This window comes from Streptopelia decaocto (genome assembly GCF_964273445.1).
Source record: "Streptopelia decaocto genome assembly, chromosome: 6".
In the NCBI taxonomy this organism is placed as follows: domain Eukaryota; kingdom Metazoa; phylum Chordata; class Aves; order Columbiformes; family Columbidae; genus Streptopelia; species Streptopelia decaocto.
Genome location: NC_138660.1, coordinates 52,755,756 through 52,897,890, shown reverse-complemented (window position 1 = coordinate 52,897,890; position 142,135 = coordinate 52,755,756). Strand labels below are relative to the sequence as shown.

General features: G+C 48.4%; 2 protein-coding genes across 2 annotated transcripts; one reads left to right on the top strand and one right to left on the bottom strand.

Moving 5' to 3' along the window:
• Positions 1–25,780: 25,780 nt before the first annotated feature.
• Positions 25,781–87,711, top strand: IGFBP2 (insulin like growth factor binding protein 2; the record flags this gene model as incomplete). The annotated part of the gene is made up of 4 exons (XM_082057300.1): positions 25,781–26,183; positions 81,569–81,792; positions 83,141–83,281; positions 85,444–87,711. 4 exons carry the CDS (start codon positions 25,781–25,783, stop codon positions 85,609–85,611), a joined length of 936 nt encoding a protein of 311 aa, XP_081913426.1. The 3' UTR covers positions 85,612–87,711.
• Positions 87,712–90,107: 2,396 nt separating this feature from the next.
• IGFBP5 (insulin like growth factor binding protein 5) lies at positions 90,108–117,886 on the bottom strand. Its single transcript, XM_082057301.1, has 4 exons — positions 116,621–117,886; positions 95,239–95,465; positions 94,943–95,062; positions 90,108–94,532 (listed from the first exon to the last, which is right to left on the bottom strand). The coding sequence occupies exons 1-4, from the start codon at positions 116,949–116,951 to the stop codon at positions 94,401–94,403; spliced, it is 810 nt and encodes a 269-aa protein (XP_081913427.1). The 5' UTR covers positions 116,952–117,886; the 3' UTR covers positions 90,108–94,400.
• Positions 117,887–142,135: the final 24,249 nt, after the last annotated feature.

Here is a 142,135-nt window from a genome sequence, read left to right as displayed (position 1 = left end):
AAACCGAGTTGTGGGACCACAGAGCCTGTATTCATCATGCTGCAGCCTGGGATGAGCAGGGGCTGGAAAGCCAAGGGCAGACCTTGGCACAGAAGAGGCAATACTTGAGACAACTAGTAGTCCAGGCCATGTGGTGACTCCTCACTTTTCCACTAAAGTGCTTCTTGTTCTTGAAACATTCTGACTTTGGCCCACTCCTGTGAAATGGGCCTGTTAAGCCTGGAGAGCAGAGAACTGCCCCTCCTGGACCTTGTAGCTGTCCTGTTAATGACGATTCTCTTTTGTATTTCGTTCACCAAAATGGAATCTTTTCAGTCTTGATTCAGTGGGCTTTTCCAAAGGGATCTCTGTCTGCACCAGGGAACATTTATTTATAAGTCACGAGTTTGCTTTCAGGAATTTGCTCTGTGACCCCTTTCCATGTCTTTGATTAAATTTCATATTGTAAGAGGAAGACTTAATTCTGCAGCCCTTGCCCACTCTGAGACAAATGTCCTGCAAGTCCCTGCTTTGCTCTCCCCTTCAGGCAGTTCTGGAATGGCTCCAGTTCTTTGAAAGTGTGGAGAGAGGACCCAATTCCTTCAAATAAATATTATTTCATGGGAGATGTTAAGTGGTGGATCAAGAGAGCAATTGCCATTTTCACCGAAGAAAGTTCTTCTAAGTCACCACCTACTACTGGGCCTCACCTTTAAAGGGAAAAGTTTTGATGCAAAGCAAGATTGTCTCCAATATCCCAGCTGTGAGGCCAAATTGATTGCTTGGAGATAGGATCTTGATCTCTATCAGTCATGCCTGTTTCCATTCAAGCTGTTGGATGTGAAACTTTTTACTGTAATGGATTGGATTTGAGATTAAAAGGCTAATCTGTAAAGGGAACCTTAAAAAAAGCCCTGAAAGTCAGAGCAGACCTAAGTCATGCAAGGAAAGAACGGGAGCAAATAAATAACCCAGGCATTAAACAAATTATTTTTAACTTTAGTCAAAGGATGTATTCTGTATGCATGAAGAATAATAAATAAATAAATAAATGCAAGCTCCTGTAGCAAGCAGACCTGTTTATTTGAAGGTAGGTCCACCTCTGACAAAAATGGTGTGTATGCCATGATAGTCCATACGAACCTCAGATGAAGACTATGCTAGTACCTGTCAAAACAAAGAAGAAAATAGGCAAAGGAGAAGATAGAAGATGATAACCAGACAGGTATGGAAACCTAAAGAAGCTGGTTTGTGATCCAAGCCCATCAGCAACCTGGCTGTTGTCAAGAGCTTTGGTTTGGTTTATTCTTACCGAATCAGTGCTTAGCAGCTTAAGACAGTGTGGACCTTAAGTGATGATAAGTCATTTCACATTGCTCACTTGGAGAATCCAAGGCATTAGACATGGTGGTAGAGCTGCCAGTTACGTTACTTCTTTTATTTCCAAAGGGTGGAGATCAGTGATCAGAGTGGTTGTATGTGGAGATCAGGCTACTTCATTTGGCCAATGTACTGTCCTCCCCTTTCCCACTATTTCCTTTCTTGGTGGGTTCTGACCCTACATGCAGCTTCCTGGAGGATGTTGTGGTCCTTGAGGCATGGAATATCATCTTGATTTGCCCATCTGTGGAGAGCTGAGCACAGAAGACCCTGCCTGCTGCCTTTTACCTCTGTTGTTCATCTGTAGGATGGAGATCACTCAGGCCTTCGAGAACAGATTTCAGGGGCATTCCCTGCCATTGCTGCAGGAAGATGGTACCTTTGTCAAAGGGAGAACTTGCCATCACATGCAGAAAAAGGGTTTATATGGAAATGAGAGAGACTATGGCTTGTGGTCTTGCCCTCTAAATCAGCTGTGTTTTTAATGTTCATAAGCCAACAAAGATGAAAGACTCCTGGTCAACCCTTCTGCTCCCGTGGAAAAAAAAATACAAAGACTTGATAAATATTTTTCATTAATAAATTCCATTTGTCTTATAAAACAAAGTTTGCCAACTACCAAAGCAGGGAAAATATTTTACATAACTCTGTGTGCGACGTCTAAAAGGTTGCTATGAGCCTGGTTTGAACAACTCTTTCCACAGTCCAGAATGTGAAGGAATGCTAAGCTTCACTCAGGCTAGGACCAAGCTTGCTGCATGCGTTTGTGTGCTTTTCTGCTGGCTAGTTGGTTTTATTGCAGTGGAAGTGGCAGGCTGGCTGCCTTCTGGGGAATGGAGTCCTGCAGGTGAGAGGTATGCCACAGAAAAACAGATGAAGGCATGAACGTGTCCCAAAAGCTGTTTATGAACCCAAAACAATGTCCCTTGCTGTGCTGTGGGAACATTGCTATAAAAGGCAGGAAAAGTACAGCTGTCTACTATTATTGTTTTGTTATTAATTTGTAAGGGCGATGGTGATTAACCAGTGGAGCAGATTCCCCAGGGATGTTTCTTGGTCTGGATTATGGAGACTTTCTGGTTCACAGGGCTGGGACCAAGCACTGGCTGTTCTTGCTAACCCTGACAAGGTCTGTTTGGTGGTTTGCTTCATCTTGCTCTGGTTTTGTGTCAGACTGCGGAGTGGCAGCAATCAGCCTTGGTGTCTAGAGAGGCTGTAGAAGATTTTTCTTCCCATGTTCAAGCCTGTGCCCTTGATCTTGGTTAGCACTTCCCAGCACACAGAAATATGAATTGTTATGAGTGGTAGGCAGAGGGACACACAAACCTGAGACAAGTAGGGTGCAGCTGAGGTCTGCCTTCAAATTACAGTTCCAACACCACTCAGGATTTGGCACTCAGAGAACTCCAAGTCAAGCATGCTTTTTTGGCTTTGTAGGATGCATGTCTTCACAGCTGACCAGCCTCCCTTCACCCTTCTTGTCAGGCCTCTGCCAGTGTTCTAGGTTATCAGCTTGGCATGCAGGAGCTGGAGTTGTTTTTCTGCTTAGCTTAATTCTGTCTCCTGGTCACCTCTGCCTATCGCCTTGAAGATAAGATGGTCTCAGCTTTTTACATGCTTACACTTGTCCTTGAGCCTCCTTTTGCCCTCAGCCACCAGTCAACCTTTCTTGGAGGAGAGGAGGCAATCAAAGGTTCCCAAGTCTCTGTCAGTGCCAAGGCCAGGCAATGCTGTGAGTTCAAACACATAGAAAATTGGGGATGCAGCAACTCCAGGTGCACAAGCACGGTCCGGAGCCTGGCTCCTACAAGCATGGAAGCCCCCCAGCCCCGCTGCCTGGGATGTGAGCGCCAGGAAGACATGCCATGGCTAGAGCCACATGGGAGGCGTCTGTTGCCTCTTGGGAAAGTATTTGAAGCAGCCAACCAAGGGCTTATCCTGAACTGGGGTGAAAATTTATTTGTGAATCCCAAACAATGTTTCTCGCAGAGCTGTGGGAACATTGCTACAAGAGACACCAAAGGCCCAGCTGTCTACGATTATTGTTTTGTCATTAATTTTTAACAATGAGGGTAATTACCCATTGGAAGAGATGCCCCCCGGGATGTTTGTTGGTCTTGAGTATTTAAACTACGAGGTCCTCTGAGCAGAGACATGTCTCGGGCAAAGTGTATGTACAGCACCGAAAACTGCAGCGCCTTCAGCCACGACTTGTGCAAACGTACTTTGGGTTGCGCGGCAGCAGCCGGGAGGACGCGTGTGGCCAGACACACCGTCTCAGCAGAGGGGTGTCAGCTCCCGCTGGGGTGGCAGTAAGTCTTGGGAAAACCTGGAGAGCTGGGTAGCCCTCAGCGCCTGAAGTCTTTCTCAGTTTCATCACATCGGCATTTTGCAGCAGAGAATGTCCTCAGTCAGACTATTTCTAGCCAGCCCCTAGCTAAGAACAATTAGTATTTGTTTTAACAGTGATTGAGGCTCTTAGGAAAGAGTTTCAACAGCTAAACGATCAGCCCTTGGTCACCAAGGGTGGGGATGTTTTTGGTTTTTTCTTTCCTTTCTTCCCCCTAATATGCTGTACACGTACCTTCTCTTTTAGGAATCAATTCTGGAAAAAATGGGGACTTGCCACTAAATTATATCTTGGGGGAGAAAAACAATGCCAAGCCAGTCTATTGATTTTGTAATGTAGGCCACAGCCCCCCTTGCCCTGCGTGCAGTCATGCACAGACTCCTTGGCATCTAATTAATAATTTGCAATTAGGCAGCGGCTACTTTCTTGCATCATTTCAATGTGGTTGCCAAGTGGAGAACTGAAAAGCAAGAGAAAGCCAAAGAAACGATGACAACAACAACAACAACAAAGGTTTAAAGTTCTAGGAAATTTCACTATGTGAGGTCAAAATTCCTTGTGTATTCAGGGGCTGGACTGTTGGCTGGCAGGCGCCTCTAGTTAACATGGCAAGGCCCTTTCCCTTCAAAGCCCTGCTCTCCTAAAGCACCTCCTGTTTGACTGGAGTTTCTTAGCCATAAAACGTGCACGTGTTTGGGGAGGGGGAGGACATAGGGAGAATGTGGGACTAGGGCAGGTTGAGGAGAAGTCGAATGAGGGTTTTTCTTGTGGTTGGGGTGGTGACAAATGTGCTGGGGGATGGGGACAGGCAAGGAAGAATGGTGAAGCAGAGCTCCTAGCACAAGGCTGGGAAGAGGAGTGGGCAACGCAGCTAGAGGACTTTCAGAGCAAAGGATATCCAAGAGTGGGCTTGCAGCTAAGGGAGAGTTGGTCTTAACTTTTCTGGATCTTGAGGAACACATCTCACCATGACTCTCTCCTCCCAGTCTGCTGGTCAGCAGTTGGGCTGTGTTTGGCCTGTTCATGGGACAAAAGGGCTTTCCTCTGGGTGGAGCTTTTTTTAGCATGGTCCTGTTAGAAAACAATAACAGTAACATCTTGTGAGTTAGGTTTTCCACTCTTTCATGCTGCCAGCACTGGGGAAGAGCTGGGGCATGCAACGTCCTTGGCACAGCAAGAAGTACCACAGCTATCAACAGCTGAACTGAGCACTTGGGGTTTATACGCTTCTTCATGATCAAGGTTGTTGGAGACATGAGGAGAAGGGGCCCAAGGGAAGGCTGGTGTTCAGAGCATCTGATAAACTGTTTCTGCTTTGCCTGCCTTTCTTCTCTGTCTTCTCCTCTCCATGGAGGAAGCCTGTGGAGGCATATGCTTCTAGCTCTTCCCATTTACAGTCACATTTACAACCTTCATGAGGCTGGCAGCTCCAGGATCTGTGTGGCTGGAGACTAACAATTGTCTGTGGGAGGCAGGCATAAAAGATCAGCCATCTCAAAAACACAATCTATGAGAAGAGGCTGAAGGATCTGAAGAAGGAAAGGCTTTTTGAAAACATTTTTTTAAATACAAAAAAGATTTTGCTGTAAGGTGAAAGCGCCTCATTGGTTCTCTGTGTCCATGGCAGACCTGACAAGCAGTGATGGTTGAAACTGCAGCAAGAAAGATACAGTTTAGATGCTGGGGGCCAATATCTGGCCAAGTAGATCTGAGATCCCTTCCAGCTTCAAAATTCAACAATTCTGTGATAGGAACAACTTCCCTTCAATAAGGAAGGCCATGTAGTGATGAGAAGAGGTGATAGTAATGTCATTTCTGGAAGTTTCAAGTTTTTCAAGTTGGAGATCAGGGAAATGCTTGTCAGAAGTGACTTGGGAACAGCTGCCGCTTTTCGAAGGAGTGAAAGCAGACTGTCCCCCTGAGGTCCCTTCTGGCCTTGGCTTTAAAAAACAGTAGCTCCCACCTTTCAGGTACTGACATCTGAGGGCATCAGGCTGTATATGCATCCTCTGTTTCTGCTTGGAGGAACCTGAGGCTTACAGATACCTGGCATGAGAAAAGATGGGGAGCCTGAGAGGCTGAATGATTTCATCAAGAAAAGTGCTGTTCTCTCATGCTTACCCTCCTGGATTGGGGGTTTTCTAGATGGGGAGGGTGTTCCTGCTCCAGCAGCGGTATTAGTCTAGATGATCTTTCGAGGTCCCTTCCAACCCCTAACATTCTGTGATTCTGTGTGATTCATGGCCTGTTTCTAAAAGACCCAATAACACTGGGTTGAATCACTGAGCAAACACAGGCAGAGCTGCAAACAATACCCAGAAGACTTAGCCTGCTTCCTCAGCTCCTATTTCACGATTTTATTGCTAAATCTAAACCTGGGGAGATATGTTTAACAGCACGCACATATTATCAACCAGATCTCTTCCTCTTTGCCCTGGGCCTTTGTACACGAAGCAGTGATGGGGGGCTTGTAACTTCTTGCAGTTTCTTGCTTCTGTGAGATTCCCGTGGGCTGAGCGTGATGGAATGGCTGAGGTCCTGTGGATGAGAAATGCCTCACACCCTGCTGGCATCGAAAAAGGATTACTGTTCCCCTGCTTAATGCGTTTGTTTAATGCCCATTCCATGAGGCTGTTTCTCAGCCTGTTTTCCTTGCAGGATATGTCTCTGGGTGTGCAATTAGCCAAGAAACATTAGCGTAATGACTTGTGTGTGTCTGATTTAGGCCTGGCCCATCTTGGATTCCTGCCTTTTCCCTCACCTTTCTCCTGTCTGGAGACTTGTAATTCTCTGCAATGCAAACTGCTCTGTCATGCTCATCCCTGGGGCTGGATGCAGACAGTGTCTCTTGCTGGTCCCCAGCCAGAGAAATCCTGCTATCACACATAATTAGCTCCTTGACTCATCATGACTTTCATTGCCTTCACCCCCACCTTTTTTCTTGGTTGTTGTTTTGTTTTACAAGTTTGATTTGCCCTTTAGAAGCTATTGTTTCAAGCCCTGTATTCCCAGTGGCTCTGGAGGACTGCAGTGTATTCATGCAGGAATTACTGGGGCGGGCTCTGTGGTCTGTTTTGTGCAAGAGTTCAGACTGAGTGATTGTTTTGGTCTCTTCTGGCTGGTTTCTGAGCTGATGGGTTTGGCAAAAGGAGAGAAATATCTGGCCAGCATGCTGCATTGTTCAGGAGCCTGGTGCTGAAGCAGAGAGTCCTTCACCGAAGTGTAGGTCATCAGTTCATTTTGATGAACTGATCATCTTGGTCATCTCAAGTGGTCCATAGCAGCCATCTGAGCAGTGGCACAGGTAAGATGAAAGGGACAATGATCATTCGCTCTCCTGAACAGCCCTAGTTTTCAAGACTGCAAGAGCAGATCTTACAGGGAAGTATCAGTGGAGATGAAGAAGCCATCATAGCCATGGGTGAGTTGTGCCAGTGGGTGAATCTTTCTACCAAGTTTATTTCTAGGCTGAATTCAGCCAGTTTTGCCACTATACCATGGATTGTGTTATGGTGCAATCTGTCAGCCTGAAGAGACCCCGTCTGTCTGTTCTCTTCTCCACGTGCATAATTACTGCCTCAACCAAGTCACCCTGGCATTGTGTCATAGACAGGCTGAATGGTTCATGTCACACTTTCAGATTTGAAGTTACATCTCTGAACATGTCTTCCCCTCCATCTTTTGTTCTCAGTCACTTTCTTTTCCAGCTCCAAAACTCAGCCCAACAAATGTGTCTGCAGAGGGCACTGGTAAAAGACAGCCTACTCTTGCTCCATTCCTGGCTGGACTGAAGCTTGTTTTGGCTTGGCTGGCTGGCTTCTCCTTCATCCTGGCACAAAAGGATGAAGTTTCCAGAGCCAGCAGCATGGAACTGCTTGCAGTGACCAGACCTGCACAACAACATTTCTGAGAAGAAAGGCAAACTGATCTGGCCATCTTGTGGTCTTGCTGATAGGTAAGAGCATGGTCAGACAGTTCTTTTGAAACAGACATCGTCTACCTAATGCAGCCTCTGGTCATTTCCTTAAACATGGGGGCAGGAGGATTGCTGTGCATTTTGGATAGCAGTAAGTCACATAATCTGCATCTCTGGCCTTGTGAAAGGTTTCAGTGGGCCTGCAGAAGTGTTAATATCCTTTCCAGTTCCTCCCTCCTCACTCTCCTACCCATAGGTGAGGTCCTTGAAGTCATCACCTTCAGCTCATGCTCAGGAGAGACCTGTGCTTGCTCCCTTAATGGGAGCTGAGGAAAAAAGAGGTGTTTGAGTGGACCACGGTAGAATAATTTCTCCAGGGATTTCTCTTTGGGTAGATTGTGTGTGCTGTAGACCCAGATGTTTTGGAGAAGGTGGTCTGAGATCCTGTCTGGAGTAACAGGAAAATGACAAGTTTGTATCTTTCATTGCTTTTCTTCACCAATTCGTACTTCTGTAGTAGATTTGGCAAGGAATCAGCTTCAGACTTGGCACAAGGAGGAACAATCCAAATTAATTTACCCTATCCCTGCTTTAAAAACTGCAAGATCTATCAGTTTATTGTCATCCGGGAAGGCGCCGTGACATTTCTCTTTTTGCTGAATACAATTTTCCTATTAAAAACTGTCACTCATTACCATTTTTGATGTAGATAGATATAAACTAAATGCATTCCTTTCATTGATGCAGTTAATGAGTAGAAGGGGTGGGTAAGTTGTTTTGCTGTTGAATACTGCAAATTAAGGTCTTCAAGAACAACAACAAATCCCTATCTCTAATGAAAAGAGCAAAGATGTGTCAATCTTGTTTAGTTACCTGGTTATAGGGTGCAGGTTTCTTACTGACAGTTTCAGAAAGAGTGTGACTGGGTAAGAATGTAGGAATGCCAGATCCAGTAGCTCCTATTGAACCAAACCTATATGAACTATCACATCAGACATGCTTCTAATTTTCTTACATGAATTGTTTTTCTCTGATGAAAACAGTCCTTTTTGTGAAACTTAGCATTTCAACAGGGCACATCTCTCTCTCTCTCTCTGAGAATTATTTTCTTAGATTTTTCATGGGAAAGTGACCAAATAACCCCAACTCTGAGGTTGTTTTCTTTTGAAACAAATTTATAGGCCTTTGCTGAAAGCCTTGGCGTTTTTGTTTCTTCATCCTAAACCTGAGAAACATGTTAAAAAGAGGTCAAGGATAATGACACTTTTTAGCAGGGAAAAGCAACAATATTTTAACAACCTTTCTTTCTGACCAGCTTGGCTTATCATTCATTAAACCACTATTAAAAGCCTTAGAGAGGAATAAAACCTCCATGCTTAGGTGGCATCAAAGCCGTCTCTCTCTCACCAGAGATGGTGATGGTGCCAAAACCTTGCCAGACCAAGCTGGCCAGCTCAACCTGTTTAGCTGACGACTTCTGTGATCCAGGCTTTGGGGTTTTGGCCCCAGTGCGATTGATTTGCACAGAGGTAAGAAACCCCAGGTTCCACCTGAGCTCCAGTTTTTCTCCACCTCTGCGGGAAAGGGAATGAGGACAGCTGTCCTGGGACACGAGCGGGGAAGCCAACAGGACTGCATGGAGCTGAGCATCCATGCCACAGAAGGCATTGAAGGTCATGGCTCTGCTTGCAGGCTCTTCCTGATGCCTGAACCAAACTATAACAAAAATTCCAGAAAAATCCCACAAAAAGGACTTTCAGGTCTTTCCTCTTTTAGACCTTGAAGACAAAGTTCCCTTCGGAACAGAGGCCATCTTTAAATAATTATAGTTGTGTCAAAATCCGGGTTTATCTCTTCATTTATCAAACAAAACAGCCTGATCTCTCTGCATTTCAAGTGTTGCAGTAAAGCTTCTCTAGTGTTGGACACAGCTGGCTGAGCCAGCATTATGCCTGGCCCCACTGCTGCCATGATACTTTGGGTTATCAGTGAAGAAGTGAGAACATTAGATGCACACAGGTAATTGCTACTCCCATGAACACCATGGGCCAGGTCACTCCGCTGCTGCCGGGTTTTCTTTGTTGGACTCAGAGGGAAGGAAAGGGTGAAAGAGGTGCCCAGGCTGTAGTGAGCCAGGGATGGAGGCCAGCTGTCCCATGCACAGGCCTCCAGGGCTTTAACCTCCAGACCACAGTTCTCAGCTCCTTCTGAAAAAGGACAAAGCTGTTCAGCAAAACTGTGGAACTGCAAGGCTTGCGGGCTGAAATGAGTCCAAAAGACATATTAAGAGGCATGAGAGGCCTGTGATGAAATAGCTAAGGTATTAATGCAGCCAGAGGCTGGTAATGAGTACAAGAAATGCCCACGTTTACCCAAGAGGTCCCCAAAGGTCTCTTGTCCAGAACATTGTGATCCTTAAAGGAATCTTAAGAAAGTTAAACCACAGGGTTAGGGCTCCCGGAACAAAATTTGGGCTGATGTGGTCTCAGCTCCTCTGCCCTCTTGGGTGATAAGACCCTATTTAGGAATTTTGTGCTTTTTAAAGAGCATGATTATTTTCTTCTGGGGCTTGTCACCCAGAGCCCTGACGAGGGTGACCCTTTATCCCTATGGATGGCATGAGTCCTCCACTGTGCCCCATGGCTGTGATGCAGGTAAAGAAGCTTAAATCTCGTTTTTCAGATGAGGCTCTGTCACCTAGTGGCAGGGAAAATCCTGAATGCTCAGGTACTACCTGGCGATGTACAATACGCCCTTTCAGTACTTCACTGTCTCCATCTCTCAGCTGCTGGAGGAAACCTATGAGGTGAAGAGCATGGGCCAGTGCAGGCTAAACTGCTATCATCACAATTTGACCTTTCCTCCTTCTTCTTGTTGGCTTATCCCCTTCTTTAATGCACAGAGAGCCTGTAGGTAGTCCATCAGTGCTGAGTAGAGCTGAGCTGCAAGGAGAAGATGAGAGCTGGAGGCTGATGAGAGCAGACAGTTGTTGGGTGGCTAAGCATCTCTGGTACTGGATATGATGCAAATACTGTGGTGACAAGGAAACCAAAGCAGGTTTGATGGATCTTCCTCTAACATTAGTTCTAAACCAGTGCCCATCTGACCTGGGTTTTGGAGGGCCTGAACCTGCCTTTTAGGAGTCAGACACCTTTTTGATCCACACAAAGGAGACCATCCCACTATTGGTGTAGGCAGGTCCTGCTGGTCTCCAAAACTGTAGTAACCACACTGCTCCACCCATGTCCAGGTGTCCTTTAGCCTCTTTATACCTGAGAAATTGTTCTTCTTTTGTATGTACTCTTTAGCCCATTCAGAATGCCCCAATGAGGAACAGCTGGTGAGAGGTTTTGTAGTACAGTCCTGGGCCTCTTGGCATGAAAACATTGCCATGATGTTGTTATTTTGTACACCTGATGTGACAGTCCTTACGGCCATTCTTTGCTTTGACCATCTACAAGCCCTGATTTTAGTCCAAAATAAGCTTTCTTGAAGTAAAATAATAATTTTCCAGTCTTCCTGTAGAAGCCAAAAGTATTTTAAATTGGACTGGACTGGCCTAAGCACAGGGTGGGGAGAGAGCCAATAGGTTGGGGACATTTTAATAATGAAAAGAAGAATGTGAAAGGAAGGATTAAACCTGGTGTTTTATGTGTATTTATTGAGTCAATTTATAAGGTGCCTTTTGCAAAATATCTTGAGTGTGCACGAAAAACCACAAAGCAAAATATTTGAAAAATTTGGACATGAAGCCAGCCTGTCCCAGCATACAGCCAGGCAGCAGAGGAGAACCTGGCACCAGGAGCAGCTCTGATTGCCAGACACCAGCAGGAGGAGATCTGTGTCTGTAGGGCAAGGTGAGCTGTCAAGGGAAGGATCTGTTCCCTGTGGACCAGCCAGCTGCTGGTGGGTCTTTGTGGGCAGCCTGGAGGACAGGGTGGCTCAGCCCATCAGATGTCCTCCAGGGCAGCAGTCCTGGGATGAATGGCCTTGTTGGAGATGGTGTGATCCTGGCTGATCTGGAAGGCCTGGATGTGATCCATTGCAAGTCCAGCCAGTGAACACATGGTCCCCAGGAGTGGTGCTGCCTGGATGGGGAGCACTTTGTGGAGTGCAACTACTGCTCCCTCTGCACTGCTTGACCCCTGGCATTGCTGCCCTGGGCTGGTTTCAAGGAGAGGCCAATTAGCAGTCCCTTACAGTAATTTCACCTGGCCACAGCAAGAGCACAGATGTTTGTGGCATGGTCTCTGTTATGGGATTTTCTTGCTCGCAGCTGAAGGTCAGCACTAGTGTTGACTCTGGCACATTGCCATGCTGATGGTGTCTTCCCATGAGATGTCCAGAGCTTCCCCCTCCAATTGTAGGGCTCTGCTCAGCCCTGCCAAGGGACTGCCAAGTGCCACTCTGGGGTGGCTGCCTCTCCAAAAACTTTTGGGAAGTGCACGGGACTCTTATGTGGTGAGGAGCACTGTACAGTGAGTGGTAAGTGAATGCTTTGCAGTCACAGGTAGCTGGGTAACCTGGTGGACTGCTTTTGGACAGGCACAAGAAAAATATTCTGTTGAGTGTTTAGCCAAATTAAAGAACAGGTAAAAAGTCCTCAGAACAAAATTGGAGCAACTCTGTTATGCACCTTCTCCAGTCTTTTTTAAGCGTCGCAAGGAACTGAAAATGGGTAGAGCAGAAAAATGACGATGTTGATTGCTTTGATCCATACAAGATATATTTTTTAGCATCTGTAGTGTAGTTAAATTCCCGATGCAGTATTTTTCTTGAAAACAATTTACCATAATAAAAATGAAGGAACACCATGCCCTGGGGACAACAGTTAATCCACCACACACAAGGACATTTCATCAGGGGGGGAAGCATATCTAAAATATGAGGTTTCATTGCAGGAAATACTGCTCACCAAAATGCCGAACTAAATATATTTGAAGAGATTACTTTAGCATACAAATCTGACTTGTGCAGTGTCTACTGGGCTCAGGATCAGGGAGATGGGTGAGATTAGCAAAACGTTGTGAGTTGAGTGGGTTTCATGACTTCCTTCCCTACAGTCAACCACTTGACTCTCTTCCAACGGGGAGGAGAGTAAAATACTTTTAAAAACCCAAGAAAACCAGCATCTGTTGGCACTAGCCCATTGGTTGATTGGGACAATTACTACAAACACTAAGGCTTCAGGCAATCTGTGTTGGGAAAGGGGTTTTGGAGAACTGTTCCTTGAGAGTTGTCCAGGGTCTTTCAGGTTAGCTCTCCAGTGGGAAGAAAACCATGATAAAGAGTCAGAGGTGCTCTAAATGTGATCCATTATACTGACATACGATCTTCTTGTCTATCTGTCTGTCCCAGCCTTGGAAGAGAGTTGATAACAAGAATTATGAAGGCCAAACCTTCTGTTGGGATCTGAGTGAGAAAAATGGGCTGATGCACCCACACCTTGGTGTGAGAAAGACACTATAACCTGCCTTTCTGTCACATGGTTTTCAGGCATTATTTGCAGACTCTCCTTGCCTTAAGTACTTAACCAGCTAAGAGTAGAGCTGATTTACAACCTAATCTTTTTCAGAAATATGTCTGTGCCCAAAGGAGAGGGATGCTTGTATGGAAGATGTTAGAATAGGAGCTGATACTTGGCATTGCTGCAAAGCACTGCTGGAGGGGCCAGTTTGCATGCAGGAGAATTTGACCCTGAACTTTCTCCTGCAGTTCAAGCCAACATCCTCTACCCCCTAGGCCTGAAAAATGTCCCTCCCCCTGTTTTAAAAATACATTTGTTATGTCTAATGTTTCTGGCTGGAGCAATGGTACAGACTTTTACCCGCAGAGCTATGCAGGTCAGGGGTTGGAGGTGATGTGTTTTCTGAGTGGCCTTAGCTGGGCTCACTGAAGTCCCCAGTGCAGTTACACTAGCAGAACCATTCTCTTCTGGGGACAGTTTATTGCTGTCCCAGGGGATGGTGGCTTTATTGTCCCAGTGTGAAATACAGCCCTGCTAGACTTTCTGAGCTCACATTAGGCTGTGTCATCCACAAGCTAGCTGTGGTATCCATGCTCCCAGTTCAGGCATGAGTTCGAAAGCAGATATCTGCTGGTGTTCAAAGGACCTGTCAATGGACTCATGCTGTGGCCGTCTGTCCAGGACCAGAACGATGTCTCTGATCCACCCAGAGAATGTGAACCAAGTATTGGATCTCTGTTGCAGGGCTTCAGGCCTTACACTTGGCAAGCAGAAATATAGCTAGCAGATGAGTCACATTTTAGGGACAAGCTCAGGTAGAGTAGCCATGTCACCTGAGATGCCATGAGTTAGGTACAGAACAGGGCATAGTCAGAAATGGTGATGGAGAGGGTTTGTTGATCTGTGCTCTCACAGCCAGGCACAGAGGTTGCAGCCAAACTGCCTGGTCCCCACCCAAAGCACCTCAGCATGCAGGCCCAGCTGACTTCTCCTTGGGATCACGCACACAACCTCCTCCAGCCCAGCTTGTGTGTTCTGCAGCGGGGGCAGAGGCCGCTGCCAGGTGCCTGGGGTGAGTCATGGAGCGCAACCCCCGAGTCAGTCTAGACACAGGCGAAGTCCAGCTGCCTACAAACTCCCCATCCCACCAACTTCCCAGCCAAGCAGCACTATCCTGGCTGGTTTGGATAATTTGGAAGGACTCCAGTGAAGGACTTGGCAGGCTGATCTCTTGCAGCTCTTGCCAGTTCAGGCCAATGTGGTAAACTGGTTTACCGAGCACTTCATACTGTGCACTGCGCTTTTGCCCTTCTTTGAGTAATGACTGTTTGTTAGCAAAATGGAAACATGCATGTGGTGACATCCTTCGTCCTTATGGGAGAGGTTATTGCCATGCTGGAATGGGAGCATCTACTTTGGTTTGTGAGAGAAAAGTGGGTGTAGCGCGCAACCATGGTGATTTTGCAAGCAGCAGTGTTAGGCATAGGAAGCCGCATGGTTGGCTCCTATCTCTGCCGCACCAGGGTGGGTTTTCCAGTGAATTCCCAGCAGTGGGGGATCTGCAAGGTGTCCTGAGAAAGACTCTGCCTTTCTGGGAGGACGCAGGCAAAGAGCAGACAGCATGGTGCCCTGTGGGTCATGCTGAGCTTGCTATCAAACCTCTCCAGGTGCTTACCACTACTGTTGATCTTGTTGATGTGTAGAGCTTGTCTAGAGCTGACATATTCCCACAGACCATGATTTAAACCTCATGTGAGCTCATGTGCGGGCTGCTTGTGGTGTGTGTACATGCAGGAATCCCGGCTGGCTCCCATGCAGCTCCATGCCCTGACCTGTCCCATGAAATTAAGAGATGAAGAATCTTTTGTGTTTATGCTGTGCTGGGTAGAGCTAGTCCACAAAAGCCATTGGGGTGTGGGTTATTTCCACAGTGGCTAAGCAGCTGGAGGAGTTTGAAAGCTGAACATCTTCCCATAGTGCCAGCCATGCCCATCTCCTCTATGTGGGGCAGGGCAGTTGTGCTTCAACAGAAGGATGGCAGCACCTTCCTGATATCTACCTCTTGCTCTTTCAGGCATGTTAACAGCACTACAAAGCAGTGCTAATCTCCTTCAGGAAGACAGACACTCAAATCTTGAGAACCTGAGCTAGAAAAAGCTTGTTTTGTTGAAACACTGGACAATTCAGAGAGATACAAGTGACAAGGGGAAGATGTTTCTTTTTTTTGTTTGTTCATTTGTTTTTTTATAACTCACCCTCCATCACTTTCTATACCTATTGCAGTTTCTGTCTCGTTCAGCTTTCCCTTGCCCCCTCCCCTGCAGTTCCCAGTGCATCCAGCCCTGCAGAAATGCAGCACTGGCCTGTCAAAGAGCTGCCTTGAGCCCTGGTGCTCTGAATGTCGGGCTGCGCTCGCTGAGATCCTGGCACCCGGCAGAGGGCAAGCGAGCCGAGAGAGAGCCACCCTGTCCCTGCGGTCCCTCCTGCGCTGCTCACGCCAGAGCAGCACATCCAGCAAATTGCTCAGGAGCGATCCTTTGGGCTTGTTTTGGGCTCTCAACAGACAAGATCACATTGTCCAGCCCCTTTTTCCCCTCTTCACCTGGGTGCATCTTGCCATTTCCCTGGGCCAGTAACACCTCATTCTTTGCTACATTTGTGTCCTGATTGGTATCTTGTATTCAAAAGTTTTAGTTATTTTCCAGCCTTACTAACGTGGCCAGATACAAGAAGTATTTTTTTGTCTGCTTTTTGTTTCCTGTGTCTGTTTTCCTGCTGTTTTGGAAGACTTCTTCCTCTTCTTCTTGGTCTACTTTGGAGCACAAGCACTTAAGTCTTGAAAGCTGATTCCCTGGAAGAGCTGCTATTTCCTCAGCCTGCCTGCTGCAAGCAAGGAGCATTTCTGCCCAAGGTGTGCACAAACATTGCTCACATGGTGCTTGCTGCTTCTTTACAGCTAGAGTGCATTCATACATCCACAGTGTCACCTTTACTGTTCCACTGGCAGGTATATAGTCCTACATGCTGCAGGACAGGAGAATTTTCCTAATTGAGTTCCCCTCTTTCTGGAGATGTGCACTGTTCACCCTTAGACCTGGCTGAGGCTTAAGATTTAAGATTTAGTCAGCTAATTAAAAAAAGGCAAGTTTGAAGTGAAGCAGATATTTCTGTCTTTTTTGAGGGGATTCTCTCTACTTTGTTCTCAGGAGAAATTGGTGTGTGTGCATCATCAAAGTGATTTAAATTGTAGTTCAACTCTCAAAAGACACTGCATAAAAACAGCGCTAGTTGTGCACTTGCTTCCTTTCAAGGGTCAGAATTGGACTGTACTTGCTGCAGGCTGGGAAAGTAAAAAATGCTGAAGGAAATAATGTACTCATTTGCCTTTGAATGCCCATAGTGCACAGGCTCCTGGTTCTCTTAGGCTTCTCTGAAAAATCCCAGCAATGAAGGTAAGTAGGCTTTACTCCATCTTACAGCTGTTCTGACAGATAAAAAAGCGAGTAACTGGTTTATTGCCTAAGATAAGGGCTGTGTTTGCTCTCGACTGCTCCCTGTACCCCCCTGCAGCCACACCAGCAGTGCCTGCAGAACAGAGTGACCCATGGGAGAGGTGGGTGCTGGAGGAGAAGGATGGATCCAGCACAGAGCATGCAAGTGGATTAGCAGGTTCAGCCTGGGTGCATATCCCCAAAGCCAGGGTGTTGCATAGTGTTTGGGGAGGTAGATTTGCATCCTTTGTTTTAGAGCTGGTAGGTGAGGGGGCAGAACCTGCATTTGCAGAAGGCTCGCTAGAAAACATCTTTTTGGTAGGATGGGTTTCATCTGTAGTCTGCAAGAAACAATAAACAGGAATCCCCATAATGACATTTTTATAGAGCTGCTTTGCAGAGAGGGGCTGCACTTAAAATCCAAATTTAGTTTATTTGAGTGGGAGTGTCCTCAGCTTTAACATCCACTTACTTTCAAAGTCATGTGGTAGAGCTTGGCTCATGCAGGTCTGATGTTCAGGCATACCCATGATCTGAATCCCTCCTGTTATCTTTCTAAAAGCTCTCTGCCCTTTCATTAAGCCACGTTGCTGCTCATGCTTTGAGACCTTAGCTGTAGGGTTTTTTGTCAAAGGTTAATTAACAAGCTGTGCTCTGCAGCAGAGATGACTTAATTTTAAGGTTTAAGTAGTTTTGTACAACAGGCCAGTAAAATATCCTTGGAAACAGACACAGAGCTATAAAGCTAAAATCATGCTTTACTGTCGATACACCAGAATCTTTAATAAAAGGTCTGGTTAATAATTGGCATGTGATGATGGAAATTGATGAGGAGAGGCTGTGGGCTGAGTTTGTTCAACCTGGAGAAGACATGGCAAGAGCTAATTGCTCTATTTGGCTCTCCAAATATAGGATTCAGAGAGGATGGAGCAAGTCTCTCCTCAGAGGGGCACCACAAAAGGACAAGAAGCAAAAGGCACAAGTTGCTGCGAGGGAAGTTCTGTCTTGACCAAAAAAAATAAAAAGGTTCACAGGGAGAGTGGTTTAGTCTGTGGGATCTTCATCCCTAGAGGTATTCAAAACTGGATGGGGACAAGTCCTGAGCAACTTTTTCCAGCTCTGAATGGGACCTCTGGAGGTCTCTAGCCCAACCCTCTGCTTTGCACAGTGTTGGTTTGCTTGTGGTGTGGGGCCCCGGGAGGTACTGGTTTGTGAGGCCACCAGGGGACATTTTCTTGGGGTGGAAGGAATATACAGCCTTGGACAGTGGTGGCCTATCCTTGTTACTTTCATCATGCATTTTCTTTGGCAGGGTGTTTGTGTCAGCAAGGAAGGGGAGAGCTTGTTAGTCCAGCTCCTTCTGTGTTACAGGCATCAGTGAGGGGCAAGCCAGAAACAAGCAGTGATGCTCAGGCAGAAAGTTCCAGACGTTGTCTTGCTGGTGAGCTGCAAGTCATGTCACTGCTTGTGTTCATAGGCTGGTACATAAGGACACGCTGAAGAAATGCAGAGACTCACTGCTGTGGGAGTGCAAGGAGAAATCTCCTGCAAGGAGAAACCTGCTCGCCAGGCTGCCTGGCTGTCTCAGCAGTGGTGCAGAGGGGCTCACCACATTACCCTGGAGACAGATCATCTGGATCACCTCCTCCCACACCTTCCTTGACACAGGTAGCATGCTTTAAAGCATGTGATTAAATATTCTGAGTCGAGGCCCTGTGTTTTTGTACTGTACCGTTATTGGTCAAATGGCTGTGATTGTCAACAGAGATGTTCATCTGTAGCCACTCTTATACAGGGTTGGTTCCTCAGTCTTTCTCCTCTGCTGTTGCGGAGGAGGGCAAGGGGCTGTGTTTGGAGGCAGAAAGGCAGAACTGGTGTTGCCCCAGGATGCCCTGTGAGGTGGAAACGAGCTTGTCTGAGGCCGGGGGAGATGTGGGTGAGGACCTGTTTCTGCGAGATCCTCTGTCCCCTCAGCTCTTGGGTTTAATCTCTCTCTCCTTGGCCACATCTCCAGAAATGAGTCAGACCCAAGAGAGGTGCAGACACAGGACCAGAGGAAGAGGACTGCGGAAATTCTTGTTATAGGAGTTGGTAGGGGTCAAAGGCAGCACAGCAATGCGTGCTCCCTAGTCCTGGAGTAGCTCCTGTTCCTCAACAGCCAGGAGAGTGCAGAGGCCTGGGGTTTCCTTTGTGTTAGGGGTAAATATCAGTGCACCTTCAAATACTTCTCTTGCCCTAAGAGAGCTCTGTGCTCTGAGTTAAGATCTGAATGGTCTCTCTTGTCCCCTGCCAACACAAGACTGTTCCCTGTATTTTTTCCAGTACTTGTTTTATTTGTCCCATGAGACAAATAAAGTTACTTCCTCTAGGAGGCTTTGACACAGGCAGCTAGAGACCGGCAGCTGGAGTCTGTTCTTGATATGTAGTCACACCACACTTTCCTTCATCCTGTTCCATCCAAGCACTTTCCATGGACTCATGTAAGCACTCCCTGCTCCTCCTGGGGCTGCAGCCCCTTTCCACTCCATTCCTGCATGCAATGTTGTTACTCAAAGCAGTATCACAGTGTGGTGCCTCAGAAAGTGCTGTTTTCTCTCCTGAGTAGGTTCTCCAAAGCTGTTATTACTTTTCCAACAGCAAATACAAAGCAAGTGGAAATGTTGGCTGATGCTGCTAATAAAATTCTTAAGCATCTACGTGTGCTTTGAAATGCTTTCATCCCACTGCCCTGCTCAAGGGGTACCAGATATAGAGAGAAAGCCTGTCAATGTAAATGTCAAAGGTTTAGATTCTCATATTTGTCAGGGGCATCCTACCCGGTTCCTATTCTCAGTGTGTCACTGGGCTGGGAGGCTGTTTCAGCCCTCTCCAAGGAGCTGGACACTCTAGCATCTGGGCTTGCTGAAACAAAGGGATTTTCAGTTTAACTTTTATCTGGGAATCTAAATCCCCATGGAAACGAGGGAGTATATCAGGAGACTCAGTAGGTGTAAGCAATGTGGTGGCTTTCACGCCCAGGCTCGAGAGTTTGCGGGAGCTCTCCTACCACTGAAGGGAAATTATGGGTGAGTGTCCCAGAGAGGGAAGGTCTTGGTGAGAGAGGCAGGTCCTCAAGTAAGAAGCTAGGGCTGTTGGCCACCAAACCAAGAGAGTATTAATCCCTGCTCTTGACAGGTTAGGGCTGGGACTTTGTGAGGTCTGAGAAGGTGCTGAATTTTTAGGGTCTTTGCAAAGAGGTCACCTTCTGCTCATATCCTGAAGACTGCGACTGGGAAACTGTAATACAGAAGCTGTGGATAGTACCAGGTCCTTTAGTCACCCAAGGCCCACTTCAAACAGAGATTTGTTTAAAGTACAAATATCTCTGCAAAGATCTGCTGCTACCTTGGATTGAGATAAAGGTTTTTCCTTCCCTTTCCTCAGCTACATCTCCTTTGTCCTTGCTGGGTCCTCTTCCAACAGCAATTAACCCCAGTACCTGCTGAAGTCAAGGACGTTCTCCACACAAATCCTCTCGGCTCTTGTTTTATCATTCCTATAAGCTAAGTCACTGTGGCTGGCTGGCCTAGGTCAATATTTAACACTTTTTGCACCACCTCCTCCAGGTCAGCTGCTTGATTTCAAACTGCTTTGTACACTTGAGACTAATGAAGGCATTTTTGAGGGCTGCTTAGGGATCAGCGAGGAGTTTGGCTACTGTAGTGTCCAAATCCACAAGTCTCTGCTATGTATGGCAACTGCAGACCAGACAAATTGGTGGAACCCTGCATCCTTCCCCTGCACCCTGACCAGAGAGCATCAGTGCCTGGGAGGTGGGCAGGCATGTGAAGCACCTGGCCCTTGAGCCCGAAAACCACCACTGCTTCATGCCTTCCAGCTAAATGGGTGGTTTTAGCACTGCTAATCTCTAATCAGTGCTGCAGAAACCTAAACAAAGTAGCTTGGACTCCACTCCAAAGCATTTGCAATTACTGGATCAGGCTCATAGATAATGCATTTAGGGCTGCTCTAAAAACATCTCAGATAGGGTAAATGTAAAGAAAGTGGCCTATAATTGACCCTTCTGTTGACATGTGAACTCTGGCCAGGATGATGCACCTGGGGAAAACAATCTGAGGATGGAGAGAGAGGCCTGAGGTGTCAGGCAGGTTCAGACCTACCTCTGAGCATGACCTGTGGGGCAGCAGAAATGAGGGAGGGGATCAGAGCCAGAGGACCTCGGGGGATTCCTGTGCCACTCGCACTGGAGCTGACCAAGCTCCAGAGAGCAAGTGCTGAGGGAAGCATGAAATATTTGTGTGGGGGAAGAAGAACAGGAGGCTGAGGTGTAACCGCAGGGCAAATAAAACAGTCACGGTGAGGAGTGAAGGCTGGAGGGCAGGGACAGGCAGCAGCCGTGCTGGGGAGAGCCTACAACAACCCAGAGCTACAGCTCTGCCCCTGCCTCCTGCGGGAGCACAGCGAGTGCTCGGAGTCTGAGAACCTGAGCTTTATTTCAGAGAACTGTTCCCACTTCCACCTTCAACCCTTTCTGCTGACCGAGTCTGGTGGATGGGCAAAATCTGATCTTGCACCACTTAAACTTTGCTCCCTCATGCCTGCCCTGGCAGCAGGTAAGGTTTGCCCTAAACCGCTGGGCACCTAACCCTGAGGAGGAAAAAGAGATGATGCTAGCATAGTGTCAACAGAAACAACTTATTTCTGGGCCATTCTTTTATTTCCTTGAAAGCTTGCTATTTTTGGTGCGATTGCCTTGGGAAGCAGCTGGTACTGTGGGCAGGCTGGATCAAGAGGGTCTCACAGTGCCTCCCTGAGCAGTGCCCTGCTCAGCTCACTCCCACCACCTCGATTCAGTGGGCAAAGCTGCTGAATTGGGGTGTCCGAAGGCAGGTGAAGTTTCACTCTCACTTCTGTGGCCAGGGGATAAGGCAGCGTGGGGCTGGAGTATTGTGGACCTACTGTCCTAGGGGGTGTGTAGTGAGGGGACAGGGAACCATTTCCCAAATGCCAGTACAGGGAAGGGGAGCTGGGTTTGTGTGTGAGGTGGGATTTCCCCCCAAGCTCCAGCAGTGTGCTTGACCTGCTGCTGAGGGGAAAAACTTGCTGTCTGCAGGACAGGGCATCACCCGAGACCACGAGTGCACACGTCTTGTGAAGAGACTTGGCATCTCCATAATTTGGTTTTATGTCTATTTTGATAGAGGACAGGGATCAGGGCAGAGCTCCTTCTGCTCCCCCTACCGACTCACCCTGACCTTGGGCACCTTCCCCTGCCACCCCCAGGGGGATGGATGGGGATGAGGGACGGCAGACTCCTTGCTGTCCCACCCTGATGCACTTTGCTGTGAGTTGGTGGCGATTCCCAGGTCTCAGAAACTTTGCAAACCTTTACTATGGCCAAAGTTTGCCAAATCTGCAGTGAGAGAGCAGGATGCTGCCCACCAAATACTCACATCAGGCCCAGCATGCATCCTTGTAGCCTTCCTCCTTGCAGCCTTCCCTTCCTCATCACCTGCCCCTCACCATGCCAGCTCTGGGACACAGGAGGCTTTCTCCAGCACTCATCATAAAGTATTTTGTGTCAGTCTATTGAAAAGGAGGCCTTTAAAAAAAAGATTATTTGTTTATTCTTCTCCCCCCAACCCCCCCCCCTTTTTTTTTTTTCCTTCCTCCACCTCCCTATTACCCACTGAGCTAAAAATGAGGGAAAGAAAAACGCAGGAGGACACATTGTTTTCTCCCCCTCACACCCGGAGCTGTAAAATACTTGGGAGCAAGAGGATCTCTGTGCTGGGCCTCCACTTTTTGTTTGCGAGTTTATTTTTCCTAATTCATCCTTGACAAAGGACAGAGCCATAAAAGAATCAAGCAGCACGTCTGTGGGAAAAAACTGCCCTGAAAAGGGTCAGAGCAATACTGTAGCATTTCCAAACAATTCCAAGAGCTAAAGCCTCTGTGAGATGCAGCTTCAGCTTTAACTTGCCTTTCTAGGAACAAGCCTACATCTGTTTGGCAATGCCATATTTTGTAGGGTAAAATAAACCCTTGAGAACAAACAGACCAGCTTATCCAGAGGGGTAAATGCTTGGGAACAGAGCTCACTTGTTAATCCTAAAACTGTCAGCAAAGACCCACTGGAGAAATTATGGCTGGCCATGGGCACTCAAGCTGTTTTCCCTTTGACTCCCCGCCTCCTCCCATCCCCACAACAGCTGTAAAATCTTCTTTATTGTTCTGCTGGAGTTGGAGAGTGGCACAGAGAGGTCTCTCGGCCGAGGGCTGCAGCAGCCAGGGCAGGGGGAACATCTGATCCTTTGTATCTGCACCGGCGTTATTACTTCGGTGGCGGACAAAGAAAATGATGGCGATAAAAGAAGAACAGCCCGAGCACCTACTAAAGAGGCATATGCACAGGAAATCCTGGCTCGTTCCCACATCTGAGCTGCGTACGGTTTCTTTCCCTCCAGGATCATTATGTTTAATGTCCTCTTGCAATTCAGGCAGCTGAGCCGACAGAGCCCCTTCCCTCCCCCTCTTCTCTCCCTTCTCTCATCAGGTTTCGAGCCCTCCCTGTGGAAAAATGGTTTGTGCACAAGCAGCCTACACAACGGTGCTCATAAGGAATTTGGCCCTGCCAGGAGTTATTAATGGCACCTCAGTAAATGCCCCCAGCAAAATGGGCCACTGCAAGCATCAAGTGCGTGTTGAAAAATCGAGTTTAAATTGTCCCTTGGGGAATGACCTATTGGCCACCTAAAAAATGCAGGATTGGTTCGCTGTATAATTAAGTTCAGGCCATCTCTTGTGCTTACACATGCAAAAACCCAGATGTCAGCTTGGTACGAGTCAAAGTGCTGGGCTGCTTTTAAAGCACCAGCAGAAGACAGATCATGGGGGCATAACATTTGCCACTGGAAGAAAACCTACTTTGAATACTTGGAATATTTAACTGACTGCAACAGATAATTAGCCAAACCCTCTTATGCTTCCAAATATAGATTCATTAGTCATATGAAAATATCTCATTGGAACCAAATGTGAGTCATTAGTGAAGTCAATGGCAGATCATAAAAAAGGTACTAAGAGCCTCCTTCCCTCCATCCCCGAGAAGCCATGAGTGTGCGGTGAAAATAATTTGTTCCATTTTCTATTGAACATCTGCTGGCAAATCTGTTTTAAAGGGAGGCTTTTGAGGGGTTGCTTGTGTGCAGAGCTGTGCATCCCGTTTTTCCCACTCTGTGATTTGTGTGAGTAACAAATGCAAAGTCTGTGACGGGCTTTTTTCTACTTTTTTTTTTTTTTTTTGGTCTTCTTGAGAGGACTTTCTTAAGTCAGTCAGGCTGAAATTCTGTAATACAAAAGAGAATTTTTTAATGTGAAGTGGAATAAACATACCTTAGTTATTTGCTTCTAATTTCAGGGAAACATTTTGTTGGCTACGAGTTTTGGTGTCCCCTACACTCAGAGCAATGACTGCTGCAAGCAGCAGTGAGTGCTGCTGCCAAAGGGACCCCAAAACTAGCTAGATTCCTCCAGGAGTGAAACAAGGATGGGTCAAATCACCGCGCAGCTTGAGCGAGGTGCAAACAAACAGTGGTAAATGGTAAAGCAAATGGGCAGCTCTTCCACTATGAGGTATCTGCAGCATGAGAGGCAGCCAGAGAAAGGGACCATGCTTGATTAAACCTCTCTAAAACCCAAGTTATTGCCTGGGAAGACACGGCAACCAAGATGGGACCAGGTGCTTGGTGGGATTTCACAGATCATGCTGAACACTGCAGACCCTGGGCTCATCGATCCCACAAACAAACATTGTTGTATAACTCCAGGGCCATGAGTAATCCTGAGCTTAAAGTTGTGCTGCACGAGATATCAACAGCAGCATTTTGCATTTTTCTTTATTTGAAAAAAACCAAACAAACGAACAATCTCAAACCAAAACAACAAAAGAACTACAGCAGCAAATGTTATAGTGCCCCAAAGCTGATATTCCTGTGGGTGAGGGAACTCAGACTGCCTCAGTGCTTGACTTTAACCATACAATCCCACAATGATACTAACCAAGTTTTCCAGCTTCATTAGCTCGGTTACATTCCCTTGGCTTTGTTGTTATTATTTTTTATTAGTGAAAAAAAAAAATTCACCTCTATGTAATACCCCTTGTACTTAAATTCCTCTGTGTAGCCTGTGACAGTCAGGCAGCAGGGAGAGGAGTGTGATTTCACCTGAAAACCCCAAAGCCCAGAGACCTCTGCCCCTGCACCCCAGGTTGTACCCTGGCTTTCGGGCACCCTCGCAGGGCAGTGCCGCAGGAAAGGCGCTGAGCCTGCTGCACATGGCTTTGGTTTGGGGGTATAAATGCCCTGTGGGGAGCCAGGCTGGAGATGTGGGCAGCCCTATGGGCATGAAGCCCTATGTCTCCAAGGGGGCTTACCTGACCTCAGGGTCCTGTACCCATGGAGGCAGGGTGGTCCCAGGCCCAGTGTTTGGTGGAGGGCTGGATGGTGGGACTGAGCTCAGGTTTTGCCCCCTCATCCCCATGGTGGGACCTGACCTGAAATGTGGCTCCTGGTGCCTGGCCTGGAGTCTCTGGGGCAGCAGGGTAAGGGTGGGTGGGGGTTTCTTGGCTCTCTATGGGGGTGTGGAGATCACCCAGTGTGGAGATCACTTCCAGCACTGGGTATCCCTGTGGGGCAGCATTTCCATCCTTCCCTGTATTAGATGTCTCTGTGGGGCAGGCCCCAGTTCCCCCTGTGGGGCAGACCTCGCTTCCCTCTGGGTTTGGCCCCACTTCTTCCAGCGGGGCAGACCTCGATAACCCGTGTGGCATAACCTGACTCCCACTGCGGCAGGCTCTCACTCCATGTTGGTCAAGCCCCCCATCTCCCCTCTGGGCCATCCCAACCTCCGCTGGGGCAGCTTCTGACCCCCTCGGGGGCTGAACCCCTCTTCCCTTTGGGGCAGCCCCACCTCCCCACTCCGGGGCAGCCCCGACCACAACGGGGGGGGCGGGCGTGGGGGCGGCTCTAGGACCCGGCGGCGCCGCGGCGCGCCCGGCCCCGCTCCGCGCTGTGCCGTGCCGTGCCGTGCTGTGCCGTGCTGTGCCGCTCGGCTCCGCTCCTCTCCGCACCGCGCCGCGCCGCCGGGGGGCCGAGCGGCGTGTCCACCTGCCGGCCCCGCCGCCCGTCAGTCCCGCCATGGCGCTCGGCGGGGTCGGTCGCGGCGGCGCGGCGCGGGCCGCCTGGCCGCGGCTGCTGGTGGCGGCGGCGGCGGCGGCGCTGGCGCTGGCGGGGCCGGCGCTGCCCGAGGTGCTGTTCCGCTGCCCTCCGTGCACGGCGGAGCGCCTGGCCGCCTGCCCCCCGGCCGCCCGCCCGCCCTGCCCCGAGCTGGTGCGAGAGCCGGGCTGCGGCTGCTGCCCGGTGTGCGCCCGCCTGGAGGCCGAGGCGTGCGGCGTCTACACGCCGCGCTGCGCCGCCGGCTTGCGCTGCTACCCCGACCCCGGCGCCGAGCTGCCCCTCCAAGCCCTGGTGCAGGGGCAGGGCACCTGCGCCCGCCGCCGCGACACGGCCGAGTACGGCGCCAGCGCCGAGCGCCCGGCAGGTGAGCAGCGCCCGGCACCGCGCACCCCGCGCAGCCGGCACCGGGGACCGCGGGTCAGGCACGGCGCACGAAGAGCCGTGCACCGAGGACGGGGCACCGAGAGCCCAGCGCTGCATGCTAGAGACCGGGTGCCGCGCACCGGGACCGGGCGTCTGCCACCAGGTGCAGGGCACTGTGCGCCGGGCTTCGGATGCTGGGGACAGTGCATTGTGCACTGCGCACCGGGCACTACGGACCCGAGCGCCGGACACGGGATACCGGGCACCGGGCGGGCTTGGAGGGCAGTGGCGGGGCAGTGGGGCACCGGCACGTCCAGGGGACAAAGGGGTCCTAAAGAGTGTCCTAAAGGGGATTCTCCCGGGGCAGAGGGACCCCTCTGGAGGGCAGGGAAGGGGGATCCATGCGGGAGAGAGTGCAGCGTGGGACAAAGAGGGCAGAAAGGAGTGGCGGGGGGAGGAAGGGGAGGATTGCATCCCTGGGAGTGTGGGGAAAAAAGGAGATTTTGAGGGTGCTGCTGTCCCCGGGGGTAAAGCGTGAGTTTTTCTTGGCATGGGGCAGGAACCCCAAGGGTGGGGTCCAGTGTGTGTGGGGGGATGTGGGGATTGCCTTATGGGGTCAGAGTGGAGGTTGGGGTCCTCTAGAGAAGAAAACCCATGGGGGCAGAAGTTTTGGGAGATACGGCTGAGGAGGAGTCCTTCGAGGAGCAGAAGGAGGTGGAAGTGCAGGTTTGGGTTTGGTGGGGGAGTAAAAGCACCCTGGAGGGTGACGGCTGCCCCAACGATACGGGAGAGGCCTTGTGGGAGGACTATGTACTGCCTGGGAAGGGGGCTAGCTGGTGGGCTGCGGGGGCCCTGCTGTGTGGGAAGCCCCTCCCCTACAGCCGCTTTCCCAGCAGAGCCCATCTTGGAGCTGGGGTAGCAGCTGCCGTGGGGGTCCTGGCCCCCTCTGACTCCCCCCCGGCTCAGGCACTGGATGCCAGGGAAAAAGGAGCGTCCCCCGAGGACACAGCCCCGAATACGGGGGGCGCCAACAGGCTCCTGACCTGTTGCTGCGATTGCTGTGGGAGGCTCCTGGGGATGCCGAAACAGCAGAGCTTGGTTTTAATAATGCCTCCTGTCCCTTGTGATCAGCTGCAAGCTCTTTCCTTTCCGTGGGATGTTGAAAATTTCCGAATCGAGTCTGGGAGTAGAAACCAGCATTTTCTCCTTTGAAATCACCCCTACTTGACTTATGCCTCCCTGCTGGTTTTGCCCCTCTGTCTGTGACTGGGTCTCTGACCCTGTTTGCCTAACTAGTTCAGCAGCACGACTTAGAATTCCCTCCCTTCCCTCTTGCTGAGGCTTTATTTAAAAGCACTCCTGAGCTGGGCTGTACCTCTCAGCTTTGCTCCCCTGGAGGACGGGCGTGCAGCCGGGTACCTGCCCACACTGCTCTGGGTACCGGCACATGGTGCTCCAGGTACTGGAAGACACTGCTCCAGGTACCATCAGATGCTGCTGCAGGTACCGGTGGACATTGCTCTGCTCGTGGGGAGACATGTGGAGAGGGGGGGCGAAGAAACACTGGCAGCAGGGAAAACTTTTGCACCTTGCAGGCTGTTGCCTTCCTGTAGCCAGGCTGTGACTCCTGTGGTCCCTGCTCCTATGCCCCCGCCTGTCCCCCCTCTTTTGCCCAGCTGTGAAAGGCTGTAGAGAGCCGGGAGTCTGGAGAACACGTTGATGTGAAATCTTGCTTGACTACAGAATATGAGTGTCAAGGGAGTGAGTTTTACACTCTCCAGAAGAAGCCAAGGGCATTTAGATTTAAGGAATCTGGTGCTGACTTCCTGGCTTATGCCTTTACAAGAAGCTGGGGGGGGCAGGGGGGAGACTATTGCAGTGATGGGTTGAGAAGTGATTTTCTGAGTTAATGCTGAAATTTTTTTCTTTTATGGACTTTATTTCAGAATTTTTATGTTACTTTACTGGGTTATTTTGCTTGATTTTATTGTCCTTATTCCTTTACAATGCATGTGATTTACTTGACCCTATCTCTGTGTAACACAAACACAGGCAAATAGCACAGTTTAAGGACACTTTAATGTACGTGGTGCTCTGTGATGTCCACAGGGGTGAATAATAAAATAACTGGCACATCCTTAACCAGCGTTATGTGAAACATGCAGCTGGAATATTCACAGTCAAGCATATCTTGGCAGAGGAGCTTGGACATCCAGAAAAGGGTTTGCTCTCTTCAGATTACAAAACTTTTAACAGGTTGTTGTAGCCATTAGGAAAAACAAACAAACAAAGGAAACAAAACAAAAAACCCAAAACAAACAACCCAAAACAAACCTACAACCAAAACCAAGACATGAATTTGCCAGCTTCACTTGATACTCCTCTGCTCAGACTCACATCCTTGCTTCCCTTTGCAGCGTGCCTGCAAAACATATACGAGGGTTTGCTTTTCTTTTAAAGCAGTGACAAGGAAAGCAGTCTGGCACTCGAAGAGCAGGGATTGGAATTCCCTTTCAAATGCTGATGTCAAGCTAGTTTCATGAGTACCCTGAGAGCAGGTTTTTGCCTGCAAAAGGCAGGTGTTGAGGCTTTTTATTTTTTTTAAGTGCTTAAAGGTATTTGCCCTTTTTCCCCTTTACAGTTTGAAAAGGCTCCTTTGGCTGATTCAGGGCTGGAATGCAGAGCTCGTGCTATTCCTAAATTAAGAGGCTGGCAAGTTTTTTTGTCCCTGATGAGAGGCAGCAGGATTGCCCAAATGAAACAAGGAATAAAACTCTGCAAATTCTCCTGCTGTGGCTCCAGCATTGTTTAGTCTTCTACTTAGGTCTGCAAAGCCAATCCTGAAATGGTTGTAGGCGGAAAGTAACATAAACCACCACGTAGCTAGGAAGCAAGGGATGTTGCTCATTGCACAAGAGGCTTTGGGTATTTTGAAGATGTTGGGAATGTTGGAACAAAATAGCAGCAGTCTGTGGAAATCAGTCTGAGAACCCCCAGGGAGGTGAGTGCACGAACTCCCACCGATGGTGGGAGCGAGACGAAGGCTCAGCACCTCCAGGGATCAGGGCCTCTGAAATAGTTTCAGTGCCACCGGACGACACTCTTTTACAGTTTATTTCAGGTCATTGCTTAACAAACTTTACGTACTGCTGACTGGAACCGCCTGAACTGGGGACAGAAGGTTGTTATTGTGCGTTGAAGCTTGCACAGAGTTCATGCCAGCCTGGAGTGTGTTTATTCTCTCAGCACCTCAGCGACATCGGCACGCTGTTTTGCAGATGGACTAAATGATGTGCCTGAGGTCCACTGGGACACACAGAGCAGCAAGGACTGTCTGTACATCATGTTAGCAGTTTGTGTCCTGGCAGATAATGTCCCACTCCCCAGTAGTCATCTTCTCATCAGGCAGGTTTGGGGTGGCCCAGGACCAAATGAGTCCTGGAGACCCCATGTGCTTTGAGAGGCGTTTCAGGTACCATTGGGGTCTCGTAACCTCTCCAAGTCTCAGCTGGAGGGTGGAGATGCTGCCTTCTGCTTTGACCATCATGAACTGCAATCAGGGGCTTGTGTGGTCTTGTCCAGCTCTCAGTGCACCATCCCTCTCCCTTCCTTCTGCTGGGTTTAGCTGTCACCTTGTGTCAGAGTAGGCTGGTTCAGGAGCTAATCCTTCAGAAAGCTAGCCCCAGGAAACAAGGCAATGGTTTTCTGTCAGATCAAGGTGCAGCAGGGCGACAGTGCTGCTGCAAGGTGGGAACTTGTGCTAGGGGGTGGAGCAGGGCAGATCTGAGTGATGCCAGCAATTGTCCTAAATTCTCTTGCCTGAGGTATGAGAATAGCTGAAGAACATTTATTTACTGCTAATGGAGAGAAGGTCCTAGGAATAAACCTTGTTCCACTCTGAAAAAATGCTCTTGAGCCATTGTTCAAAGCTGACCCGTTACGGGATTTTTTTTTCCCCTTTTGCCAGCGCAGTTCAGTCGGGTTTTTGTAGTATTGTTTTATTTTGTAGTGGGGTATTTGTACTAATTCAGTGGGATGTGCCTCTGAACCCACTGCTAAATATTGAGTTCTGCTTTGGAAACTCGCTTTTTTCTTAAAACAAATGTGTTTTTTTAGTCTGTGCCAGTGCAAGATAATATTTCCAAATGGAAAGATAGCTGTGCAAAGAATGTAGCCCCAGGCAAACTTGAACTTGCAGGGCTGGGGCTGCCTCATTCACCTAGTCAGGGACTCCACTTTGAACTCCCACCATATGAAAACAGCGTCAAAATAGTTAACTGTTAAAAATGCAGCTTATTTTAGCATCCAACTAAAATCCTTATTTGGGTAGCCCCAAATGCCACACATCCTTCCTTATGGGTCAAATGTCAAAACCTCCATTTCCCCTTGGCAGGCAGCAGCTAAAAGACAAGTTTAATGTAATGCTCCAAACACAGACGACTGAGGTTGGAGGTAGCATAATGTAAGTGGAATTTTAACAGCAACTTGAAAATCATGCCAGTAATGCTATTGAGTGCATTTTTCACATCCACTGAATTGCCAGGAAGACTTCTGCTTTTCTCCTGCTTTTATAAAGAAATGAAGCATCCATCATGATCTGCCATGTGCATGTGTGGATCTGTCCTTCTGCCCGCACAACTTCTGACCCTGTCAGTCAAGATGGCCAGATCTAGCACAGCAGTGGAGGTCCTGAAGGCACCGTGTTGCTAAAAAGTGGGCGAGGGGTAGAGGAGAGCCAGGCTGAGTGTCCCCTTGTCCTCTGTTAGATGCCTTTTGGGACAGAAGCCCACGAGCAAGAGGGAGGTTAGTTAAGAGTGCTGCAACCAGGTGTTCAGCCTAGGTTATGCAAGCTTGAACATTACTAGGCACCAGAGATGCTGACTGCAAGAACCAAATCCACAAGGGTGTGTTAATATGTCCACATTTACTACAGCAGCTCTGCCCAGGCTAAACTGAATATCTGCAGAGCTCCTTGCATCGGAAGAAATTATTATAAGTATAATGCAATTAATAACAGCTCTAAGGATGATACGTGAATGAAAAAAGCCCACAGAGCTCATCTGTCCTTGCTGCCTCTGGGGCTTTGCCAATAGGTGCACCAGGTGTCCAGGCTCCTTCATGGCAGCTGTGTCTGGTCAAGAGCTAACCAGGTCAGGCCTTGAGCTGGCTGTCATTGTTAAGCATTAAGACAATAAATAACACCTTGTGGAGCAGCTTCTTGAAAATAATGCTACGCCCTGCCCCAGTCTCACTTGAGTTTGCTGTGATGGTCATATGAAAATGGTGGTTTAGAGGGAGGGGTAAGCCTGGGAAGATTTCGAGGCTCTGGCCCAAAGGAGAAATGTGTTTTCATGCTATCCCTTGGCAAATGACCTGTTTCCTTCTTGCCCTTTGCAGTTGTTTCCTTTCCCCTGGGTTTCAGGATCATACTCGCTGAGCATGGTGTTTGTCAAGGGAACAGCAAGAAGCCCCGTCTGTGAGAAAGTCCATGTGGTTTGTTTTATCCACATCCAGGAATTGAGCTGAGGTAAACAATTCAGGAGGCAAAACAGTGAAAACTGGAATGCAAGAGGTGTGTTTGTGTATGGCTCTGTGCTAGACCTGGCTGCAGTAATTTATCTGGCCGATGAGCAGCTGTCACTGTTACCCACAAACACGGCTGGGTTTGTGAAGACAGGGTTTTATCCTGCCTGTCAGCAGCACTCCTGTACCTGCTTTTCCTGGTCATATGTTCAGCACTGGTGACCTTGGAGAATCAGCAGTTTCCTTGGTGGATTTTTTGCATTTCTGTTCGGATTGGGCAATTCCAGCTTTCTGAGCATGGTCACGGCTACCTTCCCTGCTGGGGCTCTGATTCTTTCAGGGACGGTCTTTTGGTTTAAGCAGACAAAGAGGAAGGTCAAGGTAAAAGGTAAAGATGATTTCAAAGCCCTTCTGTTACAGGAGGAGGGCTGAGTTTGGTGGTGTACTGAGTTTCCAGGTGTAAGAATTCCTGGTTTCTTTCCTTGACTCGGCACAATATGTAACGCCGATCCAGTGGCTGCTTAGCAAACCCCTTCCGTATCAGAGGGATGCAAACCCATGGTCATTGTGTGCACATCCAGTATTGCTTCCACCTAGCATCACCCCTGGCTCTTCCTTAGGGAGGTGCTGCCTAAATCAGTGCATGTGTGACCACTTTTGAGGGTGTCCTTTAGCAGCACATAACTAACATGTTTGGCTTGGCTTTCTGTGTCCTTGCTGTTTGCATCTTCCAGAAGAAGGAGGTTTCTCCTCTGTGGAAAAGCAAGGCTTTACCAGATGACATTAGCCTTGTGGAGAAAGCTGTTTTAGTGTCCATGTCTGCCTGGGGGAGTTGTGTTGTAGGTGTCCCTTTGCTGTGTGCCATGCAACAACATGCTGCTTCATGGGTGCCAAGTGTGCTATAGGATTTGGAGGCTCACCACGGTGCACGATCCTGTTGCGGACTCAGGAGAGAAGGAAAAATCCTTGCTAGGGGTCGTAACATTTTGTGCAGGTTCTTTTTCGCTGCCTTTTCACCCTTGCTGAGCTGATCTCATGACAGTTGTGCCCTATTCCTGTCATACTGCATATCCTCATGGTCCATCATACAGGTCTTGGTCCTTGTCTGGAAACTGGGTAGGCTATTATAGGGAGTTAACCCAACCAAATCTTCACTTTTTGGGAAGAATGAGTTTTCTGCCAGTTCAGCAGATTGCAAATGCTGTCCTATTATTATTTCCACAAAGACAAGCTACCTGCAGCAGATGTGGTCTACCTTGACTTCAGTAAAGCATTTGACACAGTCTCCCACAGCATCCTTGCTCCTAAACTGAGGAAGTGTGGTTTGGATGATCAGGTAGTGAGGTGGACTGCAAACTGGCTGAAGGAAAGAAGCCAGAAGGTTGTGGTCAATGGGGCAGAGTCTAGTTGGAGGCCTGTATCTAGTGGAGTGCCTCAGGGGTCCAGTACTATTCAATATATTCATCAACAACTTGGATGAGGGACTGCTGATGACACCAAGCTGGGAGGAGTGGCTGACACGCCAGAAGGCTGTGCTGCCGTCCAGCGGGACCTGGACAGGCTGGAGAGTTGGGCGGAGAAAAATTTAGTGAAATATAACAAGTGCAAGTGTAGAGTCTTACATCTGGGCAGGAACAACACCAGGTTTCAGTATAAGATGAGGAATGACCTATTAGAGAGTAGTGTAGGGGAAAGGGACCCGGGGGTCCTGGTGGACAGCAGAATGACCATGAGCCAGCACTGTGCCCTTGTGGCCAGGAAGGCCAAGAGCATCTCCCTTATGAGGAAAGGCTGAGGGAGCTGGGTCTCTTTAGTTTGGAGAAGAGGAGACTGAGGGGTGACCTCATTAATGTTTATAAATATGTAAAGGGTGAGTGTCACGAGGATGGAGCCAGGCTCTTCTCGGTGACAACCAATGATAGGACAAGGGTCAATGGGTACAAACTGGAATACAGGAGGTTCTACTTAAATATGAGAAGAAACTTCTCAGTGAGGGTGACAGACACTGGAACAGGCTGCCCAGGGGGATTGTGGAGTCTCATTCTCTGGAGACATTCTAAACCCACCTGGACACATTCCTGTGTAGCCTCATCTGGGTGTTCCTGCTCCAGCAGGGGGATTGAACTAGATGATCTTTTGAAGTCCCTCCCAGTCCCTAACATTCTGTGATTCTGTGACCGAATTGTCGACTGAAAAATCTTTACCCACCTTCAGCAGTCACTGCCAGCAAGCTGGGAGGTGTTTCTCATTCATGAACTGGCCACGTGTGACCTCATTAAACATACGAATTGACATCTAATTACAGGTGAACGTGATGTGGTGGTTATCCTGTGCAAAGGCTTAAGAGAAAGGGTTAGTGCACAGTTACCAAAGCTTTGCTGCAGCTGAGCATTTGACAGCTCGTTGTAACTGCATTATTGATTGTCTTCTGTTCAGTGTTTTGTCCCTCATGTAATTTAGCTACATACCAGGAGAAAATAAAGTCTCCTGCTGCATCAGCTTAGGGTAGAAATAAATTGTTTTAGAAAGGAAAGGGTCAGTAATCACGTGCCTTTCTTATGGACTGGAATACTGGGAAACATCAGGTCACTTTTATAAGCCTTAAACTATCCTTTGATATTGCAGCTTTTATTCTGAAGAAAGCTGCACTGTGCCTCTTGGCTGGTAAGGGAACAAGTTCACTGCCTGGTGCTCTCTGTAGTCAAAGATCCCATTAATTCTGCCGGCTGTGAGGAATGATTTCTTGGTATTTCATTCTGGACTGTAATTGAGAGTGACACAAAGCACTGGTGGGAATTGGACCGTGTTTAAATCTCTGCTTTTCTTTACAGTTTCTGCAGATAAACCAGCTTAGGTGGGATGAGGGGTTTTCTAATGCTCTGCCCTTGAAATTAATAATGCCTCCAACACCTTACTGGCTGGAGGTGACTTTGGAGAGGAGTTTTTGTGCCTCCTTGCAGCTTGTCCTTGTAGCCAGGTGATGCAGGATACCTACAACAGTGATATGCTGTTGCAGTCACTTGCATGGAGTTGTCTATGGGAGAGTCCTGTAGTCCAATAAGGTAGAGAAAAATCATGAAGCCTTGCCCAGTATTTCAGCTTGAGACCACAGCAAGATTTCCCTAAAGGATCTTGCCTTTCAGACCTCAGCCAGGGCAGCATATTCACAGCTCTTCTGGCTAGTTGTGGAAGACCAAGTCCATGCTAATGGACTTCTCTTGGCTTGGTGAGGAGGTTGTTTGATAACCCTCGCACATTTTCCTCTTGCTGTTTTCAAACTGGAAAAGGGTGGGCACCTGATGCCACATCCCAAGAGTTCTTGCTGTTCAGTCTGTGGGAAGTGGTGGATGCAGTGAGTTTTTGAAGGCATTTCTGTGGTTTTGAATGTCCTCCAAGACCTTTTTGGTACCTCCAAAGATCAGGTGTGTGTCCCTCAGTGTGACCTGTTGCCTATAGGGTAGGGAGTGCACTGCAGTTCAGAAGTCCCAAATTTTTCTCTTGAGGGGAGCACAACAGGTCCTGCCTGACCCCAGTGAAGGCAGAAGGTCAGAATCAGTGAAACTGTCCAGAATCTGGCCATTTTTCATCTGGAAAGCTGCTTGGGGGTCATTTTTTGTTTGAATCCAGGAGGTTTTGTCTGTGGTGCTCGGTGTGCTGTTCAGCTGTGAGCTGAACTGTTGGGGAGACACAGGGTTTGCGACTGGCGCGATGGCAGCCCTCCCACGCAGCTCATGTGGAAATGCTCGTTTCCTGTGGCTTTCAGCAGGCGAGTGGTTCATCTCCATCTGGTGCTGTTTCATCTGGCACTTCAAAACCAAGCTGAAAGGGGCAGGGAACTGAGTGTGGTGCTCCATCCTCCTGTGCTGTTGGAGTTCAGAGCTGGTGCAGGGGCTCTGCCCTTTAGCCCGGGCAGGGATGTGGAGCTGCCAAGACTGTGGATAATCCAAGGTGACTGGCTTGGAGGCTCCCTAGGATGCCTGGATTGTGTCCTCTGGGTCCTGGCTGCTGGGAGAGTTTGGTATGGAGGTTGTAGGGTCAGGGTGGATGGCCACCATGGTGTTTCTGTTAGTAGTGAGGCTAACTCAAGAATCCCAGGGCTTTCTGTAGTTGTTTTTTGTTTTTCCTGGTCATCCTTGCTCACCCTACAGTGCCTCTGCTGAAGACAAACTCCAGTACACTGGTCAATTATGTGTTGCTCCTTAGGGACTCTTGTCAGGGGTGCTGCAAATCTCCATGGTAGTTACTTTGCTCTTCTAGGTTTACAGCTGAACTAGCATGAGGAAAATACTGAGTGACAACACTATAATTAATCTTACCACTGCTTTCTGAAGGCTGGAATACCTGCTCCAGGCTCCATCCCAGGCTCTGGCAAGACACCTCCTAGTCCAGCTGGTCAAGGACAATATTGTCATGGCGGAACCTTCTCCCTGTCTCCACTATCCATCTCCAAGAGCATTTTTTTCTCTACCATAGTGCCCACCACTAACCAAGGACCATGAGTTTGATACATCCCTCATATATAGACAGCATTCTTGCTTCTGAACATCATATGAACCAAATTCATGTAATGGCAGGGAAGTCACTGCAGCACCATTTTGATCTGACTGTGGTGTGAATGGACAGGTAAATCATCTGCCATGATGGAAACTGGGTTGAGGAGGCCTAAAGCATTGGGTGTCCCTGGAAGGGGAGCTTTTCCTTTGGCCATGGTGAGCAGTGCTTTTCCATGGCTTGTGCAGAGGTGGTTTTGGGAGGATTTTGTTTAGACTGTTAAAAATCCAGGTTGTTATAGGCAGTCCATTACACAGGACATTTGGGGCAAATCTGGGTTTCTAGTGGTGTTCAGGGAATATGATCATTCCTGGGACTGGATGCTGAGACAGTGCCAGAGGTACTATTTACAGGCTAACCCTCTAACCTATCACTGAATTTAAAGAGGAATCCAGAATTGGGGGAGAAAAACTAGACTATGGCAAAATAGTACCTTCTTACACAATAGGTCATCTCCCTGTGGGTATTCTGACTCATTTTGTTGTTGTTGATTTTAGTGACTAAAGTAAGTTTATTCCATACTTCTTTTCCCTGCCAGGCCCCACAGATCCTGTAGCCCCCAGCCTGAAGGAGTGAGACAGATTCCATTAATTCTTTTGCATTATTGAGGGATTTTGGTTGATGAGATTTTTGCCTGGAATTTGTCTGTGGAGGAGCCCGGCTTCCCATTGCCTGCACATGGGACCTGGAAAGCTCAGCCTCCTAGCTGGGTGGTGGGAATACAACTTCTGACATCTCCAGGACAAATTTGGTACCCTACTCCTTTCAGAGCACCTGTCACTGAGAGCATGGCCAAGGCTGGGCAGGTGTAAACGGTTGGTCTGCAGAGCTTTGAATAATGCTGACCTCCTGTTTTGGGCTGATTTTGGAGATCTAGACCTCTGTGCACATGACTGGGGCATGCTTGGTCTGGGGGCACTGGGAGGAATTTGGCATGGAGCCCTCTGAGGCAACTGTCTTGTTTAGTAAAACTTGGGCTGTGGGTGTTGGTGTGAGGAAATAACAACATCCACTTTGGTTTCTGCAGTCTCTGTCCCGGGGGCTGGCTGGATGTTGCAGGAGGCCGCAGGAATCCTGCTCGTGACCACAGCCAGATTAATGTCCATTTTGGCAGCTTTTCAAGAGTGAGGAATTTGGCCACTTTCACAACAATGGCTAGAAATTCCACATGAATTAATTAGTTTTATTACGGGACGTGTCCTTCCTGTTCCTCCAGGGCTCCCTGGAACACTGAACTCATTACATGAAGAAATGAAAATAGTCCTAAAAATAAGAACTGGTATCCCAAGCCTTTGTGAGGAAGCTCACGGAGTATACCGACATCCTCCACCAAATGTGCTTCCCAAGCTGTGGCTTTTGGCCAGATGAGATCTAAACTCAAGTTTAGATCAGTTGCAGCCATTAAAACCCCCCAGCCTGTTCCTCAAGGGTGTCTTCTCTCAGCCTCTTGGCCCCTGTTCAGCTTAAGCCATTCATCTGGGCTTCTTAATTACTCCCACAGTTTCAGTTTGATGCTGTGTTCAGATCTGACTCTTGGATGTTGCACAGTGGAGGCTGCATACCTTCAGCCTTCTGTGTCCGTGGGGTGGGTTTCCATAGCCCTTGTCCTGCCTTGCAAGGACACCATTTGCTTCTGTGGTAGTAAAGTGCTTGGAAATACTCTTGGGAAAGGGTGCTCTGCATTTGAATTTTGGTCAAGGGCATGCCATAAAAATGTCAGCATGGGACTTTGGAAAGGTCAACTTGAGAGTAGTCAGAATAAGGTTAGATTGAGTAAATATTTTGGGAGCCCAGAGCTGATAACTTTCCCTTGCTTACATTTGTGGGGAGTCAGCCTGTAGAAACTGCCTGCCTCTCACGTGGCTTTTTAAACAAAGGTTGTCCATGGACTCAGTGTACTTCTGTTTTAATCCCATTTTAGAAGAGCTGATGTCTTGAGCTTCATGTGCTGCTAAGAGGCAACTGTGCGAAAGACACGCTGTTTGCCAGTTGTTCCAGTGTTTGCTTTAAGATTACTTCAGATACTTATGTTTGGAAAGGGGGTTCTCTGTTTGAGTCTAAGCCATACTTTCTGCTCAGCCCCACCTTTGTGGAGCAAAGCTTGACTTGTTTGCTTTTTTCCCCCTCTTGTTTTGGATGAAGTGAGTTCAACATAAGAAAACTGACCAGGGAGGTGGGAAAGTTCCTGCAGGTCCCACTGAACAGAATGTGGTTCAGCTGGTGCTCAGCCCTCCTCAGAAATGTGACCCCCACCCTACAGGAGATTAAGGCCAGCTAAACTGACAAAGGGCCGCAACACAATTTTTTCTGCATTAACAACATATGCCTGATAGAAGAGTATAAAATGATATTGCAGACATAGATTTCTTCTAAAGTCAGATAGTTGGAAAGCTTCTGTCTTTCTAGTAATGTTTGTTATTGATTTCAGTCATTGCTTTCTTCCAGTTTTCTGTTTATTCTGTCCTTTTATCAGGCTGGTTTCAAGGATTTGTTACCTTAACCCCTGGCCTTTAGGCTGGTCCCGCACATGCTGAAACCACCCTTTGCAGATTCAGACCATGCTGAAAATGCTTGGGCAGTGCAGATATAACCAGGCAGGAGACCAGCCTGGCCAAAGTCCGATAAGCACATAATCCTGCCTTAGATGGTAACCAGTGGTACACAAATTGGGAATTTATGAAAGGAATATGCAGTGAGCCTTGCAAGGTAGGAACAGTGCTGTGGAAACCCATCATGCTGCTGATGCTGCTCAGGTCATGATGTCATGGATTTCCAATGCATAGCCCAGTCTGCCAGCTGCTGACAGAGGTACCTTCTTCATTGTGTGTGTGAGCTGCCCTCCTGACTTCTAGCAGTGGGGGTGGCAAGCACACCATTGTCTGCATACATCTCTGCAGCGTCTTGAGGCTTCGGGGTAGGAAGATCTCCATGTACGAGGCCGATTTGGGGTTGCTGTTAACAAATACAGTTTGCCACCTGTTCCCATCTACTGCCTCACGCTTCTGGGAGCAGCAGCCGTGGCGAGAAGGAAGGTCCCATCACTTGGGCTGTGCTGAGTGGAAGCACAACCCTGCCCCCAGATCTGTTTTTTTCCTGAGTTACATGCTAAGAGAGTTCAGCCTCTGGGTGGTGGTTGTCAGCAGTGTCCTGTTCCTTGGAACTGATGTGCCCGAGCACAGCTGAAATGGCCCAGGTGACCTAAAAACCTGCTTATGATTGAAATGCGGCGGCCCCCTATAAATATTTAACTGAGTCTGTGTTTGTGGGGTTTTCTTCTTTTTTCTCCCTGCCCCCCCCCCATTTCTTTTATTGTGCCTGCCTATGTGGAGAGGGTAGTCAACTGAATGTATATCCCCTCCATGGCATCCTGTGATGAAGCTGCATTCTTGGCACTTAAATTATGCATCTTACTTGGCCCCTGCCATCAGTAGCCACGTTCAAGGTTGACACTGAGCTCAGTGTCACACATGTGAACGCTCCTGTGGGTGTCTTTACAACTCACTGTGGGTGGCCTGGTGCCATGAAAATTACATCCTGAGAAACTCTGCTGAGTCTGCAGTATGGTTTTGCAGTTCTTCTCTTGAAGTGGTGGACTCCCATCAGATTTAGGAAACTTTTTTAACGGGAGAGTTCCCAAAATTTTGTCTGTGAAAGAGCTGTGAACGGGTGGGACTTCAGGCTCTGTGGCAGAAAGTGTCTGCAAAGCAAGACTGCTATTAGTGCGGTAACACGATGAAGAAGATGCCTCTGTGAGTGGCTGGCAGACCAGGCTGTGCTTTGGAAACCCCTGAAATTGCGGGCTGAGTGGTGCCAGCAGCATGTCCTGAGCAGGGCTCACTGCCTGATGCCAATACCTGGGGCTTGTTGTGAAAGATGTGCAGTCTGCCCTGCACTGGAATAACCCTGAGCCTGGTTGCTGTCTTCTCTCTTCAACCATGGAAGCATGCATGGTGCCTGGAGGACATGCAGTCACAGCCTGGCAGGGACTGGGACATGGCAGACCAGGTACTGTCACCTTGATGGAGCTGGGGGGTTTGGCTAGGGCTGCTAGCTTCATTGCAGGAGCAATGCCATGGGGTAGGGTCACTCACCATTGCAACTCAATGAGGAGCAAATGCAATTTCCTCATTGTGACCATGGTGAACAGCTGCATTTTGGAGCTGGAGGCATGGCGTTGGTTCCCCTCCGAACCCGGCCTCGTGCAGCATGGGGCTAGTGCAGTGCCATTGTGTCCTGGCTTGCGTGGCATGGGGAGAACTGGGCTTTGGTGGTGTTAGCTGGTTAGTCAGACCTCGAGCAGTCTTAGGCCAGTCTTACAGGCTTGCTCTTTTTCCAGCTAGAAACATGTATCTGTTTTAAGGCAGCCAGGGCACAGAGTAGGCAAGACTGAACCTCCCTGAAAGCTCCGTAGCTCCCCAAGGAGCTGGCTCAGGGACAGGTCTTAGACACCAAAATTTGGGCAAACATATGTTGCAGTGCTGCCTGGAGACTTCTGTCCAGGGTCCTTCCTGTAGAGAGACATACCCGGGAAGCAGAAATAGCAAGCAACTAAACGTCATGGTTACATCCCTGACATCTGAAAAGAACTCCCTATTTTCTTTTGGCTGCGAAAATTAACTTCTCTTTTTTCCTCCCGGAGCAGGCGAGCTGGCTCCAGGCAGCCGTGCCCTCGTGGCGGATGCGCAGGACAGTCCAGGTCAGGCTGAAAGGAAAACTCTCCTACTGGGGGCTTTTCACTGTTGTGTTCCTTTCTAAATAAAATGTGCAGGACTTTTTGTGAAGGCCAAGATGCAGGTCCGTAGCTGGAATAGGGTAAGACTGGCCTCATTTGGGAGCTCGTCTGGGTTTTGAGCTGTTAACTTCTCTCCTGTATCCCCTGAGCTGCGTGGGATGGAGGCTGGCATCCGGCTTTTTGTTATTTTTGTAATTAATCTCATCCCTCCCCAAACGTACGTCTCCTGCCCTCAGGGACAGACTGGCCATGGGCACCTGTGTTTGGCCTCTATTTGGTACCATGGAAAGCCCCACCTGGAAGTCGAGGAAACTGAGGCAGGTACCACTGGTGTGTTGTTCTTGGGGATACTTATCCTTTGGTCCTGTAAGACTCAGTGATGGGATTGTAATCTCAGGAGAACAAGTTTCTTAACTGGACAGCTTGCTACTTGCTCCAGTGATGAACACTACAGAAACCATGGTGGTGCCATGTGTCACCTAGTTTGAAGATGCCAGGCTAAGGAAAACACTGAAAAGGGCCCAATGCAAAATCCCCTGGAATTTTTTGGAGTTTATGTTAATGTTCTTTCCAACAGTAGAAGCCTGGACTTTTGTGGGATGAGAGCCCAATGGATAAGGAATGATCCAACAGCTGCTGAATCCAGGAGAAGTCAAGAGGTTGATCTTCATTTGCAGAAGGTTTTTGAGGGCCCTCTGGGACTTCCTTGGTGCCGAGAAGAAAACATGCACCATTATACCCATGCTGACCACGTGCATTCAGTCCATGGTGTTCATCCCAGTCCCTCTTACCTTCTTCCTTTGCTGCTGTTTTTTTCCCCTAGAGCCCTGTACATTTTTACCATTTCATTTTTTTTGATCAGCAGGTTAATTTTCTTCCTGCTCGAAAGTGCTGTGCTTTCTTTCTTCCTCTTGTTTTCTCTTGCTGCTTTTCTGCCAGCCTCACCTTCCCTCCCCATGCCTGCTCTCAGATTTACTTTGCATATTTTCAGCAAGGTTCCAGCAGGCTTATTTGGACCTGTCTGGCTTGATGAAGACCTGCTGAAACCCGCCGTTGCAGCAGAGAGGGCAAACGTCAGGGGTATCCTGCCGGGGTGGGAGGGTCAGGTGTCGGGCTCTGCGTGAGCACATCTGGGAGCTGTGTAGGTGACACGCTCTGGGCTTGGGGTATGATGAAGTCCACATGTTGGTTCCTGCTTGGGGCTGATAATTTTGGTTTGGTTGCCAAACTATTAAAAAAAAAAAAAGAAAAATCTATAAGGTTTTATTCAGGTCAGTCTGAAATACTAGCATTTTCTTCTTGGGAGCACAAAGCAACCTCAAAACAAGCTTGCAAAGGGAGAGCAGCAAAAAGAGTTTACCATTTGATGTGTTTGGGGAAGAGCCTGGAAGAGCACAGTGATCCTGTTTGGCTTAGTGAACCTTCTGAGCAGCAGCTGCAGGAGCCCCAGCATCTCTGGCTCAGCAGGTGTGGAAGAGTTTAGTCCTAAATGGCTGGGCTCTTGCTGGGTTGTCCTTTCATTGCCAATTTCTGAAATTGTGCCATAAACATACCTCCTTGGTGGAACTACTCGTATGCAGGCTCACCTCCACCCAACTGTCCCCAGTACTGACTACAGTCTTCTATTTCTTTTGCTCCTAAAAGGGCCAAAAAGAAACCTTGGGTTTGACCATAAGCAGATCATTTTAACTTGGTTGCTGTTATTGGTGTGATCAAACCCAAACAAAACCCAAACCTGAAACATTTTCTGTATGTCCAGTTTTATTTCCTTTTATCCAGGTCATCAGCCAAACCAAAAGGCCCCAAACAGACCCCAGGTGTTCGCTCTGTCCTGTTTTTCGTGCAAACCCACAGTTGCTTTATAAAAACGTGTGCAAGAATTTGAACTACTTTGGGGTTTTCCTATTCACTCTGCTTCTCACAGGCATTTGGAGAGAGCTTCTCTTTTCTGTTGCAGCTGTGCTGAGATGTTATAGTCCTGGCTCTCTCCCTCCAGGATGGGGTAAGGAAGAGGCCATCAAGACATTACGGAGAGTGTAGTGTGACTGTGAACCCATGAGGCCCTTGGAGGTGCTGGAGCAAAGCCCTACAATGATGTTTTCCTGAGGGACTCATTGACCCTCTGGATGGGGTAAATGTCTGCATCTGTAGCCACCCCTTCTTGCCCCTCCTGCAAACTGAACGGGGCTTTCCTGGAAGCTCATCCCAAAGCTGGGGCTGGTGGCTTGCTGTCATGTGAAGCAGTGCAAATCCAGGGTCTGGACCGTGCTTGGACGGGTGCTCATCCAGTTTCAGAGGGTAGGGGAACAACTCCGCAAGGGAAGTTTTCCCAGGTTTCAGCAAGTCAAGTGACCATCAGGGCATGCGGGCTGAGAAGGCAGCAGACCTTCATCTCTTAGCTCCTCTTTTCCAGTTACCTGAGGCGCTGTCTCCTCAACATGCAAATTCCTCTCTGCTTTGCATTACCCATAATTCAAACCGGTGCAAATTGCTTTCCTTCACCACTGATATCTGTTTTCTGACTTAGCGTTTCTGCTGTTGTTGAGTTTTGGCCTTCACCCTTTGGGGGCTGGCACCCACTGAACCCAGCTGAGAATGTGGCCCTTTGTGCTGGAGCTGTTTGCAGGAGCCGGGGAGCTTTGCCTTCCCCGCTGCGAGCCGTTTTGGCTGGCGAATGTGTGTCCTTTTCTGGTGGGGAGGGATTTAGGGGTGAGGGGGAGGTGAGAGCGCTTCTTGTGCTGGAAGAAAAATGATGAATGACTCTCTTGTGCTTCTGAACAAAACCAGGAAATCGGGGGGGGCAAAAAAAAGCAAAAAAGGAGGAAATGAGAAACAGTAAAGAGGCCTCCCCCACCTTCATATAAGCAATCACTCCACAGCATCTGGAGCCCAGTAAAAGGGCCGTTCCCAGGAGACCTCGCACTCACCGGCCACACAGATCTCCGTTATTGCAAAGAAGCCTGGGGCTTGCACCCCCACCTCCCCTGTGCTGGCACCCCAAACAGCATAACCAGGGCAGACCAAAGCTCGGTTTCTGTGGCCATCAGTACCAGAGGTGCATATGTCCAACTTGGCTGGGGGGCCATGGTCTGGATTTGGCCTGAGGACACAGTTGCTTTGCTGTTGAACCACCCGGAGCACTTGATACGGTGTTTTGCTGGCACGCTGCCTTGCAGCGTCACGTTACAGCCGTGCAGACGACGTGATACTCTATCTGGTGTGAAATCTGCTGGAGCAGAGTCACCCCTCCTGCCCTCTTCCCCTGAACTGTTTTGGATGCATTAGGTATAGCAGGGATGGGTGCAGAGCAGGTCACTGGGCATTGTGGTTTGTGTCTGATTTTAAGCATCCTCAGAATGGACTTCGTGTCTTGAGAAACCCTGACGTAAGTTATTTAGTTAAAATGATGCAGGAATAGGCTGGATATTAGAAAGAAATTCTTTACAGAGAGCGTGGTCAGGCATTGGAATGGCCTGCCCAGGGAGGTGGTGGACTTGCCATCCCTGGAGGTTTTTAAACTGAGATTGGACATGGCACTTAGTGCCATGATCTAATAAACGGACTAGAGTTGGACCAAGGGTTGGACTCGATGATCTCCAAGGTCTTTTTCAACCCAGTCGATTCTGTGATTCTGTGATTCTGTGATTCTGTAATACACAACTATGGTGGCGCTGGAGGTGGTGGCACTTCAGCACGAGCTGTGGCTTATGAGGTCTCCATGCAGAGCGTGGTCCAGCAAAGCTCTGCTGAGGCTTGTTCTCGCATAGCCACATCCACCTCTATCCCTGCAAGGTGTTCAAGGCAGGAGGCTTAGTCTGAAGAAGCTCCTTCACTATTAAAAACTGTATGTGGTAGAGACTTTAACAAGCCAAACACTTCCCTGGTGTTACTGGTTTACTCATTGTGGAAGGGGCTCATCAGCTATGGTAAAACTGTTCCTGAATGTTGCTTTAAAACCATTATATAGGTTTTGAAAGTAGAGACACTGTGAGGGGAGCAACTCTCACTCACTTTCAGCTGGAGTTGACTGTAGTTTAAGCAGCTGAGAATCCTCATCATGCTGGCCCAAACACCAGCTGCTATTTTGGTTCTAGCTTTTATCCCTCTTTTGTCTCCATCAAGTCCCACCTGAGTTTAAATGTTAGGTGGGGACAAGCAGGAAGCCTGGCTGTTTCTCCTTCTCAGGCTGAGGCTGCAGAGGAGCTCTTCTTTGCCTTCATGTAGATCTGTTAGGTGTGGTTTGCCAGCTGTCGTCCTTTGTGGTGAGGATGATGACCTGGCATTTGGGTCCTGTTTGGGGATTTTCAGTGTTCAGGGTTCTTTAGGAGAATTGTTAGTAACAGTATTAATGCAGGTACTGTGGACCCTCTATCCTGCTTTTATTTCTTGTATTCAGAGGGTATATTTTCAACCAGACTTTAGTTCAGTGCTTCTGTGACCCTATTCTCATTCTTGTGAATCTGGAGGGTATGATGCATCTCTGAAGGATACATTTGCTGTCCTGTGTGAGCATAAGGAGAGAAAGTTTCCTCTCATGAAAAGATCAGTCTAAATCAGCACCTTGGATATTTGCAGTTGCTTCAAAGTTCCCACTAATCACCTTGTGAGCAGAAGGGGATCCTCATCCTGTTTCACAAATGCAGTGTCCTCAATATGTAACTCTACTTGGTATGTTCCCAAAGGACCTTCCTTTTGAGGGGCTGGGGACAGGGATGGCTGGACTTGTGGGAGGGGTTGTGAGTGCTCACGTGGAGGAAGAACAGAAACACCCTAGTTGCAGAGGAGGTACAGACACCATGCTGTTGTGGGAGAAGACAAGGAATAAAATGAGGTTGTATCCTTGCAAAGTGGTATCTTCAGTTTTTCCCTAATTAGTTAATGGTGGTGTTGGAGGCAATGCTAGGGATTTCGGCTGTTCAGCTGAGCTCAGGAGGAAAAGCAACATTGCTCTTGAGTTGAGAGCAGCTTCCCAGGGTTGTTCAGTCTCTAGAGGGAAGTGCCAAGAGGGACAGTATTGCAAAAAGTTTCAGGTCTTCTTTCCACAACCCACAGACTAGTGCTATAGGAGGCTGGTGAGGAGTGTCTGGTCCTTGAAGAAGGGCACCTTACAATTTCCCCCATGCCTCCTTTTGGGTTTATACCAGTGATGCTTTTAAAGCAGGGTCCTTGGGTGGCCACGGAGGGGGATATGCTGAGCCAGCAGTTGCTGCTGCTGGATCAGACCCTGGGCAGGTATGTGAAGTTTTGGGGAAGCTCTGGAGCATCACAGCCTCCTCTGCTGGCCACCCCTGTGTGAGTGGGACCTTTCACTCTTATTTGTGCTGGCACAAATGGGCAGTATTTGAGCCTGATGAGTTTACTTTCTCTGGAAGTGACTTGATTGGAAACCCTGGATGACTGCTGCATTTTGGTCCCAAGCCCTTCAAAGTAGCTGGGTCCGCTCAAAGGGAGAGAAATCTCTGCTCTTGTCTTCCTTGGGAAGAGTTCCTGAGGGAAGTCTGACTCCTCTGTGGTTTATGTAACACCATGCTGAGGTGTCTGTGTGTCCTGACGTCTTACTCATTTGCCAGGGATGATTTTTTGGGGTTATTTTTAACAGATGCATTGTGCAACTAATGGGCTTTTTATTGGTGGCAAACAAGCTGAGCCAGGCAGGAATGCTGCTGAGGTTAGGTGGGCAGACTTATCTCTCAGTGCTGTAGAAATAACTTGTTCAGTTTTTGCCTTTAAAAAAAAAAACAGAGAGAGAGAAGACCTATGTTTCTCCTGTAGCCTGATGTTACTACTCCCCTGTGGAAGCAGCGGCAGAGTGGCTGAGGTGCACGCACTGCATCTCATGGCCTGATTTTTGTGTCTAAAGTTACTCTCTTGCTGGGAGGTAATGGCTTTGCCCAGTGTAGCTGGGTTGTGCAGGGCCCATCCTGCCCTGGTACGAACAGCTGCTCCCTGCAAAGCTGTGGGACGCTCGGGGCTAAATGCAGGGAGCTGGTGAGTCTTGATGAAGGCTGTGGAAACTGGTGTTTCTTATCATACTTCTTGCTTGATAAGCTCAAAACTGGCTGTGGACACATAGCATTACAAAATGTTTTCACAACCCTTCTGGGACATGAGCAAGGTCGTATCAGAAACCTGTACAATTAAGGGAAATGTGGGTACCGCTGCAGAGTGTGTGGCAGCTGCCTTGAGCGTGCCTGGGGTGCTCAGTGTCTGAGCCCCGACCCATCACCGTGGGGCTGAGGCTGGGGCAGCTCCCAGTTTGGTGCAAGCCCCAGTGCCCCAGGCTCAGCCCCTGTCCCTGCAGAGTGTGTGCCACCACCGTCCAGCCTACACTCAAGTGAAAAGTATCAAACTTCAGCAGCCAAGAAAAGAGTGCTGACCTATTTTGGACACTTATTTATATTCAAGTTGCTTCTCTCTGTCTCTGTGAAAAAGTTTTTGTGACTCCAATACTTTTAAAAAGGTTTTCCCCCTCCCATAGCTTTTGTTTTTAAGAGGATATAATCTTAGACTAACATCTGCATTTTCCAGTATTCAGAATAAATGTTGTATTATTTCCTTTAGTTTTCTTGCTGAAACAACACTTTTACAGAGCAAAGCCTGCTCGGTAATACAGAGAAGCCTTTGGTTGTATTGTCTCAATTTTTATAGGTCCTCTTTTTATTTAAGGTCTTTGCTACAATCCAAAGCATTCAGACCAAAAGAGGAAAAAAAGTTGAAAATATGTCACTGCTGTCTCTGACATGAGCCGCAATGAAAAGTAATCTCATGTGGAGTCACAAAAATTATGGAAAGCTGTTGGTTTTAGTTTCTGGGTTTTTTTGTCACTAACTGACTGACTGTGCTTTGCTGAAATCTTGATCTTCTCCTGGGAGGTCTTATCAGTGAAAATGGTGGGCTGATGGTCGTGGTGTTTTTGTTTGTTTGTTTTTGTTTTCTTTTTTAAAAGTTTTTGTTATTTTTTGTTTGCTTTGTTTTTTTTTTGGGGGGGGGAGGTGTTTGTCAGCTAGCTATTGTCTAAAGTTCTGAGTTGTGCTGCAGTTCAGAGTTAACTTCTGATGTCTTTTAGATGGAAACTGTAGTGTCTATAACAAAATTGTATCATTGGAGTAATAATGAAATTTGAACTGGTCTCTCAGTGCTACTGTGTGCATTGACATTAGCTGGATACTTGTTACCCTGCATATTTTAGGACTTTCATTTATTACTGTGAACAGTAGGAATGTAATTTAGGCACTTAATCACCAGGAAAAATAAAGGCAAATGCTGAGGATATGGTATCCATGTGAATGAGTGACGGTTGTTATAGCCCATTGTATTCCGTGATTTTTCTTACTTTAAGGTATGAGCTTGATGCAGTGACATGGCAGTTGTAAACAGCATCTGTCCTGAGCACAAGGAATTTCCCTGGAGCTGACTTTAACTGCCCCTCGCTGGCAACTTTAGCAGAGCTGGGGATGGAGAGCACTTTGGGGAACACATACCCTATGCATCATGTATCAGGTCTGAAGCCTCAGTTTTCCTATAGTGGAAGAACATGAGGAGACTTTTTTTTTTCTTTTTCCTTGAGTCCCTTAGAATTCAGTCCCTTGTACTTTTGCTTAGTTGTCTTCACGGCGCTGTTGGTGTTGTGTACACATGTGTTGGCTCCACGCTTTACACACCAGAATGTCATCTGGGAAAACTTTTGATAAAGTTACTGGGGAACACTTAGTTTCTGGGTTGTCAGTTTCTTGGAGAGGTTTGAATCCAAATCTGAGCACTGGGTGTTCTTCTTTCCCTGTATGGCTGCCACCATATTTGCCTCTAAGTAGGAAGACTGATTAAATTACAGTGCATCTCTGTTAATGTGCATGTATGGCAGTTCCCTTAAGTTTCATATGAGGGTTTTTTTTTTTTTTTTTCCTGTGGTGAGTAATCATGCTCATACATCTAGAGGGTTGAGGAAAGAGCAGTGCACAGCAATTGCTAGATATGCATTTCAAAATTCCCCATGGAAGACTGTCTAATTAGATTTAATGAGCTGGCTCTTGAGCATGCACATGCGTGTGTGCTTTTCACCACCTCTCTCTAGCTAACAGGATCAGAAGTGCTCATGTGTGAGTACGTGGGAGAGATGTTTTTGCACTTGCAGAGTGCAGGATTGAAGCAGACTTTTACCTGCGTTTCTCATGTCTGTGCTGTAATAAGAGACTTCCATCGTGGAGGTGGAGCATTTGGTAATGCAGGTGGTAAATTGGAAGTGAGGTTTGCTGTGGTTTCAGCTGCTTAGGTGAGGAGGGATGGGAGCATAGAATCTTTGATAGCTGGTATTCCACCCTCCATAATACACTCCCAAGACCTGTTGGTGTGGGGGACAGCAGAGATACAGTAGGTCATAGGACCTGTGCCACTGAGCTACTAGAGGTCTTAAGGTTTCCCACCCCTCCATTGCTGGTGACAGCCCTGAGTTGTGTAATCTGGCGTTTTTGCAGGGGTCACAGCTATGGGTCAGTGCTCTGTTTCCAGGAAGGACCAGTCTGGGTAGAGAGCTGTGCTGAGAGGGTGGCCATTTTAATGAGGGATTTCTCTTTGTGTTTTTGCTTTTTTTTATTAATTAACCTTTGTTTTCTGTCAAGAAAGCTGTCCCCAGGCACAACTTAGTGAGGCAAACATGCTTGGACAAAGGGAGCATTAAGCTTGCACAGAGGGAGGGGAGAGGGTTACACCTCTAATTACTTTGTGTGCATGTAATTTTTTTTTCTTTTCTTTCCCCTCTGGTGACTGCTGGGTCTTGAAAGGACTTGCCGAGGTTGCTGTGTGACTCACCAGGGCAGAGCGTGTTCTGGGCTGAAGCTGCGGGCTGTCTGGGCCCCGATGACGAGGGCAGGCAATGCCCTTGTGCTGGTGTTGCTCACGCCTGAGTCAGCGCTTGTGCAGCACCCTGCTCCCAAGCTGGAGGCCAGGCTGTGGGTTTTGCTGCTCGTGCCGTGGCTGAGCTGAACGGGAGGATGGAGAGGTTTGGTTCTGCCATGTGAGCACTGTCTTGAGTGGGGTGGTTTGGAGGCACCTGGAATGGCATCTTCTGGTAGCAATGTACCTTTGTGGGTGCTCAGAGCCATCCTGAGCAGATGATCTGAAGCATGGAGCTGCAAAACTGTATCTGCCAACCAAGGGGCAAGAGAAGGAGACAGTCCTGAACCTCTGCATCTCTAACCCTAAATAGGGACACAAGAAGAGAAAAAGGGATCGGTGCTCTCCCACTCTTCTAATTAACAGCAGACTCCAAAACACCCAACCTACTATCTTGTCCCTTTCTCTGTCTTCATGCCTGGCCCTGGAGCTCATGATAGACACGCAGGCGCTCCTGAACAAAATGAGACCTGGGTTTGGCTGGGAGGGAGTTAGGGCTCATGATGTTCATGTGGGAAGCAAGAAGAGGGAGGAAGGGAAACTAGGGTGGAGGTGGAAAATCGTGAATAAGCTGGTGTTCAGGGAAGAGGAAGAGAAACTGAGGATGCCCAGGAGAGGGGAGAAGGAACTTGTGGAGTAGGCTGCAATCCTGGCCCTGAAGCCAGTGGGTTAGGAGGGGTTGGCAGGGAGTTGGGGATCTGTTTTTAGGCAAGCAGTGTAAAATATGGTGTGGAGTTCAAGGAGGGAAGCTCCAAAGCCAGTGGGCTTGGGTCCTAAAGATGCTACTGGAGGGAATGCATTTTATCCTGTTTTCTGTGAAGGTTTTCCCTTTCCCACTAATTTTTTGATCCATTGACCAACTCCCTGCAGGCGGCTTGGTGCAGAGGACTGACCACTGATTTCATTCCTAAAAGTTTGGTGAAAATCACAGGCCAGGTAGAGGAGGAAGGGCCCTGCTAATACCTGCTTGGAGAAGAAGGCAGTAATGTGGGTTCAACTACTCTATTAGACATCAGGGCATCTACGTGGGTGCTAGTGGCCAAGATGCACTCATGGGTCGCACTGCTCCTGAGGTGGCTCGCTCTCCCTTTGGTTAAACAATGCACTTTCTGCACTAGAATCATAGAATCATTTAGGTTGGAAAAGGTCCTTAAGATCACTGAGTTCAACCATAAACCTAACACTGCAAAGTCTACCATGTCCCTAAATGCCACATCTACATGTCTTTTAAATACCTAAATACCTCTAGGGATGGTGACTCAACCACTTCCCTGGGCAGCCTTATCTGATACTTGACAACCCTTGCAGTGAATAAATTTTTCCTAATATCCAATCTAAACCTCCCTGGTGCAATTTGAGGCTGTTTCCTCTTGTCTTATCACTTTTTTGGAGAAGAGACCAACCCCCACCTCGCTACAACCTCCTTTCAGGTAGCTATAGAGAGGGATAAGATCTCCCCTTGGTTCAGGAGTGGCTTCCACCCCCTTCTACCTTCCAGTTTCCTGTTCTCACCAGGTGAAATACTTCAGACACAGTCTCCTGGTCTTTTGGGGACTGCTGCCTTTGAGGAAGGGTCATTTTGGCTGTTGTTGAGAGGATACTGTCAGCCCCGGGAGTTTGGAGTGGCTGTTGGTCCTGCAGGGTATGAACACCCTCCTGTGCATCTCAGTTGGCCCTGGTAGGAGACAGGATGCAGGGCAAAAATGGGCCTTTGGTCTGTGTCCGTTTGGCTACTTTTAGGGTTGTCTTGGAATATAGTGAGAACAGTATGTCTTGGAAGCAATGTGGCCAGAAGAGATTCTTGCAGAGTTAGGTTTTGCATATGGAAAAAGCCTAGCCCTGCCATGGCAGCTGGGAAATGCAGGGGATGAGGCCCTTCCTCAAGCTAGGTGGTTCCAGGTTTGTGTCCTATAGCTTGAGAGATTGGGCTTTCCCACTTCTGGGCATGCCACTCAAAAACTCAAGTTTTTAACTATTGGGACTTTTTTTTCCCCCTGCTTTTCCAGCCTTCCCTTCTTCATTTCACCAATTCCTCTTTCCTGCTTGGAGGTGATCCCATACTTTAATAAAGCTCAGTGTTTCCGAGAAAATACTTGTCAGTGGATTTCCCCCCCACCCCCTCCTATGAATATCTCTTACATTGGGTTCATTAATGAAAAATTGTCTCTAGCAAAAGGGAATGAGTATGTTTGCCATTTCACATGTTTGCCATTTCAAGCAAATTTCTAGTCTAGCTGGGGTGGGGAGATCTGTCTCCAGCGTTGCCTCTTTGGTTCCCTCAGGTCTTCCCTGCTGATGGAAGATCAGTTGCATCTTACAGCTTGCAACAGGGTTATAAACTCTTTCTTTGAAAAACAAAAAACAAACAAAAAACCCCCTAACCCACACCCTCCCAACTGTCTGGGGTTCTTTCGTTAAGTGGAGCTGAGGGACTGCAGCAACTACCTCTTTTGCAGGAATCCCTTTTGGCTTGAAAGGAATTATTCATGTAGTTATGCAATCCATGTTGAATTTTAAATTTGTCAGAGTTTTCCCCTGCCCCCTCCCTCTGTCCAGCAGCCCAACTTGGTTCCTGCGGAGTCTCTTCATCAACTGACAGGCTTTAGAAAGAGTCCTAATGTGTAAGTGCAGTCCTGGTCCTGCAGCCCTCCGTGCTCCAAGATCTTTGCTTGCAGCAAGTGGCTGTGGTGCAGAATGTGAGTCTAGAATCTCTCCCAGTTTAAGGTTACCCCTGCCAGGAGGGAAAACCATCATTTTTCATCACAAATTCTTTTCTGAGAGGCTGCGGTTGCCTGGTGTCTTGGCTTGCCTCCCTGCATCCATGTGGGAAAACTGCTAGTGTTTCTGAGCAGTTTTATTCCTTGCAGGAAGAAATTTCAGAAGCAGAGGACTGTGTGATCCTCTGCAGCCATGACATGAACATGGCCCCAGCACAGAGGTATTGGGAAAAGCTCATGAGCCGTTACTTCAGTAATATTGGCTCAGATGGGTGGTGGCTGAGCTCAGTGTTTTATTTTGCTTGAACAATTTCAGCTGTGGGATGGAGGTGTTCACTGCTTATCCTGATGTAGGAGAGCTCTGCATTTGCAATAGGTACCTGAGCTGCTGCTGGCACCTGTTAAATCTCAAATAGGAGCCTACCTGTGCTATGCATCCGTTTAAAGTCATAGTTTGGCACAGATTATTGCTTCATGAGTTTTGTGTAAAAAATAATCCTTCCCTTCCAGGGAACCTATGAGGGGTTTGAGTATGTGTAGGCATGAGCAGTTCTGTTTGATGTATTTATCAATAATCTGGATAAGGGAATTGAGTGCACCCTTGATCTTGCCACAGGACACAATCGTTGCAGAGTATCTGCAATGTGAATATGGGGAGGGGGTTGTCTTGAGAAAATGGTGAGTGTGGCTCCTGACTGCTTTCACTCCCATGTGTTTCCCCTGGAAGAGAGGGGTCTGAGCCGTGGGGTGGCCTCGTGCTGAAGGAGCCGTGTGGTGGGTGATGCCTGGGCAGCACCAACACACACGTTGGCTCTGAGTCATGTCTGTGGGATGTGGGCTGGAGCTGAACTGCTGTGAGATGGAGTGACATGGAGTATTTTTTTGATTTTACTCCTTCCATTCAGTACTTTGCAAAGATCAGTGGAAGGGGCTACAGATAATAAAGCTAGCTGTTGCTATTCACAAAAGTATTTTATTTCAAGTCCCTAGAAGCTCCAGCAGAAAATGTATTAATAATAAAAGTTAACTTGCTGTTCTCATTCCCAGGGTGTTCATGCCTTAGAGATTCACCAAAATGGTGGAATAGGAAGATGTAAGGAAGGGTGTACATCTCCTGAGGCTGTGGTCAGGAGTCTGCAGAACTCTTTAAAACAAATGTGGAACAAAGCCAATAAACCCTTCCCTAAAGACCACTTTTGCTGTTCTCCCTTGGTACAGCACAGGCCTTGAACCTGACACCCCCATCTTTCCCTGTGCTTATTTCTGTTACTAATTTCTCTTGCTGAAACAAGTGTTAAAATCCCAGCTGGTAAGCAGCAGGCCTGGGCTGTGTTTCAACCCTCCTGCCCAGGGGCTGTCGACATGCCTGTTCTTGCATCCTTTGTGCTGTGTCTGCCATCCTGACGCAGCTTTTGCCTTTCTCTCTCATTTTTGAAGGGTGCTGGCTGGGGATGTGATGTGTGGTGCAGTTTTTCAGGGGTATGTCAGCCTCGACAATGTTCCTTGAAAACTCTCCAAACCTGAGGAGAGCAGAAAACTTGTGAGAGTATTTGAATTGCTGACTAGTTTGATGGCCTCTTGGGTTGTGTGGCACAGGGGCAAATACTGCTCCTTGCTGACATGAGTTGAGAGGTTTCTCACTTGCAGAAGGTCCTCCTGAATTCCTCAGTTGCAGTGTGGTCAGCCCAGCCAGCTAGCAGGCTCCCCCTGACCTGCTGTATTTTGTTTGGATCATAAAGTTGCTTTAAATGAATTCAAACTTAATTCCTCATGCTCAATCCAGCTTTGTCCCTGGGTTTCCTCCACATGGGATGTGCTGAAGTCACAGACATGTGGGAACACCTCCAGGCCTGGATGGTGTTTGGGGCATCCAATCTTTGGCCTTTCCCTGGTGTGCTGCCCGCTGGCATTGTGCACGCAGGGACCACATCTGTTTGCTGCAGCAGCTGTGGACAGGCGGTGAGCAAGCCTTGCTGCAGGCGTTGTGAGGCGAGCAACTGGCTTTCTGCTTCCCTTGCGGGCTGCTCTACAACACGTCTATCCCTGCTTGTTCCTGCCACCGCCTGAGCCCCAGGGATGGGGAGGGCGGGCGGGATCCCCGGTGCTGCTCCAGGGCCTGACACTGAAGTTCTCAGCATCTTCACTTAGCACAGGCAAGTGCATGCATGTGTTTTGTGAGGCTGGGTTCACTGTGCCAGTCCTTTGCCTCTCCCCAACACCTTAAAATTCCCAAATCTTATGGTTTTGATCCCTGCCATGTACATGCATGCTTCATGCAGAGTGCTCTAAGCTCTCATTGCAGTCAAAGTGCAGATCCTTCCCCCTTAACATCTCTGCAGTGTGCCATGACATATTAACTTTGTTGGGAGGGTATCTGGGTGACAAAGTGCAAACATCATCCTTGTTTAGCTCTTGCACTCAGTAAAGACTTGCCTTTCTTGTTTTAAAGCAATGTACTGGCTGTCCCATTTTGAACCTGGGTTTCTTCCAAATGAGCCTTGTGCGTGGGCACGTGTGGATTATCTTTGTCTCTATGGCTACCCTGAAAACTTTTGAACCAGAAAATTCACTGGAGGGATTGTGCTCTCAGATACTTGTTTTCTATAGCTTTTATGAAAATCGTTGCTGGGTGGTGGGATTGTGTCTTGTTCATGTCTCCTGATGGGTTGTAGCAGAAACTCAGCCAGTATTAGATATTGGAGAACAACCAACCAGCTCTCAAGCACAACCTCAGGAAAAAGCTACATTAAAAAAAACTTTAAAAATCAAGCTTTGTTAGTTCTATCACTCCAGTGTATTAATACTAATTAGGTCATTTTACTAATTACCTGTTCATCTTTATGTAAGGAGCAGTTGATAGCTTACTGATGGGTCCCAGCTGGAAACTGTAGACCATGAGAAACAGACCTTGAGAGTCACGTGTGGGCAAGAGAGGGCTGATTATCACCTCCAAAAGCTCTTGTTTTCTAGGGTTTTAAATAATTTTGGCAATCCCTAAGGTCAAACATGGAATGGAGAAGTATGCTCTCTGATGAGTGTAAAATGTGCTTTTTAAGAGAGAATTAGTGCATGTAAGCTGTTCATGGATGTGTGCTTGCTAAGAGCTGTTGTCAACATTTTGAGAAGATAACAAGTAACAGCAGTTACAAATATCATCATCATTATTATGTTTTGGCTTATTTCAGGCACCTTCCCAGTTGGGGATTTGAAGATGTTTCTAATTAGTCAGCATTTCTGGCACTGGGAGATGGATTGCTGATACTCCTGTTGCAGTGATGTCTGTCTTCTGGGCCTCTCTGCAGCTTATCCCAGGGTGAGCATCGCCTTCTGCTCTCCTCAGGAAGGTCACATGCTCTGTGATGAGCGTGAGGAGCTAAAGAGGAGGACTGGAAGGGGAACCTCACGAACCACCTTGCACTATCACATTTCCTGTGGGTGTTAGGTCTCTTAGAAGGGAGACATTCATTGAAGACTCATTGGCTTGTCTTGCACCATCAGTTGGATGCACCAAAACCTTTTTCTTTCTCTGCCTTGTCCAGCCATCGTGTCACAGAGCTACTGGCTGGCACCAGGACTTCTTCTGGCTTTGCCTTGACTCTAGGTGCTTCCATGGTAGGCTGGACTTTGGGGATGGATAAAGCTCAGGAAGGAAAGATTTGATGGTAAGCAAACATATAGCCTCTTGTCAGTCTTTCTAGACTGACTGTGAGAGTCAGGTCCTATGGGTGACTTCTCAGCCTGTTTTTAGACATAAGTGGTGACATTCCCCATGTTGCAGTTGTTCTATTGCATGCCTGCTGTAATAATCTTTGAAGCTGTTTAAGCTATTTGTTATTAGTTCTGTGAAAATTGGCAGAGATTAGACCATTTTAATACTTTGAATTTGATGCCAGAGGACTGCGTGGAAAGCATTCATCCATGCTCGTCCCTTGGACAGCTCGTCTCCTTGGTTCTGCTCCCTGGAGCACCCACCAGTTTATTGTCATCTTGGGCAGAAGAGGTGCTGAAACTGGCCTTAACCTTTCCCAACCCTGGAGTATTCTGGTAGAATTCTGGCCATTTTAAGGCAATTGTTGTTTTCTGGCTTGTCAGAGCTTTTCTTTCCTATTCTCTGTGTCTTCCTGAGAACTTCTGCTGATGGCAGATTGATGTCTGTCAGACCTTCCTGGTTCCTTCCTCAGCTCCCTGAGCCAAATTCCCTTTCTCCAAGTGTTTCTTGGTCATGCAGCACAGCACAACACTCAAGTTCAGAGTAAGCTGCTACAGAAACTGCTCAGATGTTCATCCAGGTGGGAATCCTCATTATGGAATGGGTTTGAACTAGTGCTTCTTTGGCATCAGAGCAGAAGGAGGGACAGGGTCACAACTAGTGTTGCTCTCAGAAGAGAGGCAGTGAAGGCTTGGTCCAAAGTGTGGAAACATGAAGGGGAAACAAAAAGAAGAGGGAGGAGTGTCCCTCCCTTAAAAAGCTGTTGTTGATCAAAGCAGGGAGTGAAATAACATTAGATATAATTGTTGTGGCATGAGTGGTGGAGACAAGACAACAGAAACCATGGAGTTAGCTGCCTCTGGACATCTGTACATGAATGAACACCTGTCTCAGGAAGAAATTCATTTGCCCTGGGAAGAAATTAATCTGTATGGGAACTGGTTAGGGCAGGCTTACTTCAGCATAAGGTTGCATCATGCAGCCTTTTTTCCTTCCCCTTAGGCCATCTGGGGATTTCCTGGAGGATGTTGTTCATGCTGCTTTCTCTGTGTGCTTGAGATATCTCTAGTAGGTGCTTGTGAGCAGCTGTGTTGGAGGAGCAGAGAGCTGGCCAGCTCATTAAGGGAAAATAGGTTCAGAGCTACTGAAGTGATTTGGGGGCATTAATCAGTGGAAGATAAGGGTTGTGTTTTTTTCTTTTCTTTTCATTGCAGCAGCCTATTGAAGGCTCAATGTCATCTGGTGGGATAGGAAAATGGCTGCTGGATTCATGGAAGTCATGAAATAAGGTTCCCCACTGCCATTGGCAAGGGTCCTTTGCCCTGCTGTGTTGCTTCAGCCAGGTGTTGTCATCCTCTTGTTATTTCATTTAGTGGAAGAGACTGTGACCAGCTGAGGAGACAAGGGAACATGAGAGACAAGGCTGCCATCTTATATTGCTGTATTGTTCCTTTCTCTTCGCCTTGTCCTTCTTCAAAACCCATGGCCATCGAGATCATGCAATGGAGAGCAGGCAAGAGCATTCTTTATGGTGAGAGGAACAGCCAGTCTGGACTTGCACAAGTCGGGTTGCCTGACCCTGGAGGTATGCTGTCCATTGTGTGGGGAAAATAAAAAAGCCAAAGGCAGGAGTCCAGAGCCTGGGACTGTATTCCCAGTTCTTCCACTGAAGCCCACATGATATTGAGCAGATGACTCTCAGTTGCTGCAGCTTCCATGTTTGCTGTATGTAAGCATTGCAGTGATGCAGTGGTGATTTTTGGAGAACTTAAAAACCTTGATGCATTCAATTAGAGTAAAGGATCTGGCCTGGAGGACTTCCCCCTAATGTTGCTGGTTACTACAGACTTTAAGTCAGCCAGGCACCAGGAGGTTCAGCAGGAGCAGGTGGATTTGAGGAAGCTCAGCTTCATGACCTGAACCTGAAGATCCATATTAATTAATCCAGTTATGAAGCAATGAGATTAGGGGTGCTCAGCTCTTCCCTTAAAGCCTGACTGTTTCTCTTTGAATAAGTCTTTAGGAGACAAGATTATCTCTAAATGGGTTTGTTCAGCAAATTTTGTGCTGGGACTTTGTCCTGAAGGGACCTCTGGTCAACACGTTCATCTTAAGTGATAACAATAGCATTTGATGAAGTGGCTCAGGTGTAGAATTAGATTTATCACTTCTAGGAGGCAGTCTGACCTTAGCCTCCAAGGTCTTATGGTTCTTTCAAACCTTGGTCCATCTAAAGATGTTTGCTGACTGGAAGCAACTTGCTCCCCCTTAATAAATAGCTCATTACTGCCTGACTTTTCTCAAGGGCAAGTTGGAAAAGACTGTTGCCTCTTACGTGCCTAGGTTCACGTGCATTTTGGCATGTACACCTTTTTGATATGAAAAACAACTGCCTTGAGAAAATGCAAATTGCTTCTGCAAAATTGCTGATTCCTGTTTTATGGAAGGAAAAAAAAAAACACACAAGACACACCCAAATATTTCCTGAAAGTCCCGAGTTTGAAGAGTGTCCAACCTCAGCCACACTAGGTAATCACAGTGCCTGGTGCCAAGCAAGAATAAGAGCTTTTCAACAGGTAACAAGGTGGTATGTTTAGGTGGATTGTGCCTGGTGCTGTGGGGAAACAGCTGTGTTTTCCCCACCCTGCTGGGTGGTTTGGGGTGGGAGCCAGGTCAGGGTAAGCATCCAGAGACAGCTGTTTTTCCTGGGTTTCTATATGGGGTCAGCTTTGCTTCATCTGCATAGCCTGAGATAAAAAGCAAGTCAGGTGCACAGCTCAGGGTTAATGCCTGGGGTTGTCTTAGTTGCATGAGGGTTTTTTTTGTGAAGAGGCAATCTTTAGAGTGGGGCAGCTGAGGTAAATTACCATGGTCCTTTTCCTCTCAAATTTCAATAAACAGCTCAAGCCGTTACAGGGCTGAAGACAAAAAAAAACTTGACTTTTTTTTCCTCCCCCTTTTCACTTTAACCTGTATGTGCAGATATAATAGTGTGCCAAAATAAAGTGGAATTATTTATGTGGCACTAAAACCACAGTCAGTGTCAGAGCAAGGGACCTGCACATAAATATCTATTCAATGTGGCTATATGGCTGTCCTTGCCATAGTTACAAGGACTTCCTTCTATCTGTTGGCTTGATGCCAACAGTCATGCTGTCAAGGATGGGATTTTTATGATCCCTTTTTTATAGATGTGTGCTGCTGGAGAGAGTGATAAAATTACTTTCTCAAGGTCTCTTAAGGAGGAGGAAGCAGGGTTGGAGGGTTCAAATCCAATTCTCTTGAATCCCTGTTCATGAACTTGGCCCTGAGACTGTTCATGGGACCTTCCTGGTGTCAGATTGACTTCCCTGAAGTCGGCTGTGTTGCACCAGAGTAAACTGACTTAAACAGATTATGACAAGGGCCACATTAGCTGCTTTCAGTGGCTTAATATTGTGAAACACAGTACACAAAAATTGGAGAGGGAGGAGGAACAAAGACAGTCCTGAAAGCAAAGCTCTTTGGCCTCACAGTCAGTAACAGAATGGACACTGGGACTTTCTTAGTCTACCAGAACCCACTTTTGTTTCAGTCTAATTCATCCTCTTTCATTTGCATTTCCCCTTTTTTGGATAACATTGATTTTGATGAAGAAACGTGCCAGAGCCTCCAACTTCCATGACAAGTCCATTCACAGTCCCTCACATTGAGACAACACTCCTGACTCCGTCTCAGACCAAAGATGAGGACACCAGTAGCAAAGACTTTAAATGATTTTCAGTGAAAGGTTTCTGTGGTGGTGTTTTTGTGTGGTGATGTGTTGCTTTCTTTAATAGTATCCTCAGAAAGTAGGAGGATCTGGGTGGCTGTCCTCAGAAGTTGAGGGCTGAAGAGTTGATGACAGCACGAGCACTAACATGTAGACTATATGGACTGGTAGTGGTATTGTCCGAGCTGTCATAGTCTAAAGACATAGGCAAGGCAAGATTCGTATTAGGCTGGTGGCCAGGCTTTTGGGTACACAAGTTTAAGTCTGGAACAGAGACAGCAATCTTCAAAGCTACATTCAGTTTGAGAGCAAATATTCAGAGCTTAATGAGGTAGGCTGATCAGGCAGGTTGTTGGAGAGAGCGGTAACTCATACCTGCATATGAGAGGGGTGTTAGCAAAAAAAAAAAAAAAGAAAAAAATTACCTTCTATGTGAAAGAGAATTTACGATCAGTTGAACATAGGATTAGCTGGAAGAAGGCAGGACAGAACTTACAGCAGGCAGTAAAGCCAATTTCCCTGTCGAAACCAGGATTTCTAATATCTAGCAGAGTTATAAATGCTTGTTTTCAAGTTTGCCTTTTGAAGGTGTTTTATGGGTCTCTTTTGAGAAGAGGCTGCCCAAATAGAGATGTACCTTTCCTTAGCATCAGTAGCTGAGTTGTGGGACTACTTTCCAGAGGATGCTGTGGACAGTCAACGTTTCTGAGTGCTTATGGAGAGACTGGGGAAGTTAATGGGGGTTAAAATCCCCTCAACAATCTTCTGTTGCGGGGGATGAGCCTATGTGGACCTGTGGCCTGAGCTGGTACAATTGTTCCTGTGATGGGCTGGTTGTTTTGAGAGACATCCTGGTGATATGACCACTTGAAGGTATTTGCAAAATACCTTAGGAGACTGCAGTTCTTTTAAGTACCTTGGGAAACAGCCATGGAAGGATAGATAGAGCTGTGGACTGTGAAATGAGGGGTGGCAGAGGTTGTGTGGATGGATGTCTCTGTAATGTTATTAGAAAGATAAATGTTACCAAAATAATATTGCTGTGGGAACTTAGGAATGTATCTTAATATCTAGGAATACACATTGGCAAAGACATTGTATTAACAAGGTAAAACATAGATATTCCTGGATGTGATAGCCTAGATTTTTCCATTAAATAGTAACAGCACCAGCAAATGGAGGTGCTATTTTAGGTTTTGTTTTGGTAACTAGTGTTGATGTTACAGGAGGGCCTGATTGTACAAAGGAATCTTGGACTTAGTGCTCATAAAATGGATTCCTTTTAAATTAAATGGAAGCCTAAACAAAAGTAGGTCTGGAACTAGGATACTTGTCTTTGAAAGGGCAAACTTTGAAAAATGAAGAAATCTGGTGGATGAAGTCATCTGGGCAGAGAAGCATGAGAACCTGGATGCAGAGGATGTAGAGCCTCTCTCTAATTCAGAGGTGCAGAAGCTATGTGGACCAGAGATCCCAAGCCAAGGAGGAAAACATGACAGGAAAGGGCTCCAGGCTGAAGCTGGTAAATAGCCTCCTTAAAAAGGATAGTTGGGATTAAACAGTCAGTCTGTAAGGAATTGAAAAAAGACTAATCGGCAGAAAAGCAATGTCTTAGAGGTCAGGAGGGGTAGGGATAAAATGAGAATTGCCAAAAGTCAAGCTGCGTTAGGCCTGGCAAAGGAAACTAAAACAAATAGCAACAGGTTTCTCAGCTATATAAATAAAAAGAGACTTGAAGCTGCTGTGCAGTGAGGACCAACTGGAGATTAAAGATGATCTAGGTATGGCTCCAGTATTAACTGAACTTTGCTTCAATGTTCAGTACAGTTGGAGGGGATGAGGACATGGAAACCTTGAAAACTGAGGGGAAAAACCAAAGTAAAATAATTGTTTGAAATTGGTCTGAAAGCAGAGGTTAGGAGCACTGGCCCCACTTTCTGAAGGGATCAGGACCAAAAAAACAGAAATGGAAAAAAAAAAAAAATCACTCTGTCATGTATAAAGATTTTTAGGTCATTGTGGTAAACAGCAGACAGGGACCTAGTATTTCAGATCACCAAAGGCAGGGGAGTGATTCAAACAAATACACACCCATTAATCAACCTCAGCTATGGATGACACTGGCAGATCTGGAGGGCAGAGTAATAAAGACTTGAAGGTAAACGCCAAGCGGATGAAGCAAAGGTGATTCATGCCAGGCTGAGCTCATACATTTTTTTGTCTGATACCTTGCACTTTTCTGAAAAATCAGTTATCTAGTCTGTGTGATCTCCCATGGAGCAGTAGACACAAATGCATGTGAGAAAATACTCCTTAAAACAGGGACCAGGAGAGTCAGTTTGAGAAGTGGCGAGGGAACAATGGGATTTGTGTGGGGATGGTAGGATGTGGCTGCAGAGGACCCCAGGGATAAGAAGTGAGGTTTGAAATGATGGCCCTGGTGGGGTGGAAACCTTAGGTTTGAATGCTTGTGATTGCGCTGATTTAGGTTCATTTTCATGGACAGAGAAAGGCTTTGGGATAAGGGTCAGGAATGGGATAAAACTGAATAGCACAGAGTGCTGGGATGGACAGTGAAAAATCAGGCTGGAGACTCTGATGAACAGGACTTTTGCTAGCAAAAGCTGTCAGTGGATGACTAAGACCTGTATAGTTTCATCAATCCCAGGGTGAGGGTGGATAGCCACTCGAGTCCTGCTTTGCAAAAACCACCCAGTATCCAGAGAGAAGCATCCCACATGGGGAGGGAAGCGTTAACCCCTTTGAAAGCAGCTGGTGAGCCCTTGGCTGCAGTCATGAGCTTGAAAAAATGTCTGTGGGCAGGCACAGGTGCAGGGACCAGCTCCAGGGGAGCTGGAGCCATGGGGAGGGCTTGGCAGGGGAGGACTTGGCTGCTCCCTTGAGATACAGGAGGGAAACAAAGACGGGGAGGGGAAAGAGTGCCGTTAGCTAAAGAGTGTTGGCATGAGAACAGCATACCATAACTCAGCCCTAATAATATCCCATACAGAAAACACAGCATCGTCTGCTGGCTGGAGCACTGTCCTTCTAGGATATCTTCTCCAGGTGAAAACCTTGAGGGCAGGGCAGATGTTTTGCTGTTCCTAAGGAGAGTGGTGCGATGTGGCTCATGGCAAGTGCCACATCCAGCGGCTGAGGAGGCCCTTGCACTGATACTAGGGAAGATTTTTTTTTTTTTCCTTAAACAAGATTTATTTTCATTTTTAAACACTTTTTAGTTCTGTTCATGGGACCAGCAGGTTTTGTCAGTGCACAGGGAAATATAGGGCCAACTTTGCCATATTAATGTTCCTTCAGCTGGCAAGAAAGATGTTTTCTCGTGGGAGAGTGGTTGTTAAGGATCAATATTTATCCACCAAATTAAAAATAAAATGGTGCTCTCAGAATTTGGGATCTGGTTCAAAGTGCAGCTGGATCTAGGCTAAAGCAGTGTTCCTCTCTCACAAGAAGTTACTGAATTTTCAAAAGGAATGGAGATGTAGAGATTTTTTTTTTCTGTCTTTGTTAATACTGTTTTATAGGTGTAGGACCCCAGTCTGCCTCTCTGTTTTCCTTTTTTAAATAGATTTTAACGGTAGCAAGCCAAGCAGCATGACATACTCGGACCTAAAGCAAGTTTCCATGTATTCATTTATTTACTGAGACTTTACCGCTCGGCATTTCAGGGTAACAGAAGTGTCCTATGTGTTTGTTTTCTATAGGCTCTAGAGTTTGCCCTGCAGTCAAGCCAAATGACTCCAGCTTTGGGGGGAACTGAAATGAGGAAATCTGTACTTTGTGACATTAGACTTTCATTGAAAGGGGATACAGGGAATGGAGAAATAGCAAGTGCTCAGAAAGTGAATATTTGAAACGGTGAAATGGAGGAAAACTGTAAAACAAAGCCCTTGTAACTAGATAGTAAATAACTAGATAAAAAAGCTAGTAACTAGATAATGGGATAAAGTTAGGAAGCCCTTGAAGGAGAATCAGTTGCTCAGGAGGGGCTATCAGGTACTTTGTTGGAGGCCAACAGCCCTCACAGAAACAGGGAAGAGGATAGTTGGCATCTCTGATACTTCAATTGCAAATGAAACAGAAGCTGACAGGAGAGAAATTGAGAAGTGTCCCATGCCTTTATGGCCTCCAGAAGGCTCTTCCACAGCTTACAGTGGTCCTTTGTAGCTTTCTGTAGAGTTATTTATTCCTGTGACTCAGTGAGGGTTGGATTTTAGGCATCTGCTTCTCCCTACCACCAAGCTCCCCCAGTGTGGCTGTGCTGTCTTTGGGGCAAAGCAGCAAGATGGACTTTAGACTATTTATGGCTCGTTCTACAGTTTCATTCTGGGAACATCCCAGGGAGACTGATGGCTGTTTCGGTGCCAAATATTCATCATCCTTCTGCCATTTTCCAGTTAATTTGTCTGGATGACTTCTCCAATGACTTCTCAAACTTTCCACCACCTGATGCTCTATTAAGAGTTTATTCCTTTGTCTGTCTCTGGGGCTGTTTCCCTGCATTGATGCTGTCTTGTTTCCCATCTGATTTAAGGATTAATGCTAATCTCAGCAGTCATGGCAGCTGGTCAAGGCCACTTTTGTAAGGAATCATCATCTGCAGACCTTCATCCCATGTTCACCAGCTCCACAGTAGCAGGTCTGATCTGAGCGCTGCCCTTTTCTTTGGTGGAAGTACTCTGTTTCGGGATCAGCCCATGCAATGTCAGGTCTTCTCCTACATGCATCTGTTTCATGCTTTGGGGTTCATTTTTCACAGCTTTAAGGCCAGAATGGGGATTGTCCCATCCTTGAACCTGACTCTTGGTCCAGTTCACACCACAGATTTTTGCTGTGTGAATTGCTGTTTGACTAAAATATCACAAAAGACATTCAATTTTGACTTTAAAAATAATTCACAACAGCAGATGCCATAGCAACTCTTTTGTAAACTCTGTCAGTGGCTAATTAGTTGGGTCATCCATGTCTGTCTCATCTAGTAAAGTCTTCATCTCAGTAACAGTTGACTATTTGCAAGTGTTATTAATTACTTTCTGATTTTCATATAGTTAACTACATGTGAAGTCAAATTTTCCCTGGTTGTTCTTTTTTCTTTTTAATATACTATCTGACCAATTTATCCTGCATTCTTCTGTGGTACTCCATTACAGTTGTATTTTAGGAATGAATAAAAAGCTTGTGGGGAATTTTCTCTGCAGGTTTTATTCACTTTTGCTTTTTATTATTGATTAGCAGTTTCCATTCTCCTCTTCTCTTACTCTCCCTTGATAATAAATATTTTTGCTGCCCCATCAATTTACCTAGTATTCTGCAGACATCAAAATAAGCAAGGTCCTGCCACACCGATCTGTGGTCTTTCCATGCTCGTCCCATGCTGCTGGGGGGTGGCACTGGGAGCAGAGATGATACAACTTTGCTGTGGACGACCCAAATACTGGAGGTGCTGAGTGCATTTTGCTTCTTTGGAGTCCCTGGGAATGGAAGGCCTTCCAACTTCTCCTTCAAAGAGAGGGGAGGACAGCCCCACTGACAATATTTCATGCAAAGAGAGTGAAAGTACTGTGGTAATTGCTTGGCTTGTCTAGAAGAGGTGGATTATTCAGTCTGGTCTGTTTATGAAAACAGCAATTGCAGTTAAAAACCCACTGATCTTTCATTCTCTGTGTGTTGGGCTGTTTCGTGATGGGACACACTGACACACTTTGCAGGGCTTGCTCAGCCCCACTGCATGGGGCTTCTCCTCTGCTGGGGCAGAGGACCCAGCCTGCTGCCAGTAACATGGGACCGGCCAACTCTGCTGTCTCCGCTGCTGTCACAAATACAGTCTGTGAATGCTCTCTCCCTGCAAAATTTGCATTACCACTCCTGTGAGGTGTTAAATGCCACCAGGAACTCTTCGGTGCTCACTACAAACCCTTCCCTCCAGGGTCACCTGCTTGCTGCACCTCTGGGCACACTTCCTAAGTGATGTAGGAGGGAGATGTAGTAAAATGTGTCTATAGCTCAGCTGTTGCAGCTTTAGGGTTTTCTCTGATCTGAAAGAACTTGGTGATGAACAGATCTGTGGCTGTGTAAGGACAACCTGTAGAAATGAGATCAGACCAAGGATTTTCTTACCCTGGTATTCAAAAGGAAGAGTCAAATGCAAACACGATGGTTGCAAGCGCATGTGGCTGTCCATCTTGAGGCCTGTTCAGTGAAAATTAGGTTTATCTATTTGCCAAGAGCAACACACTTTCTTCGCTTTGACCCTCAGCAAATTTTCCAGCTTTAGTCTGGTGGACATATCACTGTTTATTTACCAAGGCAAAGCATGGTGAGGCCAAGGGAGCAGTGTGAGAGGTTGGGCTTTATGAAAGGTGGGGATGGGGCAAGGCAGAAAACAACTAGGAAAAAGCAAGTGTTTTGGTGCAGCATTTTAGAGTGGGACATGTAATGTTCAGTGGTAAATAGCTGGTTAATCAATGCCAGATCATCTGTTGGATGTCCTCTAATTACTTCAGCCTGTGCCAGACACTGATATCCTTGAAAACTGAAAAATCCCATTAGAAGGTGTTTTCATTGGGGCCCAGCCAACATGCTTCGCAGGCTTTTGAGAAAGAGCAGCCCATGATGAGAGCAAGTGCTGATGGGCTGAGGCCATCGGGGCGGTGACAGGGTGGCACTGAAAGGGTCTGTCTCCATGTTGGGGTGCCATGCACAGCTTGTCAGGAGCTTGCAGTGAATCCCTCACTCTGGGGTGTTGTCTCAGCTCTTCAGTTAGACAGGCAGCAGTAAGAGCTGCTGCTGCTGCTGTTTTCCATGTGCTTTGGCTTTGCTCCTGTGCCTTTGGCTTGTGCCAAGGCCTTCTGTGTTTGTGAAAAGGCTGGGCATTTTTCTTCGTCTTTAAATAAGAGGTGTCCTGGCTTCCAGCCGCTTGGGAGGGCTGTGGTTGATTTCGGTAGTGTGTGTGGCACACAGCAGGTGCATGTTGCTTTCTGAAGGTCACCCCTTAATTAAGGGGTCTTCAAAATGTCTTTCAACAGAGCATGAAGACCTGCACTTTGGTGTTTAGGTCTTTCTGCTGACTTGTTCCTATGGGCTGAGATGGAAAGCTATGAAACTGTGAATAGGGGGAGGAATGAGAAGATCACTATTTTTCAGTTTCATTTGGCATCCCATTAGAAGAAGTAGCACATAGGGAAGAGCAGGACACAGAATTAAACCATGAAAGTCATTGCTGTAGGAATCTGGAAACGTCCTTGATATAAATGCCTTCTAAAAGGAAGTACAGAAATTCATAGAGGGATGGCTGGCTATGAAATGGGAAGATCCATGTGCAGCCTCCGGCTTGGAAAGTCATTGCCATTGGTTTCCAGTATCAGAGGGAAAATATCAGTCCCTACACTCCTCCTAACATCTGCTGCTGATCACAGCTGTAGCTGCTGGTGGATCACAGAGATTTGGCTTGGTGCTGGAAGAGCACAGTGGTACCTTGGCAGGGAGATGTGAAGAAGAGTCATGTGCTGGGGCCTCAAACAGGCTATGTGCAGCTGGATGGGTCTGCTCTGCTCCTCCCTCAGCCTCTGTGTACATCAGCCTCTCTGTCATGGTCAGCTTGTGTTCTGGACTCATGACTGGTTTGGTTTCTGCACAAGGAACCACCCAGCGTGCTCCCTCTCTCACTGGTGAGCATCTCTGCAGATGCCCTCCACTCTCCTGTCTCCTTGGCTCCTGGTTGAAGTGGGTTAACATGGGTTGCACATAAGTCATACTCAGCTCACAGGGCACATGGACTCTGAGCGGAGGACAGACAGTCTGGTTTCAGGTTTTGCTTTTTATGTACTGCAGTATCTAAATTCTCTGCCTTCCTCAGCTTCAGAAGATGGGGTGTCCTTGTGAGGATTATTTGGGATGGTCTTCCTGTGGGTAGAGTCCAGATGGATTCAATTGAAAAGCCTAAAGAGGGATTTTTTGATAGGAATAATGTCTCTCCTTTGTGCATATGAGCCTTTCTGCAGGAAGGGAAGAGGACAGGGAGAAGTTTAAAAACTGTGAGTTGCTTAGTGCCTTCCTCCCAAGGAATCCACAAGAGCTTGTCCTTTTAAAGATGGGACTGTTTTCCTCTCCAGTGAAACAAGAGTGCCCGGGTAACTCTCAGACTTACAGCAACAACCAGTAATGGTTTGGGCTAGGAACTACAGAGCCTAATTACATTTTTGACTGTCTTTCACTCCACTATTCAGATGTTTCTTCTCCTGGACTTGAAGTCTTGTTGGACTGGGGCAGGAAGGACCAGGGGAGCTCATTTGGCTGCTGCTAGTATGCCTTGCTTTTTGCTTGCTTCAGGGGTGGCTTTTGTGTTTAGACATCTGAGAAAAGATACTAGGCAGCAGGGATAAAAGATGGTTGGACTCAGCACTGCAGCATGAAATCAAACTGGAACACAGCATTAGGAAAGCTGACAGTGCTTTGAATATCTTACTCTCATAGGAAGGAGGACAGGCAGGACATCGATGCTTGCTTCCATTGGAAGAATTGAAAGCCCGAGCTTACAAGATGTGATTCTGGCCGAACAGGACTCCCTTGTGGGTGGGGGGCAGGAGAACAAGTAGCTGATGGCCAGGGCAGCGCATTTGGGGAGATAGATGGTGGGTGGGGGCTAGGAACATACCTGACAAGGCATGAAAATAAGTGGTGTCACTGAGCAGATTGCCTCTGAGTGTCCAAAATGGATTGTGGGGATTGCTGCATCACTTTTCATCTAGCTGCATACTCTGAAGCTGCAGTAGTCCCAGTTTCAGCAGGTTGTCCTGCTTTTAGCAGGTTTAAAGCCCCTGGGCTGTGTGTGGGGGCTGTGTATCCTGTGTTAGCATAGTGCATCTGCTGTGCATGTGGTGAAAGCCATGCTGCCCACTGAGCAGTCCCAGCCTCAGTCTGCAGTGAGAGAAATACTGTCTGGGGCACTGCTTTTAAAGCCAGGCTTTGGAGACGCTGCTGGTACCTGCCTGTTAACAGATCATAGCCTGAAAGCTGAGGGAAGACGCTGGGCATCCCTGGGAGGATGCTGCAGGCCAGCAATGGTGTCCTGACTCCTTCCCACAGGAGGGACCGGTCCTGTTGTTCTCCCAGTGGCTGGGAAGCACTTGGGGTGGCTTAGTGGGAAAACAGCCAGCTTTGCAGCCAGTACTCCTCTTAATTCCCAGCTACTGCGTGCCCTGCTTCTCCTTTTCACAGAGAAACACAAGCATCTCCCAGAGTAGGAGCTGGCAAAGGGACTTGCGGGTAACCTTTTCTCTGTCTGGGGGCATGAAGGACCTTTGCGCTTCCTGGAAGGCATTTCAAGCTCCCCATGCATTGGATCCAGGCTTCCTGAGCTGGGCTTTTCTGTTGTTCAGGCCACCTGGAAGGATGTGCCAGAGGAGGCTTGCAGCGTGATTGTTTCTGAGCGGTAGCTGGCACTAGTGCAGCCTGTGCTGTGTGGATGGAGGGGGATGTGGGGGCTGTGTTTTGATCCTGCTTTTCCTGTTTGTTGTAACTTGGCAGAGGCGAAGTTTCAGAGACTGCAGGGGCAGCAAGATACTTTTTCTTTTCTTTTTTTTCTCCCCGGCGTGTACTGCAACACCTTCTGCCAGTAACTCTGATTTTAAATATATATATATATATTTTTTTTATTATTATTTTTTTTTTCCTTGGGTGACAGAGGAAGAGTGGGTTGAGGCTCGCTCTGCAGCTTTGGAGCACATAAACCAGAATACTTAGGATGGGGTTCATTGCCTAGAGGGAACTCTTTCCTGAAAGCAGCCCCCAGTGTGTGAGAAACTGTCAGAGGGGCTTTTGTTCCTGCTTCAGGTGGGCTTTCAGTGGAAAAAAATTTAAAAAGGAAGAAGGAGGGAAAAAAAAAAATTGGACAAAACCTTCTCCCCAAGGCCTGTTCAGCAAATGGAGATAAAGCAGCACTAAAGTCAAGTGCTCAATCAAGCCAGATGTATGTGCTTTAAAGCATTAACAGATGTTACAACAGTGGCTCTAATGAAGTGGAGTTTTACTGACCAAATGTGATGGAGGTGGGTGCATGTGCCCTTTGCTTCCTGAGGGGAATGGTGCAGCAGTGCTTTTGTTCTGGGGGCTGGTGAAAGCACTTGGAGGGTACGTGGGTGTTTGGGGCTGATGTTTCCCACTGTCCTCTTGGCTCCTGCCCCCTCGCCTCTGGGATGGCTGCGGTTATGGTGCTTCTCAGTTGCTGTGGTCTGTCTGAACGCAATGAGGGTGGGTTAATTATAGCACTCCAGGGCAATTTATCTAATGGCGGCCTCCCATATTAGTGCTCCCAGGAGGCTGCGGTGGCTCCCTTGATGTGCTTCTTCCCCAAACCCTATGCCTGGAGAGTTGTATGCCCTCAAATGACTGCCACATTTTGTTTTGCAAATTTGGTGGTTAAAAAATGCAGCAGAAAGCTGTGAGAGGCTTTCATCTCTGAGAAGATGGATAAAGGCCAGGTAAAACCTGTTGTTCATATGTTGTACAACACCTGCAATGTACAGGGTGAGTGATACCTGCTGCATAGCAGCCATCTGAGTTTTGGCTGGGGAGGCTTACCTGGGCCATGCTTAAACCTTGTGCAGGGTATTTGGAGAGGGATTTAAATGTGTGCCACAATCTAGCTGAAGCTGTCCACTGTTCTGGGATAAACTCCATGCAAATGCTCATCCCTCTTGACGCCAGGGGATTCCCTGGCATTTTCTTGCAGAAGCTCAGTTTTTTTAACCATTTTGCTTTGTTAACACAGGCATGGATGGTTTGCTCTAAATTGAGGACCACCCCACCACCATATACCAGCAGTTCCCCACTTTAAAGGGCTCTTTGCTACTAGCCTGGGTATCTTCCAAGCCTTTATGTGGTAGCCAGGTCCTCCCACCAAGAAAGAGATGCTGTGTAGATCAGGTGCGTGGCAAACACACCAGGGCATGGGTGCTGGGCAAGCTGTACATGAAATGGTTTCTGGAGCTGTTTGAGTGAGTGGAGAGCTGACCGTTGCATATCTGAGCTTTCCTTCCAGTGATTTAGCTGGCTTATCACATCTGTCTCCATCACCGTGTTTTGTGGTGGTCTGTTATTTAAGCTTTGCAATGCCTCCCTACATGGGAGTGCAGCTGACTGATCTTCCCCTTTCTTTTCTTCCTTCCTCTACCACAGTTTTATGACTCTCTCTTCCTGTCTTCTGCTCAGCGGGAGTCTGCATCCTCCTGAGGTTGTAGCTTGGGCAACTTCATGGGTGGCCCAAAATACAGAGTCCTTTGGAAACAAAGTGAGAGCCAGCCCTTTTCTCTATAAAGACAAGAGACCAAAGCAAGGACACAGCAGGGTGAAGCAGCAGGCTGCCTTGCACTGCTTCCCTCCCACCTGCGTGGGAGGAAACTTCCCCTTCCAAAGGCCAAATGACATTGGTCTCGCCAATGCAGTAGGCTCTGGAGGTTGGAAGTCACTGAAGGACCATAAAGGTAACATGCATTACTTGCATGTGCATGGCTCTTATATGCCATAAACAGTTATTATAGATCAGTTGATCTGCCGTAAATTGCTGCCTTCTAGTAGCCAGCCTATGAACCTGAGCTCTTCATGGCGTTACTGCATGTATGCATGTGTCAATCTGCAGTGGGACAAATCTGCAAGTCTTAATTTTGGCAAAACTCCTGTTTATTTCTATAGCAGTGTTGTATCAATAAAAACTCCATGCCTAGAAAGTGACAGTTGCCTTATTTCAGTAAATGCAGATAGTAAGATAAATAGTAAACATGTATGATAAATATACATGCGAGGCCAGGTTCAGTCCCTTCTCACAGTGTACTCTGACGTGTGGGTTCAGATTCAGCTCTGCCTTGACCTGGGAAAAAGATAAAATGAGGGTTAAAGAAATCCAGCAAGACGACTGCAAAACTGAGTGAAATACTGCCCCAAGAGCAGATGAACAAAGTGTTTTGACATAACCTGAAACAACTGCAGTGTTGCTTAGCTGGAACATCAAATGAGAAGAAAACCACTATCTGTGAGTGGCTTAAATGTGGGATATGGCAACTCGGTAATAGCTCCCATGAGGAGGGAAGGACAGTGTCTGAGTGCTGGAGGCAGGTGGGAGATGCTGGTGGGCAGTAGACTCACAACTAAATTACAGCAGATGGTGCCTCTTTCCACCCACAATTCAGTGCTCTGGTTTTATTTGGAGGCACTTGTGCTTTGTACTTGGGGAATGCAGGTTCCTGGGGAAAGATCAGATGCAGGGTTGGCTTTGAGGGCTGATGCTCAGCCAGGGGACTGCGTGGGGACAGTGGTTACAGCAGACCCTGAGGTGACACTGGTGGTAATTGCTGTTGGGCTCTGGCAGGGTTTCTGAGGAGAAGGTAGGAAGGAATTACCATAATAATAGTGTATTTTGAAAAAGGCAGACTTTGAGGAAATGCACAGTGAGATTTTGGTGCGTGGTGAGGGAAGCCCTGAACTGCCATCTGGAAAATCAACTGTGGAAAAGTGAGATGTTATTTGAAAACTAGCAATACAAATGACTGAAGTTCATTCCATTTGCATGCGATAGTTATGATAACCAGAGAAGCCAAAGTGGCTGAGAAGGGAGTGGAACAATACTGGAGATAGGTGAGAAACGGCTCTTGCATGCAGGATGGGGCCCTGCTCTGACCTTTTGGGGTTTTAAGCCTTTTTTTGCTTTACCTGTAGTTTATTTTTCTTCCTGATTTTGAAGCTTTTCCACCTTTCTGCAGGGCAGGTGGTTGGACTTCTGGCCTCTCTGCACACACAGTTTCCCGGTGTGCAGAAATACTCTGCTGTAGGCTCTTCTGGTCATGCCCTGTCCAGAGCCACTGCCCCATCGACCATTGTTCTCAGTGGGTGTTATGATCCAGCACCAAACAGCACAGTTGGACTTCCAGAGCCACAGAACATCTTTCTAGTGAGCTAAACCATCATTAAGGAGGCAGAACAGGCAGAGGGTGTCGCCAGAAACAACACCTAGACTATCTCCTGTAGTTTCTCATATGATAAAGACCACAAAATTTACGTCAGCCACCTCTCCTTGTAACACGATGTTTTGTATTTGGCTAAAACATCCTACTGAAGAGATGTGTTACGTAGGTTTGAAGACCCTGATGGGCAGATTAAAACACTTCTTCCACTAGCACATCTTTTCTTGGTGCAGGTTCAAATTGATTTTTGACAGTTTGTCTCCAGGTAACTTAGTGTTTGCTTGTCACTGCCTGCACCTAGAAAGGTAATAATCTTAAAACAGGAGAAGAGTCTGAACAGGTCCTATATGTTTGAGGGAGGCAAAAATGTTTAGTGTGAATTTGGAGGAGAGTTTCTTGTTTGTGATTGCATGTCCATCAGATCACCAGTCCTTTATCAGCCCTTTCTGGCCGGCTGCAGGGTGTTACACCTGGGAATCAGTCCTGTTAAGATTCACAGCTCCTGAAACTCTGCTAGTGTCTGGCTCTCCCACAGGAGAGGTGCATCATCCCAGTGCCAGAGATCATCTAGATAATAATTAACAGGCAGGCACCCTCACAGAGGCTGTGGTAAGGAGAGCTCTTCTGTGCTTGCATAGTCTGGACTGCGGGATGCAAAAGCCCTGTTGGGCTTGGACTGGGGGTCAGGCTGTGTTTCCTAAAACAAACTGGGGAAATAAAGGTAATTCAAACATAGCAGTAAGAACTGAAGGAAATGAATGAAGTGGTTTTGTGGTCTAGTTTCATTCTGGAGATTCATGGGAACTGAGAATTTAGGAGCTGAGCCTGTACTACAAGTCAGTGCAGTCTTTTTGGGGTGGCTGGGGCACTGAAGACCATATGGATGCCTGTAAGTGACTAGGGAAGGAAAGCAGAGGCTTGGCCTGGTGAGGTTAATGGCTCATTTCGTTCAGGCAGAAGCCCCTAATGACTAAGTAGCAGCTACTCTGGGGATTTTACAGATTGGGTCAAGGTCAAATAGGAAAGCTGCAGTGCAATTAGTTTAAGCTTGAAAGTGTTTTCAAGTTAATTCATTTGGTTCTGCTAGGAAGGCTGCAGCTTTGTGGAGGGCTAATCGGAGAAGTGTGTTGAAAGGGCTGAGATATGGTTCACTAACAAGGGGGAATGCTTTTATGGTGGCAGGGAGCTTGGAGACCTCACTCAGCAAAAACCTTCGAAAGATGTGAAGGTCTTTCCCCTGAGAAAACTGCCTTCACATGTGTTGCAGCTAAGCACATGCTCAAAACCTCTGTCATCAGCCACAAAATAAGACCCTCTGGCTCCTCAGCTTTTAGGTGAGTCTGGAGGGTCTCTGGTGGAGGTGAGTGTTGGGATGCTCAGCAGCCCCATGCTTGGGGGAAGAAATGGGTGAAAGAGAAGCAGGATTGCAAGTGGAAGTTGCGTAGATGAGAAGACTTAAAGTGTTCCCCTGAATTTTTGAGAAGACCTGAACAGTGTTTTCCCTTATTGTTCTTGGCCTGCAGTGAATGGCTGGCATGGGAGGGAACAGGATGTTGCAAACACTACTTGAAGACTCAGTGTTGGAGCAAACCTCCCCAGTGGTGGTTTGTGCTCTGCTGGGTCCACACAGAGCAGGCTGGTGATATGCTACATGGCCCATCAGTTGAATCGTTTGGAAAGAAAGCTAACAAAACAAACCCTGCTATTTTATCTCTCTTCAGCCTGCTGCACATTTCCATGAAATGGTGGAAACTTACTATTTTTGAGAATTGTGTCCCTGTTTAAGATGTAGTTGGCATTTGCTGATGTGTTTGTAGATATATTGGGAGGTGGAGGGGGAGGAGCACTAATAGGGAGACAGGCAATCATGCAAACACATGCACATGCAGAAACACATAGAGGCAGGCTGTGTTATTGCACAAGTCCTGTATCCTTGGGAAACCAGTCTACAAATATGATTTAAAAAAAAAAAAAAAGGCAAAACTCTTTGAAGTAAAGCCTGGGGGAGGGGACATCTTGGTCCTTCTTTCATCTGACATCAGCTCCCTTTCAGTATCACTTCTGTGCTTGTTCCAGGCTGCCAGAGGAGTCCGTGTGCCATGGGGCACAGGTGCACTATAGGGGACTGTGCAGTGGGTGGAGGATTTTTCTCTAGCTCTGGACCTGGGTGGATAAAGGAGGGAAAGTTGCCTCCTCCAGCCATGAGGAATGGGCAGACAAAAGAGTGCTGAAAGCTGCACTGCACTGAGTCAGTGTCCCTGGCGCTTTGGAGGAGCACAAAGCATTTCCTGTGGGACACCCAAGCCAAAGGAAGGCACTGGGTGCCCCTTGGATCACCCCTTCGTGCCAGCTGCTCAGGGCAGGGAGAGGAGCTTGCTAAGCAACCCCTGGCCAGAACATGCTGTTCCCTGCCTAGTCTTGCCCTCCGTGCTGGTAGAGATGGGCTGAAAAGATCTTATATAGCAAAAATAAAGGGTGTTTGCAGAGCCTCAGGGCTCTCAGCCCCAGAGGATTTCGGAGTTCTTTGTGGACATCTTATCACAGAGGTGGAACAAGCTCTTGGAGACTGATGCAGGAATTTTTTGGCTGTGGTGTGCGATTGCCTCACTGTTACTGAGCAAGCTGGCATGATGAAATAACCCTGGGGAGTGCAGGCAGGCAGAGGATCCCAGGAACCCGCCCTGAGGAGCTCCTTGGCAGATGGGGAGATGCTCCACGCTGATCTCCTTCTCTGTGTCTCATGGGAGCCTGGGATCCTGAGAGATTTGGGAGACCAGCCTTCCTGCTGGCCCTCCCAAAAGCTAGGTGGCATGGTTACCCCTGGGCTACCCAGGAATGCTGGTTTTGTCTTCTCTGCCACCAAATTAAGTGCTTAAGAATCCATATGTCACCCGGGCGGAGCTGAATGAGGCTGAGCAGAACAGGCTGCTGGCTGGGGAGAGGGGACTGGGAGGAGGTATGAGGGGGTCCCTGTAGTTGAATCCAGAAAGCGATCATGTGTGACTCCTCCCCAGTTAGTCCTGTCAATGGGATTAAACCCAGTCTAGATGCAACCTTTGGCTCCTGAACTGCTGATTGCCAGGAGGAGAGCTAGAGAGGGACTGCTCTGTGATTGTGTCCTTCCTTAGGCTCCTCTCCTGAGCATCCATGGGTGGCCTTTGTGGGAGATGTCCTGCAGCAGAGAGGCTGCTTCTCTGCTCTTCATCCCATTTGTATCCCTTCTCCCATTGCCTCCTCTCCTACACAGCCCATTGCTAGTGCTCCCTCTATAGCGTTTCACAGAAGACTGAAACTTGAGCAGCTTCTGGAGAAACTCCTCTGCTTTTGGAGAGCTGCATCCAGCCGGGCTTGATTACGCCTGGGGCAGACCACGTCCTGATGTCTCTGTGTTTCCCCTCCACTGATGTATGCTGTGTTGTGGCTCAGTACTTTGCAGTTTGGCAGTGGTAATCAGGAAACCCTGGGTCTTTTTTTTGAGGTAGGGTGGGCTGGAGGGCCTGGGGAAGACTTTGTTCCTGCCAGCCCATGCAGCAAGGGAATTGCAACGCCAGTATAATCTCTGCTGGCAAACGTTTTCTGAGGTGTCCAAGTTCCAGGTCAACAACACCCATATCACAGCTGTTGCACAGGAACCTTTGCCCAGGGCTCTCCTAGAAATACTTTGCAGACTGATGAGGCAGAGGTCACTGGGGCTGTGGTTGGGGTTTGTCTGCTCCTTCCCCACCTTCCTGCAAGTAATTCTCTGGCCATGGCTATTGTGCATGTTAAAGGTCAGGTTTAAAGGCCCTGTCTGCTCTCAGGCTGTGAAGAACAAGTGCTTGGGCTCCTGGCAGCCTGGGCCAGGCAGCTCTGCTCCTTAGTGTAGAAAGTGGCAAGCAAAACCCAGATCAGGCACTTAAATTATCCTGAAATGGTAGAACTAGTGGCTACAAGAGGCTAAAAGTGTTGTAGGGAAAAAAATAAAGCTAGATGGGACAGAGAACACTTCTCAGGGTGAAAAATCACTCTCCGGATGCTGCATTCCTGCAGGTCTGAATGCTGTCGCTGCTGTGCACAGTGCGGTGCCAGGGCAGGAGCACAGGCTCCTGGGTTCGCTCATTGATTCCCTGCCTGACTTTGGGCAATGCTCTCAAATTTTTCCATGCCCTTGTTTCTTACTATGTGCAACCCAGGATGAACACCTCTTTCTCCAGGGTAATTAATGAACTGCAAAGTGCTTTGATGTCTTCAGAGGGAAAGTGCTGGCCCATGGAGGCTGTGATTGCTGCAGGAGGGAGGTGTGAGCTAGGACCTGCGTCCAGTGGGGCTCCAGGCATGTTTGAAGGCCATTTCTGTGGGTCTGGGACCTTAATCAACACTTTAACACTATGTAAACACCCAGGGCAGATAAACAAGTACATGTGAAACCATGCGGGCAAGCTGTCATGGAAGGAAAGCAAGTGCAGAGAGCAAGAGAGCAAGTGCTGGAGCGGGTGGCTGCAGTCCTTGGCATGCTGCATGTTCCGTGTGATACAGCCTGGCCCTCTCATGCTAAGTGAGTGCTACTGGCTCGATCCTGTCCCACAGCCCAGATATGCTTGGGGGCTCTTCAAAGGGATAAAGATGTATTTTTAACTTCAGTCAGCTGCCTTTTTTGTTTGTTTGTTTGTGTGTGTGTGTGTGGTGCTTTTTTCTTCTTGTAGCTCTGGAAGTGGCAGGTTGTTTTTAAGCCCCTCTGTTTCTCAGCCATGTTGATGGAGGTGCCTGGAGGTCTTAAACCAGATTCCCAAAAATTTCAGCACTGGAAATTGGTAGCCACTTTGGAACATGTTGGTGAGACTGTGCAGCTCCCTACAGATGTTAGCTGATGGACATTTGAACATGCTTTCACCTCAGCCAAGTCCTCGCCCCATTGAAGCCAATGGGAATTTTCCTTGAAAAAGGCCATAAAGAAATCATTTTCTTGGCATAGAGAGAGGTGTTTCATGAGCTTCTCATCAGTGTTCAGGAGAACTTCAGCTATCTGCTTTGATTCTTGCTACACTTGTCCCACCCTGCACAAAATGCTCTACCTTTTGATCCAAAATAGCACAGGAGAAGTTTTCCACATGCCATAGGAAAATGGAGGAACTATAAAACTTAATTGTTTTGGAGTTTGGCACCACTCTGTTCACAGATATATTTAGCCTGAATTGAAATTGGTCAGCAAAAGGGCGTTTTCCAGGATGACAAATGGATTAGGGTTGTATATCTGAGGCAATTGCATACTTGCCCATCCCATGCCGGTGGGGTTGGTGGGTGACTTAGTTGGTTGGTGGATAGTCATAAGCAAGCACGCACAACTTGCTTTTTTTGGGCAGTTTTTAAAAGCATTATCTGGCTGAAAAAGGCATTGTTTGGCTCTTGGCATGCTCTGTGTTCTCCCAGCCCCAAGGCTTGATGTCTCCACTTTTGTTGCTGCTACCCAGCCCACTTGCTCTTTGAAATGTGGTTCGTCACACCTGATGCTTGGCCTCCTGCTGTGCGTGCAGCTCATCCGCGAAGGTAACACCAGTGCTTTGCACATGGCACCAACCTCTTCTGTCCCATCTCCCTTCACCAGTGTTTGAGCTCTCCCTGCAAGCCCCAGGGGAGGAGAGCTCCTCCCAAGAGCAGCACTGGATTTGGGACAGGGAAAAGCTGTGATGGGGCTTCAGAATCAGCCCCAGGTGGGTCAGTCCAGCTTGGCAGCAGGGCAAAGGTATGGCTCACTGTGCTGGCTTGGCCTTGGAGAGCTTGCAGCTGATAGCAGCTTAGACCTTCCTGTGTCTGGGGAGCCAAGAACAATCTCTCCTGTCCCTGGGTGTGTTCAAGCACATGGGCTTGCACACTCTGCTCCCATCTGTGGTTTTCTTTGGGCTGACATTTGTTAGCATTGGAAAGTGAGAAAAATGAGCAAAAATATTATCAGAAGCGGGTTTTGTGAATGAATCAGCAGACAAGAGGCTTACCAGCTCGCCTTCATTTACTAGCGCAGTGCTTATTTGGGCAGATGTCTATATGTTTTAGTTGGAGGCAGGAAGGAGTGAGAATCATTGGGAGAAGGCATCGCTTCCAGTTTGCTGCTTTTCTGTCAGTTTGTACCATCAATTTTTCTGAATGAAGCAGTGGACTGCAACGTGTCTGAGATGCTTCCCTGCTGCACTCTAGTTCTTTTGCTGTTGTTGACAGCTTGGTGGACACCAAGGAGAGGAGCACAAAAGATGCTGGAAAGCTAAAACCCTCCTAAGCAGCTTGTTGGGTATCAGAACCTGGCCAGCCTTGCCCGTCTCTTGCATAGTGCTTTTTCATTTGGTCCTGTCTGAAGAGCAGCCTCATGGCCTTCTCTCTTCTCACTATGTGTTTCTAATTAACGGGGAGACTGGTGTATAAACAGAAGATTCCTGCTCAAAACATTCTTTGTCCGGCTGCTAGGATGACAGCCAGATGGCAAACGCCAGGCAACAGCCCAGACCTTGAGCTTGCCCATCTGGCTATCAAACCTGGTCCCAGTTCTCATCTGGAACCAGTACTGAGGAAAGCCATGGACTTTGCCAATTTGGTTTTGCCCCTGTTTGCTTTTCACTTGCTACCTAAGCAGCTAAAAACCTGCAGACCAAACACATTTAGTATTTCTGGGAAGTGGGATGATCCCAGTATTGGGAGATCTGAGGCCAAAATGGTGAGGAAGTTCAAAAGGACACTGGACAAATCCATTGGGGATTGAGGGATGAGTCTTGTCAGTGGCTTTTAAATCCTGTGGGTCAAACTCAGTCTCCAGCAATGAAAGTGCTTTTACTGCTGGTCTGCAGCACAGATTAGGAATGGTTCTTCTGATCTGATATGTGTCCCCAAGCAGCTGCTGATGGTCTCTTGGGGATGGCATGCTCGGCTGGGGTGGCTCTTTGATCCAGCCCACGTGGGCCATTTGCTTGCCATCAGTCTGCAGGCTGCTGCAGATTTGCTGAGTAAGTTCAGACAAAACTTTTCTTGCAGTTCCCCCTGTGTGAGCCTGGGGTTGTAACACCTGAAAAGAGCTTGGAAAGCTGTGGCAGAGATAAAACACTTACTATTATGATTTTTCATTCTCTGTCATGACAGTAGAGCTATGCCCTGACAACGTGATGCAGCTTCTGGAAAAAAAAAAAAAGTTAGAATCAGTAAATGCTCTGTGTGCTTGGTCTTCCACGAAGCACGAGAGATCCAGAAATTAAGCATTGTTAAACAAGCTAAAGCCTTGTTTGCCCTCTGTCATGTACGGTTTGATGTGATTTCTTCTGTATAAGTGCCCGAATTCTATAGTGCTGGAAATATGAAATCAGAGGTGCTGGAGAGAATGCTGGTGTTGGGAGGCTGAGTGCTAAAGTTCCTCCTTTGCATATGCTAAAAGATACTTCATATTTGTCACCACAGTAGGACCAGAATGGCCTGGTCTGTCACTGGTGTAGGACCTGTGGAGCTGCTGAAGAGCTCTCATATACAGAGATATATACAGAGATGTACTTTGCCTGGGTTATTGTGTTGAGAGGTGATGGGCATGCATGGGTTGACTCATAATTTGGGCTCAAAGGACCTTTAGAGGTCTTGGTCCGAGCCTCTGCTTAAAGTAGGGCCAGCTTCAGTGTTAGATCCAGCTACAGTGTTAGACATGCTTGCTCAGCCAGCTCAGACCAGGCACCAAGGAGGGGTCAGCTGTCACCTTCTGGGCTTCTGGAGAAAGCAGGAGGAATTGATCTCTCTTTGCCACTATGAAGTCCAAAGGGACTGGTGTCTGCAGCACTGTGGCCATTGTGTGGAAAAAGTCCAGTGTTTATCCCCAGATTTCTGCTAACTGATTTAGAAATTGCTAAATTCGCCAGGGGTTGTGCAGCTTGTAGCAGTGGCAGAGTTGGGTCCAGGACATGTGAGGCTGTCCCATGGTCAGCAGAAATGGCAAAATGCAGGAGTAGGTGGAAGCTAAATGAGTAATGCACTGTATGACAAATGATGTGAAAGATCATGCGGCAAGGATGATCACTGAAATGACAGGATCTCTGGGGGAAATTAGGTGGCTATAAAACAAAGGAGAGGTATTTTTGAAAGCAGGCCTGAGAATTTATTTTAGCACATTAATATTGAGTAAGTATTCCTGGAGATACTCTGGGGGATGATAGATGGACTTAAGGTATTGTTACTAATCACTGTGGTTTTGAGTTTTGAAGTTGAAGTACAGTTGCCATCTCCAACCCAACTGGACTTCTGATGGGAAAATTACATTCTTCGGGAAGTAATTTAGAAGGTCAAAGAAAAACCAGAAAGAACCTCTCCAGCAGCTATTTCCCCTGCTCTCTAAACTGTCTTTTTAGTGTGGTAATAACTCCAGAATGAAAGGATCTATTCTCACCTTTCAGATGAAAGGGCTAATGCAATTTAAATTTTTTTTTTTCATGCAACGATTTTATGGCTTGGTAACCAGCCACACTTGAAAGCAATCCAGGATGGGATGAACACGTGAGAGAGTGCTTGGCTGAGCTTGACCCTTTCCTTGTCTGCCCTGTCTCCTGCAGATAATGGCGATGACCGGTCTGAGAGCATCCTTGCTGAGAACCACGTGGATGGCACCCCAGGGATCCTGAGTGGAGCTGGTGGGAGGAAGCCCATCAAGACGGGCATGAAGGAGCTGGCGGTGATGAGGGAGAAGGTGAATGAGCAGCAGCGGCAGATGGGCAAAGTCAGCAAGGCCCATCACAACCACGAGGACTCGAAGAAGTCGCGGCTGTCGACGGGCAGGGTGAGAAGGCAGGGACTGTGGGGGCCTAATGGCAGCTGCAGGCTCGCTGGGGAAGCACTGAGTGCAAAAGCCTTAGTGATATTTGCAACAAACTGTCTTAAAAAGAAAAAAAAAAAAAGAAAAAGGGGGGAAGGGGTGGAGGAAAAAAAAAGAGGAAAAGCAAACGTTTATTTTGGCCTGAAGCTGTGACTGAACACACCATCTGATGAACTTTGATGTGCTGGCAAGAAGGCGTTATTTTCATTGCAGCTTCACCTCCTGACAGCAGAGCTGGGGCAGGGGGGTCCTGCTGGCTCAACACCCACCTCTGCAGGGGTGTGAGCTGCCCTTTGCCCAAGGACTGGCTTTCTCACACCCTTTGTCCCTAAGCAAGTGCCAGGGATGGCCCAGCAGGATTTGTGATGCCCTCCAGTCCTTGGCTGTGGTTTCCCTCTAGTGGGCAGCTTGGTCAAGGCAACTAGATGGGATAGTGATGAAAGGCCACCACAAAAGGTCCGTAATACACATCTTTATAAACATATGGGGAGTGCAGGGACAGAAAAGAGCTTTAAAAGAGAACCTTCACCCCTTCCAAGGAACAGGCACAGGAGAGGTTCAAAACAGTGCAGGCACCATCAACTTAGGGAACTCCAACACTGCTGCTGATCCTTTGTGGAAAAAAACCAACCAAACAACCACAGCAACTCCAAAAGCAGAGAAACAGAGAGGTATGGACTCACTCTGGCTTACATCAGGTGTAATTCAGCCAGGCTGTCTTGGCTGGGAGCCCTGGCTTGGAGCTGCTGTGGAGCAAGTGGGTACCTCCAGAGGCTGGCTGTGCTGGGTGCTCTTGTTCCCGGGGCTTCCCTTCCACTTCCATGGGGTCTCACATGCTTGGAGTTGCAGTTCTGAGCCAAAACAGCATCACAGGTGTGGGGTCTGGGCTACGCTCATGGAAACCCTCCTGGTCTGTCTGAATTAGTTGTGCTTCACATCACTTGTCACGACCAGTGGGACCCAAGGGAGCATCTCTGAGGCTTCTCTTCCTCTGTGCCTTCAGGGCCTGTGACCTGGTGTCATGTTGGCTCCTGGCCATGTGAGGCACGTGGCACATGGGAGAGATGTGTGCGTCTCCCTGTGTGGATCTCCACACAACGGCATCTGTGGACATGCAGCACTCTGATTTTGGGTTCCTGCAGGTGAAGTCTGTAGCAGGACCCAGTAGCAACAGGCAAACCTGTGTTAGGAGGAGGTACACATGGGTGTTCATCTCTCCTGGTGTGTCTGTTGTCTAAAGTGTTGACTTTGAAGGAGCTGTTGCCCTGATTATTTTTTTTGTTTTGTTTTCTACTTTCTGGGGTCTTTTCAGACCCCTTGTCAGCAGGAGCTTGATCAGGTCCTGGAACGTATCTCCACTATGCGGCTGCCGGATGAGCGAGGTCCACTGGAGCACCTCTACTCCCTCCACATCCCCAACTGTGACAAGCATGGCTTGTACAATCTCAAACAGGTAAGCAGGGAGACCCAGAGCTCCAAGGCTGGCTGCATGCCCAGCAGGAGCCCTTGGCTTAACATGGGGTCACACGCAGCTCAGGGCTGGGCTGATGTCACTTTAGTAATACCTAGGTGCATCTGCAGCCACAGGCTAGCAAGTGGAGATGAGACCCACATCTGTGCTTGCCTGTGTGGAGTCCAGAAATGGAGTATTTGTTTAGTTCAGAGCCTCTTCTTCCCTGCAAGTGGAGCTTGTCTGTCCATGTCTGCTCTCGTGTGCTTTGAGCCAAGTCTTGTTCTGGCTGGGCCCTGCTACAGGGGAAAAGCAGAGAGGGGCTGAATGCTGGCCAGTCCTGCAGATGAAGCAGAAAGCACTTCTTCTGGGGTCAGGAAGGTTTCTAGCACACTTTGCTGTTTTTTCTCCACGAATTGAGGCTAGTTCCATAGCTCCAGGAAGGATTCCTTCCAAGTGAGGTGGGGGTTGGGGTGCAGCATCCATCTGAAAGTATTTACAGGGCCCAAAAGGACTCAAATGACTTTGTGTGTCTGAATTTTGACTTCTTGGCTTCATTCATGCAAAACCAGCAGGTGTCAGCAGCTGAGGCATGGGAAAAAGAAGTCAGGAAAAACCTCTTTGGGCAGCAAAACACCAGCTTGTCCAGAGTTGACTGGCAGCCACATGTGAATAGTACCTGGATATGAGCAATCCTTACAGCTATGTGTAACTGAGAATTTGAAGGGGACCTCAGAAAACCTGCTGTTTTTGTGGTTAAGCCTTTTTCTCAGGGCTACTTCTACCCCTTGATCAGGAGCATTTAAAAAAAGGCATTGAAAAAAGTAGGATGGTCTGAGATAATCTCTCTCCCTCCCTTCCCTCTTCCCTGTTCTGCCTGGACCCTCATCCTGTGCCTCCCCCTGAGGAGCCCCACGGACTGGCTGGATCCACCAGCAGGAGCACGCTTGGAAGGGGTGCATGGAGCAGAGCAGGCAAATTCCCCATAAAGAGATGAGCCATGTCTGGGGAACGAGCCTGGGCAATGCAGTGATGCATCGTGTCCTATGAGAGAAAATACGGTCTCTGCTGCTCCTTGTGCCTGAGAAACAAGTCTGCCTGCACTGAAGGGTGCAGATGGGTTACACAGTGGTCACTGCTGCAGAAAATAGAGGGGACAGAAGTCAGTTTCTCTTCTCCCCACAACCCTGCCCTGGATAAGAGCAAACAAGGCAAATGTGAAGTGATACCCATTTCTCTCCCCGCCCGGGTTCCTGGGGCTGAGCATCAGCTCCTTTTCATTTGCTGGAAAGCAGATGCCAACAAAAGCATTCCCAGTTGCTCCCACCTCCTGTGGGCCAGCACTTGGGTGGAGGGTGCCTGGATGCACTCTCCTGCTGGGGAAGCTTTTTATTCCTCTCTTTTTATGATTTTTATTCCCATGAGCAAGGCTGCATTTTGACCTCAGTCCAGCTGCAGAAAGTGGCTTGAATTCAGCTTTACAGAGTGCATGCAGAGCCTGACCTCCTGTGTCTTCCACTATGCCCTGTTCAGAGATGTATCTGCTGGGGATGGGGGGATGAACATCAGGTTTTTGAACCTGCATCTGCAGCCCTACCAGGGCAAGAGGTGAATGATAAGCTTCTCTCTAACCAGACCAGGCTGCAGGGTGCAGAGTCTAAGTCCAGATGCACATGGGTCCCTACCTCTGTTCTGGGACAGAGTGAAACCCTGTTTGGAAGTATGTTTGTGGCTGGCTATGGGGGCTTTGCTCTCATGTTTCAGTTTGTTTAGCCCAGTTGCCAGGTGAGAAGAAGCTTGCACAGCTCCTCTGTCAGTCTGTCCCACCCCTCTTCCCCCAGGGATTTTTGACTCCATGGATGACTCTACAGCTGACAGAGTGTGATGTACCTCAGGGGCAGTTGTCCTCATGGCTGATTAAAATTGGCTTCTTGGCCCCTGGGGGAAGGGATCCAGCCCTCAGCCTGGACTACTGGATCAGCACAGACCCTGGGGTGTCTGAGCGCAGCATGCATGAATCTTGCCTAAATTCAAGCTAGTGCCAAATTGCTGGAGCAACCCCAACTCCGCCTGTGTTTGGGCTTTAGGCTGGTGGGGCTGGGAAGGGGGTTGTTTTGTCCCCCTGTTTCCTCAGCTGATGCCTGCCCTGTCCCTCTCTGATGTAGTGTAAGATGTCGGTGAACGGGCAGCGGGGCGAGTGCTGGTGTGTGGACCCCATCCACGGGAAGGTGATCCAGGGCGCGCCCACCATCCGCGGGGACCCCGAGTGCCACCTCTTCTACACAGCCCACGAGCAGGAGGACCGGGGAGCACATGCCCTACGGAGCCAGTAGACGGACGTGATCCTGCTTGCTGGAGGCAGTTCACCATGGCCCCGGTGCTGGATTTTACAGAGGTTTCAGCGTGTCTCTTTAGGCTCTGGAAGAGACTGGGGTTGTGTCCTGTGTGCTGACCTCCTTCTACTGCTGCCTGGCTCCTGGGGAGGGGAGGGACAATGGGAAGGGAAGGGCGGTGGGGGGGTTGCAAGGAGAAGGGACTGCTTTCCTATAGCCTTTCACCCAACATAAGCCAGAGAACCGGTCTTTTTTTGCTCCTCGCCCTGTGGCCCTGCCCTCCCTGCTGCTTTGTGGCATCTTCTTGCACCCTCCAGCACAGAGCATTGTGTGCTTCCCAATACCTCCCAGGGACAAAACCCCTTGCTGTGGGTGGGAGGGGGCCAAAAAGCAAAGGAAAACAAAACACCCTTTCCCCCCTTCTTTCCCTCCTTTCCCCAAGACCAAAGACTGTAAATACTGTGTCTCCTGCCACTTCTGTCCTGCTGGTCCCCTGTGCCCCAGCCCAGCCATCAGTCCTGGTGTGGGATGCAGTCTGGGAGGGGGGAAGAAAGGGAAGGAGGAAAGCCCCCGGCTAGAACATGGATCCCCCCAATGAGTCATCATCAAGGGAAAAAGTTAAGGACGAGGCAGCCCAAGCCTTTAAATACCCCTGGGTGCTGCCATTCCCAGTGCTGGGGCACAGCCAGGCCTACAGGGAGCCAGCTCCAGTCGCTGGTCCAGGAGGATGTGGCCTCTGGGTGATGGTGAAGCTAAAAGCTTGGTTTTCCAAGGGGTTTGAAGGGCTATTGCCCAGAATTCCTTAGAATCAGCTTATGCAGAGGGAGCTAAAGTGAACTTGTTGGGGCTGCTTGGAAGGATGCCTGTGTAGATTTAGGACAAGCCAGGGAGTGTCTGTCTCTCTTTCTTTCTTTCTTTCTTTCTCTCTCATGCATTCTTTTTTTGTAGATAGGAAAAAAAAAAAAACCAACATCTAAAACCTGCACTCCCAAGCAGCTGCCTTTGTCCCTCCATTTTCGCTTGGGACTGGAGTGAGCATCTGCTATTCAGCACACACTTTTTCTTCTTCCTTTTGTTTTTTTTTGGTAAGTAATTTACAGTGTATATCTTGCTTTGTAAAGGGCCTGACACACACATGCCCCCCCCTGCTCACACACGTCTGTGTAGATTAAATCCAAGGAATTCCAGGTGCTCTGAGAGGTTTTGTGCTGGACATGCTGCTCAGAGGAGAAATGTTTCTTTGCTGTTATTTCACCGGTTGATTTCTTTCTGTACAGAACACAATGACCGTGAGAATAAGTAACTTCCCTGTTGCCTAAGCAAGGAGATTTTTTTTTTTTTATTTTCTTCCTGTGTTTGTTTGTTTGCTTTCATTTTTTAAATATGGATACCATTTTCAGATCAATTGTGAAAATCTTATCCTTGCAGAAAAAGTCTCAGGCTTTCCTTAAATGAAATCGGGGTGGGGGGAGGGGGAGAATAAAGGATCTCCTGATTTCTGGTAAAAGCTTCTGAGTAGCAAACAGCCTCCAGGTCCCAGGTCCCTCTGGGGAGCATGGTTGAACAGGGTGGTGGAAGGAGGAAGGACTTCAAACTGGATGAGGAAAAGCAAAATCCCAGTAGGCTCTGGCAGAAGGGGAGAGCTGGAGTGTGTTGCTTTTTCCTCCCTTCTTGGCCCCACATTTCAGATCCCAAGTGCAAAGGGCACAGGTGGTCTCTGCAAATTAAGCCCCTCATGATTTTTCAGGGGTTTGGATGTGGCAGTGGAGGAGACAGGGCAAGGAGCCCCTTTGGAAACTTTGGAGTGGGGGTGTGTGCACGTGGATGTGGATGTGTATGAGAGGGAGTGAGAGCATGTGAGAAATGAAACACACCTGCATGTAAAGCCAAGTAACTGTAAAAATGCTACCTGTTTTCTGTTAACATCTGAGGGTGTTCTGCTTTTTCATGTAAACCTTTGCACATGCTGGCTCACATCTGCAGTTTGTACTTTTTGTTTTGTTTAGGAATCAGAAAGTTTTGTGTTTTTCTTTTTCTCTTTTGGAAAAGCTGAGCTGCATAAAGTTGGAATAAATTAAATGGGATGCCAGAAAACTGTCATCTTCCCCCTCCCCACTCCTCTCTGTTCACAGGACATGATTCCTGATGCATCACATGTAAAATTTGGCCTGTTCAGCTTTTGTCCTGGGAGCGTTTAAACAGCGGGTACTGGTCCCAGTTGGATGTGTGGGGAGGAACTGGTGGCACTGGTCTATTGATCTGCTGCATTCCTGCTCCACACATGGTACTTTGTGAATCTGCAAAATGCAACAGTGACCTCCAGTCCTTCTGAGTTGACATCTGGCTGGCACATGTATGGAGACCATCTCCCTCCCTGACAGCAGCTATATTGGGTGGAGAAGGGTGGCTGTGTCCTGCTTTGCTGGGTGGAGAGAGGGGCAATGTGAATGCCCTGTCTGGTATGATGCTCGTGGAGCTCCCTGAGCTGACGAGAGGCTGCATGAGAATGGTGCTTTCCTGCTGCTTGTGCAGGGAAGCAGCTTTGCAAGGAAAGGTCCCTCCTCCCCAGTGCAGGGACCTCAGGAACCTTGGCAGATGCTTGGGCAAAAGAGAAGGGAGGTGTGCTCTTTCCAGCTTCCCAGCCTTGGAATTTCAGGGGCTTCTTGAGTTGACAGGTGCCTCTAACCATGCTGTTTATTAGCTGGCATGAATCATAAGGGCTTCTTTTAAGTATCTTGCTGTAGTTTTGGCTCAGGAGATGCTGTGTGGGAGGGTTATGCCAGTAGCAATGTGGGGCACAAAGATGCTCCAAATCAGGTGCTGTCCAGGGAGGGCTGGGGGTGGCAGAGGGGCCTGAGCACACAGCCCAGCCGTGCCTGGGACCACGCTCCGCTTCAAGGGCTGCAGGTGGCCTTTGCACCTGAGTCAAGACCCTGAGGGGTGCAGGAGCTCAGCCCAGCAAAGAGGGTTTGCAGCCAGCCAGGCTCCTTGCAGAGGGGCAGGGACACAGCTGTAAGGCAAGGGGAGCAAAGAGCTTCTGGTTGAGTTTCCCCAGGGCTGCAAAACAGCCTTGAAGGCTCTTTGTGTGTGTGTGTGTGATGGGTTTCACTGCTTGGATCCTGGCACTGGGGTTTCTTCTGGGCTACCTTTGGTAATTACTCTGGGTAATCAGGTCAGGCATTGGGACCTGGCCCAGCAGCACATGAGGTACTAGTCGAAACACCAGCAGCTTAGATAGTTTTGTGTCTGTACATCAATGCTGTCAACCTACATTTGTAGTATAGCATAAAAACTATACAGAAGTATCACATAAATAATATTTAATATAAATAATTAGTATAAGGCTATATAGTTGTATCTATGTATAGCTGTATCGTGTCGGTAGGAGTATGATTTGCTAGTGCACTATCTGGGAGCGGGGGGCGGGGAAGAGCACTAACTTTCTGGGTGGAAAAGCCCATTTTCAGTGCCTGTGTGGCGACAGGAGCAGCGGCAGTGCCTCCTGCAGCGCCCCCTGCTGGCGGCTGTGGCGCCGTGCGGCTCCTGCTCCGTGGGGTGCGCGGGGGGAGCGGGCTCAGCCTTGCGGGCTAGCATGGGGGGCTGCGGGGTGCAGACCCTTCTACGTCGCTGGCTTGGGGCAGCAGGTTTGGCCCCAGCTGTGCTTTGGGGACCGGGGACTGGGTGGCTGTGCTAGCCCTGAATGATGTAAATAGGATGGGGGCTGCGTGTTACCACATCCCTGGCAAATCACGGTCCCCAATAGGGGCCAAAGGGGACGATTTTTGTCTCCCACCCTGCTCTGGGCACATGGGGTGATGGTGGCAGCCAGGCAGATGGGGGGTAATGGGCACAGGAGGAGGGAGATGTGGGGTTGAGTGAGGGGATGAAGAGTGATAAGCTGCTGGGCAGAGGGAGGGGTCAGATCCAGCACTGGGGAGGACACAGGGCAGTGGGATGGGCCACCAAGGGCTACCACGAGGGGTCTGAGGACCACAGTCGGGCTGGGCTGCCACAGGGATGCTCCTGCCCATGGGGGCTCTGGGGCAAATCTTCCCAGATTGAGCCCAGAGACGTATGAGGGTCAAACATCATGTCAGATCCCAAACTGTGGCTGTGATAGCAGCTGTGTGCTCAGCATCACCAGCAGTCAGGCCCTCTCCCCCCATAACCCAGCTGAATGCAAGTGCTGTGCCCCACTGCCACATCCATGCAAATAAATGGATTAAAAAAAAATAAAAATAGGGCAGGTCTGCTTTAAGGATGCTCTAAAATCAAACTTGCAATTTTACTACTGACTTAACACATTGTTCCGGTATCAACAGCTCTCCTAAACCATTGCCACCATGCTACCCTGCTCCCTGTACCTCCATGAGCACTCCTATGGAGCTGGCTGAGCCCCCTGGGACACAGGACAGCTGGCTGAGGGATACTCGAGGCCAGATCAGTGCACTGGTGGGCCCCGGCATGCAGATGCTCTACGAGGGTCAGGCACAAGCTAACTGAATGCATAACTTTATTAAATAAATGCTTTGTCATGAGAAAAGACAAAGATCAAAGAGTAACATAAATTATAAGTTGAATAAATAGTATACAGCAATCTTCACTTTTTTAATAAAATGTGAGATTTTTTTTTTTTAAGTACAAAATGCTAAACAGAGCATTAAGCTCTTCTTCCATTGTCAGTTTTTCACAAACTGCTTTTTTTTTTTTCCCACCAGTAAGATTATGAGTATTTCTTGTTTACTGGAAAAAAAAAAACAACAACAACAAAACCAAAACAAAATGAAACAACAGAGCTACCGTATGTATGTAAAGCTATAAACAGCTACCGTAAAATGTGTAGTGAATATTGCTTAAAGATAAAAACCAGGCAGGAAACTCGGAATCTGGTGTGTTTTAACAACTGCGTTACAATGGTGGGTAACGTGCGTGGTGACATCTGTCCCAGTGGCAGTGGGGGGGCTGTTGGGGCTGGGGAGGGGGGCACAGTAGGCAGGGCTCCTAGCCAGGGCCAGGACAGCACTCTGGAAGCGAGGTGAACTGTCGGTCCTTAAATATACAATGCTCCGTTCGGGAAAAAAAAAAACATCGTTATCAACAACAACAACAAAAAAACCCTAAAAAATAAGTTTTTGTGGGCAAGGGGGGGAAAAAGAGAAGGGAGAAGAGGGAGCACAGAAATAGTGCAAAATGCTCTTGTACTAGTGGTTTTCGAAGTCCACTGCAGTACAGACAAAGGGGTAGCCCAGCCACTGAGCGCTGATCCCCCGCTGATCCTCACACCTCCCTCTGATGCACGAATCACCAGCATCTCCCCATGTGCCTCAGCCCTCTCTGCCCTGCCCATCTCCCAAATCTGCCTCTTTTGGTTTTTCTCACCCCAAATGCAAAGGGGTGTTGCTGGGTGCTGAGAATGGAAGCACCTCGTCAATGCCACCCCAGGGGGTGGCCAACCCCTCCTGAAGCTGCTCTTGTTCCCAGCCCAAACCCGGTCCTAAATATTAATGCAGCCTGCGAACAGCCTCGTCTGCCAGGGATCCTCAAAGGAGCTGGTGGCTGAGGGGTTGCTCGGTGCCCCATCCCAGGATCCGAGGTGGCTCAGGAGGGCAAGAGTGGTGCAGCCCCCTTCTTGCATCCTCCTCCCCCCAGGTTGGTGGAGACAGGACAGGTGGTGCCATCCCAGTGCTAGATGTGCAGAAAGGAGGGAGGCTGCACAGGATCTATTTTGGTGCTCTGCACCCCTCAGGGCCATGGCTGAGACAGGCTTTGTAGGGGGAGATCGGGGAGGTACCTTGTGTCCCCCTCCTGGTGTCACTGTGGTGGCCACATCATGAGACCACTACTGGGCCCCCAGCTGGGCTGCGTCCCCCCTGTGAGCTGACCCTCACCCTGCAAAAGCATCGGGCCTGAAAAGACAAGGTCTGCAGGGAGCTGCCGTCCCTCTGCCTACTCCCATCTAACCCCGGCGACATATCTTCTTTCTCTGCAGCCAAAGGCTTTCAAGTTTTGGGAAAAAAATCAAACAACAACAAGCAAGAAAGCAAAAAAGAGTGAGAGTGAGGGAAGGGTCCTGGGAAAGGTGGTACTGGCCTATAACAGTCAGGAAGATTTTTGCATGGGGATCAGCGAGCAGAGGAGATGGGAGAGTGGTGACAATGGTGACCTGTGGCCCTTGGGGTTGGCACAGGCTCCTCCTTTTCCTCCACCTGCCTTCTTTACCCCATTCTTCTCCCCAGCTTCACCGCACCATTAACCTCCCATGCTGGTCCAACCAACCCTGCTCCATTCAGCCCTGCAGAACCCAGAGAGGTCCTTCCCTTGGCCCCAGCACCTGCAGTGCTCCCCTCCAGCAACACAGGGGTCACTCCACTCCTGCAGGTTTTTGGGGTGACAGATCTGCATTTGGTGGTGACAGAGGCCTCACCCAAACATGCCCCACTGGGTCTCGGTGGAAGTCCATCAGAAAAACTCACCCCCACCTTAACTCTGGCGGAAATAACTGTGGGGTATCCAGTTCTGCCCTCAACTGGGGCAAATGTCCTGCTGGGCGGGGCCCATGGGGTGCTCAGAGGATCGATGCCATGCTGTGAGCGGCTAAGAGGGAGCCCAATCCATGATGGAGAGGAGCCTCTGCTGGAGCCCCTTGATGTCGAATTCCCCTTGTCCCATCCCTGCTGGCAGGGAGCCGGTGGTGCTGCAGACCCCTCTTTCCTCCCTGCCACACTCCAGCATGCTCAAAGGGGCTTTGGGGTTGCAGAAACCTCCCCCCTGAGATCAGCCATGTCCTGTGGGTGGTGCTGGCTGCTATCTCCAACTGCGGTGCTGGGATGTGGTCCCCAGTGGGCACATGTTCACCCACTGGGACCACAGCGACCAGACCCCACAGCTTGCTTCCCTTCCTTTGCTGCAGCATCTCCTCTGAGCACTAACATCCTGGAGATCCTTGTCATGGCGAAATGAGAGGCAACAGTCCCAAAATTGAACGTAAAAATTAAAAACAATGAAAAAGTCAGGAAGGCAGCTGAGGGCTGTCCCAGCACACCTGAGTCAGTGGGTCTCCGTGGCATGGTGGCTGCTGTCACTCAATGAGGAGCTGGATCCCAGGCTAAAGGCGAGGACCCATCACAAGATCTTACTGCAGGGTGGTGGGAATCAGCTGTGGCAACATACGCAGTATCCTCAGTGTGAAAGGATGGAGATTGGCATTTTCCTACCCACAGGGAAGGCTATAAACCAGCCTTAGCAAAAATCCAAGACAAAAACCAAGTGTAGTTTGTTTTTTTCCCCTGGAGCAAACTACGTTTTTGGCTGTGAAAAAAAATAAAATAAAAATCTCCATCGTTTTCTTCCTCATGGTGGCATAGCGTGGTGAAGAGTTTTGGCCCCAATCCCCCTACCCTCACGTAGGTATGCTTCAGTCTGGACAGTGATGGAGTATCTCTGGGGTCAGTTTGGATGGAGCCCTTGGTGTTGGTGGGGCCCTGATCCTGCAGACACTGATGCTCCTCTGTAACTCTGCTCCTGTGCTTAGTCTGGGAGGTTATTATTTTTTGGGAGCTGGCAGCATCTCTCCCCCTGCTTACATTTAAGCCCTCCAGATTGCAGTTTTTGAAGTGAAGTTTTGCAAGGAGGAAAAGTGACATCCATGCACACATGCGCTCGCATGCACACACAAATGCTTCCACAACTGGATGGACAACAGTCAAAGTTCCGCTTGTCCAAGAAAATATTTCTGACCTCCATTTATGAGGAACTGGATGGAGAAGGCTATCTTTCCTTTTTGGAGGATTTCTTTTTGAAGTCCACAAATATTTTGGGGGGAAGCATTCATGCTGTTGCAGGAGCTGTGTTTCCCTCCCCAGCTCATCTCCAGACATGAAGCCAGCAGCTCCATGCCTCCTCCCGACATGTTGAAATCTGCCTGGATCCAGGGCGGTCGTTTGAGACTGAAGTCAAATCAGATTGACTCGAGTAAGTCCCAGCAATGTGGGATGTAGACTCTGGAGGACTGGAGTGAGGAGGGGGAAGGCTGGTAGCCGGCAAGGTTTTCTCTTGAGACTCTTTAGAAAATGACTAGCTAACCCGAAAAAATAAAAAAGAAAAAAAAAATTAACCCGCCTGAAATCCATACTGAAAAATCACCGACTCTGAGAGCTTTGGGGTGATCTCTTCTCATGGCAGGGGGGCACAGGTTGTGCTGGGGAGAGATGCAGGATGGCTTGGGATGGTGGGGCGGCCGTGGCTGCCTTGTCTCTGGCTCTGTCCTTTCCTTGCTGAGTCCTTGTTGTCAAGAGGCTGCTGTAGATTCCGAGTCCTCAGTTTCTTCAGGGTTCATTTCTCTCTTCTGTCTCTTTTATCCTTTTCTTTTTCTTTTCTTTCTTTTCTTCTTTTCTTTTCTTTTCTTTTCTTTTCTTTTCTTTTCTTTTCTTTTCTTTTCTTTTCTTTTCTTTTCTTTTCTTTTCTTTTCTTTTCTTTTCTTTTCTTTTCTTTTCTTTTTTCTTCTTTTTTCTTCTTTCTTTCTTTTTTTTTTCTTTCTTTTCTTTTTTTCTTTTCTTTTCTTCTTCTTTTTGCTTTTCCTTTCCTTACTTCTTTCTTTCCTTTTCTCTTTTTTCTATTTCCTTCTGTTATCTTTTTTCTTTTCCTTCTTTTCTCTTTTTTCTTTTCCTTTCTTTTTTTTCTTCTTGCATGAGATGAAAGGAATCGGAGTCCCGGGGCGTGGGGAGGTGCAGAGGGGAGGGTGGGAAGGAGCCTGGGTAGGTGGTGATGGGGCGGAGGGAGGGGATGCGACTTCACTCCACGTTGCTGCTGTCAAACGCGTGGCACTGCAGGTCTCCACTCAGGTAGTCAGTCCCCGGCAGCTTCATGCCGTATTTGTCCACGCACCAACACAACCCACGCTTCCGGCCTCGGGAGGGTTTGCACTGGGGAGACACCCAAAGGCAGAGATCAGGAGATGGCCACCAGCTGCCACGGGGCTCCCTCGCACTGGGGAACAGGATCAGACCTGCACTTTTCATCTTTCACCCCTGCGATGCAATCCCCTGGGTAGGACCTAGCTCCTGCTCTCTGCTTTCTGCACATCTACATCCCTACATTCCTACTGCTACCCCAGCCCGGGGCTCTTGGACCTTCCCTTACCAGCTCCTTCAGGATGCTCGCCTCAAACCAGATGGCACTTGAGCCATCAGCAAGGGCCACCCACCACCTGGAGATGCTCACAGCAAACTCCCCACCAGCCCACCAGATGAAAAAAACCTCCATCCTTTCCAAGTGGGGCAGCAGCAGGGAAAATCCTCCCTGAGTGAAGAGCACCCCTCTGCAGGGCTCTTACCTGCTTCCTCTTGTAGAAGCCCTTTCGGTCACAGTTGGGGAGGTGGACAGCACGGGGAACCATCCGCTGGCTGCTCTTGAGCTCCTGCAGGGATGCCTCCATGTGCCTGCGGCAGGGGCCCTGCAAGCAAGGAGAAGATGGAGCGTGAGAAGGGGAGCACCCTGCAGCAAGGCTCCGCCTGTGAGTGTCCCCAGCTTCCCTGTCCGCTCCCACCAGCATCCGCTCCCCATCCTGCAAAGCCCTCTGGCAGCCCCCTGCCCACAGGAGCCCCGCCGAGGGCAGGAGAAGGCACTCACCAGCTCAAACTCTTGCCGGAGCTCAGGGATGACAACGCGGGGGTGCGCTGTGTTCTCGGCCATGCCCACGAACTTGGCCAGGGTCAGCTTCTTCCGGCGGTCCTTCTTCAGGGCCTCAGCCTTGAGCTCAGAGAGGCGCCCATGCTTGGGCCGGTAGGCCTTGGGTGGGTAGGTCTCCTCTGTCATCTCTGATGTGGTTGGCTCCTCATGCTCTCGGGACTCCCGTTCTGGAAGGGGTATGAAATTGTCAGGTCTCCATGAGCTGATCAGGGCTTGCTTTTGCACAGAAAGCCTCCTGCCCCACCCCAGAGAACATCTTTTCACCAGCCAGGATGGGAACAAATGACCCAAGAAATCCCTTTCACAGTATCACAGTATCACAGTATGTTTGGGATTGGAAGGGACCTCAAAAGATCATCTAGTCCAATCCCCCTGCTGGAGCAGGAACACCTAGGTGAGGTCGCACAGGAACATGTCCAGGCGGGTTTTGAATGTCTCCAGAGAAGGAGACTCCACCACTTCCCTGGGCAGCCTGTTCCAGTGCTCTGTCACCCTTACTGAGAAGAAGTTTCTTCTCAAATTTAAGTGGAACCTCTTGTGTTCCAGCTTGATCCCATTACCCCTTGTCCTATCATTGTTTGCCACCGAGAAGAGCCTGGCTCCATCCCCATGGCACTCACCCTTTATATATTTATAAACATTAATAAGGTCCCCCCTTAGTCTCCTCTTCTCCAAACTAAAGAGACCCAGCTTCCTCAGCCTTTCTTCATAAGGGAGGTGCTCCACTCCCTTAATCATCTTGGTTGCCCTACGCTGGACCCTCTCCAGCAGTTCCCTGTCCTTCTTGAGCTGAGGGGCCCAGAACTGGACACAATATTCCAGATGTGGTCTCACCAGGGCGGAGTAGAGGGGAAGGAGGACCTCTCTCGATCTACTAACCACCCCCCTTCTAATACACCCCAGGATGCCATTGGCCTTCCTGGCCACAAGGGCACAGTGCTGGCTCATGGTCATCCTGTTGTCCACCAGGACCCCCAGGTCCCTTTCCCCTACACTGCTCTCTAATATGTAATCTCCCAACCTATACTGGAACCTGGGGTTGTTCCTGCCCAGGTGCAGGACTCTACACTTGCCCTTGTTAAATTTCATTAGGTTATTCCCCGCCCAACTCTCCAGCCTGTCCAGGTCCCACTGGACGGCAGCACAGCCTTCTGGCGTGTCAGCCACTCCTCCCAGCTTAGTGTCATCAGCAAACTTGCTGATAGTACACTCAATTCCCTCGTCTAAATCGTTAATGAATATATTGAATAATATTGGCCCCAGTACTGACCCCTGGGGCACTCCACTAGATACTGGCCTCCAACTAGACTCCGCACCATTGACTGCCACTCTTTGGCTTCTCTCTTTAAGCCAGTTTGCAACCCACCTCACTACTCTATTGTCTAGACCACACCTCCTCAACTTAGCTGTGAGGATGCTGTGGGAGACTGTGTCAAAGGCTTTACTGAAGTCAAGGTAGACCACATCCACCGCTCTGCCATCATCCATCCACCTTGTTACATTCTCATAAAAGGCTATGAGGTTGGTCAAGCATGACCTACCCTTGGTAAAGCCATGCTGACTGCCCCTAATAACCCTCTTATCCTTGATATGCCTTGAGATGGCACCAAGGACAAGCTGTTCCATTACTTTCCCAGGGACAGAGGTGAGGCTGACCGGTCTATAATTACCCGGGTCCTCCTTCTTGCCCTTTTTGAAGACTGGAGTGACATTTGCTTTCCTCCAATCCTCGGGCACCTCTCCCGTTTCCCAAGACTTAGCAAAGATGATGGAGAGCGGTCCAGCAATTACTTCAGCCAGCTCCCTCAGCACCTGCGGATGCATCCCATCTGGACCCATGGATTTATGAATGTCCAGACTATTTAATTGCTCCCTAACCCAGTCCTCATCAACTAAAGCAAACTCCTCCATTGACCTGGCTTCATCCGAGGTCTCAGGGGTACGGGGCTCCCCAGGACAGCCTCCGGCAGAGTAGACAGAGACAAAGAAGGCATTCAGTAATTCTGCCTTCTCTGTATCTTCTGCCACCAGGGCACCCACCCCATTCATCAGTGGGCCTACATTGCCTCTGGTATTAGTTTTATCTGCTATGTATTTGAAAAAGTTCTTTTTGCTGTCCTTGACCCCTCTCGCCAGCTGTAATTCTAAGGAGGCCTTGGCTATCCTAGCTGCCTTCCTACATCCTCTAACAGCAGCCTTATATTCCTCCCAAGTGGCCAGCCCCTGCTTCCATGACCTGTAAACTCTCCTCTTCTGCTTGAGCATACCCAACAGATCCCTATTCAACCACGCAGGCCTCCTGGCTCCCTTCCTTGACTTCCTACGTGTGGGGATGCTCTGATCCTGAGCATGGAAGAAGCAATCTCTGAATGCCACCCAGCTATCTTGGGCCCCTTTTCCTTCAAGCAGTCTTGCCCATGGGATTTCCCCCAGCAATTGCTTGAAAAGGCCAAAGTTAGCCCTGCTGAAGTCCAGGGTTGCAATTCTACTTGCTATTCTGTTCCTGCCACACGAGATGCTGAACTCCACCATCTCGTGGTCACTGCAACCCAGGCAGCCCTCAACCTTTACTGCTTCGACCAGACCCTCCTTGTTAGTGAGGATGAGATCCAGCAGTGCACCTCTCCTAGTTGGCTCCTCCACCATCTGCATGAGGAAGTTATCATCAATGCACTGGAGGAACCTCCTGGACTGTGGCTGGCTGGCTGAATGGTCCTTCCAGCAAACATCAGGGAAGTTAAAATCACCCACAACAACCAGGGCCTTTGACTGTGAGGCCACTCTCAGCTGCCCATAGAAGGCCTCATCAACTTCCTCAGCCTGATCTGGTGGCCTGTAACAGACACCCACAACAGTGTCAGCCCTGCCAGCCTGCCCCTTGATCCTGACCCATACACTCTCAACTCGCTCGTCATCCGCTCCTGGGCAGAATTTAGTACATTGTAGTTGCTCTCTCACATAGAGAGCAACTCCACCACCCCGCTTGGCTGGCCTGTCTTTCCTGAAAAGCTTCTGCCTACAGTCCTGGCTTTATCTCACTGTGTGGGACTTTGGCACGGCTTTTGTGTGACCTCTGAGCTCAGGACAGGAAGGTGTCTGAGGGCAAGGAGGAGTTGGGATGGGCCCCTACATAAAAAGTCACCATCGTTTGCAGTGTGGCAGTGCAGAAGGACTGGTGGGAGGGTTATCCCATGCCCAGAAAGGACCAGATGACACAGAAAGTGTGGCAGAGAAGTCCCTCTTTAGCCATGATGAGAGAATCAAGTGACACATTCATACCCTACCCCACCTTGCAGATGCATAAGCAAAAGCCAGGAATGCTGAAAGATGAATCAACTCCAAAGTCAAGGTCAATCCCACAGCAAATCCGCCATGCGGCTGGGCAGACACTTTGGCAGCGATACCAAAGATGCAGCTGACAAGTGCTGGGATCTCCAGGGTCATCAGCCTGCAGCCCCATGCCCATTGGACCCAACCAGCCCCTGTTCACTGGTACACACTGAGCAAAGCCCGAGGTAATGCTGCTGAGTGGTGCAGCCTGACTGTAGCTGCCACCGAAGGTACAGACAGCAAGGGAGGAGCGCATTTCGGCTCTGCCCAACGCAGTCACCTTCCTATAGATCCCCCACATCGCCACAGTGTGACCTGCACCAGCAGGGTGCAGTCAGGAGCCCTGTGCGGTTATATATAGGCGTGAGCTGGTGACGGTCTAAACTTAGATGACTTGTGACATTTAGTACAGCCACCAGAGTGAAAAAGGGTTGTTTCTGGACTGAATTTGAATAGAGTTTAAAGCTTCTGAGGCTCCTGGTCTCCCAGTCCCTGGTTCCCGGCAGCCTCGTGCTGATGCCAGATTTGTGCTTGGGCTGGTGAGCAGGTACGAGGGAATGCACCATGGCAGGAGGAAAAACATCAGAGTGGCTGAAATCCCTCCTTGAACGTTGTGTCCTGTGACTTTGATGCCAGTGAACCCAGCTCATCCCCTGTGCAACCCTACAATGAAAATAGTGGGGCACCAATTTTGCCCTTATTTGGAAGACCATTATGGGGACAAAAGAAAAAGAGTCAGGATGAAAATAAAAATGGATAAACTCTCCCCCAACAAGGCAAACAGGAGTCTCCCTGCAGGCTGGCAGCTCCCTGGAGCTCAGATGCAGCGCCAGTGGGGAGGAGGATGGCTCTGCCCCACCAGGCTGCTCGGGGATGCCTGGCAAGGGGGGATGGATGAACAGACACACTGCTCAATGGCAGGTGGCAAAACCGGCCTGTCACACACACACCCAGAGGGGTGGCCTTGGAGGTGGCCAAGAGTACAGTCTGGTTGCTGGGGCCCCAAGCCTGCCACAGCTGCCAGTCTCCCCTCCCTCCTTGCAGGCAGATCTGTCCTCTCCTGACAGAACTGGAAAGTTTTCCATGGCCACTTATGTATTAAAGCAGCCCCTTCTATTTTCTTTCTGTCCACAAGAACAGAGCTGGGTCAGCATCCCAGACTCAGCACCCTCCTAACTGCCCACAGCAGGAGTCACACGTATCCCCACGGAAGGATCCTGTTGCCATTTTACCCCACAATGCTTATATGTTTGGGTTTTTTTTCTTGTGGTAGGACTCAAAGGTCTCCACAGGTTGGGGGTCCTCTATTATAAGAGGATAATGGACAAAGGATAGGGAAGAAATGGACTAAATTGGGAATGATGTTGTCCACCCAGGAAATGACACCAAACAAGATGCAGTAGAAAAGCATCCTTTGCCACAAAGATGTTGTGGCAATCCGAGGTCCAAAAGCAGACTGGAGACACCCACAGTGACCAAGGCCTTTCACAGCAATGAAACACCCTGTGATCTGTCCCAGGAATCCCCTCTGGCACTGACTGCCAGGGCTAGACAAGGCAGAGCCAGGGCACCTCCCTGGGCTGCCCTATGGTAATTAAGGGGAGGATTCCCAACAGTGCAGGCAACCCTACAATAACATAAGATGGGCACAGCTTATTACCTCTGCAATAACAAATTTGAGAGGCACAGCTACATCACAAACCTAAAATAACAAAACCAATGGGACAAGACAGTGAGAATTCAGTCAGAAAAGCAGCACTAGGTGTCCAGTCCCCTGGACTCATGGTGCAATGGGTGTTTGCAGCAGCTCAGTGTGCTCACGTCAGCAGCTTCAGCCTCTGCAAACACTTTATTTCTCTGCTTCCAGCCAGGTGCCACCCAGCCTGAGCCTGCTGGGAGCTGGTGACACATGTGGAGCCCTTTAGGCCAGGGGAGATGGGAGCCACAGGAACCCAGTGCCCTGCAGAGGGAGCCTGAGGGCTGGCGTGCAAGGAAAGCTGCACAGCTTCTAGCACAAGTCCAGCTCTTCTTGCAAGGCTGAAAAAGCTCCTGGAGCTGACTCCCTTACCCTCCCTCGCACACATGGGTCCCTGTTCAAGTAGCGATACGACAAGGGATGGCTGTGGGCTTCTCAGTCTGCCACTCAGCAGCAGTGTCTAGTTTGGGTCTTTATTTCCTAGTGATAAGCCCATGGATGTCTTGGAGGGATCTCTTTCCTCCACCCTCTGATGACTGTTAGCCTGATTTCCACCAGCAACAAGGCTGAAGCAGTCCTTGCTCATACACCCGACTATCCGTTCCCTAACTTGATACTAACAAGGCAATTTTGACAAACTGAAGAGCAGAGGTCTCTGACACATCAACTCTGGAGAAGCTCTCAGCAGCTAGTGAGGGACTTTCCTGGTGTCAAAGGAAAAGGTGTCCTGGGAAAGCCAGAATCAGGTCAGGCAGCACCCATGCAGAACCCCCCCTCTCCACCTCCTGGCTGTCTCATCCACATCAACCTGCAGCCACCCAGTGCAGCCACGACCAAACACCCATGTCAGCATCTCCAGAGCCCCTGCACCTGCCTGCCCAGCCTCACACATAGGTTTGTTCATTAACCTCCATCTGCTGCCCTGGACTGGCCTGTGACAGGCAGCATTGACACAGCTGTGCATCTGCTCCCGAAGAGGCACCAGCAGGAGCAATGCCCAGTTTCCCCAAATGAGCCCTAATTGTGCCTGTCTGAGACTCTGGAAGGAGGCTGAATTTCTTCCTCCCTCTCTGGCAGGATCTGGACCACTACACAGCCCCTTCCTGCCCACTCCCCTCTGCCTTGCCAACCTGTCAGTTGGGTTTCAGGCTGGCGGCTGTTTGCAGAGGCAGAGCACCTGACATCTCCGAAATTCAGCTATAAGCACAAGGCACAGGAAGGACCCACTCACTGTGTTCCCAGCTGGGAGACAGGGGGAAGCAGGAGGGGGCTGGTTCTCACATCTCCATCCCTTCTCCTGCTCCTCAGGAGGACAACCTCTCTCAGTAGAGGTCCCAGGCTCCCTGGCCACACAGAAGAATGATGTTGCTGGGCAAGTTGAGAATGCCTGGCTAGCCTGGAGGTGAAACCTGGGCTGTAACCAACTCAACAGGATTTTGAACCCTACAGCCAAGGCAGGAGACTGAACTCAACTCAGAGCTACCCTATGGCTTTGTGTCTGGTCCTGGTACCACAGTGGCTGTGGAGGATCCAGGGAAAATGGGGAGAACATCTGAAGATGCTTCTGACACAGGTGAGGCTGGAAGGACTGCACTGTTGATGTCCTAATTCATGCATGACCCTTGGGAGACAGCAAATACCCAAAGCAGAGTGTGGGTTGTCCTCAGGGCTGAGGGCTAAGTGCCCTCTCCCCACCCCAGGCTGGCCAGAGTGAGCTCCAGAGCAAGAGCCATTTCCAACCCTTTCAACTTGCCCCTACAAAAGGACCATGGGAGTAACAAATTACCAGGCACAGTTTCTGGGAAGCTGCAAATTACTCCTGTCTGTCTGGCTGCTGTCCTTGACAGACATCACCCAGAGCAGCCCATGCACCTTCCTGCACCTAGGCCAAACCCTGGGTGTTCTGTGCTCCAGACATTTTGGACGTGTGAGGTCCCCACTGGGTGGGGGTGCGTGTTCACGGGTGGGTGTGGGGCATGTGGGAACACCACCTTCCTGCCTGCTGACATTACAGCACGGAGCAAGAAGCTTTTGCCAAATGGCTAGGAGGCTTGAATTTTCATAACACATTTTCATCGGTTTCTGGCAGGAAAGTAGGAAAAGTATCTAGTGACCGCTGCTGCTAATGATCCGTGCTCCTTACATCCACAACCCACCACTAGAGGACTGGCTGTCCTGTTCACCCGCCCCCACCCCAATCCACACACACCTAAGAAGGACAAGCACAACCATAGCACAAACTTGCTAAACAGCCCTCTTGATTATTATGATTATTATTATTTACAGCATGAGCACTAACATAATACACTACTTAAGCCGGGGATCTCAGATAAACCTATAGCATAGAAAAGATAACAAATGTCAATGGTGGAAGCCTTGAGAAGTTGCCCAGTTGTTCCTCTGCCCCTAAACTGGGCCACCTCTGTTAAGAGGTGCTCATTGCAAAATGGAAATTAAGGCTTGCGTTACCCAGAGCCGAAAAATTGCCAGTTATAGAGCAGCACACGTCTCCCACTGAACAGCTCAGTGCAACAGTGCACAATGTCTCTGCTCCCTACTGGAGGAGGATTTAACCCCAGGAGGAAATGCCACCTCCCAGTATGCCCATGAAGGGAATATCCTCAGCTGCAGGACTTCACTCCATCCTGCTTTTCCAATGGGATACTTGTGATTTTGGGCCCTGGTGGCAGCTGTGTTTGGAGAACCCAAGTTTCTCCTTACAACGCTGCTTACAACAATGTGGTGTTTCCCAAACCTTGCTGGGTGATCTCTGACACCTTGGCTTTCCTTCTGGGAGGAGAGACAACATCTTGGGATAAGACACCTTGGCAGCTGATGATGGCAACAGAGAAGGGAAAAAAGTGTACAGGAGAGGCTGGGATACAGAGAGTGATTTTTCTGAAGTTCCCATTGATTGGAACCCTGGCGCGCTAATCAGAGCCAGATTCTGACACTCCCTCTGAGCTTCACCCCTAACAACAGTTCCCTGGCATGAACAGCCTGCAGACTCCTATCTGTGGTAGCTACACTATCTGCCCAGCCCCATGCTGGCTTCTTACGTCTTCCTGCTGGACTTTACACACACACGCAGGCAGAGGCAATGATTGCTGAAATCAATGTTTGTCTTCTTCCCTGTACCTGCCAGAGGGAGGGGATCCTCCCATTTCTCTTTCCTCCCCCATCCTTTCTGGTACTGGTTCTTGCTGGGCAACACCAAGCAGCTTCCCTGGGCTCCCTGTAGCTGGGAGAGGAGCAATATTGGTGCTGTCTCTGAAAACAGCTTTTGCACTTGCAAATCACATTAGAGATGTACCTATTTTTCTTCAGATTGGGTCTTACACAAGAAGTCTGTGCTCAGGTCACTGGTTGGTAAATACCCCCATTCTGTGTTTCCCCCAGCTGCCCTCTCCACTTGCCTGTACTCCAGAGGGGACATGCCTGACCTATGCCAAAACCTCCTGGGATGGACAAGCAACTTCCTCTCCAGCCTGGACTTGTACCTGTGACCATGGCAGGAAAATAATAATCCTTCCCTTCTGGTCAGCACACAGGGCCAGCCACTGTGTTTGCATTCCTGAAATGCGGGCAGGGAAGGAATAACGCAGTCAGGGAAGGAATGATGCAGGCAGGGAAGGGATGCAGAACAAGGAGGGTCATCTCATCTCGCGCCCTTTGGCAGCTGGAGAGCACAACTGAGCAAAAACATTCCTGAGGTCCCCAGAGGCCACCAGGATCAGCCCAGACAGAAGGGAGCTTTCAGCGCCCTAACGCAGAACAGCTCATTTATGTTCCCATTGCAAGCACAATCCCCCAACACAGCGGTGAATGACCCCAGTCCCTTGTCACAGCCCCACAGGAGTGGGCAGCGGAGCTGGCTCAGGCGTGATGCCCGGGGCTGGGGTCACTGCTCCGGACCACCGCCCCGGTGAAGTCAGGCAGTGATCTCAGGCGGCCGCCCAGCCTGAGGCCATCTGGCACCCACCAGAGGAGGAGCAGCCAGGTCTGGGGATGCAGGCTCTGGCCAGTCCCTGCACTAGCCCAGGGCGTTGGCCGCTGTGGAGCCAGCTGCAATGTGCCTTGGACTTTCTACGAACTTTTGTGCTTTAGTGGGGACTGGGCAGCAGGCCGGCGCGGCTGTTCTGGTGGGGCTGGCGAGGGAACATGCTAGTGATGCTCACTGGCAGTGAAAGACTGGGAGGAGACACCACACACCGAGAAGGACAGAAAAACAGCAACCCTGCTTGGACGGGACAGCCTCTGCTGACTGCCACCCCACCAAGTCTCAGCAATGCACAACAGGCGTTTACAACAGATCTGTGTCAAATAACGCCCATCTGCTAACACAGAGGTGTTCAGGCCTTACTGGGTGGCTTAACTCCATGTTTAAGTCACTGCAGAGATGCTGCACCCTCCAAATTGTGATCAGCCACATCCTTCGGCTTGAATGCTGATTTTAGGGTGGAATGACATATCTCTGGAGGCTCCAGTGTCTCCTCCTGTGACTCCAACGGTCTCACTTAGGCCTCCAAAGGTCTGAAGTTAAAAAAAAAGATAAATCCCACCACCTCTTCAGTACTGGTCCCCTTGCAGCTTGTGAGACATCTCTCACAGGTGGCAGTGCCAAACTGTTTTACAAACACAGGAGCACTGGTAAGAAAACCCAGACCCTATTTCCTTTACTGGGAATTAGGTACCTCAACAGCTGCCAAAGGCAGCAGAGGCAGCAAATCACCTCTGTGATTTGCAGAGTGTGAAAGGAAGCCTTTAGCAGTCAAAGCATTGTGAAGCACCCACAAAAATACCAACTCTACCATGCCCAGTCCCCTACCAAAAACATATGATCAGAGCCCAAATAGTCTACAGACAAAAAGCAACGCAAGCTTTTGGAAGGGAGCTCTGGGGTATGCCAGTACCTTAAATCCCTGCGACAGCATGGTGAAAGTTGCCGGGACCTCACTCTCTTGTCCCACAGAGACACCTTTTAAGAGAAGGATATGGATCAGCGGGATCAAGATCAGAGATGGAAAAGCAGCCAGAGGGCTGCAAAGACTCAAACCTAGGTTAAGACTTATTTCCATTTTAACCAAGGCCCAGTAGGATGCTTGGGAACAGCTCAGGAACACCTGAGGAGCTTCAGAGAGTGGGCATGGATGGCAGAGGGATGTACTTTATGTGGCCTTACTTTTTAAAGTTACTGCTCAGGCTTTGCTGAACTAGCCTGGAAGATCAGCTCTTTCTCAGGAGATTAATGTCTCCTCAGCAGAAACCTGCAGATGCAGATTCTGCTGCATCAGCCAGGGCTCGCCTGCAGAGCGTGAATATCAGGTGCTCAGGCTGCCCCCAGGTTCATGTACGATTCATGGGAAAGGGAGATCATCATCCTGATGACCTCGGTGTCCTCATACAGATCTGGATGGGGGAGAAATGCAGCTCAGCATGTGGGAAAGGAGCTCTCAAGGGAACTAGGTCATGTTTTGGTCTGCTCTGAAAGCGTAGGACCTATCTGTAGGAACGGATCTCTGGGTCAGCACCACTTCTCCGCAGTGCCAGCAAGTGCCACGGAGGTGGGAGAGGTGCGGCTATGGGAACTTGAACCGTAAGGAAGGATCTGCATTGCTGTGTGCCAGATGATACTTTCCTGAGCTGCCCTTCCTTGCTGCAGCCACAAAATAAAACTCGCTGGGAGCAACGCTCTAGAGCAAGGAGAAAAGCAGGTTTAGAGGTGGGGAGCTCCATGACATAAGCTCCTTCCCTACACACTACCAGCTGTTATTTCAGCAAGCTCCCAGCATCTGTCCTGAGCTACAAGAGCCAAGCTGGGGCATGAGCTGGAAGGTTAAGCTGGGTCTGGCATGGGAGGTACGAGCAAGGACTGGGGCTCACTGTTGTGTTTGACTTGTCTCTTTCCTTCCAGAGAGCTCCTACATCTAGCTATGATCAGTTCTCAACAGAGGCTTGGGAGGTAGCAATGTATATACAGGACACATCAAGTTCAGGTGAATGTCTGGGCATGTGGTGGACAGGCAGGGTGGCCAGAGTCTTGGGGTTCCCCAACTATCGAAGTGCAAGAGGGAACGCAAAATATCTTACCAGTAAGAGCTGGGAAACTTTCCAGAGTGTCTCCCTCTGGTAAGATGATGAACAAACATCCATCCTTTTCAATTAAATGATGCTGATGTGCACCATCTTGCAAAATTGCCAGCACTGTTTCTAGATAGCTGCTTGTATCAGCCCAACAGCTCCCGAACAAAGTTATCTTCTAGGGAACTGAACTGGCAAGTGAAGGGGAAGGAAGTATTGCAGGATTAGATTTACATCAAGAAGCTCCTGTTGCTGATGCACTGATGATAGGAAGATAAAACATATTTCCTTCACATCATCTGGAGACTGCAGATGTTCCCCATTCCATATGCTGAAACTGCAGAAGAAGCCGAGAGCTGAATAGAAGAATTACCCAGAGAAATTTAAATAAATCTCTTTCAGTATCATAGTGACCGAGGCATACTTTTCTTTCTTGGAAAGTATGAAATCATTCAGTCTTTCTTAGTCTTGCATCTTTCCCAACAAATCCACCTTAGTGGCAGATACCATCGGTTGTAATAAAGGGGTCAAAAACCCCACCAGGCTGCCAAGGAACCAAGAGCAGAAAAGAGCAAAGAAGGAAGGCGCAGGGAAGAAGACTGCATGACAGTGTCTGCCTAACTGACAGGAAAGGTGAGGAAAATCTGAACTAGCTCCTGACAAGCATCCTTGAACTGTTTACCAGCAGTTTCTCTGTGGGGCTTATCTGTGGCAAAAAGAGAGGAAAACCCTTCCTAGAAAACAAACATGTTTTCACGTCTTCTGCATGAAAACAAAAGGGTGTGAATCAGTCATCTGGCTACCAGGTGGGAAGAGATCACCTGAAAAAAATCTTGTTGTGTCCTCAGGAATGAAAGAAGTGTGAGGAGTTGCCAGAGAACCATAATATCATGAATCAACTATCATTATTGTATGAGAAAGAAGGGGACAATTAAGACTTTTTCAGATGCAGGTAGCTCAACAGAAGCGGTAGAGGAAATATCACATGGCCAGAAGTGATGGAGGAAGAGCAGGTAGCTTTGCCATCTTGGACTATGTGGAGCCTGTCTCCAAAGCTCAGCTGAAGGCGAGTTCCAATACACACGAGATGTCAGGAAACCTGTATTTGAAAGCAGGAGGCTGCCAGGACACTGATACTATTTGATCACTGAAATCCAAATGTGACAAACTGTACTAAAACCAGGTGCTAAGAAAGCCTTAGAAACAGAATGGTAACCAGTAAGAGTGTTGCTGGAGGCCATGAAAAGCTGAGATATCACTGGATATTGAAGCATTCTACCCTGAGAACAATGTACAATAAAGGGGAAAACCCTGTATTAAAGGAGCTGATCCTGAGAAGAGGATGACCTACCAAAGATGTAGCCTTCTGGAACTGACTCTGGGAGAGGCTGCTCCCACTGCAGGCTGGTGGTCTCTATCACAAGATCCATCCCCACTTACATTATTGAGCCAGCCTCAACAGCAGCCTGCAACTGGAAGAGCCAAGAAAGCCAAACCCTTTGCTTGCCCCAAAGAGAGGTGAAGGCACATCAGGTGGAGCCTGGAGATGCACCTGTGTTAGGTGCTGGATGAGAACTTGTCCAACATCGCAAGTATTTCAGGAGTGCAGCTGTGACTGCAAACTGCAGCCTAGCCTGGATTAATTTCTAGGCCTTGAGCCTGACTTTCACAGCTCTGCCTTAAACCAGATGGAAGTGATCTGTGAGATCATCCATTGCTCATCTCTGTGTCAGCATCAGATGACACATTGTTACATGTACCGACCAACCTGCCTTTTACGAGCTCTGAGTGATAAGGTTTCCACCTCTGCCCTGAGGACTCCTTTCCACTTTCTCAATGACTCCTTCTCTCAGAAAGCTTCTACCTGGTATAGCCCTGGTGATTCTTTAATCTCTTAGTCCACCCAAGTACTATGACAAAAAAGTACCAGAAGTTTGATATTCACAATATTGATAAGCAGAAACTTGCCCAAGCTTGACCCTAACCGATTACTCTTGCCTTCAATAGCCATTTCACTCCCTGTATACTGCACCTCTGTATACACCGAACAATTCCCCTTGGTACAACATGATGCAAAGACGCATTTCAATTTTAAAAAAATGTGTATATGTATCATAGGTCCATTGATGGAGCAAAAACAAGAAAGACAACTGATCACCTTCTGCCATGGGTCCAGAACCTTTCTGGAATAATAAATTACCTGTAGCACTTCACTGTTTTTCATGCAACCTCAAGCCACCTCTGTTCTTATAAAATCAAACAACTGAACATGGAAATGGTTACGAAATTATATGGTAAAATCTCACCCATTTCTGCTACTTCTTCAGGAAAGGAGGAATGCCAAATGAAAGTAAAGTGATGGCCACAGCCACATGTATGTTTTAATAGACAAACATATGGTGTGGCAATACCATAATTGACTGCTAGACAGGTGTAAGACATGGAGTCCCTTCCTAGTAAAATTTTTTTCTTTTCCAGTGTCTCCTTTAAATTAAAAAGTGAAAGCCAGGTTCCATAGTTGTTAAGTGGTTTATTTAATTACTAGATTTTCACCATTAGTCAAATGAATAACATCTGATTTCTTAAGCATGAATAATAAATGGATCTGTTGATTTAATTGTCTTCAGAGGATGAATCCCATCTGAATTTGGAAAAAGAAAATATTTCTACTAGCTTTCTAAAAAAAAAAAAAAAAAAAAAAAGGGCATTGGCTAACTTTGCCCCCAAAGTTACCTTTAAGATACCTTTAAGATACGTTCCCTCTCTTGTTTAGCTAGGGAATCATTTCCTTAAGTATCTGTCAAGATTACCTTCTTGCCCTTAAATAGCAACCAGACCAGTTATCTCCATCAACATAACAATTACCTCCATCAGTGACACAGCTGTGTCCTTCCAACAAGCAAACAAACTCAACTGCAATAACAGCCCTCCAGGCAGGCAGCTGCTAAGAGCTTTCTAGTCCTACTGAAGCCAACAGCATCTTGAGCTTTGGCCTCACAGTCCTTCAAGGATGGAGGTCACTAGCTCCCATGGAGGGGGTTAGGTAGGTGCCTATGATGCTCTGGGCCTAGAGGAAAGGTGATCAGCATCTTGCAGGATCAAGCCCTACAAGGGTAATAGGGAATGATGTGCCAATTTGCTGTGGGGGTTACTGACCTCTCCATTTCCACATTCTGTGTGAAAGAGACAGTACCATGGGGGTGGAGGCACGTGGAAAAATGATGGGAATATCAGATGGGTCTATAGAATGAAGGTAATAATGAGAGAAAGGCTTTATGCAAACACACATAAAAAGGGCCCACTGACTCCATAGGCATAAATTTAAGATGCCTTCTCGAGGTTTAGCCTGCTGACCAGAGTCCCTCTGCAGCCAAGGGAGGCTTGGATCTTCCTGCAAGCATAGCTTAAAGCAGGTGTGGTCTCACAGACAGAAGCTGATGGTTAAAAGACATGGACTGATGGGTAGTTAGCACACTTACCCTGGAAACTCCATAAACAGACAGGAGATCCACCAAAACATGGTGAGAAATGGTTCCCTGAGAGCAAATTTGCTCACATCAAACCACTGAGACTTCCGAATTTCTGCAAACACGTTACACTGGCTCCCGCTGGGATTAACTGCGAGCAGTGGATTGACATAAACACTAAGGGGCCCCCTCAGATCAGCAGCACCAAAGAGCCACCTCAAAAACAACATCTTGCTGAGAGTTGCCTTGGCTATACAGCTCAAGGAGTAGCAAGTGTCCCGTGGGTGGGCAGTGATGAGCAGGTGGGGGATTTCACTCCTTCATCACCAGATGTGACACGACCCTTCCTGGATGGGTGGAGGCATCAAGCATGACCTGTGCCTGGAGATCCCAACAGGCAGCCCTGGAGCCACGCCACTCTGTGACCCATGGGCCATGCAGCCCTTGGTCTCCCCAGGGGAGACCGAGTGAGGAGGCTCTTTCTAAATGGACCTGGAGAGTCTGGGTCTTAGAGTATCCCAGCATATGTCTTCTCCTTGCCAGCAGAGCCTCCTCTTGCTTTTGGCTACACCTGTCCTGAGGATAAACAGATAGTATCTTTTTACCTGTAAAAAATCTCCTTACAAATGGCTAGCTGGTTATTATGCTGGCTGCCAGTGAGTTCACCCATGCGAAACTCTTTTGATTATCTTTGACCTTTGCATGCACCATCTCTTCAGGTCCTGCTGCTTCTTCCTCAACACTGGAGGTTATTCCAGCTGTCCTCAGCTTGCCACTTGTCAGCAAATTTTCCATCTTTTCGCAGTTCAGTTCTTCCTTCTCGCTTTCCCAAAGGCCAGTTGTTGCAGCCTGGGTGAAGTGTGAAGGGTTCCAGCGCACTTGGTTCCCCTGATGCTGTCTCCTTCACTAGTGCCACCAGGCACCACTGCCCCCTCACAGGTCCTCCAGCCCTGAATGGGGCAGGAAGTAGACCAGCTGCAAGCCACAACCTATCCACACCTTCACTGGGATACCTGTCAGGGTGTTTAACTAATGTAGACTTAGTCTATCCAGAAAACACAACCCACTTCCAAACACAGGGGGTGAGTTTGGATCCATACAGCTGGCTGGGAGGAGTGTCTTGTCTCTATCTCCTTCCTTGCCTCCCCTTGTTTGATATGCTCACCTGCTGCATCTCATGTCTCAGCCCTTGGTGGGAGGATAGGGTAGGCCGGTCAGGAAACCAATATCTGATCTTGATGGCAAAATACCCGTGTGCTAGTCACAGGCAGAACTATGCACCTAAGAGAGGTTTCTGTGTGCTGCCTGGAAACCATTCTGCCCCCAGAGATAAAAATGTTCTGTGTGTGTATCTGCACACATTAAATGCTTGTGCAGGCATGTGTGGGTGTGTGAACGTGAGTACATGTATGTGTATGTTCACACGCATATCTTTCCTATGCATATTAATCCTGCTGCTCTGCAGCCCACATCGAGTGGCAGGTGTCTCCCACCCAAATTCCCCATTTACGCCCAACCTTAAATTTGCACTAGTAAGTGCTCAATTAAAAAATAGGGAGGATTTGCTATGCCACGGGTCCTTTAATTTCCCCTGTGACTTAACATAGGTGAAATGAGTTGCAACTGTTTTTAGCAGCCTGCCCCACTGAGCAGAGGAGGATAAGCCCTGGAGGGGCTGAGGTTCCTGCCCTCCTTCCTAGATTGCTCCTGGGCTTTCCAGTTTGGGTGAAGAGAGCTGCGAACCTCCACTGCTCCTACAGCTGCTCCTACATCTGCAATGCCTTTCGATCCAGCATGGGTAGAACTTCCAGCGGACGTTAGGAGGAAGCAGAGCACCACACTCTGTGCGAGGCAGTGCCTGCTCGCTGCTTCTCCCCTTCTCCATCCTCCCCGGCTGCCCTGACACACGTGTGCAAAGCTACACGACCAACAGAAACCAGGGGCTGTCCTGAAGCTGGCACAAAATGTACCCTAGCTCTCCTGCAGCTCTCTTCTGAGTCGGATGGGATACTCACACCACAGTCATGCAAATGCTTTCAGTCGCACACAACTGTGCTCGTGCCACTGATGTGCCCAAGCCACGACGGTCACCTGGGCACAGGATGCTGGTGCTTAAATATTGATGGGAGGAGACAGCCTTCCTGCAACATCCCTCAGGTTTACAGAGGCTCCCATTTCAGGCCAGCCCCTGCTCCCTGCTGCAGCAGCACAGGCTCTGGAGGGGCTCCCTTCCTCCACCTGGAGCAGGTCCAGGCTGGCTGCAGCACAGGAGCTCGGGACCAGCTCTATCACTCATGCACGCACGCACAGAGCCACGTCTTCTTGCCGGTTAACTCTGCTGGCACCTAACAGGAATTTCATTTGGATCAACTACTTAATATTCTCCCTCCTTCCTTAGAAACTAGGCTGCCGAAAAATATTTCCAGCCAAGGCCCCTCCTTTCCTGTTTGAACCGCCCCATCCTTCCCTCCCCCATACACATGCACCGCAGAAACCTGGCTCTTTTGCTGGCACCTGATGGATTTCACTTTTTTTTTTTTTTTAAAGTATATTGTTATTGTTGTTGAAACTTCAGATCAAAAGAAAAATGGAGATTTTCCTGTTTGAGATCTGAGGCTTTGCAGGCCTGTTGCTACTAGCTTTTGCCTCGACAGCTCAGGAGCTGCTTCACACAAAGGACCTGCCGCTCAGCACCAGCTGGGTCCCTCCCTGAGCGACACCTGTTTGCAAGCTGGTGCATCCCAAGCACGCTGCTCCCACGACTCCTGCCCTAACCCTCACCTTGGACCTTGGCATGGGGCTGCCCACCTGCCCTGCTGTATCCCCATTGCTTGCTGCTGAATCCCCTCATCCCTCAACAGGGAGCTGAAGAGTGCAAGAAGGAGAAACATGGTGCAGCGGGAACGTGTCAGGAAGGGATAAATAACTGCACCGAACGCAAGCCGCAGGAAACGTGGGCTCGGCAGCACTCCTCCTCCACCTACTTCCAGCTGACGCAGCAAAGACAATTTTCTTAGGGCTAATTCTGCAAACCCCCCCACCTTTCCCCTCCTGGTTATCGTTGGCTCACAGCTTCGTGAGGAAACTTGCCAAGTCTTGCTCACTTTCTAGAAAGAGAGGAGGAATGAGAGGAGAAGGAAATATCTGACCACCTTAGTTTTTCCACGAGCCTTTTTAGGGCAGCAGGCTCCAATCTGTGCCCTCCGCTCCCTGGTGCTTGGCCTGACCTTGCTGGCTCAGCAGGAGGAAGTCTGGCGGGAGCATGGGGGAGAAAAATGGAAAGACATGGTGTATTTCAAAGGAAACCTAAACAAAACAGAGAAAACCCAGAATCCTGCAGCCTGTGCCATAAATGAAGCTCATTCATGTTTTTTTTTACCAGGAACAGTCAATTACAGCCACGATGTTTGGCTTTCGGTAAAGGACAGTCTGACTGTTGTGCCAGGAAGGACTACAGGGACTGTCCCGTCAGTACCTATACATCCGCCTACTTAAAACAAGCCTTACCAAAGCTCTTTAATCCCACACTTGCTTTCATTTCTGACCTCTCAGCAAACCAGGAGCATATCCTGCCCAGCAGCTCCAGCTTTTGACAGTAGCACTGTGCCCAGCTTGCAGATGAGGAAACTGAGGCATGGTACCCAGGAGCATCTTGTCTCCAGGCAGAACATCTGGTCTACGGGAGAGCCAAGCCCAGCCTCCCAGGCCTGGGCTCTCGCAATACTGCTTGTTGAATCTCCACCTCGACTGTAAGGAGGAAAGCATCTGCAATTTTAAACTCCGCCAGCACAAGAGCAGAAATAGATAGAAATACAGTTTGATCTAGTCCTCGCTGCTGTCACATAGTTTATTTTGCAGAGTGCTGATTCTTTCTTAGCAGTTCGCAGCTCAGGGCCAATTTTGGTCATTGACAGATTGGAGGCCCAGGCCAGCTTCCCCAGCGCACGGTCCCTGCACTGCTGGCCAAACTGGCAGAGGCCAGAAAGTTCAAGTCAAACTTAATTTCTTTCCTTGCCCTGTTGCTTAGAAACACGCCTATGAAAATATACTTTGTTCTCACACGCTACCAGTCGAATGCCAAGAGAGTTTTTTCCTTCTCCCATCCTCAGGAATTCCTGATTTATTTTTTATTTCTTTTTTTTTTTTTTTTTTTTTTTGCAATTGCAAAAATCTCAGGAGGACCCCAGCTCCCCACAGCTTCCTGCAGCAGCCTTTCCGATCCAGGCTCGTCTCCCGGATGCAAACAAAAGCCATCGAAAAGAGTCCCCTGCGGCACTCAGGGAGTCCAAACTGGAAGTGCAGGTGATGCCAGGGGGTTGGTTTTACAACAAACCTGCAGCCTCTTCTCTATCCCTCACCTTGTTCATTCAACAGGTCCTCGCCATCCCAAGAAAAAGAAAAGCAGTGATGTTACACGGGGATCTGTCAAAGTTGTCATACAAAGCACCTGCTAAAGGACTGGTTTCCTTGGGAAGAGCAGGGCAGGTGGAATGAAAGGAGATTCATACTGGGAGTCAAGCACTGAAGGTTTTTCAGGTGCCTTCAGTCTGCACGGGGGACCCTCGGCCCCACTCTCCAAGCCGCCACCGGCTTTCAGCTGCACAGCTTTACCTTCCTGACCACACCGCCTGTCCCTGGCCATGCACACACACGTACAAAGTAAATAAACACTGGGATGACGCGCTCCGGGACAGCTTGCATAGCTCTGCTGCCAGCGGGTTATTGCCCGGCTTCCTGGGCTCCAGGAACGTGGCTCCTGGCTTCACCCTCTGCAGGCCCCCTACCAGCCCTCACCCCTTTCAGCTCCCTGTCGCAAAACCGAGTTCAGCTTTGCTGTTTCTGGCTGATTTTAAGGGAGCTTGGACATTTGTTGCCATTTGAGGGAGAGGGGAAGTTACACACACAGGATTTGGTTTTGCTCTGAAGGATGGAGCATAGCAACACAACCACTACCTGCAAGAAGCAAAGGGGAAAAATAATAAAAGCATCTAGATTTATTAGGTGTTAGAAAGGAGAAACGGATTCCCATTGAGCGGGTACAAGCAGAAGCTTGCTAATGAGCAAAAATTACTTTTTCATGGACTGAAAAAAAGTGAGGGGCTTGCTTCTGGGTTTTATTTGCCAAGTGGTTCCCCAGTCTCCTGGACATGCAGACATCCTCCCTACCTCCCCTGCATGCCATGGCAGAAATACAGATGTATTTTGGAAGAATATAGGGAAAGTGTCCTTGCACATGCTACAGGATCCAGAAATGGGAGTTTAATGTGTGCCAAAGTGAAGGAGAGCTTTCTTTCGTGCTTTTGTCACGTGCAAGGTGCAAACAGTTCAGAAGCTTGACTTTGCACTGGCGCTACCACGCCAGCCTTCATGTTTGCTTTTAACCTATTCTTTGTGATTATTAGCCACGCCATTATTATTTTCTGTATTTACAGATTCCCTGTCCTTAATGCACCTGCTCTCTTCACCTCCCAGGGCTAAACTCCATTGCCCAACAAGGACGTCCAGCAGTGGGCAACCAGGAGAAGGCTGCAACGATCACAAGGAGAAAGTGCGAGGCTGAGCAATAAACCCAGGGGTGACTGAGGACTTTGGGGATGGGGCAGACAGTTGCTAGGAGATGCCCTATCGTCTCCTGTGCCTCAAGCTGCAGAGACCAGCTCAGGCCCCAGAGCAAGGTGGAGGACACAGTGAAAGGGGTCAGGAAGGGTGTGAAGACAGGGATGCAGGAAAGATGTAAGGGATGCAACTGGGGAAGGACTGGGGTGCAGCTGTGACCGAGAGGGTGTATTTGGGAGGTGCGGGAAGAAAAAGTTTTACATTGGGGATGGGACAACCCAGAGGTGATGATGGAAGGTGCGATAGGGTAGGCCGTGAGATGATGCAACAGGAGGTTTGGATAGGGCATTGATGGAAAGAAGGATGGGAAAAGCAGCAGAGGGCAGGGAAGAACAGCTCAGGGGATGGAAGAATACCCGGAAAGATGGAAAAGCAACTGTGGGGGCTGGAAGAGCAGCCAGAAGGATAGAAAAGTAGCTGGAAAGGTGGAAAAACAATAGGGGGATGGCAAAGCAGACAGGGGAAGTGGTGGTGGTGGAGAAGCAGAGGGAAAAGATGAAGAAGCAGAGGGATAAAATGGAAAAGCCACTTAGGGCTTGGAAAAACTGCTGGTGGAGGGGGTGGGGAAGGGAAGGAATGGGGAAATAGCTGGAAAGATGGAAAAGCAGCCTGGGTGCATGTATGTGTGTGTATGAGAGAAAAATCAGGCAGAAACATGGAAAAGCAGCCAGAAAGATGGAAAAGCAGCTAGTGGTGGTGGTGGTTGGAAATGAAAGAGCAGCTGGAAAGGCAGAAAAGCACACGGCGGGGGAGGGGGGATGGAAGAGCAGCTGGGGAGGGTGGGTATGGAAAAGCAGGCAGGAAGATGGAAAAGTAGCCGGGAAGGCGGAAAAGCAAGAGAGGGCATTGAAGAGCACCTGGGAAGATGGAAAAGCCGCCGGAAGGATGAGAAAGCTGCCGGGAGGCAGTGAAGAGCAGCCAGTGGGAGGGAGCAGAAAAGCAAGCGGAAAGACAGGGAGCCGGAAAGGCGGAAAAGCAAGCGGAGGGGGTGGAAGAGCACCCGGAAAGAAGGAAAAAGCAGCCAGGAGACCGTGGTGGGGTGGAAAAAGCAGGCGGAAGAATGTAAAAGGAGCCGGCAAGGCGGCAAAAGCATCCGGGGAAGATGAAGATGGGAGAAGCGGGGGTCACTCACCGGCCTTGGCTTGCTCGCGGTAGCTCTTCTCGCTGAGGCAGACGGCGGTGCCGTGGAGCAGGGCGTGCAGCGGCTTCTCCTCGCCCTGGCGCGGGAGGCAGCGGAGCCCGCGGGCGCAGCGCTCGGTGTAGACGCCGCAGGGCTGCCCGGCAGGCAGGGCGCAGGTGAGGCAGCAGCCGCAGCCCGGCTCCTTCACCAGCTCGCAGCCCAGCGGCGGCGGCGGGCAGAGCGACAGCGCCTTGCTGTCGCAGGGCTCGCACTGCACGAAGGAGCCCAGGCACCGCGACAGCCCCAGGCAGGCGCCCAGCAGCACCAGGAGCCGCAGCAGCATCGCGGCGGGGATGCTGCGGGACGGGGCGCGGGGGGCTGCCGCCGGCGAGGGGGCGGGCGGCGCTCGCTCTCGCTTGCCCCTTCGGGGGAAAAAAAAAATTAAAAAGTTTCAAAAAGGCAAAGGGTCGGAAAGCGCAGCCCCTCTTGCAGGTGCCCCACTCTGGGGTTTATTCTCTGGGTGCGAAACCCCCGCTTTTCGTTTGGCGTTGGGAGAGGGGGGCGTCTAGGTTTGCTTTTGTCTTTTTTTTTCTTTTCCTTTTTCTCCTTCTTTCAGCTTTTTCTCGCCTCGACGGGGAATTCGCACCGCGATCCGCGGCAGCGCAAAAAGAGAGGGGGAGGGAGGGAAGAGGGAAAGGGAGAAAAGCCTGCAGGGGTTGCACAGCCTACAGGTTGCAGGGGGAGGCGTGGGGGAGCCAGGGGGGTTTGGGGAGGTGGGACGGCGATTTCACACACACACGCACGCACACACACTCTTCCCAAAGGTCTGGGAGGAGGCAGATCAGGAAGGGATCAAAGTTCCTTGAAAACCAGTGTCCTGCTATTAATGCATTAAAGTAGTCAGGAGGGGGGAAAAAAAAAAAAAAGATAGGAGAGGGAAGAGGGGATGCAAAGCTCCCCTTGCCTCTCTTCTTCTGCAGGAGGAGGAAAAAGTCTCTCCCGACGCAGCGAGCTGCTGGGAAGCTTAGTATGAAGCAAAGTTGTGTTTCGATCGGCTGTGTTCAACCCTCCTGTTTTCCTTTTCCAAGATTTTCAAAGGCAAAAAATGCGGGGGGGAAAAAAAAAGGCAAAAAAAGGCAAAAAGAAAAAAAAGAAAAGTTTTCTGCAAAGTTGGAGTGTTTTGTTGCGGAGTCTGCAGAGGAGCGGTAAAAATCAGGGGGAAAGGGAAAAAAATAAAAAATCCACTTTGTAGATCTCCCAACACTTTTCCCCTGGAGAAGTTTCTAAAGAGACTGAATACTGCAGAACAGGCTGTCTTTTAAATAGACTGCCTCTGGCTGCCTGCCAGCCCCTAGCTGCAATTTGAGATCCCAATGACACCTCAGCTTGACTAGGTGCCAGCAGCGAGGGCCCTATCAGTGCACACTGGAGCGGGTGGGGGTGGGGTGCGCAGCTTCTGACTTCTGGGCTTCAAACCGCGGGCAGTGATCAAGGATAACATTATGAGGAGAGACAAGGGGAGGAGGAGGGGGAATGGGAAGCCGAAGATGGGGAGGGGTGCGATGCGGGGGGGGGGAAGTTCAGATCTTCACGGTTTAAGCCAAAAAAAAAAGAGAAGAGTGGTTGCAATTGGGTTGCACAGGAGCCGGGGCTGCAGGGAGTCTGGAAAGAGGTCAGGGTGCTGAGTTTGGGGAGGAAGGGGGAGATGGAGTTAGCAGGGCCTGATCTTGCAAGCTGTGGCCTGTCCTGGGGGGGCAGGGACCCCCATCCGCTGCTTGGGCAGGTGGTGTGCTGGGGACCCTCAGAGAGGGGGGAGCCGGTGCACACACCTACCCACCAGCTCCAAAAGTGAGCGCAGCAGTGGGATGGCTGGATCCGCGCCAGGGAGGCACTGTCACCTGCCCTGGTCCAGGAAGGAGCCTTTGTGTGTGCAGGGTGCCCAGCTCGCCCCTCCTGCCTCTCTGCCCCTGGGCAAGGGGTAAAAATGCAGTGAGACTTTGCCCAGTGCCAGGGCGCACCCCTGGCACCCCCAAACAGCAAGGGTTAACGTAGCTGGACAGTGAGCAGGAGGGAGGGCTGGGCTGCTTGTAAGAACTGTGTTAGATTCCTCCTTGGAAAAGTTCGCTGTTGCTTAGGGCATGCCAGAAAACAAGGGGAATTTTGCCATGTGAAGTCCAATTTGCACGTTTTAGCTCATTCTTCTTCTGCCTCTTGCCCTGCACAAAGTGAGGAGAGACAAGAAAAAGAAAAAAAGAGAAGCACTTTGCAGTGCTTCTCCTAGGTCCTGGACAGCTTGGGGTTTGTTGTCTTTTGTTCCACCACTGCATTCCTAAGGGTTACAGTTCTCCGGCCCTGGTCCTTTGCACTTGCCTCCTTCAGTGCTCATTCATTGATTGCTAGGAACAGGGAAGCTGGAAGCTTGGGGAAGGGAATCTCCAAAATTGCGGCATGCAGCCCCATGGCCTGCCCAGGCAGCTGTGCACCGGGATGTTACACCTGGAGCAGAAGGGTGAGCTGAACCCAGCCAGGAGGAATGACTGAGTGAAAGGGTGGGAGTTCACTCTGGAGGGCAATCACAGGGTTGTGTACCAGGGGAATGGGAAACTAGAAGGGATCAGGTGAAGTTTACATGCGATTCAAGTCAACCCCCCTTCCACATATACACACACTCTTCCAAAACCTCATGTTCCCCAGATTTCTTTTTAGATCACTCATCTATGCAGCTGCATTGCATGGATTTTGCCACTAGAATGCACCCTTATCTATGGTAAGAGGACGGATGGTTGCTTATGAGCATTAACTCCTTCTTCTCCAAAATGTCCACCTTAAGGCTTTTTTGCATCTCTCAGGTGTTCCTTGTTTTACTGCTTTCCTAACCCATGTGGACTCTGTAGTAGAAATCAATACCCTCCTGTCCTTCCCCTATGCCCTTCAAAAAGGAAAGCCACATTTCTAAGCCTTTTAAAAAATTAGTTTCTTTCCACCAAGAGGTTTTCCAGAGGTTTTATTTAATACTACCTGAATCTGTGCTTAGATAACAGTTAACTGTCAAAAAACAGGCACCCTTAAGGTAACAAAAGCCACCCCCTAGGATTTTATCTGGAAGTGTTTTTAAAGAGTTTCTCCAGTTGACAGGACTTTTACAGCATATTAATTGCATCCTGCCGCTGATTTTTATGAGAATCTGCCACTGGTCTGAATGGGTGCTTTGCAGAAAATAGCACTGGGCAGAGAGCAAGCACTGTTCACCCGAGGATCTGGAAGCACTTTGTAAGAGGGCTTAGGGCAGGAGAGAATTTACTTTCCTTCTTCTCCCCTCCACCCCTTAAGAAACAGTGTGCCCCGTATATTAATATTAAGACAGCGAGAGTATCTAGAGGGGTGGAGGAGAGGTTTCACTCCCACTCCAACCTGTGAGATGCAAAATGGTGAGGCATGTACAGAACTGCCTCCATCCAGCCCAGCTGCAAGCCCTGGCATAGGAGGCTTGGGCACGGCTGGATTGCCATGGGGCAGAGATCCTTCAAGGGATCCCTGGGGAAGCTGCTCTAATTTAGGCCTGTCCGGGAACTTTCTTCTGGGCTTTTGGAGCAGCCCAAAATCCAGGTGGTGTGCAGTTGTCTAGTGGCCACCCTTATGTGCTGTGCTGGGACCTTCATCCACAAAACCGTGCCTGGAAACTGAGTCATATCCTCAACCAGGAGATGACGAGGTTTTAACTGTGAGATGTACCCCGATGGTGGGTTTTCTTCCACATTATGAAAGTAGCCTCAGCCACAGGGATCTTGGGGCTATCACCTGCGTTGAACCACGGAGCCCAGCAGTCAGGATGGAGTTGCAGATGAATGCCTAGTCCATGCCCCTCACAAGGGCTATCTTTTTGGCATCTTTTGCTGACATTCCAAAAAACCCCCACAACGCAGGGAATGCAACAGGACAGTGTTCAGCATGTGGCTGGTCGTGAGCTGTAGGAGAGCCTGCAGCTAACAAAGATCACATTTCTCCTGGCTTGTGCTCGTCCAAGGGAGATCACAATCATGTTTTATGTTTATAAGATATGCTTTCGTATTTTGGGGGAGTGAGCAGAGAGTGTTCAGAGGAAACCAAGGTTTCTATTAACGTCTTCTAACGTACTTCATTGCTATAGGCTCCATGTGTTACATATGGCTCTGCTGCAAAAAAAAAAAGGAAAAAAATAATTATTTGGAAAGCAGTTACTGTTCTTTACATCTCAGATATGTCACACTTCATTACAATACTCTCTGTAATGTACAAAAGCACTGACTTTCCTGGGTATGATAAAGAGGATGGAACACATGCTTTAATCAGTTTGGGCTAATCTCTGTGTTTTGGAGTCACTTAGAACATCAAACAAGTTCAGGCAATCTAGAAAGATTAAGAGTTGAATCACAGATATGACAGTGAGATTTTTTTTTTTCTCCCTCAAAAACCACTTTCCAGTTTGTGTAGATCTGAAACTCATTAGCAAAAATAATGCTTATACAGGGGAATGTATTTTTTTAAAATGTGCAAGTATTATAAAACACCAACAGGTTGTGAAATCGGGTGCCTGAGGCATCATTATGAAAAAAAGCCAATATTTCATCCTTGGAGGGAAAAATGACAAGTGACAGAAGTGGAACTGATGGGGCAAAGCTGAGGCAGCAGTGTAGAGATGGAAGATGGGCAACAGCAGGCTGGTGCAGTTATTGACACAATATTTCACTTTGCATGGAAACTGCGTTGACTGTCAGAAGTAAAATGTGATTTCTTCCCAAGATATTTGTCCTTCCCTTGGACAGTGCCTTCTTACTTGGTATGATAACCCCAATAAGTGTTCACAGCTTCGTGCTGGGAGCCCCTTTCCAGCAGGTGGGAGCAGCCCGTCCTGCAGCGGTGGGTGTAGTAGAGCTAGCGAGGGCTAGGTGGCATACTGGATACGTTGGAGAGTCACCTCCAAGGACTTCCACATCCAGAAGGGCTAGGCTGAATGAAATTCTCTCTTTGCAAGCAGCTTTCTGTGTCATTAAAAAAACAAAGCAACCAATGCTCCCAGTGAAGACAGCATCGATGTTTTGCTTTCTAACATGCCTCATGGGGGTATCAATTTTAAACCGCATGTAGAAATGGAGTCTCCCCTCACCAGATCAGTGCCTGGGTGTTCTGTGGGGCTGTGTTGGCTCAGTTTCACATTATCAAGGCTTGGCTGCCAATATTTCCAGTGGTGACTGTGGTGCCTCCATCTCCCCATGGCCCACCTGAATCAGCTTGCAAGGTGGGGGTGTTTGGTGAGGGACATCACATCCTGAACATCAGAAGGTCCTCGGAGTCTGTCACAAGGATTGAAGCACAAAGGCTGACTGGATGTTTTAATGATAGAGGCAGAAATGGCTCAGGGGACAAATTCCTCTTGCTTGAGCACAGACAAAATTAGCTTTTCTGCTAATGGGGAAAAGACAGATGTTTCATCATGAGCAGACAATGGAGATTCCCCTTTGCACCTTCCCAGCCAGACCAGGGAGCAGAGGCCATTGCATTGCTGGATGGCTCTGGAAGGACCTGAGAGTGGTCTTGAGTGCCAGACGAGCATCTTGGTGTCCCTCCCAGCACACATGCGTGGCCCAACATCTAGCGGGTACTGTGACACTCCCACTCCCACCAACATGCATGCCATGGTCTTGGGCCTGCTTTGAGGTCCTGCTTCCCCAAGTCATCAGGCAAGGGCGAGGAGGATGGCCCTCTGCAGGGACGCTGGATGACCAGGCATGAGTTGCGAAAAGAGCTTCAGTTTCCCCTGTCTGTACAACAAGGGTGATGAGGCTTCTGTATCTTGGGAGCAGTTGGAGACCTTGCTGAGGTGCTTTGCAAACTGGAAATATCCCCGTGAATTGCTCGCTTTCCACCTCCACCTTCCTCTGCTCCATGCTGCCCTCATTCTTCTTTTGTTATTAATTGTTTTGGATTCAGACAATGCCTCTCCTTTGGCCTCAGGCAGACGCACTGGCTGAATCACTAAAACACTTTAACACACATCTGCTGAGGCAGCAAAACCAGTATCTCTCTCTTTCTTTTTTTTTTTTTTCTCTTTCTCTGCCTCTCCAGTATCACAGTCAAAAGGTGACCGAAACACAAAGTAGATCTGGAATTGGCTGAAAAGGGAAAGTGCTCCCAGCTGATGCACAGAAAACACCTGCATCTAATAAAAACAAATGAGAACCATCATCAATAACCAGAAGAAAAAATGGTGTAAATAAAAGGAAGAGTATAAATTCAGATGGTCTCTGGGAAACTTGAACAGATGCCCCAGCCTGATGTCTTTTGGAGGTATTGTCTAATTGTTTACCTTGTAGTGCAATAAAATACAGGGGGTTGCTGTGCCTCTCTGGCATAGACTAAGGAGCTTTAGAAACCTTGCTGTGCAGATGGATGCCATGGTGATGGGTGACTCAGAAATACAATAGATTGTTGCTGTGGTGGGAGAGGGTCATCTCCTAGAATAAGCGGTTATCCTCAGAAGGATGCTCCTTTCTGCCCTTGTAAGGTTTTTTATGTTCTTCTGTGAACATTAGGATAACGATTTAGGGTAGAAAATATACTCAGAGTTGACAGAGAATCCTGACATCCCTTCTAGGGTGTGCCAGGTGTCATGTGCCCTTTGCCTCTGTGATCACGTACCTGCTGCCTGGTCCTGTGAACTGGCAGTAAACAGTGCTTTACCTGGAGGAGATGACTTCTGACTCTGACCATCATCTCCCTCCAAGCCTACTGTGCACGTTCATTCCTGAACCTTTGCATAGCGCCTGAGGAGTTGGCGTGAAAATAACCTCTTGGGCCCTACTCATTTTATTTTTTCTTTTTTCATCTTTCAACCACTCTGGATTCCCTCCTGCTCTGTGTATGAGCCAAGATGGATTTGGGCTTTTGATCTCTTTTTGCATTGCCACGTGTCTGGAAGTGCTCTTGTTTGAATCAATATCACCACCAGGAACACATCAAAACCCCTGTCCAAAGGGCAGGGAGGTGTTGTTTTCATGGAGAGCACCATGGGTGGCTGTCTGGCTGTGCCATTGTCAGGAGTGGGTTTGGATGGTTTGAAGGCTTTCTAGAGATGAAGAGACATGACCTTTACAGCCTAACTCTGAAGAGCACTCAGAAACCAGGCTGTCTCTTCTGCTGAGGTGCTGCAGAAGTTCCCAGGGACACTCAAACTACTCTGGGATTTGGGGTTGGGAAGAACTGGCTGTTCTCATTTATAGCCCTTTTGACTAGGGAAAACTCTCCTTTCTCCTCCCTTTCACCATCACACCTTGGTTTCTTGCAGAGCTTTCAGCTGGTTGAATGCCTGTGTACAGCCTCCTTCATTAAATACCCACAAATGAATAGAGCAGTTTTGTCATTAAAAGCAATTAAGATCTCACCAATCTAATTCAAGCTGGAGTTTAGACCCTCAGCTTCCAGGTTGTGAAAGGAAAATATTCTGTCTCCATCCTGTCCCAGACACATGCATGGAGCCTCATCCCTAGAGGTCTGCAGAGCACTGTGGTGTCAGGAATCTGTGTAGCATTTTGGAGTCTTGCTGAGACATGGGGAACAACAGGTTTTGTGATGAGGACGTAGGCTCATGCAAGACTGGATGGAGACTGACCCAAACCAGAGAGGCCCTCAAACACTGCTTGGATACATCCTCTACTTAGCCGCCAGTAACTGGCCTGGATGTGGGCTCATGATTATATCCCTGAAGTAATTCTCTGGACTTCCCCTTATCCGCAACTCTGTAATTATTCATAGTTATTTTCTAATGACTGTCCTGCCACTTGTTTTCTTTCTGGCTTTCTTCTTCTTCTGAGTAATGAAAACACATCAATGGCCTTTCTCCAAGAACAGTTATTAAAGCGATCACCCCTGCTTATCCCCCTCCCCTCGTTTAAAGCCTATCAAGCTCCATTGGATTTGCGGCCAGACTTTGCATCAAATTACTATTTTGAGGTTGCCAAAAAAAGCACAACCATAATGTCTGGAGGGGAGGGGAGAAGAAGAAGAGAGAGAGAAAGTTATAATCTTCCTGGATCACTATTAATTACATTTACAATAATTACACTTTTCTGGACGGATACACTCCTGACAAGCAGGAGGATCAGCTCTTGCGGCAGAACCTGTGTGCTCATTTAGGCCTTTGCTATTCTTCTAGAGCAAGTTATAGAATCATAGAATGTCCTGAGTTGGAAGGGACCCACAAGGATCATCGAGTCCAATTCCTGTCACTGCACAGGACAACCCCAAGATTCACACCATGTGGGTGTTGTGCAGTTGCTTCCTGAATACTGTCAGACTTGGTGCCATGACTGCCTCCCTGGGGAGCCTGTCCCAGTGCTCCACCACCCTCTGGGTGAAGAACCTTTTCCTAATGTCCAACTTAAACCTTCCCTGAACACACATATACTGCTGGGGCACCTCCAACCCCAATAGGGTGGAGAGGACAAATGTGCATATGCAGGGAGGATGGATTTCTTCAACCCCTTGATGGAGAGCTTGCTCGCACAAAGGGATCCTGCCTCAGCTTGCTGATTCTCCACTTCCTCTGAGGCTGAATTTCAGTGTTAATCTGTTCCCCTGACAGTCCAGAGCACGACAGAGGCTGGGTGCAGGATGAAGGACTGGGGTGACTGTCTAAAGCTGTTACTCAAGGCAAACAAGAATTAAGGGACGCCCTCTCCTAGCTGTGGGCTGGGCTGTGCCTCGTTCAGATCTCCCAGGGACATGCCCTTGTGTGGATGGGTCTAACGGATAAGCACAGTGATTCAGAGCAGACCCTGCAAGTCAGACTGTTCCTGATTTATCCAGAGGCGTATAGCCATTAGGGAAGACAGCAGAGATGTCGAAAGGCATTTGGGACTCCTCCAACCAGCCCCTTCTTCTGGTGCCTCTTTCTAAGGCCACTGTCCTCCCCAGTCTCCTGCAGTGCTGAGATCCCTGACAACTCTCTCTTGCACCGTGGCCCAAGTTACTATCTCCTCCTGTTGCCTGTGCTTGACATTTCCTGCTTGAAATGCCCTCTCCTATCCTAAGCCAGAGGTGTGGGGACCCAGATACTCATCAGAAGCAAAACCTCAAAGGCATTAAAGTAACACATTTTGGCATTTAATCAGTTATCAGCATTTTCAAAGCTGTCTCACTTCAGAGCCATCAGAAGCTTTGGATCCCACATATTCTCACCTGTAATGTGATGTATTTTATGACTTATACCAGGTGTTCTCCCTAAAACAGCATATCACGCAGACCACTCAGTGAAAAGCAGAAACACCCACTTACCGGTGGGGAAACATTTTTATACAACATCCACTTCATCTCTGACCTGTGAATCCTGATCCTCAAGGGTAAGCTAAAATAATACTGACTCTTGAACTAAAATTCATAGCTCTCTTGGCTGTGACAAATCACAGCCTCAACAAGAGATGTTTGTTTTACGGCATATTACAGCTTCCCTTACAATTTACCCATCCCCTAGGATCCTAAAGGCAATAATTATCTCTCTGTCTGTCCATCCAGGACCAACAGCCTTCCTGCCTCCCCTTTTCCAGCATCCCCCTCTTCTCTCCACTTGCTGGCTCCCATAACATAGACAGGCACAGCCATCCCAGCAGAGAGTCACAGTGGTGTTTGTAAACCAGGGACAGATTTCCCTGGCACCCCTGACAAATGCTGTGCAGCAGTGGCTCCCCTTGTTGTCCTGCTTGTGTGGTAATAGCAAAAGTACAGAGAGCAAAAGCTGTAGGGCCCTGCTACCAGTCTGCTACCCTCACCTCGTTCATTGGGGAGGCATTTTGTCCCTCCAAATGAGACATCCTTTCCCTCACGCTTTGTTTCCCCTGGGAAGCGTCCTCACTCCCATTTCTGCCCTGCTGGCTCTGCTGGCAGAGTGGAAAATCGTTCACAGATGACCCAGCAAGAGTCCTTGCCACCCTCTGATGAACAACTCTGGGGCATACAGGTCTATAGGGCTGAGACCAGCCCATAAAATCTATCATCATTTAATTCAATATTGAAAGAAAGAATAGAAAGGTGGTATGAAAGCGTATGCATTAAAAAGGTAGTTGAAATAAGATCAGATGCAATTCAGGAGGCAGTGAGGAAAAACAGAGCCTGTGCCCAGGACAGAAATAGCGGGGCATTAAACATACAACTGTCTCTTGGGCTCCCAGAGCACACCTCAAAGGCCTGACCTTGGTCCAAACCTTCATTTCCTTTTTTTTTTTTTTTTTTTTTGAGGGGAGGAATCTCCACAGCCTCATATGAACCCAGTTTCACAACGTGGGGCAGGCATGTAGCTTTCTCTGGACTCTTCCTATTTTCCTTTTGCAGCCATGCCATGGTAGGCTGAGAGAGGGAAAGCAGACCCACTTGTGCCTTGCATTGGCGCTGACTCCTCAGAAAAGCCATCAGGAGGTTGAGCGGAGCACACGGGTCTCTCAGCAGGAGCCAGCACCCTCATGGGTCTGTGCTGGGAAACCGTGATGATTCTCATGCTTTTGCAGCCTGGGGAAATGTAGTGACTCAACACACTCATGCCAGTGGGTGACGATGCATGTAACAGCATCAGGAATCAATTCAGCATTCCCCCCACACGTTATGCTGACAGGAACTCGCTCAGACCAGAGGCATGCTCCAGCACACATGACGTCGTGTCTTTGAAGACGCTTCTTGCCATGGTCTCGGGAAAACACCAGCCAACTGCGTGCTGCTTGGCAAGAGGAGGGTAATGGGAACAGGGCAAGGAAACTGAGCCCTCCTACAAAGGGAAATTCCAGGAGAACTTCTCCATAGCTGTGGGTCTCACATTCCACTGGAATTCATGTACCTTTCGTCACCATCCCTCTGTCAGGAGCAAGTCTGGTATAAATGATGCCTTAAGACACTGGGATTCCTTTAGGGCAGTTAATTTTCACATTTCAGATGGGAGCCTGGGACTGAACCAGTATGTAAAATGGGCAACAGAGGGTTAAGGGCTCAACTAGACAAGGTAGACTGAAAGAACATAGTGCCATGAAAAACAGGCGACTTACAATGGAGTTAGAAAGAGGAGCAGGGATCTCCCTCTCCTGCAGCATAAGAAAGCTGGAGAGACCTTTCTTGGTGTTGAAATGTCACATGAAGCAGCACCGCATCCTGGCAATGATGCTAACTCTGCCGACATTCATACACCAGAGTGATGGATTCTTCCTCAGGACAAGAACTTCATCTGGGAACAAAAGCCTATGCACAAATTTAGGCCAAAGGAAAAAAATTGTGCCTCCCACTTGCTTTCATTTTCATGGCCCATTTGCACTCTTTTTCTGGAGTTTTCAGCAGCCTCTTCAGTCTTCCTGCAGAAATCCCTGTGGACAGCCTGATCCAATATAAACTTTACTGAAGCAGCTTTCCCAGGTGACTGGTTTCTGTAGCTATTCTCTCTGCTCTAGCTCTACCTGAAGCACTAGATTAGGTAGATTATTTTCTGATTGATTTTCTGATCCATTGCTTGATTTCCCATCTCTTCCTTTAAGACCTTCTTGTCTGCCTCTTAAAGTCTCATCTTTTCAAAGAATGGGCAAAGTTTTCAGACCTTGTATTGTGTGTCTCTCTGTTCACTGCAACCTTCTTAAATCTGAACATATTTCAAGTGCAGTGGCGCAAGATGTTGAGGGGGTTACAGTGGGACCTTTGTCTCCATCCTTCCACCATTTCATTGTCAACTTTACCCACACTCCTCCAGATCAATCTAGTAGCCTCCACACTCTACCTACCTATGCTTGCAGACTCCATCCTGCCTCTCTTTACACATCTAAAAACTGGTTGTCTGGTTGAAGGTAGTTGTTGAGCTCTTTCATGGTTAAAGATAGGTGTGGGGTATCTGAAATGTCCCCAGACTTGCGAGTTTTGGTTGATGTTGAGAAATCCTTGTCCTTTCCAAGGTAACTTGGTTGAGTAGAGACTGTTCCAGTGCTCGCAGGGATGATGCCTTCAGTTCCTCCTCCAAAACAGCCTGGCTTTCCTGCCCTGGACTCTGCTGCTTTTCCAGCAGGCTTGGGAGCCCTTTGGCTGATGGCCCCTCAGCTTCCAGGAGCAGGCAGGGTCGGATGGCTGCAGTCACCCTGGTACAGCTGCAGCCTGCACGGGATGCCTTAGGCTCAGTCATGCCTGCGTCCGTTCCAGCTGCTGGACGAGCCAGAAAGGCTGCTCTTTTAGCTGAAAAGGGTAGCTGGAAAGTGGCCTTAGACAAAGTTTGGACTCAGGACTTCTGTTCCTGGAGCTGCCTGGATATGGTTTTGAGTGAGCGTGATGTATGTGGCTGCTGAGATACCATCCCTCAAAAAAAAAAAAAAACAACAAAGGAAGGCCTCTGTTGAGTGAAAAGATTAGTTAAAACAACTACATTTCCGGTACATCAGATGGCTGAAGACACACAGGTTTCCCAGGCACCATAAAATGAAACACAGTAGGAAAGGGGAAAGCGATTAATGGGAAAAACATCACAGTCTGCTCTCAGCCAGAGCAGTCGCACCAAGCGTGATGGGACTGCACCAGTGAAGGTATTTGGCCTTGAATCTGTTAAATGAGGACGTTACCAGTGCACCAGATCACACAGCCTACTTCTCTGAAACGAATTCTGCTAAAGTAGAAAGGATTTGTTAGGAGGCTGCAAGGTCAGGAAAGCAGGATTATTGGTTTAGCAGCCTTCTGCTGCGCGGGGGACCCCAGGCGATGGCAAGCACAGCTCTGCCCAGCGTTTCACATCTTTCGCTTTGTCATTTAAAAACTTGTAAAAAGAAGAACGAGACGTTCTCCTTTCTTTCGCTTCGATATTTGCACAGTTGGAGTCATTCTTACTCTGTGCTTTTTTTTTTTCCTCCTCCTCAGAAAACAAGTGCTTCAATGCCCTTATTTTCTAAATAAACTGAACATGCCCACACAAGTGCACCCACGAATATTAGCAGCCCAGGGCGCATGACCACAACAACGAACCATTTTGTAGTGCAGTGTTCATGAATATCCTGTTCAGACCAGCCGAGCCCTCTGTTCATAAACAGCTCTGTAGTTTCTATTAACCAGCAGCCCTCCAGTAACGATCTGTTCTGTTCAGACCTATACCCTTCTGTGACCTCCCAATAAAAGACCCCACTATTGCTGTGCAACTTGGCCACAATTATTCAGTGTAGCTCAGGGCTTGCAAATTACTTCACCCTTGCCAGCCACTACTTCTGAGTGACCCTACAATAACAAACTGAGATGCACTGCTGGCAAAATAGTCAGCTATTTTTGTTGTGTTTTTTTTGCAAATGTATCAAAACAGCTCTTTAAATAATAATAATTTTTTTTAGCCATTTCAGAAATTAAAACTTATGGTCAGAACTTTGATTAACATGAGCACAAAGAAACACTAATTTGGGGGAAAAGGCAGAGATCAGTTTTAATAGGCTAATTGTCCAAGCAGGAAAAAGGAACACACAGTCTCAGTCTGGAGCATTCAAGTCCTGTGGCATGGCGCAGATCACAGCCACCCCTCCTTACCCCCCATGAGGAGGACAACTTCCATCTAATGCCTGGGCATGTGTCTTGCTTGTGTGATACCTCTCCAAGGTCTAGGAGATCCTGTGACAGATGTGACAAGGAACATGCTGGCAGTTAAACAGTGCAGACAGTCACATGCTGGTGCTTGAGCCACTGTCCTGATTAACTTGCTTGTGCAAGTGCTGCCACAGCCTCTGGTGTGTGCTCCCCGCTTTCTCGGGTGGATTTGCTGGTGGCTAATACTGTGGCTGAGTCACCTTTTCCTATAGCGGGTACTCGATTTCCAGTTCTCTCCTTTATCTGGTTGCCAGTTTTCATGAAAACTGTAGAAATGTTACATCTTGGAGGACCCCACAGTGCTGACAGATGTGGTTAAAATGGACCAGTGGGTTGAAAAGCTATTGCAAAGTCCTGGAGACAGAGAAATGCCCATACCCCTAAGCATAAACATGACTGAGCACTGTTCAGTCTGTGGTGTCTGGTGTCACAGTATTGTGGTGACTTTTTCACCGTGTCCTTTGTAAGTCTCTGCCAAAGTCACAGTCTGGAATTTGTCCTATTTCACCTTGTTTTAGCACCTGGGGTTGAAATGAATTTTAAAACCAGAGGGAAGCACAAAGAGCTGGCACACAGTGGGGTCCTGGCTCTGATCTCTCCAGAGCCACTGACTCACTCTGTGATCTTCGGCAGGGCTGTTGACCTGCCTGTGCTTTGTGCTACACAGCTGGAAAATGGAGTAAAGAAAAAAAAAGCAATGGGAACTGCACTCAAAGGAGCAGATGCAAAGATTTTCTAGATAAACAAATCACCCAAGCCCTGCCACTCCAGCCCCCCTAGTCCTCCTCTCATCTTTGCACCTGATAGTTCAAGCAACAAGCGGTTTAAAGTGGAAAGTCTGGGGCTGTGTTTTCCTACATGTTCTGGATCCTCCTTTAACTGTGAAAATGTTCAAAGTGAAAACTTGACCTGGCAACAGTTTCTGAATGACCTCGCTTTGGCTGTGAAATCCACTTCATCTTTGCAGGAGCAGATTTTTATAGTCTTCTCTGGTAGAGGAACAAAAAGATTTTTTATTATTATTATTATTTTTCTTCAAGAGGAAACTTTATACAGACTGTGTGTTATGCTTTCTCCCAGCGCTCAAGGTCAAATCAGCAGTTCTCACTGTTCCCCACTCACTTTATATCACCCAAAAAAATAAATCCCTTCCCCGTGCTCTGACTGCAGATACTCCACAGCAGCAGAGAGGACGGACAGAAACCCAAGCAGACAGCATGGCATTTCTGCCTTTGCAACCATGCACAGTAAAGCCTCACATTCAGGCAATGTGATCTTGTAGCTTAAAGTTACAAATTATAATTGTTTAATGGAGGTGTGACAAATTCTACCTCCTAATTCAAAGAAGTAGGGATTCACGGGAACCTTGTGCTACCCAGGGCTCCCAGATCCGAGTTCCTTCTACTACAAGCCATGGTACTGGAGATAATCAGCTCCAGTGCGCTAACTTCAAGCTGTAACTCGAAAGTGGCCAAAGACACCACTGGTGAAGATTTGCTAATACCTACTCTCCAGGTCACTAGTGAGTGCAGGATCAGAAGCTGTGGCTGAACATCTGGGGCTCAGCTGGAGATAACTTGAACTTCCTCAAGCACCCTATGCCAGAAGCCCTCTGCTGAACACTGCAACAACTTGCTGGAGGACATTTTTGCCAGGGCACTGTATGTGCACCAACCATGTACTGATTGAGAAAGAGCATTTATGTTCTCTGAAAAGGCTTCACGGTGCGTGGCAGTGGTTGTTTGCATGTGCAGCCAATTCACCTTGCAACTTGGCAAGACCCACAAGTGCACGCAGCACAGGGCATTAGGATTTATGTGCCTGCATACTCTTATGAAGTTGAGCCTTAGGTGAAAAATAATTCTGAATGATGTGTTAAGAAAGCAACAGATAGGCAATAACGGCTAGTCCTATCCTGAAGAAAGCTTCTCTTTGTCTCTTGGTCTGACCCTTGGAAATGAAAGCCTAGTCTCTGACACTGACTTTCCCTGTGGCCACAGGCATGTCTTAGCCTCAGCTTCTTAGCCTCATACAGTGGGCATAATAAACATTTTATTTTCACTGTCCAGCTCGTACCTGCATTTCCTAAGCTTGGCCTGGGGAATAGCATGTGCCACGGCCATTCCCAGTAAGGATTGTGGAGGTAGCTACCACAGCATGGAGGAGAGAAGGGAAGGGAATTTGTTTGCAAGCCAAGCTGAGCTGACTTGTGCCAGGCAGAGTCTGGAGTATGATCCATGATCTCTTAGTTACAAGGATATATATGGCCTGCATTTCCAGAACTGTAAATGAGACATCACATCATCAGGGTTGAGAGAGTAACACTGAGGAAAGGGAGACAGGCCAAGGACATATTACAGTATTATCTTATTATTCCTTTACACTCTTTTTTCAATCAGATGGTGTTCCCCATCCAGCATTTTACACATGATTATGAGCTCTTTAGGGGCAGAGACCATCTTTTAGCTGCATTTGTGCAGCCGCTGAAACAATGAGGTCATGTCCTTGATGAGGATTTCTGCATACTAGGGATGCTAATGATGCCTAGGTGCTTGCAGGAAGGGCAAAGGAGGGCTCCCCTGCTGAGATACTACTCGACAACAGAGTTGAAGGTCTGTTTGCTTGTATCACTCATTCCAAGTTTGTGAAGGTTTGGTCACAGCCATCTGAGAATGCCTGCATGATATTTTGCAACCAGCGAGTTCATTGCTCTGCCAAAGGTGTTCCCACATTGGGAAACACTCACCAATAGCTTCACCTGCATAAGAATTGCCCCTGCCACCAGAAGGTTTTGTGCCTACATCTAACTGAAATGTGAGGTCTGGGGAAAGTTGTCAGAAGTATCATTAAGGTGATTTTTATTAGGTGTTGGAGTCCTAGTTGAGGATTATTTTCCTTCTTAAAGGCTAATGTAGGAAAGAATCACACCATCAGCTTAACCCTCCCATGAACTGCTGGCAGACTGTGTCCACGAGGGGAATGGAGGCGGTGGGATGAGCCACACTAGATTGCGGAGTGTGGCCAGATGTGCTGAGGAGTTTGTGAAGCCTGTTGCTTGCTATGGGTTTGACACATATGAGGGGACTGCTGTAACTGATCTGCCTGCAGAGCTGGAGCTCCTCACTGTTGCTTTGAAATCTCCTCCTTCTCCCTGCTCCCTCGCTGTGGGAGGCACTGCTCCATCACTATGACACTGGTGACTTTCGGGGCATTCTCTGTGCTCTCCCCACACTTCCAAGCAAGTTTTTCTTCTGCAACATCTCCTGTGTCCACGCTTGTCTTTCTGTCCATTTGGATGACCTACTGTAGCTTTTCCTTCTGCCCACTGTTCTCCCGATCACTGTGCTCCAGGCTGCCTTAGCCAGAGGGACTAAGGTGTGTTAGGGAGGGAGGAGAGCAGGGAGACAGGAGCTGTAGTGGCCTAAAAACACCATTCAAAGGCACCCAGAAGGAGTCACTTCTCTGTGTGCAACACCCTGACCCATGCTTTACAGCTACGGCCAGGTACTTATGGAGAAGTGCCTATGGGGAGGCATAAGCTGCTCTGAGTTGAAGCTTTCCAATGCATCTCGCCCAGCAGAGTGGAGCAGAGCAGAAAGGTGCATGGATGCTATGTAGCTCTGAGAAGTGAGTGATAGAAGTGGGTCATTACACACTGGCCTGTGGCACATACCATACTGGGCTTCTTCACCCCTGGGCTCAGGGACTTGACAGAGGGGGTGAGCTGGTAGGAGAAACATAGCCATCCCTACTCTAAATCCACTTTCCTGCTTGTCCTGGGGACTGGAGACTTGTTGGGTGACATTTCTGCACATCCCATGTAACACTGCTGCCTGGTGCAGACAGGGCAAGATCCTTGAAAAGCTACCAGTGTGTTTGACTGCACAGCTATGGACTGTCTGTCAGCTGTGGAAATCAGAGCATTCATGAAGACGTTGTCGACCAGCCCTTCAGTTCTGCCTGGTTACTTCTTACAAAACCCTCTGAAATCAAAGACAAAGAAATCAGGCAGCCCCTGCCCAGGACAAGCCCCAGTGACTAGATAAAAAGGAACAATCCCCAATTAGCAGACGGTGCAGAGCCATCTGTGCTTATACATAATCTGCTGGATGTGGACCACGTAAGAAGAGGGAGCCTGGTGTCAGCTTCTTGTGAAATCTGTGGGAATGGCAGGACAGCAGGATAAACATTTGACATGCTTATGGCAGGATGAGGGTCACCAGTCCCACGTGGGCAACATCATGTTAGGCAAAGCAGGAAGGGTTGTGGGGAAGGAGATGAACTGGAAATTTAGGAGATGTATTGGTATGGTCATGATTGTGGCTGGGATATTTGCTCAGCTGAGAATGAGAGAAGCTGTCACATTTGTTAGATCAGAGGTGGCACGATGGGAGAGTGGGGAGTGGGAAATCCGCTGAAACTATAGAAGGCAGTGACTCTCAGGGTTATATCCAGGAGGGAGCAGGTGGGGGTAATTTTCATCATGAGCAGTCCTGCAATTCAGTGCTGCTCTTCTCCTTCCCCCAGGGAAAGGAAAACCTGGTTGAAGGGGGCTTTGTCTTCTGTTTTGGACAGATTTTGATATTTCAGCTGCTTTATCGAAACTAGTGTACATTTTGCAGGATCTCCTCCTGTAGCAGCATTTCCACATCACTAATCACTTCTTGTTGCTGCACAGATCTGAACTGGTTTTGCTTTCCCCAGAGAGAGAAGGAAATGCATACTATTATATTAACTAAGAGGTGAGGTTTACACTGCATCCAGCTGTGCCTGGTAGACAACTGTACAGTGTGTTATGTGTCTGTCTTGCATTATTTTTCAGGTTTTGACCCCAGTGGTGCAAAGCAGAGGTCTTCAGCAAACAGCATGCTTAGACAGAGGGACAGAAAGAGAGCAGCAGCCTTGGAAAATGATGCTTTCCTCCATCAAGTGCTGGGTGATTGCATGAGACAACCCCAGATTTTGGTATTTTTTGTTCCCAGTAGTTCCTGGAGTTTTAGCCCATTGCAGCCTTCTGCACTCACACTGGTTTTCGTGCTGGCTCCCAAGTCTTTCTTCCAGCAATCAGATCTGCTGCATGAGGTTACATTCAGGCCTCAGTGATAATGCCACACTCACATTTTCCAAGGGCTGGATTGAACTATAGATGTGACTGAACCTGGAAACAAATGTCCTGGTATGCACAGAAACACTGTTGTGCTGATTTTTGGTTCACCCACCGTGTGCAGCCAAAGTGCTGGCAGGCAGTCCATGCTTGGTGCCTGTGGTGCTTTCTGGGACTACAGCAGAGTATGCAATGCTATGGGAGGCTGAGTTCTCGTGCTGAGAGCAGTTTGTGATTAAAGCCCATAAAGTGACGAAAAATTGTCATCTCTCTTTAGTATGGGATACACAGCCAGACGGGAAAAGGTAGTAACTGCTGACTTTGCCATTTCACTAGGCTGTTTGCAGTCTTACAGCTGGCTGTCAGCTCTTACAGTCAAGTTATTCTCCAAGCTGAGACCCAGAACCTGCTGCTTTATCGTAATCCAAACTTGCAATGAGTAATTAATTTTGTCTTGCTGTAATTTATGTTAATGAAACAATACTTACATCTATCAGAAGGTCTTGGTGCAAGTGGCAGGTGGACCTGGTGTTTGAGACTTGAAGTGCTCCTGGGTTTTGGTGGTGCCACATGGTAACACAGGAAGAGGCGAGCTGACATCTCTCTAGCAAAGACTTGTAAAAGGAAATGGGCCATAGCTCCTACCAGAGACAATTCCAAACAGACTACTAGCTGTGCTGGGGACAACTCGCACCAGACTCTCAGTCCTATTTTCATATCCCATCTGATGACCATTTCTCTGTTGGGTTTCTGTGCTGTGCTTACGCTTGGTGGTTCCCCCAGCCATGCAGAGCTGAGTGGTTTAGCAGCATGTACATGTGGTTTGTAGTTTTTTAAGTTATGAGATTTGTAAGCTATTATAAACAGAAATACCCAGCCAAATCTTGCTGCCTGACGGAGCTATCAGCATCTCTAGATGTGTAGGAGAGGCCATCCTTCCTGCATGTTTATTTGTAACATGAGAGAAAAAGAAGGAAGCATCATAAAGCTTAGTATCATATAATTTATGGAAGAGTGACAGCTAATTTGCATTTTAACTAACACATCCAACAGCAAAATACAGTCACTTTCACATGTGCTCCAGGATTCCTACTACATGATCTTAGACACATGGATTTCATGGACAATGAGTTTTGTCGAAGCCCATTACAAATAAGGAAGAAATGTGATGAGCCTCGTAGGAAGTTTCGAATGTTTGTGTGAGAACGTTTGCATTACAAAAGGCTGCTATGAAAGGTCTCACCATGGGAGCTTGGGATTTCTCTGCTGAGAGGTTTATCTGTCCCTCCTGTGAGGTGGCTAGCTGAACAGGTCCATAATGGATGCTGAGAGATGGACAGGAGGGCGCTGGCTGAGAAGAAGATTCCTAAAAAAGGACTGACTTTGGGATAAAGGATCCGGCAGCTGGGACAAGGATTGTGTTAATTTTACTCCAGTGGACCCACTTACAAATCCTCCTCTTGCTGGTGATTTTAAATCCTGCTAGTCAGAAGTAAGGATTTTTAAGTTTGTCTTTCTATAATATCTGGAGAAGTTGTCATAGTACTTCCTGGTTTGTTTTTTTTCTGTTTGGTTTTGGGACAAAAAAGCTATCCTAACACTAAGGCCTATTCCTGGCTTGTTATCAGCCAAGCATGACAGTGGAAATCTCTGTGTTTTGTTATCTATTTTACTCCCCCACTACAAGGAGCAGCCTGTGATTCGAGTGTGCTACTGCCACACCAGGGGACTCAGTGCCTCTGGTTGCTGGTAGCCAGCATGACACCCGGCTGTTGCTCATGACAGCTCCTTGGGCTGAGGTTCAGGCTCCAGATCTGGAAAAAAGCCCTGCATCTCACTCCAAAGGGCATCACTTGATTTTCTTCATCACAAGCTAACTCAAAAAAATGCTCATAATTCCTCCCTCTGGACTCTTGTGAGTGCTGGGGTGTAGCAGGGACACAGTCTGCCTTCATTTCCTAGGTCCAAAAGCAGAGACCTGCTGAAGGAGGAAAGCAACATGGACAGATAAGAGGACCAGCATCTCAGCACTGCTGTGCATATAACCACCACAGGTGAACCGAAAAATGCTGCTACAGGTTTACCCTCAGGCTGAGAATTCAGGTCTAGGCTGCTCTTTCATGATTCCTTCCCTTTCTTTCTCTTTTGCCAGATAATATGGAGCAAAATCAGGACTCGCACACCTTGTGCAGAGCTGTAGTGTCTCCTTTCAGCTGCCATGCCTGGGATGGGTTTGTGTTCAGGGTGTCTGTCCTGGCTGGAGGTGGAGGCACACCCTGCTGAAGACATGATATGACCAATGGGCTGCACCTGGGACCACAACTAGTCACACTTGGATGGGTTTCTGCTTTCAGACCAGCCTGCTCCAGCCAGCTACATGCATCCTCCAGGCAATTTTAATGTTCCTGGAAAGTCCTCCCAAAAACAATCACATCATCCAAATCAGCTGAACATGTGGCCCACTGAACAGCTGCCAAAATCAAATCCATGCGCCTTTGAGAGGTGCTAGGGGAATTGCAGAGACCAAAAGGCGTCACGTTAAACTTGGAGAGAGAGACACGCTGTCTTTGGACAAGCTTCTTGATGAGTCTGCCCTTGGCAGAAGCCACCAAGCCCATGTGGAGAAGAGCACTGCTCCGTGGTGCAGGCGAGCGCCCTGGGCAGCTCCTCTGCCTGCTTGCTTTTCCTTTTGCCTTCCCTTTCATTACTCAGCTGCTTGGAGAAATGCTGGCCACTTGAGGCCAGTCTCTCCAGAAGAACCCAAGCTCTGCTGAGACCACCCAGCAGAGGAGCCCCTCTCCTGCTGGGTTTGGTTACCAGAGCTCATCTCATCCTTATTCTGTTAATACAGTGCTGAGAACAATGGGACCTCAATCCCTGCTTTGGGTCTTAAAATAACAAATAACAGCATCGTCAGATGAGGCAATCAGGGCATATTTGGGGAGGATGCACTCTTTCCTTCCAGGAAACAAGCTTGTGGAACAGCTCAGCCCAATTGGCAGCCTGAATATGAAACCTGTGCAACAATAATGTGTTGAAGACCTTCGTCCCCCCTCTGCCTTCCCTCTGCACTACACCCATTGCATCGCTCTTGACACTCATGAAAAGTTTTTTCAATAGCCAAGAATATCAGTGGCCCTCAAGGATATTTTGGAGGGTATGTCATTCCCGCCTTATTACTAGATCCAGAGTTTCCCCTAGGTGCTTTACTGAAAAGGCTTTTCCTTGCTGGCTCCTGGGAAACGTACTTGTATGTTGCCATTGAAGTTTTAAAAGAAATGGATGAAAAACATGTGACCCTGTGTCCTTGCAAAGAACTTATCTGATAACAATCTTCTCCCATTTCTGGTTTGTCAGACTTAAAAGCCAAAGGAATGTTAGTAGAGGGGAAAAGGGACACGATGTCAAATCTCCTTTCTCCCCCAGCCAACCTCCCTTCCCATCTAACATCTGCCAACACTGGGCTGGATGCAGAAAAAATAGAGGCTATGCCTGCCAGATGGCTGATGGTTAATGGCACCATTGTAAAAATTGGCCAGAGCAGCTCAGACAGCAGCCCTGCCACCCATCACAGCAGGGGACAAGGGCTCAGATGGCTGTCATTCATCTCCAGCCATAAAGCCTGATCTTCCTTCCAAGATCCAAAAGACCTTATCCTGCCAGGTGAAAGCTCTCTGCAATCTCCTGATTTAAGTAGGAACTGGGGGTTGCTTGGCATCTCTCAGGAACCATCATTAATCCTTTTGGGTTTGTTGTTGTGGGATGTCAGAAAAGGGATGGCTCTGATTTTGCCAGGGTAGGCTGTTGGGGAGAGAAGATGCTGAGATACCTACTGTAGGCCTTCTCTGGGGCTGTCAGCCCTGATGCATTACTAGCTTTTTTTTTTCCCTTCCTTCTGCTCAGTTTTGCTTTTTTGGATTACTGTCAAGGAGGAAGGTTTTTATATTGGTTGAGTTTATACCTCAGTGACTCAGCACTGGGCTTAACCAAAAACTCAGTTGCCCCGAGGAAATACGGATGGAAGAAAAACTTGTGTGTGGGCAGGGGGCAACTTCTTCTCCAACCTCAGCCATTCTCACACTTTGATTTAGGAAAGCCTGAAGAAAGCTTTCTTGCTTCCTCCTTGCTTGTGCCAAACAGAAGCAGGACAAGGTGTCATGCCCTGACACGCAGAGCCATATCCTTCCTTCATGCTCAGTGGCTTTTCTCCTGGTGCATGTGAGGAGTTCTTGGAGAACAGCACTGCCAGCTGGTTTGTAACTCCGGAATTTGTCAGCTGATCACTATCTTGTCTCACATACCTGTCTAGTACAGACCATGTGTGGAGTATTAACTCTGCAGAGGAGGGACTGGAGCATGATGGCTGTGGAGCTGAGCTTTAACTTTTTCACTGCAAAGGTCCATACTCACTGATCATAGCTGCCATATGTTAGCACTACTGATGCAGGGGGATGTGGAGCCATCCATGAGGATGCACGAGGACTGAGGTGGGGACCCATGGGGTGGGCACCAAATGGAGCTGGGGGGGGTAGGGCAGAACTAGCCAAAGGAAGCAGTTCCTTCTGCAGCATGTAGTTGATCTATCAGATGCATGGCCAGAGGACGTAATGGATGGAGAAAAGCTTCTAGGGGAGAGTGAATGAGCTAATGAAGAAGAAATTCATTGGAGATTAATAAATATGCAGAGACTAAACATGTTTAGGCAGACCTGGAGGAAACAGCATTTATACTTCTGTTCTTACTTTCCACAGGCTGCAAGGCTTGATGTAGATGTAGTCAGACCCAGCTCAGCTGCCCTCATGTCCTTATACAATCTTCTAGCTCCTTGGCAGCTGCCTTAAGCTGAACATCGCCTGGGATGGGCAACTGACCCTACTAAGTATGCCCTTCCAGGAACTGCCATGAGCGTTCATAGAGAATACCAAATACTTCCCTTTTGGTCATAATTAATAGAATCAAGGGAGAAATGTTATTTGGTAATAAGCCAAGATGTTTACACACAGCTGCTGGTCCACAAAGCAATGTTGCTTAAACTCACTGGGGGAAGTTTCCACACTAACCACGAGAGCTAAGTGCTCTCCCTAGGTTCCTCACATGCAAAGTGTGTGCAGTAAAGCCTGCTTTCCTACTACAGGCTGTATGGGGCTGGGTGACCATATAGTCTCACTGCCTTCTTGGCATTTTGCTCCCACCAGACTAGGTGTGTGTAGTGTCCAGCCACCTCCATCTAATCCAGTGCCTCCTGCTCCATGGTAGGAATGGAGCAGGACAGAAATTAATAGATTTACCCTGGTGTATTTACTGGACCTGACACTGCCATCCTGAGGCACCGCAGGGATTGTCAGAGGTACAGGGAGAACAGCCAGGGGACACATCAGGGGTTTTAGGTGTTGAATAGTGGGAAGTGTGACCTGCCCAGGCAAGGGTCAGGAACCACTTATCTGTGAGGTCATTGGAGTGGCAGCTAGAAGATACTGCTGGCAGCACCCCCAGGCATACTCTGGCTGTAAAATGGGTAGTTAGTACTAAAATGATCTCCTTTTAATACCTTCAGTACTTTCAATCATTTCTGAGCATCTTCCTCCTGTTCTATAATCCCACTTAAGGTTAAACTCTGGAATGACTTGGAAATGAAGAGACCAAAGTCCCCTTGTAGTGCACCCTGAGAGGGCAGGTTGGTGTTTGTGCTCCCACAGAGGATCTTTGTTGTCTCCTTGCTCCAGAGGAAACCCACAAGGCTGAACTTATGCAATTCATTTGGCAAACAAGGCTGTGGTGGGATTGTGGCTTTGTGACCAGAAGTGACATAGGATGGGAAAGTCCCCAGGACTCGCACCAAGAGCAAAAGAGACAGATGTAGAAAGAAGATTGCTTTTATGGTGACACAAAACAAGAGGATCTACCAACCCATTGATAGGCTTTGAGGGGGGAAATATCACATCAGGCAACAGCAAGATCACTGTGCTGTCCCACAGGGGTCTGGCACAGCTTTGCCGGAGAAGTAGCAACCCAGCAGGTCAGAGAAACAGGATAAAATGAAGGAATTAATCCAGTGAATGGTATGGTTAATGTTACATAGAAAGCCAGTCCCAAGATGGGGTCAGACTCATCTAATTTTAGCTGTCTAGTATTTAGATATTTGCATCAGCAAGCTGTATAGTTTAGGCAATGGAGAAAGATGTGTATCTTTAAGGACTATTTATTTCAACCTGTCCCAGGGGTGGAGGGTGTTCCTGGCTGGAAACGCCTACTTTTCTTCATTAACTGAATAATCTGTATGGCTACTTAATTTAGGCACCTAATTTACAAATGGCTGAAGTTGCAGGGATGATCATCAGTGTAGATAAGAATGAGCCCTTCCATCCTTCTTCATCTGATTCATTACATAAATACTCTCCTGGACCATATTTAAGAAGATACAAAAGTTGTTTTCACCATGTGAGTAACAATAAGAAGTACTTGACAAGACTGCAGAGGACCCTAAGGCCTTTATGGTGTGTTGTAGACAAAAGAATTACCAACGTGGACTGTTTTCTTCTTTCTTTTGCAACTAACAGAAGAAGAAACAGATTTCCAAGAACTCTGGTTTTAAATGTGTCAATATTTTTGAGGGGGATGACAGAGCCTTTTATGAAACGGAGGTTTTAAAGGCAGTTTGCATATACAAAGATCTCACCACAAATGGCTTCTGTATAACTTCTACAGCATGTATCAGGCTCTTCTGAATACAAATCCCCATTTTCTCTGTGGAAATGTTCCTCATATTTGTGATAGAGATCACTGTGGAGTCCAGAGCAACCAAAGGCTATTAGTTTGCTTGA

Coding starts and splice junctions, on each gene's coding strand:
- IGFBP5 (XM_082057301.1), bottom strand. CDS start 116,951: ATGCTGCTGCGGCTCCTGGTGCTGCTGGGCGCCTGCCTGGGGCTGTCG. Junction 95,466..116,620: donor CCGCGAGCAAGCCAAGGCCG/GTGAGTGACCCC, acceptor TACCCCTTCCAG/AACGGGAGTCCCGAGAGCAT. Junction 94,533..94,942: donor GCTTCTACAAGAGGAAGCAG/GTAAGAGCCCTG, acceptor GTGTCTCCCCAG/TGCAAACCCTCCCGAGGCCG.